The sequence below is a fragment of the Oncorhynchus gorbuscha genome, linkage group LG13, assembly GCF_021184085.1.
Source record: "Oncorhynchus gorbuscha isolate QuinsamMale2020 ecotype Even-year linkage group LG13, OgorEven_v1.0, whole genome shotgun sequence".
Lineage (NCBI taxonomy): Eukaryota > Metazoa > Chordata > Actinopteri > Salmoniformes > Salmonidae > Oncorhynchus > Oncorhynchus gorbuscha.
The window spans coordinates 93145965-93290143 of NC_060185.1; the positions used below are offsets into that span (position 1 = coordinate 93145965).

General features: G+C 43.2%; 5 protein-coding genes across 9 annotated transcripts; 2 read left to right on the plus strand and 3 right to left on the minus strand.

Moving 5' to 3' along the window:
* Positions 1-13997: 13997 nt before the first annotated feature.
* On the plus strand, positions 13998-23763 carry LOC123993724 (solute carrier family 25 member 48-like). Its single transcript, XM_046296151.1, has 7 exons — positions 13998-14179; positions 14995-15038; positions 15648-15719; positions 16265-16517; positions 17473-17763; positions 21977-22110; positions 23007-23763. The coding sequence occupies exons 1-7, from the start codon at positions 14134-14136 to the stop codon at positions 23109-23111; spliced, it is 945 nt and encodes a 314-aa protein (XP_046152107.1). The 5' UTR covers positions 13998-14133; the 3' UTR covers positions 23112-23763.
* An 18010-nt stretch (positions 23764-41773) lies between these two features.
* Positions 41774-79856, plus strand: LOC123992429 (complexin-2-like). Its single transcript, XM_046293566.1, has 4 exons — positions 41774-41887; positions 56127-56271; positions 68367-68554; positions 79652-79856. Exons 2-4 carry the CDS (start codon positions 56241-56243, stop codon positions 79847-79849), a joined length of 417 nt encoding a protein of 138 aa, XP_046149522.1. The 5' UTR covers positions 41774-41887; positions 56127-56240; the 3' UTR covers positions 79850-79856.
* A 24210-nt stretch (positions 79857-104066) lies between these two features.
* LOC123993725 (shootin-1-like) lies at positions 104067-132587 on the minus strand. Of its 4 annotated transcripts, none has more exons than XM_046296153.1 (17): positions 132316-132587; positions 126119-126179; positions 120019-120113; positions 119137-119299; positions 118185-118282; positions 116231-116312; positions 115465-115559; positions 111819-111965; positions 111259-111412; positions 110913-111072; positions 110728-110801; positions 110435-110559; positions 110132-110146; positions 109557-109622; positions 109277-109406; positions 105984-106299; positions 104067-105561 (listed from the first exon to the last, which is right to left on the minus strand). In XM_046296153.1, exons 1-17 carry the CDS (start codon positions 132391-132393, stop codon positions 105378-105380), a joined length of 2043 nt encoding a protein of 680 aa, XP_046152109.1. In that variant the 5' UTR covers positions 132394-132587; the 3' UTR covers positions 104067-105377. The 4 variants fall into 4 exon arrangements, with proteins under 4 accessions (XP_046152109.1, XP_046152108.1, XP_046152110.1 ...); XM_046296152.1 differs by having other exon boundaries at positions 109277-109409; XM_046296154.1 differs by lacking the exons at positions 126119-126179; positions 132316-132587 and adding an exon at positions 125799-125856 and having other exon boundaries at positions 109277-109409.
* Positions 132588-132972: 385 nt separating this feature from the next.
* LOC123994195 (transmembrane protein 216-like) lies at positions 132973-138959 on the minus strand. 2 transcript variants are annotated; one of them, XM_046296727.1, is made up of 6 exons: positions 138915-138959; positions 138535-138548; positions 135795-135888; positions 135559-135651; positions 134985-135186; positions 132973-133468 (listed from the first exon to the last, which is right to left on the minus strand). In XM_046296727.1, the coding sequence occupies exons 1-6, from the start codon at positions 138925-138927 to the stop codon at positions 133453-133455; spliced, it is 432 nt and encodes a 143-aa protein (XP_046152683.1). In that variant the 5' UTR covers positions 138928-138959; the 3' UTR covers positions 132973-133452. The 2 variants fall into 2 exon arrangements, with proteins under 2 accessions (XP_046152683.1, XP_046152682.1); XM_046296726.1 differs by lacking the exons at positions 138535-138548; positions 138915-138959 and having other exon boundaries at positions 135795-137605.
* Positions 138960-140447: 1488 nt separating this feature from the next.
* On the minus strand, positions 140448-143900 carry LOC123994196 (matrin-3-like). The gene is made up of 8 exons (XM_046296728.1): positions 143727-143900; positions 143404-143479; positions 143240-143283; positions 142859-143002; positions 142615-142745; positions 141993-142399; positions 141359-141480; positions 140448-141061 (listed from the first exon to the last, which is right to left on the minus strand). Exons 1-8 carry the CDS (start codon positions 143772-143774, stop codon positions 141029-141031), a joined length of 1005 nt encoding a protein of 334 aa, XP_046152684.1. The 5' UTR covers positions 143775-143900; the 3' UTR covers positions 140448-141028.
* Between the last annotated feature and the right edge of the window lie 279 nt (positions 143901-144179).

The following is a 144179-nucleotide window of genomic DNA, read 5'->3' on the forward strand; positions in this document are numbered from 1 at the left end:
GGCGTTTCACATCCGTTACACTAACAATATCATATTACTTATGAGGAAGTTGTAGAGCTCACATGGTAATAAACTAGACTAGGGCCCTGTGTTTTGGTTAATCATGTCACGTGACCTGAATTATAACTTTAATTTAAAGCTTTTTCATCAAAATGTCCCCTTTTATTTTTATGTCAGGTGGTTCAGCACCATCCTCAGACAATTGCTTTTCATTTTTGGTCTAATTCTAATTTCTGGTTTAAAATTTTAAAAATAAAAGTTCAAATTCAGGTCATGTGAAATGATTAATCAAAACACGGAGGACAATGCTCCTCGGGGAAATTCTTTGTGTTAATTGTTTATGTTTACAAACCAGTTAGCTTGCAATCACAAATCTCTTTAGCCAATATATATATTATATATATTATTATTATATTATTATATTATTATTATTATTATTATTATATTATTATATTATTATTATTATTATTATTATTATATTATTATTATTATTATTATATTATTATTATTATATTATTATTATTATTGTTATTATTGTTATTATTATTATTATTATTATTATATTATTATTATTATTATTATTATATTATTATTATTATTATATTATTATTATTATTATTATTAATATGCTATTTTCTAACATATGGCTGCTGTTTCTTACATTATGATAATGTATAAGAAACAACATCAATACATAAGGAAATAGCATAGTCTATTGGTTAAAGAGATGTTTTTTAGACGTATAAAATGCTTCTTTCTTCCTCACAGCACAGACTTTTTGACCTCTGGTCGAATCTGTCCAGCTCCAGGAATTCTATTGGAATCACATGGTCCGTGACATGAATCAATAGCTAGTGGGTAAAGGCCAGCTGTAATTTAAGCTGTGACATTGAGAAGTCTTTAACCAAGAACCAAGGGCTGAATGAATGGCAAGGGGCCCTCTATCTACAAACACTGATGTCTCCTGTCCCCTAGTGGATGGAAGCCAATCATAAACGATTTCTCCTGCCCCCTAGTGGATGGAAGCCAATCATAAACGATTTCTCCTGCCCCCTAGTGGAAGGCAGCCAATCATAAACGATTTCTCCTGCCCCCTAGTGGAAGGAAGCCAATCATAAACGATTTCTCCTGCCCCCTAGTGGATGGAAGCCAATCATAAACGATTTCTCCTGTCCCCTAGTGGATGGAAGCCAATCATAAACGATTTCTCCTGCCCCCTAGTGGAAGGCAGCCAATCATAAACGATTTCTCCTGCCCCCTAGTGGATGGAAGCCAATCATAAACGATTTATCCTGCCCCCTAGTGGAAGGAAGCCAATCATAAACGATTTCTCCTGCCCCCTAGTGAATGGAAGCCAATCATAAACGATTTCTCCAAGACTCAACAGAACAGAATGAGTTCAAATACAACAGGAAAACATATAGTCTTTCATGATGTTTATGATATTTATGCTGCTGTCTGCATAAATGCGAGAACTATTGATGAGAGAGATACTTTGCGTTTGTCTGTGATCTTTCTGAGAGATTTGCTTACAGATGCAGGAACTTAATTTGAGCCAGTTTGCTACAGCATGAAAATAACCTTGCAGCAACAGGAAATGTGAATTATTGTCTGGATTATAATTAAAGGATTTTTTTTTTGTAGTGATTAATACATTTTTGTTAAGACAATTCAAGACGGACATTTTAAAGTGGAAATTGGAAAATGTAGAAGCTTTTTTTAATAACCTTGAATACACCACAAGATTTAATTCCCTGCTGTGCAGGAGAATTCTCAGTAAGAAAAGAGTGATCAAATTAAGATCCTACATCTGTATGTTTATTTAATGTAAAACAACTCCTCAACTTCAACGCTCCTTTGTCTCCTGTTTCGTCCAGAAAATGCAGTCAGACCAACACTTTGGAATCCACATGTTTCAAGGCTGATCAAATAGACATTCAGACAAATAACCAACATCACCTCCATGTTAAAAGTAGAGAGAGCTGAGGGGGAGCGGTGGTGTGGGTTTATACACGTTAGAAAACACACACATTATTATTATCATCATTATCACCATTATCATCATGAGGGTGAGGATGATCTATTTTTCACAGCTTGTAGGTTGCTTACACACACACACACACACACACGCACGCACACACACACACTCACCCCCCCCCCCCCACACACACACACACACACACACACACACACACACACACACACACACACACACACACACACACGCACGCACGCACGCACGCACGCACGCACACACACACACCAACATGCACACACACACACTCACACACACACACGCACACACACACATAAGCACACACGCGTGGACAAACACACACACACCAACACGCACACACACACCCATATTTGCTGTGGTAGATAAGAGTCACTTCAGCAGCCTGTGCACATGGCCACTAAGATGACCAATGAAACGACAAAAGCTCACACCCTCTTCCTACCCTCTTTTCCCAAGAAGAGCCCATGATGTGTTTGATTTACCTCCAGTAGCCTCCATCCGGTCACTTCAGTTTATAATACAGGAGGATATGAATTATTGTCTCATCTGACAGTTAACGAGAGACATTAGTTTTGTTACATGATGTCATCCATCTAATGACATCTATCTTTCCTGGAATCTATCTATGATCCCATGTATAGTGAATCAGCAGTTTGTGTCTGATATCAGTTTACAATACAACTATTCAGAGACGGTTTCCATGGCTGACAGAAAGTATGAATATATTTCATAATGTTCAGATAAATCAGGTGATAAATTAGGTGAAAAGGAGATTGGAGCGCCACTTTAAACCAACAACTCTGATGTTGCAACATCTCAATGTTCTGCACGTCATGCTATTAGAAACTCTTACCCAATCATTTACCTTTAATTATTATTGCCAGAATTAAAGATCACTAGTTTTGTACCTTGTATATTGTAAATAATATTTCAAATGTAGCATCAAACTTTTATTGATATTGTTTGATATGTATTATCAGCACAACATGATACAGTAGGACGACATCTGTGGGCTTAAATTGACAGCGTTTTGTTCTGATTGTATCTTTACGAAATAAACTGCAAAGTTAGCACTTCTCTATCCTGAAACAACAGATCTCAGTCAGAGTGGGACGTGTGGGTTACACAGACTCGTAAACACATCCGTTCAAAATGTACAGTGCCTTGCAAAAGTATTCGGCCCCCTTGAACTTTGCGACCTTTTGCCACATTTCAGGCTTCAAACATAAAGATATAAAACTGTATTTTTTTGTGAAGAATCAACAACAAGTGGGACACAATCATGAAGTGGAACAACATTTATTGGATATTTCAAACTTTTTTAACAAATCAAAAACTGACAAATTGGGTGTGCAAAATTATTCAGCCCCTTTACTTTCAGTGCAGCAAACTCTCTCCAGAAGTTCAGTGAGGATCTCTGAATGATCCAATGTTGACCTAAATGACTAATGATGATAAATACAATCCACCTGTGTTTAATCAAGTCTCCATATAAATGCACCTGCACTGTGATAGTCTCAGAGGTCCGTTAAAAGCGCAGAGAGCATCATGAAGAACAAGGAACACACCAGGCAGGTCCGAGATACTGTTGTGAAGAAGTTTAAAGCCGGCTTTGGATACAAAAATATTTCCCAAGCTTTAAACATCCCAAGGAGCACTGTGCAAGCGATAATATTGAAATGGAAGGAGTATCAGACCACTGCAAATCTACCAAGACCTGGCCGTCCCTCTAAACTTTCAGCTCATACAAGGAGAAGACTGATCAGAGATGCAGCCAAGAGGCCCATGATCACTCTGGATGAACTGCAGAGATCTACAGCTGAGGTGGGAGAATCTGTCCATAGGACAATAATCAGTCGTATATTGCACAAATCTGGCCTTTATGGAAGAGTGGCAAGAAGAAAGCCATTTCTAAAAGATATCCATAAAAAGTGTTGTTTAAAGTTTGCCACAAGCCACCTGGGAGACACACCAAACATGTGGAAGAAGGTGCTCTGGTCAGATGAAACCAAAATTGAACTTTTTGGCAACAATGCAAAACGTTATGTTTGGCGTAAAAGCAACACAGCTCATCACCCTGAACACACCATCCCCACTGTCAAACGTGGTGGTGGCAGCATCATGGTTTGGGCCTGCTTTTCTTCAGCAGGGACAGGGAAGATGGTTAAAATTGATGGGAAGATGGATGGAGCCAAATACAGGACCATTCTGGAAGAAAACCTGATGGAGTCTGCAAAAGACCTGAGACTGGGACGAAGATTTGTCTTCCAACAAGACAATGATCCAAAACATAAAGCAAAATCTACAATGGAATGGTTCAAAAATAAACATATCCAGGTGGTAGAATGGCCAAGTAAAGTCCAGACCTGAATCCAATCGAGAATATGTGGAAAGAACTGAAAACTGCTGTTCACAAATGCTCTCCATCCAACCTAACTGAGCTCGAGCTGTTTTGCAAGGAGGAATGGGAAAAAATGTCAGTCTCTCGATGTGCAAAACTGATAGAGACATACCCCAAACGACTTACAGCTGTAATCGCAGCAAAAGGTGACGCTACAAAGTATTAACTTAAGGGGGCTGAATAATTTTGCACGCCCAATTTTTCAGTTTTTGATTTGTTAAAAAAGTTTGAAATATCCAATAAATGTCGTTCCACTTCATGATTGTGTCCCACTTGTTGTTGATTCTTCACAAAAAAATAAAGTTTTATATCTTTATGTTTGAAACCTGAAATGTGGCAAAAGGTCGCAAAGTTCAAGGGGGCCGAATACTTTCGCAAGGCACTGTATTTTCCGACATTGACACTGTAACAAGTAATATATACAAGATTATATTCAGGACTTGATATCTATTTTGTGCAGTAAACGTGACCAACACCTGTTTTAAATGGGTTATAGTGTAACGCAGACCGTTGTAAACACACCCTCTAATGTGGGTCCATGAATAAATCAAAAGTCTGTGCAGCACATGTTCAGTAGATCAGAAGATACCAGATTTAGTCTGTTTCTCAAATGGCACCCTATTCCCTATGGGCTCTGGTCAAAAGTAGTACACTACATAGGGAATAGGGTGCCATTTGGGACCCGGCTATAGGCCAATGACACATGATCTCCTCCAGAGGCAACTTGACACATCACCTTTATATGATGACTGTGAGGGAGGTCAATGGTGTGGTTTAACATGCCTCACAACTCATGCTAGCCACATTTAGCATCCATGATGGACGGTAGGTAGTCAACTATAGGTAGTCAGCTAGTTTAGGCTACAGAAGTGGTAGTGTCCCTAAACTGCCTTTTAGACAGTCAGATAGTTTTGGCTACAGAAGTGGTAGTGTCCCTAAACTGCCTTTTAAACAGTCAGATAGTTTTGGCTACAGAAGTGGTAGTGTCCCTAAACTGCCTTTTAGACAGTCAGATAGTTTTGGCTACAGAAGTGGTAGTGTCCCTAAACTGCCTTTTAGACAGTCAGATAGTTTTGGCTACAGAAGTGGTAGTGTCCCTAAACTGCCTTTTAGACAGTCAGATAGTTTTGGCTACAGAAGTGGTAGTGTCCCTAAACTGCCTTTTAGACAGTCAGATAGTTTTGGCTAGACAGTCAGAAGTTTTGGTAGTGTCCCTAAACTGCCTTTTAGACAGTCAGATAGTTTTGGCTACAGAAGTGGTAGTGTCCCTAAACTGCCTTTTAGACAGTCAGATAGTTTTGGCTACAGAAGTGGTAGTGTCCCTAAACTGCCTTTTAGACAGTCAGATAGTTTTGGCTACAGAAGTGGTAGTGTCCCTAAACTGCCTTTTAGACAGTCAGATAGTTTTGGCTACAGAAGTGGTAGTGTCCCTAAACTGCCTTTTAGACAGTCAGATAGTTTTGGCTACAGAAGTGGTAGTGTCCCTAAACTGCCTTTTAGACAGTCAGATAGTTTTGGCTACAGAAGTGGTAGTGTCCCTAAACTGCCTTTTAGACAGTCAGATAGTTTTGGCTACAGAAGTGGTAGTGTCCCTAAACTGCCTTTTAGACAGTCAGATAGTTTTGGCTACAGAAGTGGTAGTGTCCCTAAACTGCCTTTTAGACAGTCAGATAGTTTTGGCTACAGAAGTGGTAGTGTCCCTAAACTGCCTTTTAGACAGTCAGATAGTTTTGGCTACAGAAGTGGTAGTGTCCCTAAACTGCCTTTTAGACAGTCAGATAGTTTTGGCTACAGAAGTGGTAGTGTCCCTAAACCCTTTTAAACAGTAAACTGCCTTTTAGACAGTCAGATAGTTTTGGCTACAGAAGTGGTAGTGTCCCTAAACTGCCTTTTAGACAGTCAGATAGTTTTGGCTACAGAAGTGGTAGTGTCCCTAAACTGCCTTTTAGACAGTCAGATAGTTTTGGCTACAGAAGTGGTAGTGTCCCTAAACTGCCTTTTAGACAGTCAGATAGTTTTGGCTACAGAAGTGGTAGTGTCCCTAAACTGCCTTTTAGACAGTCAGATAGTTTTGGCTACAGAAGTGGTAGTGTCCCTAAACTGCCTTTTAGACAGTCAGATAGTTTTGGCTACAGAAGTGGTAGTGTCCCTAAACTGCCTTTTAGACAGTCAGATAGTTTTGGCTACAGAAGTGGTAGTGTCCCTAAACTGCCTTTTAGACAGTCAGATAGTTTTGGCTACAGAAGTGGTAGTGTCCCAGTCAGAAACTGCCTTTTAGACAGTCAGATAGTTTTGGCTACAGAAGTGGTAGTGTCCCTAAACTGCCAGAAGTGGTAGTGTCCCTAAACTGCCTTTTAGACAGTCAGATAGTTTTGGCTACAGAAGTGGTCCCTAAACTAGACAGTCAGATAGTTTTGGCTACAGAAGTGGTAGTGTCCCTAAACTGCCTTTTAGACAGTCAGATAGTTTTGGCTACAGAAGTGGTAGTGTCCCTAAACTGCCTTTTAGACAGTCAGATAGTTTTTGTCCCTAAACTGCTTTTAGACAGTCAGAAGTGGTAGTGTCCCTAAACTGCCTTTTAAACAGTCAGATAGTTTTGGCTACAGAAGTGGTAGTGTCCCTAAACTGCCTTTTAAACAGTCAGATAGTTTTGGCTACAGAAGTGGTAGTGTCCCTAAACTGCCTTTTAAACAGTCAGATAGTTTTGGCTACAGAAGTGGTAGTGTCCCTAAACTGCCTTTTAAACAGTCAGATAGTTTTGGCTACAGAAGTGGTAGTGTCCCTAAACTGCCTTTTAGACAGTCAGATAGTTTTGGCTACAGAAGTGGTAGTGTCCCTAAACTGCCTTTTAAACAGTCAGATAGTTTTGGCTACAGAAGTGGTAGTGTCCCTAAACTGCCTTTTAGACAGACAGTCAGATAGTTTAGGCTACAGAAGTGGTAGTGTCCCTAAACTGCCTTTTAAACAGTCAGATAGTTAGAAGGAGTAATTTCAGTTTAAAAGCACATTCATTCATTCATTTATTCAATCATTGTAAAATATATTGATAAAATAACCATACACTTTCCCTAAGAAAAGCCAGTGATGGGTTCCTTATTCACTATTTCTAAGTATGTAAGTAGTAGTAGGGCTGCAAACAATTGGCCCAGTGTTATCCTGTGTAGGCCGTCGTTGTAAATAAGAATTTGTTCTTAGACCTTGTGTGGGCTTAATGTTCTGTGTACTACCCTTGTCCTAAGCGTAAAAAATTACCTGCCTTCACTAAACCCCCAAAATAAAGTAACTTAATTGAATTTTAAACCCCAAATCTGTTTTGCATGAAGAAACAACCTGGTGGCAGGGTAGCCTAGTGGTTAGAGTGGTGCATTTGCATCCGCAAGGATGCAAGTTCAAACCCCTGAGCTGACGAGGTACAAATCTGTCGTTTTGCCCCTGAACAGGCAGTTAACCCACTGTTCCTAGGCTGTCATTGAAAATACGAATTTGTTCTTAAAACTGACTTGCCTAGTTAAATAAAGGTAAAATAAAATAAAAATGTTTTGAATATCTTTGTTTTCCCTCTTCCTCTCCTCTCCTCTCTTTCCCTCTTCCTCTCCTCTCCTCTCCTCTCTTTCCCTCTTCCTCTCCTCTCCTCTCTTTCCCTCTTCCTCTCCTCTCCTCTCTTTCCCTCTTCCTCTCCTCTCCTCTCTTTCCCTCTTCCTCTCCTCTCTTTCCCTCTTCACAATGCAGTAAGACTGCATTTAATCAGTGGACACCAGTCGTTTTTATTACAACACACCTGTCATTAATTGGTTTATTATTATTATTGTTATTGTTATTATTGCTAAAGGTACTGTATAGGTGTAAACATGTTTTTTTAAGCAAGAGATATCACTTGTATAGCCTAAGAAAGTAGCAGAAATGTGCAGAAAGTAGTTTGGAATGCATTTTATTTAAGGGAAACAATAACAGTCTTGATCTTTTTTGGCAACATAGTGATATATTCTTATATACTGTACAATGAGGAATTCCACGACAAAATACTAGTCTTCTCCCATTTTTTTTAATCATTGCCCCCACCCACAAGGTGTATATACGACAATAAATAACAATTAAATAAGATAATAGATACAAAACAAAAACGTGAAGAACATGAATCAATCAACTCTAATTAGCACATGTAGAACAGTATGCAAGTGTGTGTGCATGGACTTTGCAGATGTATTTCTCACATGTGCAGGACATAGTATTTGTCTTACACTCCTTCTTTGGGGGGCAGAATTGGCATCTCCTCCTCTTGCCTGCCCCAGCTGCAGCCTCAGGTGGATCAGGACAAGATTCAGCCCCGTGAACAGCTTTCACAAGCGCTGCAGAGGCTGCTGTGCGGGGGAGGTGCCTTTCCCAGCAGCTCCAGGAACACCCTCTTGTTCTGCTTATCAGGCATCCAGGTAGGGTTGCTCATGTTCCGTATCATGAAGGCATCGTATGAGGACACATCAATGATGTTATGGAAGATGACCAGGGGCCAGCGGGGGGGGTCATCCTCCTGCAGCTGTAAGTTCCAATCACCTTGTTCAGGTTTTCCACGCCTCCTTTGTTGTGGTTGTAGTCCAGGATGATGACTGGCTTCCTGTCCTCATGATCACTGATCTCAGCCATTTTGTGCAGTGTGCTCAGGAGGACCACATTCTTGTTCCTCTTTGGGAGGTAAGAAACTAGAGTGGTGGTGGGGGTGAAGACAAACTTTGATGAGAAGGCCTCTCTCCCCCTTCTTGCGAGGAGTGTAGGGGGGATCTCAGGCTTGTTCTTTCAAACTGTGCCAACCATGGTGATCTTCTCTTCAGGAGCTGCAGGCTGAGTTCATAAGAGGTGAAGAAATTGTTCAAAATGACATTGTGTCCCCTCAGTCCATCTGTCACATCAGGCACAATCTGCATCCCCTGGTTCTTCTCTGGGCCTCCACTGGTCAGCTTCCCTGTGTAGACGTGCATCTTCCAAGCGTAGTGGATAGTGCATCACAGACCACCCATATCTTGATACCATACTTTGCTGGCTTGCTGAGCATATACTGCCGGAAAGGACAGCGACCTTTTGACAAAAGAGATTACTATCAGTAATTAGTATCAGGGTCACAGAAAACAATCACATAAATCAATGATATTACAGCAATGCATAATAAAATTAACAGTGAAAATCACTTACATTACATATGAAAATAAAAATGTACCTCTGAATGGAACCAATTGCTCCTCCACTGTTACTTCAGGCCCGGGCTTGTAGAGGTATGACTCCACCCACTTCTCCCAGACCTCTCTTATGGCCCCACCCACTTCTCCCACACCTCTCTTATGGCTCCACCCACTTCTCCCAGACCTCTCTTATGGCTCCACCCACTTCTCCCAGACCTCTCTTATGGCTCCACCCACTTCTCCCAGACCTCTCTTATGGCTCCACCCACTTCTTCCAGACCTCTCTTATGGCTCCACCCACTTCTCCCAGACCTCTCTTATGGCTCCACCCACTTCTCCCAGATCTCTCTTATGGCTCCACCCACTTCTTCCAGAACTCTCTTATGGCTCCACCCACTTCTCCCAGCTCTCTCTTATGGCTCCATCCACTTCTCCCAGACCTCTCTTATGGCTCCACCCACTTCTCCCAGATCTCTCTTATGGCTCCATCCACTTCTCCCAGACCTCTCTTATGGCTCCACCCACTTCTTCTTTTTACGATGGCTGGTGTGATGAACATGTAGAATGTTGAGGCGATGTCCTGGGCATGGGCAACAGCATGTCTTGTGGGCCCTGGGGTCATCCTTATGACATGTTGACAGCATGTCTTGTGGGCCCTGGGGTCATCTTTATGACATGTTGACAGCATGTCTTGTGGGCCCTGGGGTCATCCTTATGACATGTTGACAGCATGTCTAGTGGGCCCTGGGGTCATCCTTATGACATGTTGTGCTGCCATCCTGCCCTGGCTGTCATGGTGACAAGGACCATGTTATTTTGCTGATAAAAATGTCTCTCTTTCAGCTTAGGGGACTTCTTCTTCATCTGAAAATGATGCATCGTGCTCTCGGTTGTATTCTTCCCTGTCTTCTTCTTCAGATACCTCCTCCTCTTCTAAATCATTGTTCTCTTGTTCCTCCAGATCCTCCAGATCTACGACCTGATGGGCACGTGCACTCATGGCTTCAGCAAAGAGAGAACTGGGGGGGACTGTCATCTGCAGCACCTTTATAGCCTCTGACTGCATTCCCCATTAGTAGACAATGCTTTCAAGAAATATTTATTTTGTCTGAAATGTTGTTTATTTTGTCTGAAATGTTGTTTATTTAGTCTGTGAACTTGAGTCGTGTGTGTGTGTGTGTGTGTGTGTATTTGTCTGAATCCAATCAGTAGCACACAGAATCTCAATTTGTCATTGTGTGTGTGTGTGTGTGTGTGTGTGTGTGTGTGTGTGTGTGTGTGTGTGTGTGTGTGTGTGTGTGTGTGTGTGTGTGTGTGTGTGTGTGTGTGTGTGTGTGTGTGTGTGTGTGTGTGTGTGTGTGTGTGTGTGTGTGTGTGTGTGTGTGTGTTTCATAAATGACCCTAAGACAGTATTTGTATCCTGGTGGTGAGCAGCTTTAAAATTAGAACAAAGGTGATGTTTCACTTGTTCTAATGTTGGGGCCACTCTGGGAAAGTACATGAAGGTGCGCCAGCAGGGTAGCCTAGTGGTTAGACTGTTGGACTAGTAACCGGAAGGTTGCAAGTTCAAACCCCTGAGCTGACAAATCTGTAATTCTGCCCCTGAACAGGCAGCACTGTTCCTAGGCCCTCATTGAAAATAAGAATTTGTTCTTAACTGACTTGCCTAGTTAAATAAAAAAATAAAAACACAGCAAATGAATGTGACCATACTTTACACATGTTTCCTCAATTATGATATTTAGCCCTGTAGAGCATTAGAGAAGTCATTAACAGATATTGTTGCATTAGAGAAGTCATCAACAGATATTGTTGCATTAGAGAAGTCATCAACAGATATTGTTGCATTAGAGAAGTCATCAACAGATATTGTTTCATTAGAGAAGTCATCAACAGATATTGTTTCATTAGAGAAGTCATCAACAGATATTGTTGCATTAGAGAAGTCATCAACAGATATTGTTTCATTAGAGAAGTCATCAACAGATATGGTTGCATTAGAGAAGTCATCAACAGATATTGTTTCATTAGAGAAGTCATCAACAGATATTGTTGCATTAGAGAAGTCATCAACAGATATTGTTGCATTAGAGAAGTCATCAACAGATATTGTTTCATTAGAGAAGTCATCAACAGATATTGTTGCATTAGAGAAGTCATCAACAGATATTGTTTCATTTGTAACGCCAGGGTAGTGGGTTCGATCCCCGGGACCACCCATACGTAGAATGTATGCACACATGACTGTAAGTCGCTTTGGATAAAAGCGTCTGCTAAATGGCATATATTATTATATTATTATTATAGAGAAGTCATCAACAGATATTGTTTCATTAGAGAAGTCATCAACAGATATTGTTGCATTAGAGAAGACATCAACAGATATTGTTTCATTAGAGAAGTCATCAACAGATATTGTTGCATTAGAGAAGTCATCAACAGATATTGTTTCATTAGAGAAGTCATCAACAGATATTGTTTCATTAAAGAAGTCATCAACAGATATTGTTTCATTAGAGAAGACATCAACAGATATTGTTTCATTAGAGAAGACATCAACAGATATTGTTTCATTAGAGAAGTCATCAACAGATATTGTTTCATTAGAGAAGTCATCAACAGATATTGTTGCATTAAAGAAGTCATCAACAGATATTGTTTCATTAGAGAAGTCATCAACAGATATTGTTTCATTAGAGAAGTCATCAACAGATATTGTTTCATTAGAGAAGTCATCAACAGATATTGTTTCATTAGAGAAGTCATCAACAGATATTGTTTCATTAGAGAAGTCATCAACAGATATTGTTGCATTAGAGAAGTCATCAACAGATATTGTTTCATTAGAGAAGTCATCAACAGATATTGTTTCATTAAAGAAGTCATCAACAGATATTGTTGCATTAGAGAAGACATCAACAGATATTGTTGCATTAGAGAAGACATCAACAGATATTGTTTCATTAGAGAAGTCATCAACAGATATTGTTTCATTAGAGAAGTCATCAACAGATATTGTTGCATTAAAGAAGTCATCAACAGATATCGTTTCATTAGAGAAGTCATCAACAGATATTGTTTCATTAGAGAAGTCATCAACAGATATTGTTGCATTAGAGAAGACATCAACAGATATTGTTTCATTAGAGAAGTCATCAACAGATATTGTTTCATTAGAGAAGTCATCAACAGATATTGTTTCATTAGAGAAGTCATCAACAGATATTGTTGCATTAGAGAAGTCATCAACAGATATTGTTGCATTAGAGAAGTCATCAACAGATATTGTTTCATTAGAGAAGTCATCAACAGATATTGTTGCATTAGAGAAGTCATCAACAGATATTGTTTCATTAGAGAAGTCATCAACAGATATTGTTTCATTTCAACCCAGAGGGTTCAACAACAAGAAATGGACACTACAATATTAGCCTTTATTTTAAAGCTTTTGATTGATTTAAAATGGAATGTACAAGTTATAATGAATATGTTAATGTTGTTTTCACGTCTCTATCGCAAACAAAAATTAAAGTAAACAAATGTGGAATAAGTCAAGTGTTCTGAATGTCACTAAATTTGTGTCACTAAATTTGAAATCTAATTCAAGTGTAGGTTTTTATAGTACTGCTTTTTTCTGAATGAGTCTTGAGGTTTACAGGTGCAAGCAAACAGACAATCTGTCGCTACCACTCCTGACACCATTCTCCATCCTACAGTGCAATGGGTTCTTATCTTTGAGTGCTATCTGTGTGTTTTCTAGGCAATACCTCTAGGGTGTGTCTAAACCCATGTTATCTCCTCTTTCACAATATATATGCTTAGATTGGTATATTGCCTATTAAATATGAAAATATTTTTTTGTCTTTATTTTTTTTTTGTCATTAAGTTATGTCGCACAACGTTTATGGAGTGTATTTGTTTTGCCCAAATAAGTGGATAAAGTTAAAGCTTTGTAATATGATAAAGACTAGACCACATTTCCATTATGCTTTTGTACTCAAATTTTGTCTTTATGCATCAATCTCCCTCCATGTGGATAATTACGTAAGTGGCCAATGAAGTTTATATTTTGTTTGCATCGCAAATCCTCTTGGTTTACAGTATTTATTATATTATTTTCTTTTCAACCGCAAAAACATTTTACACCGCTTGAACTGCTTCCTGGCAAGTATGCATGGCCCTGTGCCCCGGTTCAGAGTAGTTGGTACTTTCCAGGCTTTTCAGGTGGTCCTTAACAAATTGTCCACTCAGACGGGGCACCGGGCCATCAAAACAAATTTGCCTATTGTTTTCAGACGGCAAGTGTCACACATAAATCCTAGATGCTGATTGGTTTAGAGACGCCCAATCCCTGTCTTTATGTTTATTTACAGACCCTCCTATACCTATCTGGAGGTTTACATAGATGCTAGGAAAGTCCATTTTTGTTACTTTGCTTCTCAAATATCTTACCCCGCGTGTCTGTATCGACGTTGAATTCCAGACACTTAAGATTTCTGTTCACCGGTGATTAGTGACAGAAGGAAAGGACTTAAGATCAATCAAAAATGAATTGTTTTCATTTAGATGACTTCCTTGCAGGGTGGATTGGAGGTGAGTGTCCGTTATTTTTTTAAACTTGTTAATTAGCTGTAGAATTAGATTTTTTATGTGAGGATGAGTTCGGGATTAGAGCGGTGTTGGACTAATGCATATCGTTTTTGTTTATCATAATTTGTTTTATTTTAATACATTTGCTATGTGGACCTATGTCTAATCTATGTTCGATTAGAAAAAAGTAGATGTATGAATAATTGGAACATGCGCAGATTTTCCAAATCGAATTGCTCACATAGCGCTGGACATTTTGATCAAACACTCAACATTTAACATCCAATCAAAATGTAGTTAATAATTAAATAACCAGTTCTACATGTTTGACTATTTATTTTGAGTGTTCTCCTTTTCTATATTCTACTTCTGCAAGGCGCGCTACCATGAAACGGACAGTAGGGGCATAGTAGTTGCACATTGCATAATGATACTTTATCTGTGGAATGCTGCAACGGTTTTCACTCTTCGTCGCCTGTTATTCGCCTATAGGCAGCCTACTGTAGTTATGAACATTATCGCCCTAAGTTTTGTTTTTGCAAATGTTGAGTCAAAATTACCCCTAAGCAGTGCTAGTGTTTTGCTGTCTGGCCGGGATATGATTCTTTCTGTTCTCTCTTGTTTGCCCTGAAATCTGTGGTACTGTAGTTCTATTGTCTGAGGAGGGTTGGATGTTCTAGGCAGGGTGCCACTGAAACAACATTATATATTAACTCTCTCCCCTCTCTCTCCTCTATCTGTCTATCTCTCTATCTGTCTATCTGTCTCTGTCTATCTTTACTCCTCCTAAACGTGGTTTCCTTCTGTTTTTCCAATAGGAGCTTCCAGTGTTATTGTTGGTCATCCGCTGGACACAGTCAAGGTACATACGAGGACACACGGTTCAACACATAAAGGACTGGTTTCCCAGACACTGATCAAGCCCAGTCCTGGACTGGACCTGGACAATCCACTTTCAATGGAGATTCTCTGTTTATCTTGAGTTCTAGGACGAGGCTTCATTCGTTTTCCAGGAAACAGTTCGATGTGGTTTAAATCAGGGATTTGACATTAAGGTCTGAAAGGCAATTGTCTCTTTCATTTAAACAATGGAGGGGAACCAGACAGATCAATGCTTGCAGTTTGGTTGTTGTCAGTAAAAAAACTGTTTTTTAAATAAACGGGCCCAATGGGGGGCAGCCTCAGAGCAGGCTCAACTTGCTCAACTTGCTCAACTTGTTCAGTTCACTTTCTCTAGGCAACAGATCAACCCTTAATGTCAAACCTTGTGTTTTTTTTTAACCAAACCTGTAATAATAGTTTATGTACTCATACACAGTTACCATTTAGTAGGCTATAGGCCTGCAGTAACATTAACATGAGCGACCACACATCACCTAGCCTACCTGTTGTAGATTGTGTAGGCCGTCGTTTTATGTAGGAGGAATGTTGAGGTTCTTATCATTTCCCATTCTATGTTTCTACCCAACAGACCCGTTTACAAGCTGGGAAAGGATACAAGAACACCCTTCAGTGTGTCCTCCAAATCTACAGGAAGGAAACGGTCAGTGATGGGTCACTGCTCTTGTCGTCTAAATGTAAATATATAGATATAACATTTAGCAGACACTTTTACCCAAAGCGACTTAGTCACTTGTGCGGAGACATTTTGTATTGTCCCACAGTAATCCATAGGAGGCCATGGGATAATATTTGGCACGATAATCCATTTGTTGTCATGCTGTTGGTACGGTTTCCCTTCAGAACCGCGGAGGCCTTGGACATAAAGTGTCAACCTCGACAACTGCTCAAAAAGATAATCATAACATCCTAAATTCATTTTTACAAACTCTTATCTGTAGATTATACCGTAGGCCTCGCTGTACCAGTTCTGGATATATTTGTTTTACTTTTGAAGCAACTGTGCTTTTGTTTTAACAAATATCCTTGAGCCTTGCTGTGAATACTCCCTATGTAGCCTCTCTCTGGCAGGGAGGTGGGAGGAAAAACCTTCCAGTTGCCAAATTCCAAATTGTATACTGGGACGCGGACCTTCTACAGAACACACTGTTGCATAAAACGTCTCATTTGTATTTTTCTTCTTCCTAGGTGGCTGGCTTCTTCAAGGGTCTCTCCTTCCCACTGGCCAGCATCACAGTGTATAACTCAGTGGTGTTTGGGTTCTTCAACAACACACAGAGGGCTATTAGCAAATTCCGTCATGGTGACGAGAGGCAGCCGTGTGGCATGCTGGACATGACCCTGGCCAGCATGTTGACAGGTCTGATGTCAGTGGGACTCGGAGCGCCGGTCGACCTGGTTAAGATCAGACTGCAGATGCAGACTCTTCCCTGTTTAGCAGGTAAAGTCAAAAGACCGATACAACATTCTAGAAGGTCATTATTTTAACAGGTATTTCCTTTAGTATAAATCAAATTTATTTATAAAGCCCTTCTTACATCAGCTGATATCTCAAAGTGCTGTACAGAAACCCAGCCTAAAACCCCAAACAGCAAGCAATGCAGGTGTAGAAGCACAGTGGCTAGGAAAAACTCCCTAGAAAGGCCAAAACCTAGGAAGAAACCTAGAGAGGAATCTAACTATCCTTTCAGACCTTTCTAGAAGATACAGTGCCTATAGCGCCCATGGGTTTAGAAAGCTCATTTTAGTGGGACTTTACACAAAGGTCTCGAATAGTTGACAGTTAAAGGAACCACAGAAAACTTATAATTTGCCTATTTCAACTGCCATTCATATGTCACAACAGCAACTCGGACGAGCTAGCATGAGATGATAAATCCAGCTCACTTAAAGATTGATAAACTAAAAGGTGTCGTAAATCACATGTCAATGTCCTACATCAGTGATAAGTTACCAGTCACTGTTTTTGAAAACGGAAATTGCTGCACCTTTTTTTAATTTAACCTTTATTTAACCAGGCAAGTCAGTTAAGAACACATTCTTATTTTCAATGACTGTCTAGGAACAGTGGGTTTAACTGCCTGTTCAGGGGCAGAACGACAGATTTGTACCTTGTCAGCTCGAGGGTTTGAACTTGCAACCTTCCGGTTACTAGTCCAACACACCACGCGTCCTTGAGTTGAGTTTATACAGTAAAGGGCATCGTAAAATACACGTGTTAAATCTTCACCATCACATGTTGTTCTGGTATATTGTTAAAGCCTTCTTCCGCATACGATTGAACCTTAATCCAAACTATCCTCTTTCTGCATGAGCAGTCAATAAAGTCAATTACAGCCTGATCTTTATTGTTTGTTTATTTTTTGTTTATTGTTTGTTTATTGTTTGTATTTTAGAGAACCTGAACCTCGCCGGGACGACCGGAAACGTGAACGGTAACATCGCCGTGCGCTCCATGACTCTCCAGGGCCAGCCGACCTACAGAGGGCCCATCCACTGCATCAGCTCCATACTGCGGACCGAGGGGATCTGGGGGCTTTACAGAGGAGCCGCGGCCATGGTCCTGAGAGACGTCCCTGGGTACACGCTGTACTTCATCCCCTATGCGTTGTTCCGTCGCTGGCTATCCTCTGAAGGGAGGTCATCACCTCATCCCTGTTCTATATGGGTGTCTGGAGGACTGGCAGGTAACTGGCAGGTGTTTACGGATGAATGGTAATGTTACTGTTGCTAGTTTGTGCTTGGTTGAAGCAAATAGAAAGTAGCCTTTAGGTCAGATAAAGGAGCGTTCTGTTGAAACCGCGGCCTCGTTTTGTTTTCCACTAGGCCAGAGAATCTATTGATGGAGGGTTATTGGGCCCATACGTAAATCGAAATCACAATCCTGACTTTGCTAGCAGGGCCGTAACCAGGGATTGAGTCTTAGTGAGGTCCGGATGGGGGAGACCCACCCACCCACCTTTCAACATATTTTTTTGAAAGTTGAAGCTTATTTACTGCATTTCTGTACAATTTAAAACACTTTTTAAAATGCTATTTGGAGAACCGCAACAACAAGCCAAAATGAACCCAGCCATTATCCCCTTGTTGCTATAGCGTCATTCACATCAGTCCATCTACAAGCATGTAGCCTATTAGCTATACAATTGTAATGTTATACCCCTGAAACGGGGGGGGGGGGATATGAGAAATGATTCACACTGACACGTAGCATCAGTGACTGTTCAGTCAGTTGTAATGATGACTTGCGAAAAATCATCAACTCTTGCCATAAATACAGTTTCTCTTTTTTTCAACATGCATAGCGTTCACATTTGTATTCCTAGGCGTTACTAATCAAGCTCCGCACAAACAGATATCAATGAAGCACACAGATGATTGTATTATCACATTCGCATTACTAGGCATTACTAATCAAGCTCCGCACAACCAGATATCAATGAAGCACACAGATGATTGTATTATCACATTCGCATTCCTAGGCATTACTAATCAAGATCCGCACAACCAGATATCAATGAAGCACACAGATGATTGTATTCTCACATTCGCATTACTAATCAAGCTCCGCACAACCAGATATCAATGAAGCACACAGATGATTGTATTATCACATGTGCATTAATTATTAGAAAATGACTTACAATTTTGTATAATCAGTGGTAAATAGTGTTAAAAGGTGGGTGATGGGTAAACTATAAACTTCAGTAGAAGGAACAACCACTGGTAGAAAGGAAAATGTAGGACATTTTTAAAACTGTATTGTTTGCATGTTGATAGCATTTTGATGTCGGCCTATAGGGAAGATGGGCCATGTGAAAATATTGAAACATATCATATTTTTTTAAAGGTCCTAACTTGTTTGATATCATTAGTACAGATTTTCTCAGGGGACCCCACATTGGGCCCTGACCCCAGGTTTGGCAACCACTGGACTAATCTCTCTCTGCTTGCTTCTCTACTTGCTTCCTCTGTCTTTCTTCTCGGCTTCCTCCTGCATGCATCAAGACAAAATGTGTGCCTGAAAAACACCAGAATGAACTAAGAGGTCACAAAATGGCATCATAATATAGAGGCACAAACTCTTCCCGAACTGTTCCGGTTGGGAAGCATGCGGACGCTTTCAGCTGCTTTAGAGAGTGGGCAATGTGCTGCAAATCCGGCACACAAGTCCAAGGGACGCAGGCGATCATAACGAACAAACCACTGTCCATGATTCCACTCGTTCGGAGACGCAGGTGAACATGACGAACAAACCACTGTCCATGATTCCACTCGTTCAGAGACGCAGGTCAACATAATGAACAAACCACTGTCCATGATTCCACTCGTTCAGAGACACAGGTCAACATAATGAACAAACCACTGTCCATGATTCCACTCGTTCAGAGACACAGGTCAACATAATGAACAAACCACTGTCCATGATTCCACTCGTTCAGAGACACAGGTCAACATAATGAACAAACCACTGTCCATGATTCCACTCGTTCAGAGACGCAGGTCAACATAACGAACAAACCACTGTCCATGATTCCACTCGTTTGCAGAGAGGCAGGCATGTTTAGAACTCAATCAGATCAATGATTTAAGTGTTCTGAGCTTTGATCAACACTGAGATAAATATTTACATGTTAACCTATAATTGTCTTAATTTATTTTGAACAAAATCTATTTTCTTATAATGTTTTTATAATTATAAAAAAATTGACAGAGGTCTAGACCTCTGTGTCCTCGTGTATTTATGGCCCTGGTTGCTATCACCATACTCAAAACTAACAGCTAACCCCATTGGAATCATAATTTATGCAGGAATTCTAGTGTTGCTGCTATGTGGACTTGGCGGAAAATGTAGTCTAGCTATGCAAATAAAACCGTTCCTTCGGGTTATCTGCTAAGGAGTGTTCAGCTAAAAGGCTGTGGTACACTGAGGGACACCTCAAAATGAAGAATTTTTGCACTTTAGCAAGCCTTTTTCATAGTCAAAATTAGACTGATTTTAATTCTCTGTGTGGTCTATATTAAAGGGCACTTTATTTTACATAAGCTTTTAAAAAGCAATATTTGTGAACAATTTCTACTTAAAATATCACAGATACACACACACACACACACACACACACACACACACACACACACACACACACACACACACACACACACACACAAGGCACTCATTTTGTAGAACGGCACCTTTACAGTCTTTGTGTCAAGTCCAAAGCTGAATTAGTTGTCTTCACCTTGTCTACCACCTATAAAAACTTTTCCATTACTTTATGCCATTTTATGATGCCATCTTGAAAACGTTGTAGGCCTACCCAGGGTTGGGAGGATGATTTACAGTTACTGATTACATGACAATAAAACTAGTTAGTCATGTAATCCAATGGATTACTCAAATTGTGAGTAACAGTTTGATTACTGCCTTGGTCAGCCCACATCTGCCTCCTTAGTTTATGCTGTAGACCACAGGAGGTTGGTGGCACCTTAATTAAGGGAGGACGGGGCTCGTGGTAATGGCTGGAGTGGAATCAGTGGAATGGAATCAAAACGCATGCCATTCCATTTGCACTGTTCCAGCCATTACTATGAGTCGTCCTCCCCTCGGCAGCCTCCACTGCACACCAGCATCTGTGGGTAGTTGCTTTGCTCAGCTGCCTGCTGCATCTTATTGATGTGATTCCTTCACTGCTAAAAAAGGTCCAGGGAAAGCATTTCCAACCCTCGTTCTTTGATTATGCAATCGTTGGCCTACTCCACAACAGCCACCCAGCAGACTGTGACCCATAAATGATGACATGGTCTGACTCACCCAACAGTCTGCTATGATAAAGACTTCAATTGGACATATGTAATAGGTCAAAGACAAATGTGATTTAGTTCATGAGTTGAATGACCTCTGATTTGAGTACTCCTTTCCACTGACACTGGAGCTGAGTAAGCAACTGATTTGACACGTCATCCCAGTACACAGCATGGAGCTGTATTTACTAATAAAACATGTTCCTTTTGACACAGAAATCCTGATGAAATGTGGGATGATTCACTTCTCAGTAGGGTTGCAAAGCTACTGGTAGTGACCAAGGTTACCGGAACCTTCAGTCATTTCGGTAATTTATAGTTGAATAACTTTTACAAAATGTATTTGTGTATATAGTCACATCTACTGTATGTTAGGTTTTGATTAGCCAATGCAGGTTAAAGTGAGTTCTTCCACTCTTTAAAAAAAAATGTTTTTTACTCCATATTCTGAATGACATTTGGGACCTCGGCTAGATGGTAACCTGATGGAAAAAGGGGGTTTGAAACATTAGCATTTTTCCAAGAGACACTTTTTGAGGTGACACTGAAGTCACAGAGAACTCTTAATTATGACCACTTCCTTCCGTTTTGAATATTTGAGAAAGGTGTTGTTGATTTTAATTAGACCATGTGGTCCAAGCTTAATTCATTTTTTTAAAAGCATCTAATCAACAGTGGCATTTATTTTCAATTAACTCTTTCGACTGTTGACAGTTGACATTTTTCATAACTGCTGCCAGTTTCACACCAAAACATTGACAACCAAATCATACTGACATAGTAAAAATGATTTTAAAGGATATGTCATGCTGAGACACCCATAATAAACACCATGGGGCGGCAGGAAGCCTGGTGGTTTGAGCGTTGGGCCAGTAACCGGCCCAACGCTCAAAGGTTCTATCTCGTGGGTCACGGCTACCCCAGCTGACGTGTTTCTGTCTACAGGTTCTATCTCGTGGGTCACGGCTACTCCAGCTGACGTGTTTCTGTCTACAGGTTCTATCTCGTGGGTCACGGCTACTCCAGCTGACGTGTTTCTGTCTACAGGTTCTATCTCGTGGGTCACGGCTACCCCAGCTGACGTGTTTCTGTCTACAGGTTCTATCTCGTGGGTCACGGCTACCCCAGCTGACGTGGTGAAGAGCAGACTACAGGCTGACGCTCTCCACGCTAGGAAATACAGAGGGATTGTCCACTGCGTTGTCCAGAGCTACAAGACCGAGGGGATACATGTAAGCAAACAGACACACACAGGCTGTTTCCCGGACTCAGATTAAGCCTATAGACCTGGACGAAGCAGCACTTTCAGTGAAGATCCTTCCTTGAGCATGCTTTTTTTTTTTGTCCAATCAAATGACTAATCTTTGTACGGGAAACCAGCCCAGAGTGTAGCAATTTGAAGATTGATTTGTCAGTACATTTAATTTGAAAAGGAGTACAGTAAGTAGCCAGTGTGTGGTTTTGGTGTAGCTTTGTGGCAACAGACTATCGCTGACAGTCAGCTTTAGTCCCTTCAGTTTAAAAGTTCTACTCCGGTGAACTCAACCTGTCCTGTTAAAGTCACAAGGGCAAGACGAGATCTGTTCCAAAGAAAAGTTATTATCTAACTGCCAAGGTTGTTCCTGGCTTAATTAAGAGGAAATTCAAACATGTTTTGGTCACATTGTGATGTAACAAAATAGTTAAAAGTCAATAGTGTTGTGTCACATCCCCATTCCAAGTGATCACACCGGTGTTCTTGTTCAATTGTGTTTTGGCAGAGAGACTGAAAGGGGACATTTTGATCAATACCTGACAATCATTAACAAGATAGGCACTTGGCCTGAAAAAGCCTGAATAAGCTTAAATAGGCTTGAACCATGTGGTTTCAGCTAGATGTTTGGTTGGCTATTATGAACATAGGTTTAATTGAATTTCTTTTTTGTATAATACATTCATTTTCTCTGCTGTCTCTCGCTGTCTCTCGCTGTCTCTCGCTGTCTCTCGCTGTCTGTCTCTCTCGCTGTCTGTCTCTCTCGCTGTCTGTCTCTCTCGCTGTCTGTCTCTCTCGCTGTCTGTCTCTCTCGCTGTCTGTCTCTCTCGCTGTCTGTCTCTCTCGCTGTCTGTCTCTCTCGCTGTCTCTCTCCAGGTCTTCTTCCGCGGAGCCTCAGTGAACGCTATCCGAGGCTTCCCAATGAGTGCCACCATGTTTCTGGGCTATGAACTCTCTCTGCAGTTCTTCAGGGGTCTCTAGTGTCTACACCAGGAATATGATACAGTGCAGTATGTCCACTGAATGATGCGTTATCTTGACAGCTATCCTCTTGTCCTTGAACGCCCCCCAAAGGCTTTCACCTGGAAGATCATTTAAATCCTTGCAAAAAGAAAGTGGGGAGCAACTTGACTTGACATTTTCTAGTTGAGAATTATCTCCACTATTGCCATAATACAATGTATTTGTAAAGTGTAAATACAAATTTCTTATGTTAAGAAAATCTCTTATTAAAAGTGCCATACATGAATTCACAAAGGCATACATTTGAAATATGTTGTGCTATAATATAGAGTAACCGTATGTTTCAATGTTTTTAGCTGTACTGCATAAATTAACTAGTTATTAGTACCCAACAGTTAACCAGTTCTAACCTCAGTAATGAGGCGCACATTAATCAATATATTATATGTTGGTGCCAGGCTTTTAAGTTTTTTTTAAAAATTTAAGTGTTTTATCTTTGTAAATAAGTATAAGAGAAATTAAATGTAATTTCACAAGGAGGCGTAGTTTTTTTTTTGTGCATAATTTGTATTTAAGGTTATTTTAATGTGAGTTTATTTGGAATTCTTGTTTAGACCTGTTTCTGTACAGTTTTACTTGGAAAACCTAATAAATGTATTGTTAAAATCTAGTAATAGTATTCTTCTTTAAAATTCTCTCTAAAGGTCAGAGTGCAGTAACTTTTTAAAGAGACTGACATGGAACAGTGAATACAGTAAAAACAAACATGTTGGGGCCCACCGTGTTACTGGGGAACGGCACCTCAGTACCTCCAGGCTCTGATCAGGCCCTACACCCAAACAAGGGCACTGCGTTCATCCACCTCTGGCCTGCTCGCCTCCCTACCACTGAGGAAGTACAGTTCCCGCTCAGCCCAGTCAAAACTGTTCGCTGCTCTGGCCCCCCAATGGTGGAACAAACTCCCTCACGACGCCAGGACAGCGGAGTCAATCACCACCTTCCGGAGACACCTGAAACCCCACCTCTTTAAGGAATACCTAGGATAGGATAAGTAATCCTTCTCACCCCCCCGTCCCTTTAAGATTTAGATGCACTATTGTAAAGTGACTGTTCCACTGGATGTCATAAGGTGAATGCACCAATTTGTAAGTCGCTCTGGATAAGAGCGTCTGCTAAATGACTTAAATGTAATGTAAATGTGTTACTGGGCTCATGTTACTGGGCCCACCGTGTTACTGGGCCCACCGTGTTACTGGGCCCACTGTGTTACTGGGCCCACCGTGTTACTGGGCTCGTGTTGGGTGCAAATCATTAAAAAAATGTTTTTAATGAAGAAGCGTTCTGAAGAACCTCAGAACTGTGGCTGACTGATAACGTCATGAGGCGCTTCTGTGCATCTGTCTTTACACTGTCTACTGTACAGTAGTCTGATGCAGAGTTTCCCTCTGTCCCGGGCCCCCTGTCCCCGGGGCCACTGTCCCCATCACGGGCCCCCTGTCCCCATCCCGGGCCCCCTGTCCTCGTCCAGTCCCCGTCCCAGCCCCCTGTCCCCATCCCGGGCCCCCTGTCCCCATCCCGGGCCCCCTGTCCCCGTCCCGGGCCCCCTGTCCCCATCCCGGGTCTCCTGTCCCCATCCCGGGCCCCCATGCCCTAGCACTACACAGCTGATTTCGAATAACTCTTCATTTAAGTTTTGGTACGCAAAACAATGCCGGATTCAAAACTTCAATTTTTTTTAAATATAAATTACTATAGAAAATTCTTGCAACTAATAGAATGTTATATATATGGGGGATACAATCTTCCCAGCTCTGCAGATTCTGCTGTGAGGAGGCAGAGTCATTAGATCATTTATTTTGGTATTGTCCATATGTAGCTTGTTTTTGGTCACAGGTCCAGGAATGGCTGAAGCATTGCAAAATTTGCCTAGAACTAACACTGCAGACAGCAATACCGGGTGATTCGAAAAGCCATAGTCAATCAATCAATAATATAACAATTATTTTAGCAAAATTTTTTTTGTTTAATTTACAATCTGTAGAAGCTATGAGAATAGGACGGTTCAATTATTTTATGAAGCATCAGTTGAAAAATATATGGCAAGTAGAAATCTGAAATGGATGATGTTGAGAGATAGATGGGAGGGGTTGAGTGGAGCTGAAGGATGGGGACTAATAACAAGATAAACAATGTAGGGCATAAGGGATCTGTAGAATGGATATAGGTTCGGAACCTTTGTGAAATAGCACAGTTACAAATAGAAATCCAACTGGATGGACATCAGAAATAGAGGAAGGACTAAGAACAAACAAGAGAGAACTATTGTAAAGTAGAGTGTGTCTGTAGACTGTGTCTGTAAAATGTGTATAGGATGTATGGATTGAAGGTAGAAGCAGAAGTGTTTATTAGTTTACTCCAGTTGGGTGATCGGCGGTGGGGTTTGCGGGGAATAATAATAAAGGTATATTCTTTAAAAAACCATGTATGTCTATATAGGTATGTGTATGTATATATATGTGTATATGTATGTCTATATAGGTATGTATATATGTGTATATATATATATGCATGCGTGTATGGATATATATATTTACCAAAAACATATGGGGGATTGGAAATGATGCAGACAATTACATATGGAAGCAACATTCTTAATGCAATATTAAACTGATCCACACTCTTAAAAAATAAATAATAATAATTAAACGTTTTGGTACTGTTTTTGGTAGACCCTGGCCTGATGTACAGTAAAGGATCGATTTCTGTGAATGAACTGTTGACTGCAAACAACCTCCACTAGATGGCACTATTCTCTAGATGGCAAACTTCTAACAGCTGTTATCCTAGAGCAGGGGGTTTCAACCTCTCCTCTGGGAGCCCCAGCCGTTAGACATTTGCACTATTCTAGAGCTAGTACAAGTCTACAACTAAATTGTAAAACGTCTTGTAGTCTCTGAAGAGAGGTTTGAAACCCACTGTCTTCGAGGACAATAATTAGATTAAATATTCCTCTCTTTTTCTTTCAGACTTCCTATATATATATATATATATATATATATATATGAAGTCTGAAAGAAAATATTTAATATATATTATATATACCGTCATTTCTGGACTATTAAGTGCACCTGAATATAAGCCGCACCCACTGAATTTTTTAATATTATATATTTTGTACATAAATAAGCCGCACATGCCTATAAGCCACAGGTGCCTACCGGTACATTGAAAGAAATTAACTTTACACAGCCTTTAAATGAAACACGGCTTGTAACAAAAATAAATAGGCTTTTAAACAAAACACGGCTTGTAACCCAAATTTAAAAAATAGTGAATTTGTGGAAGTTTGAAACTTTGAAAGGTTGAAAAAAATATTACGTTGTCCTTTCCTATGGTTACGTTGTCCTTTCCTATGGTTACGTTGTCCGTTCCTATGGTTACGTTGTCCGTTCCTATGGTTACGTTGTCCGTTCCTATGGTTACGTTGTCTGTTCCTATGGTTACGTTGTCCGTTCCTATGGTTACTTTGTCCGTTCCTATGGTTATGTTGTCCGTTCCTATGGTTATGTTGTCCGTTTCTATGGTTGCGTTGTCCGTTCCTATGGTTGCGTTGTCCGTTCCTATGGTTACGTTGTCCGTTCCTATGGTTACGTTGTCCTTTCCTATGGTTACGTTGTCCGTTCCTATGGTTACGTTCTCCGTTCCTAAGGTTACGTTGTCCTATCGACTATAGTTCCAGCAGCTATGGTGGATGGGTAACCAGGCAGTACAGATTGGCTCAGCTCAGTAGTGAAAAGGGTATGAGGTTTCAGGTCATTCAAGAAAGCACCCAAGAGAAATTACAAGCTGGGACAGACCAGACCGTACCAGTCTATATTGACCTACTGTTTGGGAAACACTGTTCTAACCATCATATGGGAAACTCCCTATTTGATCTAAAGATTTTCATTGTGTTAAATATTTCCCTGACAACCAGATGAAGGCCCAATCAGGATCAGTTTAATATCTGAAAGAATGAATGTAATATCTCAGTGGTTTCAGCTATCATCATGCCAAACAGCTGTAGCTATGGTGATCTGTGTTTTATAGTAGCCTTGTGGACAAAGACACAAAGGGGACAGTCGTAAAACAACAGGAGAGGCAATAAAATGGAAATAAAAGGTGAAAGATTCATTTTGTAATCTGTGTGTCAGCAGAATCGGTGACAGGACTAGACAGGAAGATGGTACAAGCCAGGACCGCCGCGTGTGCGTGTGCGTGCGTGCGTGTGTGTGTGTGTGCGTGCGTGTGTGCGTGTTTGTGCGTGCGCGCGTGCGTGCGTGTACAGTGCATGCGCGAGTGTGTGTGTTTGTGCGTGTGCGTGTGCGTGCGCGTGTGTGCGTGTGTTTGTGCGTGTTTGTGCGTGTGCGTGTGTGTGCGTGTGTGTGCGTGCGTGTGCGCGTGCGCGTGTTTGTGCGTGCGTGTGTGTGTGTGTGTGTACAGTGCATTCAGAAAGTATTCAGACTCCTTGACTTTTCCACATGTTATTTTACATTACAGCCTTATTCTAAAATGTAATAAATAAAATCCTCAGCAATCTACACACAATACCCCACAATGACAAAGCAAAAAAAAAGGTTATTAGAATTTTTGCAAATGTATTAAACAGAAATACGTTATTTACATAAGTATTCAGACCCTGAGACTCGAAATTAAGCTCAGGTGCATCCTGTTTCCATTGATCATCCTTGAGATGTTTCTACAACTTGAGCAATCGTGGGAGAAGGGCCTTGGTCAGGGAGGTGATCAAGAACCCTATGGTCACTCTGACGGAATTCCAGAGTTCCTCTGTGGAAATGGGAGAACCTTCCAGGAGGACAATCATCTCTGCAGCACTCTACCAATCAGGCCTTTCTACCATAAAGGTAAGATGGAAGCCACTCCTCAGTAAAAGGCATATGACAGCATGCTTAGAGTTTACCAAAAGCCACCTAAAGACAATCTGACCATGAGAAACAAGATTATTTTGTATGATGAAACAAAGATTGTACTATTTGGCCTGAATGTCAAGCGTCATATCTGGAGGAAACCTGTCACCATCCCTACGGTGAAGCATGGTGGTGTCAGCATCATGCTGTGGGAATGTTTTTCAGCAGTAGGGACTGGGAGACTAGTCAGGATCAAGGCAAAGGTGAACAGAGCAAAATACAGAGATAGCCTTGATGAAAACCTGCTCCAGAGCACTCCGGACCTCAGACTGGGGCAAAGGTTCACCTTCCAACAGGACAACAACCCTAGGCACATAGCCAGGACAACGCAGGAGAGACCATGCAAGTTTATGAATGTCGTTAAGTGGCCCAGCCAGAGCCCGGACTTGAACCAGATCTAACCTCTCTGGAGAGACCTGAAAATAGCTGTGCAGCGATGCTCCATGTCAAATCTGACCGAGCTTGAGAGGATCTGCAGAGAAGAATGGGAGAAACTCTCCCAAATACAGGCGTGCCAAGCTTGTAGCGTCTTACCCAAGAAGATTCAAGGCTGCAATCGCTGCCGAAGGAGCTTCAACAAAGTACTGAGTAAAGGGTTTGAATACTTTATGTAAATGTAATATTTCAGCTGTTAATTTTTAATACATTTGCAAACATTTCAAAAAACATGTTTTTGCTTTGTCATTATGGGGTATTGTGATGTCATTATGGGGTATTGTGATGTCATTATGAGGTATTGTGATGTCATTATGGGGTATTGTGTGTGTAGATTGAGGGGGGAAAAATGTTTCAATACATTTTAGAATAAGGCTGTAAAGTAACAAAATGTGGAAAAGGTCAAGGAGTCTGAATACTTTCCAAATGCACTGTGTGTGTGTGTGTGTGTGTGTGTGTGTGTGTGTGTGTGTGTGTGTGTGTGTGTGTGTGTGTGTGTGTGTGTGTGTGTGTGTGTGTGTGTGTGTGTGTGTGTGTGTGTGTGTGTGTGTGTGTGTGTGTGTGTGTGTGTGTGTGTGTCACCATCCGTCCTGCAGGTACTGACCCATCATCCCACTTTAACAAGGCTACCAGAGAAGACCAAGCTTTTAGTCTGTTTCTTCAATGGCACCCTATTCCATACATAGTGCACTACTTTCTTTAGACCAAAAGCACTATATACGGAATAGGGTGCTATTTCAGACTCATCCTTAGTTTCAACAGCTTGCCTGAATACATTGAATATTTAAACATCTATATTAGTTTCTATCTCTGGAGGAAACACAGCTATCTGTAGATGGATGGATCGACTAACTACTGCAACCTGATATAACCCTGTAGATGGATGGATCGACTAACTACTGTGACCTGATATAAGCCTGGATCTCTGGAGGACCCACGGTCCTAACTACTGTGACCTGATATAACCCTGGATCTCTGGAGGACCCACGGTCCTAACTACTGTGACCTGATATAACCCTGTAGATGGATGGATCGACTAACTACTGCAACCTGATATAACCCTGTAGATGGATGGATCTACTAACTACTGTGACCTGATATAAGCCTGGATCTCTGGAGGACCCACGGTCCTAACTACTGTGACCTGGATCTCTGGAGGACCCACGGTCCTAACTACTGTGACCTGATATAAGCCTGTAGATGGATGGATCGACTAACTACTGCAACCTGATATAACCCTGTAGATGGATGGATCTACTAACTACTGTGACCTGATATAAGCCTGTAGATGGATGGATCTACTAACTACTGCAACCTGATATAACCCTGTAGATGGATGTGTGGACTAACTACTGTGACCTGATATAACCCTGTAGATGGATGTGTGGGCTAACTACTGTGACCTGATATAACCCTGTAGATGGATGTGTGGACTAACTACTGTGACCTGATATAACCCTGTAGATGGATGTGTGGACTAACTACTGTGACCTGATATAACCCTGTAGATGGATGTGTGGACTAACTACTGTGACCTGATATAACCCTGTAGATGGATGTGTGGACTAACTACTGTGACCTGATATAACCCTGTAGATGGATGGATCTACTAACTACTGTGACCTGATATAACCCTGTAGATGGATGGATCGACTAACTACTGTGACCTGATATAACCCTGTAGATGGATGTGTGGACTAACTACTGTGACCTGATATAACCCTGTAGATGGATGTGTGGACTAACTACTGTGACCTGATATAACCCTGGATCTCTGCTGCTCCAGTACAGTACACCCACAGTCCTCTATTCTCCACTACACCCACACAGGCCTCACAGTTAACACAAAGCAGCTGATAACTGATATGCGACTCAGCCAATTCGTTAGTTGTTGTCGGCCTGTTGTGAATCATTAGGATCTCAATATGAATTCTGTAGCATTGATACCTCTCTGCAATACCTGAGCTGAAAGAGTGGAAAATCTGTCACTGTGTCCTTGGAAAAGCCACTTAACCCTAAATTGCTCCTAGGGCTCTGTACTACTATGGCTGACCCTGTAAAACAACACATTTCACTTCTACATTCAAATAACACATATGGAGTAACCATGTAGTAACCCCCAAAAAAAGTTTTCAACAAATCAGTATATATTTAATATTGGCAATCTCTCAACCAGTTTCATGAGGTAGTCACCTGGAATGCATTTCAATTAACAGGTGTGCCTTGTTAAAAGTTCATTTGTGGAATTTCTTTCCTTCGGAATGCGTTTGAGCCAATCAGTTGTGTTGTGACGAGGTAGGCGTGGTATACAGAAGACGGCCCTGTTCGACCCGGTTTAACATGTATAACACTTTAAAGATGACTTGGCGTAGCACATATGAGACTTTATGGCCGTTTTTATTTGGAGGAGAGGCGGGAGGTTCAGCCAGATGGTGTACTGTGTTGATTAAGGCAGTAAATCTATCACAGGAACAGGGGCTCCCACAGCTAAACAACAGAGAAGGAAACACTGTTTCATTAAAACCCCGTGGAAGACTTTCAACAGATATGGTTTAAGCTTTTTGATACATTTTGATTCAAGTGTTTTTTCTGAAAACTTTTATGGGATGGATTACATATATGATACTTGTCTCCGTTGTCTCTGGTAGGGACTGCTGCTATTGCTTTGTCCTAATGTTCATGATAACATATGATTGATGATGGGTGTTATTTGTTTTGCATTGCAATAACAGACTAAACTCACAACTGTGTTGTGTATCCCCAACAAGATAGAGTTAACAAACATACTGTAGTTTCAACGGTCAAAACAACATCTGTTGGGCCAGTGAACCCCCAAACATACTGTAGTTTCAACGGTCAAAACAACATCTGTTGGGCCAGTGAACCCCCCAAAAATACTGTAGTTTCAACGGTCAAAACAACATCTGTTGGGCCAGTGAACCCCCAAAAAATACTGTAGTTTCAACGGTCAAAACAACATCTGTGATTTTCCATTTTTCTCTGAGGATATTTTTGCTATTTAAAGACACTGTGATGGACTAATATAATTACATCAAGATTCTGTGACATGTAACAGAGGGTCTGAGCTGCACGCAGTCTCATCCTCCACATTAGATCTGCTGCAGTCTCATCCTCCACATTAGATCTGTTGCAGTCTCATCCTCCACATTAGATCTGCTGCAGTCTCATCCTCCACATTAGATCTGCTGCAGTCTCATCCTCCACATTAGATCTGCTGCAGTCTCATCCTCCACATTAGATCTGCTGCAGTCTCATCCTCCACATTAGATCTGCTGCAGTCTCATCCTCCACATTAGATCTGCTGCAGTCTCATCCTCCACATTAGATCTGCTGCAGTCTCATCCTCCACATTAGATCTGCTGCAGTCTCATCCTCCACATTAGATCTGCTGCAGTCTCATCCTCCACATTAGATCTGCTGCAGTCTCATCCTCCACATTAGATCTGCTGCAGTCTCATCCTCCACATTAGATCTGCTGCAGTCTCATCCTCCACATTAGATCTGCTGCAGTCTCATCCTCCACATTAGATCTGCTGCAGTCTCATCCTCCACATTAGATCTGCTGCAGTCTCATCCTCCACATTAGATCTGCTGCAGTCTCATCCTCCACATTAGATCTGCTGCAGTCTCATCCTCCACATTAGATCTGCTGCAGTCTCATCCTCCACATTAGATCTGCTGCAGTCTCATCCTCCACATTAGATCTGCTGCAGTCTCATCCTCCACATTAGATCTGCTGCAGTCTCATCCTCCACATTAGATCTGCTGCAGTCTCATCCTCCACATTAGATCTGCTGCAGTCTCATCCTCCACATTAGATCTGCTGCAGTCTCATCCCTCCACATTAGATCTGCTGCAGTCTCATCCTCCACATTAGATCTGCTGCAGTCTCATCCTCCACATTAGATCTGCTGCAGTCTCATCCTCCACATTAGATCTGCTGCAGTCTCATCCTCCACATTAGATCTGCTGCAGTCTCATCCTCCACATTAGATCTGCTGCAGTCTCATCCTCCACATTAGATCTGCTGCAGTCTCATCCTCCACATTAGATCTGCTGCAGTCTCATCCTCCACATTAGATCTGCTGCAGTCTCATCCTCCACATTAGATCTGCTGCAGTCTCATCCTCCACATTAGATCTGCTGCAGTCTCATCCTCCACATTAGATCTGCTGCAGTCTCATCCTCCACATTAGATCTGCTGCAGTCTCATCCTCCACATTAGATCTGCTGCAGTCTCATCCTCCACATTAGATCTGCTGCAGTCTCATCCTCCACATTAGATCTGCTGCAGTCTCATCCTCCACATTAGATCTGCTGCAGTCTCATCCTCCACATTAGATCTGCTGCAGTCTCATCCTCCACATTAGATCTGCTGCAGTCTCATCCTCCACATTAGATCTGCTGCAGTCTCATCCTCCACATTAGATCTGCTGCAGTCTCATCCTCCACATTAGATCTGCTGCAGTCTCATCCTCCACATTAGATCTGCTACAGTCCACTGTACTGTCCCCTCTCCCCTCCCGCGGTGACAGTGTGCGCATCCAAAATGGCACCCTATTTCATATAGAGTGCACTACTTTTGGCTAGAGCATTATGGGAAAGGGTCCCATTCCAGATGAGTCCAGTTCCTTCAGTGTGAAGGAATTAACTTTTTCTCTGGCTCTGGAAACTCCCGCAACTATTTTTACTTCTTCAGTTTCAGTAATTACCATGGTTTTCTCTCTCTCTCTCTCTCTTCTCTCTCTTTCTATGGGAAAGGGTCTCCAGTTCTTCTGAAGGAATTCTTTTCTCTGGCTCTCTCTCTCTTTCTCTCTCTCTCTTTCTCTCTCTGGTTTTCTCTCTCTCTCTCTCTCTCTCTCTCTCTCTCTCTCTCTCTCTCTCTCTCTCTCTTTCTCTTTCTCTTCTCTCTTCTCTTTCTCTCTCTCTCTCTACTCTCTCTCTTCTCTCTTCACTCTCTCTACTCTCTCTCTCTCTCTCTCTGCACTAAAACCCATTAACATTTAGATTTCAATCTGTCCTGCTAGAATAAATCTCAATTTGATATGATCAGATATTTGGATTGGACTGGATGAAGATCTGGAAATATGCTGAAAATGTCTCTTATATTGCTGTAGCTGTCCTCAGCTGTCAGGCTATAGTTAGAAAGTAGTGCACTATATAGGGAATAGGGTGCCATTTGGCACTGGTTAAAAGTAGCGCACTATATAGGGAATAGGGTGCCATTTGGCACTGGTTAAAAGTAGCGCACTATATAGGGAATAGGGTGCCATTTGGCACTGGTTAAAAGTAGCGCACTATATAGGGAATAGGGTGCCATTTGGCACTGGTTAAAAGTAGCGCACTATATAGGGAATAGGGTGCCATTTGGCACTGGTTAAAAGTAGCGCACTATATAGGGAATAGGGTGCCATTTGGCACTGGTTAAAAGTAGCGCACTATATAGGGAATAGGGTGCCATTTGGCACTGGTTAAAAGTAGCGCACTATATAGGGAATAGGGTGCCATTTGGCACTGGTTAAAAGTAGCGCACTATATAGGGAATAGGGTGCCATTTGGCACTGGTTAAAAGTAGCGCACTATATAGGGAATAGGGTGCCATTTGGGAAACACCATGTCTACTGGGTACTGAAATACAGACTGAACCTGATCCTTTGAACCTGTATGACAACATCCTCATCACGGGCTCCTAAAGGGATCATTTGTCCAGGTAATTGTAACAGGAGTTTTTGTTGTTTTCATTATTGCATCTTGATTCAGGTTTATTTCTGTGGGAGATTATATTAATAATTAATCCATTTGAATCTGTATATATCAATGATGTTGCTCTTGCTGCGGGCGATTCCCTGATCCACCTCTACTCAGACGACATCATTCTGTATACTTCTGGCCCGTCCTTGGACACTGTGCTATCTAACCTCCAAACGAGCTTCAAATCCATACAACACTCCTTCCGTGGCCTCCAACTGCTCTTAAACGCTAGTAAAACCAAATGCATGCTTTTCAACCGTTCGCTGCCTGCACCCGCACGCCCGACTAGCATCACCACCCTGGATGGTTCCGACCTAGAATATGTGGACATCTATAAGTACCTAGGTGTCTGGCGAGACTGTAAACTCTCCTTCCAGAATCAAAGCAAACATCTCCAATCTAAAATCAAATCTAGAGTCTGCTTTCTATTCCGCAACAAAGCCTCCTTCACTCACGCCGCCAAACTTACCCTAGTAAAACTGACTATCCTACCGATCCTCGACTTCGGCGATGTCATCTACAAAATAGCTTCCAATACTCTACTCAGCAAACTGGATGCAGTTTATCACAGTGCCATCCATTTTGTTACTAAAGCACCTTATACCACCCACCACTGCGACCTGTATGCTCTAGTCGGCTGGCTCTCGCTACATATTCGTCGCCAGACCCACTGGCTCCAAGTCAGTCTTTGCTGGGTAAAGCTCCGTCATATCTCAGTTCACTGGTCACGATGGCAACACCCACCCGTAGCACGCGCTCCAGCAGGTGTATCTCACTGATCGTCCCTAAAGCCAACACCCCATTTGGCTGCCTTTCCTTCCAGTTCTCTGCTGCCTGTGACTGGAACGAATTTCAAAAATCGCTGAAGTTGGAGACTTTCATCTCCCTCACCAAGTTTAAACATCTGCTATCTGAGCAGCTAACCGATCGCTGCAGCTGTACATAGTCCGTCGGTAAATAGCCCACCCAATTTACCTACCTCATCCCCATACTGTTTTTATTTATTTACTTTTCTGCTCTTTTGCACACCAGTATCTCTACCTGCAACTCAGCATTCTTTGTCCTCCAAACACGACGAGTTGAGTTTTTACCAAAAAGTTATATTTTGGTTTCATCTGACCATATGACATTCTCCCAATCTTATTCTGGATCATCCAAATGCTCTCTAGCAAACTTCAGACGGGCCTAGACATGTACTGGCTTAAGCAGGGGGACACGTCTGGCACTGCAGGATTTGAGTCCCTGGCGGGGTAGTGTGTTACTGATGGTAGGCTTTGTTACTTTGGTCCCAACTCTCTGCAGGTCATTCACTAGGTCCCCCTGTGTGGTTCTGGGATTTTTGCTCACCGTTCTTGTGATCATTTTGACCCCACGGGGTGAGATCTTGCGTGGAGCCCCAGATCGAGGGAGATTATCAGTGGTCTTGTATGTCTTCCATTTCCTAATAATTGCTCCCACAGTTGATTTCTTCAAACCAAGCTGCTTACCTATTGCTGATTCAGTCTTCCCAGCCTGGTGCAGGTCTACAATTTTGTTTCTGGTGTCCTTTGACAGCTCTTTGGTCTTGGCCATAGTGGAGTTTGGAGTGTGACTGTTTGAGGTTGTGGACAGGTGTCCACAAGTTCAAACAGGTGCCATTAATACAGGTAACGAGTGGAGGACAGAGGAGCCTCTTAAAGAAGAAGTTACAGGTCTGTGAGAGCCAGAAATCTTGCTTGTTTGTAGGTGACCAAATACTTATTTTCCACCAAATAAAATAAAGTAAATAAATTCATAAAAGATCCTACAATGTGATTTTCTGGATTTTTTTCCCTCATTTTCTCTGTCATAGTTGAAGTGTACCTATGATGAAAATTACAGGTCTCTCTCATCTTTTTAAGTGGGAGAACTTGCACAATTGGTGGCTGACTAAATACTTTTTTTGCCCCACTGTATATATAGTTAGAAATGCACATTCGTTGCATTCTATAATTTAACACAATATGTTGATATCATATTGATTTAAAATGTATTTAGTAAACAGATTCATTAACTCATTACAGGACAAAATAGCCAAGTGGTGAAAAATAGTGGTAATTAAGGCTGCAACTCCAGAAGGCTTTTGAGAAGTCATTCATTATGAGTACAATAGTAAATAGCTTGAAATCCCCTTTTGGTCAACATTATGTCTTTATTCTTATCTGAAATTATTATGTCCAAAAGTTGTAAAAGTATATCCCTATAAAGGAATCCATTTCATTCAAGTACATTTCTAGATTTTATGTGAGCAGATACACTATGTGACCAAAAGTATGTGGACATGTCAAACATCTCATTCCAAAATCATGGACATTAATATGGAGTTGGTCCCCCCCCCCTTTGTTGCTTAAATAGCCTCCACTCTTCTGGGAAGGATTTCCATTAGATGTTGGAACATTGCTGCAGGGCCTTGTTTCCATTTAGCCACAAGAGCATTAGTGAGGTCGGGCACTGATGTTGTGCGATTAGGCTTGGCTCGCAGTCGGAGTTTCAGTTCATCCCAAAGTTGTTCGATGGGGTTGAGGTCTGGGCTCTGTGCAGGCCAGTCAAGTTCTTCCACGCCGATCTCAAAACAAAACAAAATTCTGTTTGGACCTCTCTTTGTGAAGGGGGCATTGTCATGCTGAAACAGGAAAGGGCCTTCCCCAAACAATTGCCACAAAATTGGAAGCACAGAATTGTCTAGATTGTCATTGTATGTTGTAGCATTGAGGTAGGGGCTTAGACCAAACCATGAAAAACAGCCCCAGACCGTTATTCCTCCTTTGACAAACTGACTTGTTGGAAAAGTGGCATCCTATGACAGTGCCACGTTGAAAGTCACTGAGGTCTTCAGTAAGGCCATTCTACTGGCAATGTTCGTCTATGGAGATTGCATGGCGGTGTGCTCAATTTTATACACCTGTCAGCAATGTGGCTGAAATAGCCAAATCCACTAATTTGAAGGGGCGTCCACATACTTTTGAATATATAGTGTATTTACATATTAACCCCTGAATGAGATGTATTAGCAAAGTGAAATGACTGTGATGATGTTTGGTCCATAATAAAGACGTTTATACTCAGGGGAATAAGAGAGAGAGAAAGATTGTCCCAAGGGAACTATCATTCCTTAACCCTTTGTCTCTGAGCTCTGAATACGGTGGATGTTTGGTTCCCAGGTTACGACAACACCGTAGTCAATCTCATTCATTCCCCTCTATACTAGGTCCATTATTTACATCAGCTTCCTGATTCCACCTCGCCTCTCGTCTACAGAGACATGATGTCATGAGGTTTATGTCTCTCCACGGGATCTTTACTCTGTTGGCTCCATTTCAGACTGAGATACAACACATCATGTGAAATAGGAGACCCCATGGCTGTGTGTGTGTTTGATGTATTTAATCTGATTAATAACTCTACCTATATGTAAACATTACCTCGATTACCTCGACTAACCAGTGTCCCTGCTCTTTGACTCTGTACCGGTACCCCCTGTATATAGTCTCCACATTGACTCTGTACCGGTACCCCCTGTATATAGCCTCCACACTGACTCTGTACCGGTAGCCCCTGTATATAGCCTCCACATTGACTCTGTACCGTAACACCCTGTATAGAGCCTCCACATTGACTCTGTACCAGTACCCCCTGTATATAGCCTCCACGTTGACTCTGTACCGGTAGCCCCTGTATATAGCCTCCACACTGACTCTGTAATCCCTCTCACCCCAGCCCCTAAGTTTTATATAGTTAAGTGACTGTCACATGTCATAAGGTGAATGACAATTTGTAAGTCGCTCTGGATAAGAGCGTCTGCTAAATGACTTAAACAGCCTCCACATTGACTCTGTACCGGTACCCCTGTATATAGCCTCCACATTGACTCTCTGTACCACTACCCCTGTATATAGTCTCCACATTGACTCTGTACCAGTACCCCTGTATATATCCACATTGACTCTGTAACGTAATATCCTGTATATAGTCTCCACATTGACTCTGTACCGGTACCCCCTAGTCTCCACATTATAGTATATCTCCACGTTGACTCTGTACCGGTAGCCCCTGTATATAGCCTCCACACTGACTCTGTACCAGTAGCCCCTGTATAATAGCCTCACCCCACCCCCCTAAGTTTTAGATGCACTATTGTTAAGTGACTGTCCCACTGGATGTCATAAGGTGAATCCACATTTGTAACTCTGGATAAGAGTCTGCTAAATGACTTAAATGTAAATGTAAATATAGCCTCCACATTGACTCTGTACCGTAACACCCTGTATAGCCTCCACATTGACTCTGTACCAGTACCCCCTGTATATAGCCTCCACACTCTTGAACCCTGTATATAGTCTCCACATTGACTCTGTGTACCCCCTGTATATAGCCTCCACATTGACTCTGTACCCTGTATATAGCCTCCACATTGACCCTGTATATAGTCTCCACATTGACTCTGTACCAGTACCCCCTGTATATAGCCTCCACATTGACTCTGTACTGGTACCCCCTGTATATAGCCTCCACATTGACCCTGTATATAGCCTCCACATTGACTCTGTACCGGTACCCCCTGTATATAGCCTCCACATTGACCCTGTATATAGCCTCCACATTGACTCTGTACCAGTACCCCCTGTATATAGCCTCCACATTGACTCTGTACCGGTACCCCCTGTATATAGCCTCCACATTGACCCTGTATATAGCCTCCACATTGACTCTGTACCGATACCCCCTGTATATAGCCTCCACATTGACTCTGTACCAGTAACCCCCTGTATATAGCCTCCACATTGACTCTGTACCAGTAACCCCCTGTATATAGTCTCCACATTGCCTCTGTACCGCTACCCCCTGTATATAGCCTCCACATTGACTCTGTACCAGTACCCACCTGTATATAGCCTCCACATTGACTCTGTACCGGTACCCCCTGTATATAGTCTCCACATTGACTCTGTACCGGTACTCCCTGTATATAGTCTCCACATTGACTCTGTACCGGTACCCCCTGTATATAGCCTCCACATTGACTCTGTATCGGTACCCCCTGTATATAGCCTCCACATTGACTCTGTACCGGTACCCCCTGTATATAGCCTCCACATTGTCTCTGTACCGGTACCCTCTGTATATAGCCTCCACATTGACCCTGTATAAAGCCTCCACATTGACCCTGTATATAGCCTCCACATTGACCCTGTATATAGCCTCCACATTGACTCTGTACCGGTACCCCCTGTATATAGCCTCCACATTGACTCTGTACCACTACCCCTGTATATAGCCTCGCTATATACAGGGGCGGCAGAGTAGCCTAGTGGTTAGAGCGTTGGACTAGTAACTGGAAGGTTGCAAGTTCAAACCCCCGAGCTGACAAGGTACAAATCTGTCGTTCTGCCCCTGATCAGGCAGTTAACCCACTGATCCTAGGCCGTCATTGAAAATAAGAATTTGTTCTTAACTGAGTTGCCTATTTAAATTTAAAAAACTGTATTGTTGGTTAAGGCTTGTAAGTAAGCATTTCACGGCACATGTGACAAATACAATTTGATTGTGATGTTTTCTCTTGTTCAATGTGAGTGTTGTGTTACCTCAGCAGAACACCTGCTATGGGCTTGATGTATGCTCTGTAATGACAGACGGACAATGGATTCCTTGGTTGCACACAGCCTGCAACCTCACACACCCTGCAGTCTCACACACCCTGCAGCCTCACACACCCTGCAGTCTCACACACCCTGCAGTCTCACACACCCTGCAGCCTCACACACCCTGCAGCCTCACACACCCTGCAGCCTCACACACCCTGTAAACCTCACACACCCTGCAGCCTCACACACCCTGCAGTCTCACACACCCTGCAGTCTCACACACCCTGCAACCTCACACACCCTGCAGTCTCACACACCCTGCAGCCTCACACACCCTGCAGTCTCACACACCCTGCAACCTCACACACCCTGCAGTCTCACACACCCTGCAGCCTCACACACCCTGCAGTCTCACACACCCTGCAGCCTCACAACAGAGCCTTCAACACCCTGCAGTCTTGATGCAGTACAAAATGCAGCCTCATACACCCTGCAACCTCACACACCATGCAGCCTCACAACAGAGCCTTGGTAACAAACTGCTTATGATCTTCATGCAGTATAAAATGCATTTATGTCTGATTTTTAATCTGATCAGTGCTCCTAATAGCTCTTTGTTGTCAATCTGAGTCATTGCTCCTATGTGTTCTGTAGGCCTTTGGCATCAATATAATTTATGTCACTACGCACGGAGACCCATCGAAATTACATGTTGCTCTTGAATGTGTCATTGAAATCAATAATTAATTATATTGAGTATCTCTTAATAGCTCTTTGTTGTCACTCTGTAGTCTATTGTCCTATGTGTTCTGTAGGCCTGTAGGTTCTCTACTGAAGTCTGCCTGTTCTGTAGGCCTGTAGGTTCTCTACTGAAGTCTTCCTGTTCTGTAGGCCTGTAGGTTCTCTGCTGAAGTCTTCCTGTTCTGTAGGCCTGTAGGTTCTCTACTGAAGTCTGCCTGTTCTGTAGGCCTGTAGGTTCTCTACTGAAGTCTGCCTGTTCTGTAGGCCTGTAGGTTCTCTACTGAAGTCTTCCTGTTCTGTAGGCCTGTAGGTTCTCTACTGAAGTCTTCCTGTTCTGTAGGCCTGTAGGTTCTCTACTGAAGTCTTCCTGTTCTGTAGGCCTGTAGGTTCTCTACTGAAGTCTTCCTGTTCTGTAGGCCTGTAGGTTCTCTACTGAAGTCTTCCTGTTCTGTAGGCCTGTAGGTTCTCTACTGAAGTCTGCCTGTTCTGTAGGCCTGTAGGTTCTCTACTGAAGTCTGCCTGTTCTGTAGGCCTGTAGGTTCTCTACTGAAGTCTGCCTGTTCTGTAGGCCTGTAGGTTCTCTACTGAAGTCTTCCTGTTCTGTAGGCCTGTAGGTTCTCTACTGAAGTCTGCCTGTTCTGTAGGCCTGTAGGTTCTCTACTGAAGTCTGCCTGTTCTGTAGGTTCTCTACTGAAGTATTCCTGTTCTGTAGGTTCTCTACTGAAGTCTTCCTGTTCTGTAGGCCTGTAGGTTCTCTGCTGAAGTCTTCCTGTTCTGTAGGCCTGTAGGTTCTCTACTGAAGTCTTCCTGTTCTGTAGGCCTGTAGATTCTCTGCTGAAGTCTTCCTGTTCTGTAGGCCTGTAGGGTCTCTACTGAAGTCTGCCAAATAGCATATTGGGTCCTAAATAACGATATAACAACACAATGTAAACTGTCTTTGTCCATCGCTAAATCAAGTTAACCCTTAGGCTTTCATTCCATGAAAATTATTTCACAAAAAGTCACATCCATGACCAGAAATAACCATTTGGTGTCCATGAAATGCACTACATCCAGATTTCAACAATTCTAGGAGATACAAAAAATGTGAACTGTGTAAATTGTGATTTTTTTTGTTTGTTGTATTTTTGGAGTAGCTTGAAGTGGTAGTGTGAATAGTGAAGGGGTGGTCGGGGCTGAGGGCGGGCGATGCTACTCATCACCAAACGGTGGAGAACAGACAGACTGGTTGGTTTGGGACCGAGAGAGACGCCGCCTGACTTTCTTCAGCTGCTCCAAGGTTTGTAAAACAACTCATATAACGCACCCCTTTCTCCGATCACTGAGGAACAGGTGTGTACCATAGCTGGGAACACGTTTTGACTTTCCACTCGCCTGGTACTGAAACCAGCTAGGCTACTGGTGGTGCGAACTGGAGTCGACAATGGAGAGAGGGTTGAGCGCGCGCTGGTTTCAAGGCGTGTTGAGTTGTTACTTTCAGCACCATGTTGTTCGAAAAAATGTAAAGAGTGATCATGGTTGTTGCATATTTTACCGCCATAGTAGGTGGGGGAAAACGTGTGTCCTCAAAGCTATTGAGCGGCGGGGGAGAAAAGAGTGATGCGTGTGTGGCGCTGATGTTTTTCGTCAATGGACGGTTGTTGTGCGTGCGTTAGATAGCCTACTGAGACGCTCTATTCGATGAGCGATCGGTCTGAACATGTATTGATTGGGTTGTTCAAGTTATACATGCATTTTATATAGGTATGTTGTATGCGTAGACCCATGTGTTTTTGTTGAGGGTGTAGGTTACCCGTCTGTTGAAATGGACCAGATCTCATGTTATGGACACATTAAATATTTGATGTTATGCTGAATGGATTAGCCTAAATATTAATGCTATATGCACTCACACTTTGTGGGTGGGTGGGTGAGTGTGAGAGAGAGAGAATACATAAGTATACAGGCTTCAGAAAAGTGCGTGTACAGTAGCCTATCAGAGCTTGGAGGCCGCCAACCCTACAGTTCATTCATGTAATCCTCGTTCATGTTAAGTGCGAGAACATTTTGGATAAAGATTTCATGAAATTCAGTGAGCTCATCCACAACCTTTCAATCACTTTTAAGACTACATAGATTGCCTTCTATACATCCAATACAAAATAAAATGTTCGAGTAACACACCTACAGTATATGTTGTAATAATTGTATAGCTGTAATATTAGCCTACAGCCTCCAGCAGATGCTGAGGGTAAACTGCCACCCAGGCTTGCCTGTCACCTAGTTGTAAGGAGATTAATCATCTTGTCAAAAGTGGGCTGTAGATGACAGATGTGGAGATGGTTTTACGATTCCTGTGTGCATTCTATTCTGTTAGCAGTGCAGCAGAGGAGAGGGAGAGGGAGAGAGAGAGTGAGAGAGGGAGAGACAGAGAGAGGGAGGGGGAGAGAGAGAGGGAGAGACAGAGAGAGGGAGGGAGAGGGAGAGAGGGAGAGACAGAGAGAGGGAGGGAGAGGGAGAGGGAGAGACAGAGAGGGAGGGAGAGACAGAGAGAGGGAGGGAGAGGGAGGGAGAGAAAGAGGGAGAGAGAGAGAGAGTGAGAGAGAGGGAGAGACAGAGAGAGGGAGAGGGAGAGACAGAGAGAGAGAAAGGGAGAGACAGTGAGAGGGAGAGACAGAGAGAGGGAGAGGGAGAGACAGAGGGAGAGGGAGGGACAGAGAGAGGGAGAGACAGGGAGAGGAGAGAGAGAGAGAGAGAGAGAGAGAGAGAGAGAGAGAGAGAGAGAGAGAGAGAGAGAGAGAGAGAGAGAGAGAGAGAGAGAGAGAGAGAGAGAGAGAGAGAGAGAGAGAGAGAGAGGGGGGAGAGAGAGAGAGAGGGGGAGAGAGACAGAGAGAGGGAGAGACAGAGAGAGGGAGAGAGAAAAAGAAAGAAAGAGGCCCAGCCTAGCTGCAGGCAGGGACTGTGCTGCTGAACCATAAAAACTCCTGTTACAATTACCTGGACAAAGATCCCTTTAGGAGCCCGTGATGAGGATGTTGTCATACAGGTTCAAAGGATCAGGTTCAGTCTGTATTTCAGTACCCAGTAGACATGGTGTTTCCCAAATGGCACCCTATTCCATATATAGTGCACTACTTTTAACCAGTGCCAAATGGCACCCTATTCCCTATATAGTGCACTACGTTTGACCAGAGGAGCTGATTGTAGTTGAATAGATCTTCTAGAGCTGAAGTACCAGATAATGGATATGGTTTCTAATCTGTATCTGAAATGGTACCAGATAATGAATATAGTTTCTAATCTGTAGCTGAAATGGTACCAGATAATGGATATGGTTTCTAATCTGTAGCTGAAATGGTACCAGATAATGGATATGGTTTCTAATCTGTAGCTGAAATGGTACCAGATAATGGATATGGTTTCTAATCTGTAGCTGAAATGGTATGCTGGTGGTCCCTAAGAACTGCATGGATAGAGCTTGTAATCTGTAGCTGAAATGGTACCAGATAATGAATATAGTTTCTAATCTGTAGCTGAAATAGTACCAGATAATGGATATAGTTTCTAATCTGTAGTTGAAATAGTACCAGATAATGAATAGAGCTTCTAATCTGTAACTGAAATAGTACCAGATAATGAATAGAGCTTCTAATCTGTAGCTGAAATGGTACCAGATAATGAATAGAGCTTCTAATCTGTAGCTGAAATGGTACCAGATAATGAATAGAGCTTCTAATCTGTAGCTGAAATGGTACCAGATAATGAATAGAGCTTCTAATCTGTAGCTGAAATGGTACCAGATAATGAATAGATCTTCTAATCTGTGGCTGAAATGGTACCAGATAATGAATAGAGCTTCTAATCTGTAGCTGAAATGGTACCAGATAATGAATAGAGCTTCTAATCTGTAGCTGAAATGGTACCAGATAATGAATAGAGCTTCTAATCTGTAGCTGAAATGGTACCAGATAATGAATAGATCTTCTAATCTGTGGCTGAAATGGTACCAGATAATGAATAGAGCTTGTAATCTGTAGCTGAAATGGTATGCTGGTGGTCCCTAAGAACTGCATGGATAGAGCTTGTAATCTACACACACAGCACAGTAACATACACTGTAGTGACATCATATTCATTCGCAGACAAACTGAGATAGTCAAATTATGATAATGGATTGGTGTTGGCATACCCTCAAAATGGTCAATTATTGTTTCCACAAGTAGTTAGCAGCACGTCATTCATATTTTCCTGTGTAGTGTTTTTACGGTAGCCTAACAGTACAACGCTGTTGTTGTTACGCTAGGTGTTGAAGATGAAAACACTGCATCATTTTGACAGAGGCTATATAGACCCCAACGTGTAGAGGGAGGGAGTTCCCAGGACCTCCAAGTGAGACTCAAACCATCGCCACTACTCTGCTTTGGCACCTCTCAGCAGGGGGGCAATGAGACAAGACACCAGGGGGGTTGTTCAGTGAGCTGAAATGTTCACATTCTTCACAACACTGCAGATATTACCTCTCAAGAGAATTATCTTCAGTTATAGTCACAACCTCAAACCGATAGCACAATGGCCCTCAAGGAGCTACACGGGACTTTGTGCAAACTGGAAACCACATATCCTGAGGCGCATTTATTTTTAGCTGGGGATTTTAACAAAGCAAATTTGAGGAAAACGCTGCTGAAGTTCTATCAACACATTGCCTGTAGAACTCGCGCTTCTGTAGCTCAGTTGGTAGAGCATGGTGCTTGTAACGCCAGGGTAGTGGGTTCAATTCCCAGGACCACCCATACGTAGAATGTATGCACACATCACTGTAAGTCGCTTTGGATAAAAGCGTCTGCTAAATGGCATATATTATTATTATTATTATTCAAAAACTCTCGATCATTGTTACTCCCCTTCCGGGATGGCTACAAGGCCCTCCCCCGCCCTCCTTTCGGCAAATCAGATCACAACTCTTTTCTGCTCCTCCATTCCTATAGGCATAAACTCAAACAGGAAGTACCCGTGCTAAGGTCAACGCAGGTCTGACCAATCGGAATCCATGCTTCAAGATTGTTTTGATGATGCAGACTGGGATATGTTCCGTGTTGCCTCTGAGAATAACATTGACTTGTACATGGTCACGGTGACTGAGTTCATCAGGAAGTATACAGAGGATGTTGTTCCCACTGTGACTATTAAAATCTACCCAAACCAAAAATATTGGATAGATGGCAACATTCGCACAAAACTGAAAGCGTGAACTACCGCATTTAACCATGGTAAAGTGACTGGGAATATGGTCAAATGCAAACAGTGTAGTTATTCCCTCTGTAAGGCAATCAATTGATTTAGTGTTCTATTATTAAAGTGACCAGTGATTCCATGTCTATGTATATAGGGCAGCAGCTTCTAAGGTGCAGGTTTGAGTTATCGGGTGGTAGCCGGCTAGTGATGGCTATTTAACAGTCTGATGTAGGGTGCAGGCCAGGCAGCAGGCTATTAGCCAGCCTGCCAGCATAGTGGAGTCTGCCACTAGCATAGTTAGTGTAGTCAGCTTAGCTATCACCATTGAGACCGTGTCTGTGCCTCGACCTGGGTTGGGCAAAACTAAACATGGCGGTGTTTGCCTTAGCAATCTCACTAGGATAAAGACCACCTCCATTCCTGTCATTACTGAAAGAGATCATGATACCTCACATCTCAAAATAGGGCTACTTAATGTTAGATCCCTTACTTCAAAGGCAATTATAGTCAATGAACTAATCACTGATCATAATCTTGATGTGATTGGCCTGACTGAAACATGGCTTAAGCCTGATGAATTTACTGTGTTAAATGAGGCCTCACCTCCTGGCTACACTAGTGACCATATGTGCATCAAAGGCGGAGGTGTTGCTAACATTTACGATAGCAAATTTCAATTTACAAAAAAGAAAATCTGTCTTTTGAGCTTCTAGTCATGAAATCTATGCAGCCTACTCAATCACTTTTTATAGCTACTGTTTACAGGCCTCCTGGGCCATATACAGCGTTTCTCACTGAGTTCCCTGAATTCCTATCAGACCTTGTAGTCATTGCAGATAATATTCTAATCTTTGGTGACTTTAATATTCACATGGAAAAGTCCACAGACCCACTCCAAAAGGCTTTTGGAGCCATCATCGACTCAGTGGGTTTTGTCCAACATGTCTCTGGACCCACTCACTCTCACAGTCATACGCTGGACCTAGTTTTGTCCCATGGAATAAATGTTGTGGATCTTAATGTTTTTCCTCATAATCCTGGACTATCAGACCACCATTTTATTACGTTTGCAATTGCAACAAATAATCTGCTCAGACCCCAACCAAGGAACATCAAAAGTCGTGCTATAAATTCACAGACAACACAAAGATTCCTTGATGCCCTTTCAGACTCCCTCTGCCTACCCAAGGACGCCAGAGGACAAAAATCCGTTAACCACCTAACTGAGGATCTCAATTTAACCTTGCGCAATACCCTAGATGCAGTTGCACCCTAAAAACTAAAAAAATGTCTCATAAGAAACTAGCTCCATGGTACACAGAAAATACCCGAGCTCTGAAGCAAGCTTCCAGAAAATTGGAACGGAAATGGCGCCACACCAAACTGGAAGTCTTCCGACTAGCTTGGAAGGATGGTACCGTGCAGTACCGAAGAGCCCTTACTGCTGCTCGATCGTCCTATTTTTCTAACTTAATTGAGGAAAATAAGAACAATCCGAAATTCCTTTTTGATACTGTGGCAAAGCTAACTAAAAAGCAGCATTCCCCAAGAGAGGATGACTTGCACTTTAGCAGTGATAAATTCATGAACTTCTTTGAGGAAAAGATTATGATTATTAGAAAGCAAATTACGGACTCCTCTTTAAACCTGCGTATTCCTCCAAACCTCAGTTGTCCTGAGTCTGCACAACTCTGCCAGGACCTAGGATCAAGAGAGACGCTCAAGTGTTTTAGTACTATATCTCTTGACACAATGATGAAAATAATCATGGCCTCTAAACCTTCAAGCTGTATACTGGACCCTATTCCAACTAAACTACTGAAAGAGCTGCTTCCTGTGCTTGGCCCTCCTATGTTGAACATAATAAACGGCTCTCTATCCACTGGATGTGTACCAAACTCACTAAAAGTGGCAAATAAAGCCTCTCTTGAAAAAGCCAAACCTTGACCCAGAAAATATAAAAACTATCGGCCTATATCAAATCTTCCATTCCTCTCAAAGATTTTAGAGAAGGCTGTTGCGCAGCAACTCACTGCCTTCCTGAAGACAAACAATGTATACGAAATGCTTCAGTCTGGTTTTAGACCCCATCATAGCACTGAGACGGCACTTGTGAAGGTGGTAAATGACATTTTGATGGCATCGGACCGAGGCTCTGCATCTGTCCTCGTGCTCCTAGACCTTAGTGCTGCTTTTGATACCATCGATCACCACATTCTTTTGGAGAGATTGGAAACCCAAATTGGTCTACACGGACATGTTCTGGCCTGGTTTAGGTCTTATCTGTCGGAAAGATATCAGTTTGTCTCTGTGAATGGTTTGTCCTCTGACAAATCAACTGTACATTTCGGTGTTCCTCAAGGTTCTGTTTTAGGACCACTATTGTTTTCACTATATATTTTACCTCTTGGGGATGTTATTCGAAAACATAATGTAAACTTTCACTGCTATGCGGATGACACACAGCTGTACATTTCAATGAAACACGGTGAAGCACCAAAATTGCCTCGCTAGAAGCATGTGTTTCAGACATAAGGAAGTGGATGGCTGCAAACTTTCTACTATTAAACTCGGACAAAACAGAGATGCTTGTTCTAGGTCCCAAGAAACAAAGAGATCTTCTGTTGAATCTGACAATTAATCTTAATGGTTGTACAGTCGCCTCAAATAAAACTGTGAAGGACCTCGGCGTTACTCTGGACCCTGATCTCTTTTGAAGAACATATCAAGACCATTTCGAGGACAGCTTTTTTCCATCTACGTAACATTGCAAAAATCAGAAACTTTCTGTCCAAAAATGATGCAGAAAAATTAATCCATGCTTTTGTCACTTCTAGGTTAGACTACTGCAATGCTCTATTTTCCGGCTACCCGGATAAAGCACTAAATAAACTTCAGTTAGTGCTAAATACGGCTGCTAGAATCCTGACTAGAACCAAAAAATTTGATCATATTACTCCAGTGCTAGCCTCTCTACACTGGCTTCCTGTCAAAGCAAGGGCTGATTTCAAGGTTTTACTGCTAACCTACAAAGCATTACATGGGCTTGCTCCTACCTACCTCTCTGATTTGGTCCTGCCGTACATACCTATACGTACGCTACGGTCACAAGACGCAGGCCTCCTAATTGTCCCTAGAATTTCTAAGCAAACAGCTGGAGGCAGGGCTTTCTCCTATAGAGCTCCATTTTTATGGAACGGTCTGCCTACCCATGTCAGAGACGCAAACTCGGTCTCAACCTTTAAGTCTTTACTGAAGACTCATCTCTTCAGTGGGTCATATGATTGAGTGTAGTCTGGCCCAGGAGTGGGAAGGTGAACGGAAAGGCTCTGGAGCAACGAACCGCCCTTGCTGTCTCTGCCTGGCCGGTTCCCCTTTTTCCACTGGGATTCTCTGCCTCTAACCCTGTTTACGGGGGCTGAGTCACTGGCTTGCTGGGGCTCTCTCGTGCCGTCCCTGGGGGTGCGTCACCTGGGTGGGTTGATTCACTGTTGTGGTCGGCCTGTCTGGGTTTCCCCCCTTTGGGTTGTACCGTGTCGAAGATCTTTGTGGGCTATACTCGGCCTTGTCTCAGGATGGTAAGTTGGTGGTTGTAGATTTCCCTCTAGTGGTGTGGGGGCTGTGCTTTGGCAAGTGGGTGGGGTTATATCCTTCCTGTTTGGCCCTGTCCGGGGTGTCCTCGGATGGGGCCACAGTGTCTCCTGACCCCTCCTGTCTCAGCCTCCAGTATTTATGCTGCAGTAGTTTATGTGTCGGGGGCTAGGGTCAGTTTGTTTATCTGGAGTACTTCTCCTGTCCTATTCGGTGTCCTGTGTAAATCTAAGTGTGCGTTCTCTAATTCTCTCCTTCTCTCCTTCTTTCTCTCTCTCGGAGGACCTGAGCCCTAGAACCATGCCCCAGGACTACCTGACATGATGACTCCTTGCTGTCCCCAGTCCACCTGGCCATGCTGCTGCTCCAGTTTCAACTGGCCTGGGCCCTAGGACCATGTCCCAGGACTACCTGACATGAGGACTCCTTGCTGTCCCCAGTCCACCTGGCCATGCTCCTGCTCCAGTTTCAACTGTTCTGCCTTACTATTATTCAACCATGCTGGTCATTTATGAACATTTGAACATCTTGGCCACGTTCTGTTATAATCTCCACCCGGCACAGCCAGAAGAGGACTGGCCACCCCACATATGCTCTCTCTAATTCTCTCTTTCTTTCTCTCTCTCGGAGGACCTGAGCCCTAGGACCGTGCCCCAGGACTACCTGACATGATGGCTCCTTGCTGTCCCCAGTCCACCTGACTGTGCTGCTGCTCCAGTTTCAACTGTTCTGCCTTATTATTATTTGACCATGCTGGTCATTTATGAACATTTGAACATCTTGGTCATTTTCTGTTATAATCTCTACCCGGCACAGCCAGAAGAGGACTGGCCACCCCACATAGCCCGGTTCCTCTCTAGGTTTCTTCCTAGGTTTTGGCCTTTCTAGGGAGTTTTTCCTAGCCACCGTGCTTTTACACCTGCATTGTTTGCTGTTTGGGGTTTTAGGCTGGGTTTCTGTACAGCACTTTGAGATATCAGCTGATGTACGAAGGGCTATATAAATAAATTTGATTTGATTTGATGGCCTTGAGATAGAAGCTGTTTTTTAGTCTCTCGGCCCCAGCTTTGATGCACTTGTACTGACCTAGCCTTCCGGATGATAGCAGGGTGAACAGGCTGTGGCTCAGGTGGTTGAGGTCTGGGAGGGCAGGTAGTTTGCCCCCGGTGATGCATTGTGCAGACCGCACCACCCTCTGGAGAGCCTTGCGGTTCAGGGCGGTGCAGTTGCCGTACCAGGCTGTTATCCAGCCCAACAGGATGCTCTCCGATTGTGCATCTGTAAAAGTTTGAGGGCGCGACTAGAGATGCTGTCTGGGCCAGCAGCCTTGCGAGGGTTAACACGTTTAAATGTTTTGGAGAGGGAGAGAGGAGGGCACAGTCCTTGTTTGCGGGCCGCAACGGTGGCACTGTATTATCTTCAAACCGAGCAAAGAAGGTGTTTAGTTTGTCTGGAAGTGTGACGTCAGTGTCCGTGACGTGGCTGGTTTTCTTTTTGTAGTCCATTATTTCCTGTAGACCCTGCCACATACGTCTCATGTCTGAGCTGTTGAATTGCGACTCCACTTTGTCCCTGTATCGGCATTTTGCTTGTTTGATTGCCTTGCGGAGGGAATAACTACACTGTTTATATTCAACCATATTCCCAGACCTCTTTCCATGGTTAAAACCGGTGGTTAGCGCTTTTAGTTTTGCGCGAATGCTTCCATCCATCCACGGTTTCTGTTTTGGGTAGGTTTTAATTGTCACCGTGGGAACAACATCTCCAATGCACTTCTTTATAAACTCAGAGTCAGAGTACAAGTCGATGTTGTTCTCTGAGGCTGACCCAAACATATTCCAGTCCGCGTGATCAAAACAATCTTGAAGCGTGGATTCCGATTGGTCAGACCAGCGTTGAATGGGTCTAGTCTCTGTTACATCCTGTTTGAGTTTCTGCCAAAAAGACGATAGGAACAAGATGGCGTCGTGGACGAATTTGCCGAAGGGATGGCGGAGGAGAGCTTTGTATGCATCCTGGTTCTGAGGTCACCGATAGGCCAATAATAGACCCCAGGAACCTGGTTCTGAGGTCACCGATAGGCCACTAACAGACCCCAGGAACCTGGTTCTGAGGTCACCGATAGGCCACTAACAGACCCCAGGAACCTGGTTCTGAGGTCACCGATAAGCCACTAACAGACCCCAGGAACCTGGTTCTGAGGTCGCCGATAGGCCACTAACAGACCCCAGGAACCTGGTTCTGAGGTCACCAATAGGCCAATAACAGACCCCAGGAACCTGGTTCTGAGGTCACCGATAGGCCACTAACAGACCCCAGGAACCTGGTTCTGAGGTCACCGATAGGCCACTAACAGACCCCAGGAACCTGGTTCTGAGGTCACCGATAGGCCACTAACAGACCCCAGGAACCTGGTTCTGAGGTCACCGATAGGCCACTAACAGACCCCAGGAACCTGGTTCTGAGGTCGCCGATAGGCTACTAACAGACCCCAGGAACCTGGTTCTGAGGTCACCGATAGGCCACTAACAGACCCCAGGAAACTGGTTCTGAGGTCACCGATAGGCCACTAACAGACCCCAGGAACCTGGTTCTGAGGTCGCTGATAGGCCACTAACAGACCCCAGGAACCTGGTTCTGAGGTCACCGATAGGCCACTAACAGACCCCAGGAACCTGGTTCTGAGGTCACCGATAGGCCACTAACAGACCCCAGGAACCTGGTTCTGAGGTCACCGATAGGCCAATAACAGACCCCAGGAACCTGGTTCTGAGGTCGCCGGTAGGCCACTAACAGACCCCAGGAACCTGGTTCTGAGGTCGCCGATAGGCCACTAACAGACCCCAGGAACCTGGTTCTGAGGTCACCGATAGGCCACTAACAGACCCCAGGAACCTGGTTCTGAGGTCGCCGATAGGCCACTAACAGACCCCAGGAACCTGGTTCTGAGGTCGCCGATAGGCCACTTACCGGCCAGCAGCACTTGGCTTTCTCTCTTTTATTTCACTAGGAGGAGAAAACCCATTGTGGGCTCATTGAACCACTCCAGACAAACAAATTAGCGCCACAGTACAATACCATGCAGATGACTGAGAGATGTTGTTGAGACTGGGACAGTACAATACCAGACAGATGACTGAGAGATGTTGTTGAGACTGGTACAGTACAATACCAGACAGATGACTGAGAGATGTTGTTGAGACTGGTACAGTACAATACCAGACAGATGACTGAGAGATGTTGTTGAGACCTATCTAAAAATAGTTTCTGCTCTTATGCAGAGTAATGCTCTGCTCTGGTCCACAATCATTGTAGAAGCACTGATAGGTCTCGCTATGATAGCTCTCACTACCATGGACCTCACTATGATGGGTCTCACTACCATGGGTCTCGCTGTGATAGGCTCTCACTACCATGGGCATCCCTATGATAGGCCTCACTACCATGGGCCTCACTACTATGGGACTCACTATGATAGGTCTCACTACCATGGGCCTCGCTATGATAGGCCTCACTACCATGGGCCTCGCTATGATGGGTCTCACTACCATGGGCCTCGCTACGATGGGCCTCGCTTTGATAGGTCTCACTACTATGGGCCTCACTACCATGGGAGTCGCTATGATGGGCCTCACTACCACGGGCGTCGCTATGATAGGACTCACTACCATGGTCTCGCTATGATAGGCCTCACTACCATGGGCCTCGCTACCATGGGCCTCGCTATGATGGGCCTTGCTTTGATAGGTCTCACTACTATGGGCCTCACTACCATGGGCGTTGCTATGATAGGCCTCACTATCATGGGCCTCACTACGATGGGCCTCGCTATGATAGGGTCTCACTACCATGGGCATCGCTATGATAGGCCTCACTACCATGGGCCTCACTACCATGGGCCTCGCTATGATGGGACTCACTACCATGGACCTCGCTATGATGGGTCTCACTACCATGGGCCTCGCTATGATAGGCCTCACTACCATGGGCCTCGCTATGATGGGTCTCACTACCATGGGCCTCGCTATGATGGGTCTCACTACCATGGGCCACGCTATGATGGGCCTCGCTTTGATAGGTCTCACTACTATGGGCCTCACTACCATGGGAGTCGCTATGATAGGTCTCACTACCATGAGCCTCACTAGGATGGGCCTCGCTATGATAGGCCTCACTACCATGGGCCTCGCTTTGATAGGTCTCACTACTCTGGGTCTCACTACCATGGGCCTCGCTATGATAGGTCTCACTACCATGAGCCTCACTAGGATGGGCCTCGCTACCATGGGCCTCGCTATGATGGGCCTCGCTTAGTAAGCATCTCATGCCTCCTCCTCCTCTCTGACCTGGTCCTCCTCCTCCTCCTGTCTGACCTGGTCCTTCTCCTCCTTCTCTCCTCGTCCTCCTCCTGTCTGACCTGGTCCTCCTCCTGTCTGACCTGGTCCTCCTCCTCCTCCTGTCTGACCTGGTCCTCCTCCTCCTTCTCTCCTCGTCCTCCTCCTGTCTGACCTGGTCCTCCTCCTGTCTGACCTGGTCCTCCTCCTCCTCCTCCTCCTCTCTGACCTGGTCCTCCTCCTCCTCTCTGACCTGGTCCTCCTCCTCCTCCTCTCTGACCTGGTCCTCCTCTTCCTGGTCCTCTTCCTGGTCCTCCTCCTCCTCCTCTCTGACCTGGTCCTCCTCCTCCTCCTCTCTGACCTGGTCCTCCTCCTCCTCCTCTCTGACCTGGTCCTCCTCCTCCTCCTCCTCTCTGACCTGGTACTCCTCCTCCTCCTCCTCTCTGACCTGGTACTCCTCCTCCTCCTCTCTGACCTGGTCCTCCTCTCTGACCTGGTCCTCCTCCTCTCTGACCTGGTCCTCCTCCTCCTCCTCCTCTCTGACCTGGTACTCCTCCTCCTCCTCTCTGACCTGGTCCTCCTCTCTGACCTGGTCCTCCTCCTCTCTGACCTGGTCCTCCTCCTCCCCCTCCTCCTCCTCTCTGACCTGGTCCTCCTCCTCTCTGACCTGGTCCTCCTCCTCCTCTGACCTGGTCCTCCTCCTCCTCCTCCTCTCTGACCTGGTCCTCCTCCTCTTCTGACCTGGTCCTCCTCCTCCTCCTCCTCTCTGACCTGGTCCTCCTCCTCCTTCTCTCTGACCTGGTCCTCCTCCTGGTCCTCCTCCTCCTCCTCCTCCTCCTCCTCCTCCTCCTCCTCCTCCTCTCTGACCTGGTCCTCCTCCTCTCTGACCTGGTCCTCCTCCTCCTCCTCTCTGACCTGGTACTCCTCCTCCTCCTCTCTGACCTGGTCCTCCTCTCTGACCTTGTCCTCCTCCTCTCTGACCTGGTCCTCCTCCTCTCTGACCTGGTCCTCCTCCTCCTCTGATCTGGTCCTCCTCCTCCTCCTCCTCCTCTCTGATCTGGTCCTCCTCCTCTTCTGACCTGGTCCTCCTCCTCTTCTGACCTGGTCCTCCTCCTCTTCTGACCTGGTCCTCCTCCTCCTCCTTCTCCTCCTCCTCCTCCTCTCTGACCTGGTCCTCCTTCTCTCTGACCTGGTCTGGTCCTGCAGCTGCTGCTGTTTCACCTCCTATCCTGACAGAACAAGTACAACGAGTACAAATAACAACAAAGCTAAGGGATGTAAGGGTTTTCCTGTGGTGAAGGAGAAGTGGACCAAAATGTGGCGTGGATATTGCGATCCATGTTTAATGAAACAAAGTAAACACGAATCAAAAACAATAAACGTAACACGAAAACCGAAACAGCCTAATACTGGTGCAAAGTAACACAGAGACAGTAACAAGGACAATCACCCACAAAACCCAACACCAAACAGGCTACCTAAATATGGTTCCCACTCAGAGACAATGACGAACACCTGCCTCTGATTGAGAACCATATCAGGCCAAACATAGAACTAGACATGTAACATAGAATGCCCACTCAGCTCACACCCTGACCAACCAAAACATACAAAGCAAACTATGGTCAGGGTGTGACAAGGGATTGGTTAAGAGATGACTGAGTTATTGATAAATCAGGAAATCAGATTTTACGTGTCCATTTAAATCTTTTGTAAATCCATTTCACAATGGCCTATCAACTTTAAGCTTTTTAGGGTCATCAAGTTTGCCGTTGATTAAAAAAAACTGGGTCTGGACTGACTTCTTGGGGTTGTAGAGTCGACAACCATCTACATCCGCATAGAGTTCTACTCTATGACAACAACCATCTACACCCGCATAGTGTTCTACTCTATAACAACAACCATCTACACCTGGACAGAGTTCTACTCTATAACAACAACCATCTACACCTGGACAACCATCTACACCTGCATAGAGATCTACTCTATAACAACAACCATCTACACCTGGACAACCATCTACACCTGCATAGAGTTCTACTCTATAACAACAACCATCTACACCTGGACAACCATCTACACCTGCATAGAGTTCTACTCTATAACAACAACCATCTACACCTGGACAACCATCTACACCTGCATAGAGTTCTACTCTATAACAACAACCATCTACACCTGGACAGAGTTCTACTCTATAACAACAACCATCTACACCCGCATAGAGTTCTACTCTATAACAACAACCATCTACACCTGGACAACCATCTACACCACACACACACAAGCCCTACCGCCTCAACCATAGCCACTGTCCATATCCTTTGCTAACATCTTCCGGTAAACTGTTTTGTCTTTCTCTCTCCTTTGTCTCCACAGGTTGGATCAAGAGGTAAACACAGACTGAGGAAGGCAACAGAGACCTGGTAAAGAAGGGGTGACTACATGCACAGTTGTGTTTGTCGGTAGAAGACCAGAGTATCAGAAGGAACCATGAATTTTGTGATGAAGCAAGCTTTAGGTGGTAAGTACTGTATACACTGCTATATGAACGTGTCAATATTATGGACATCTGTTCACCATGCGTGGGATCTGATGTTTGTCCTCAGTGGAGCACGTACCTCTTGACATCTTGAAAATACAAACTGAATTTGGAAGAACTGCTCAACTATAAACAAGTCAAACAAGTTGCCTGGTAAACTTATTGTAGACAACATACTGTAATGTAAAGCTATGATCAGTATTTAGGAATTAAATGATCACAATTTATGACCAGTTTCTGGTTCTAGGTCTCAGAGAGAAGCAATATTCAGCTCAACCTATAGACTCAGATAGAGCTCCATCATTTATATCGTTAGTCAACTCAACCTATAGACTCAAATACAGCTCCATCATTTATATCTATAGTCAACTCAACCTATAGACTCAGATACAGCTCCATCATTTATATCTATAGTCAACTCAACCTATAGACTCAGATACAGCTCCATCATTTATATCTATAGTCAACTCGACCTATAGACTCAGATACAGCTCCATCATTTATATCTATAGTCAACTCGACCTATAGACTCAGATACAGCTCCATCATTTATATCTATAGTCAACTCGACCTATAGACTCAGATACAGCTCCATCATTTATATCTATAGTCAACTCGACCTATAGACTCAGATACAGCTCCATCATTTATATCTATAGTCAACTCAACCTATAGACTCAGATACAGCTCCATCATTTATATCTATAGTCAACTCGACCTATAGACTCAGATACAGCTCCATCATTTATATCTATAGTCAACTCAACCTATAGACTCAGATACAGCTCCATCATTTATATCTATAGTCAACTCAACCTATAGACTCAGATACAGCTCCATCATTTATATCTATAGTCAACTCAACCTATAGACTCAGATACAGCTCCATCATTTATATCTATAGTCAACTCAACCTATAGACTCAGATACAGCTCCATCATTTATATCTATAGTCAACTCAACCTATAGACTCAGATAGAGCTCCATCATTTATATCTATAGTCAACTCAACCTATAGACTCAGATAGAGCTCCATCATTTATATCTATAGTCAACTCGACCTATAGACTCAGATACAGCTCCATCATTTATATCGTTAGTCAACTCAACCTATAGACTCAGATAGAGCTCCATCATTTATATCGTTAGTCAACTCAACCTATAGACTCAGATAGAGCTCCATCATTTATATCTATAGTCAACTCGACCTATAGACTCAGATAGAGCTCCATCATTTATATATATAGTCAACTCAACCTATAGACTCAGATAGAGCTCCATCATTTATATCTATAGTCAACTCAACCTATAGACTCAGATACAGCTCCATCATTTATATCTATAGTCAACTCAACCTATAGACTCAGATAGAGCTCCATCATTTATATCTATAGTCAACTCAACCTATAGACTCAGATAGAGCTCCATCATTTATATCTATAGTCAACTCAACCTATAGACTCAGATAGAGCTCCATCATTTATATCTATAGTCAACTCAACCTATAGACTCAGATAGAGCTCCATCATTTATATCTATAGTCAACTCAACCTATAGACTCAGATAGAGCTCCATCATTTATATCTATAGTCAACTCAACCTATAGACTCAGATACAGCTCCATCATTTATATCTATAGTCAACTCAACCTATAGACTCAGATAGAGCTCCATCATTTATATCTATAGTCAACTCAACCTATAGACTCAGATACAGCTCCATCATTTATATCTATAGTCAACTCAACCTATAGACTCAGATAGAGCTCCATCATTTATATCTATAGTCAACTCGACCTATAGACTCAGATACAGCTCCATCATTTATATCTATAGTCAACTCGACCTATAGACTCAGATAGAGCTCCATCATTTATATCTATAGTCAACTCGACCTATAGACTCAGATACAGCTCCATCATTTATATCTATAGTCAACTCGACCTATAGACTCAGATAGAGCTCCATCATTTATATCTATAGTCAACTCAACCTCAGATTGTCATGTTTTGTCTTATATCATCTTGTCATTTTGCTTTTCCTTCTGTTCGTTTCCCCCTGCTGGTCTTATTAGGTTCGTTCCCTTTTTCTATCCCTCTCTCTCCCCCTCCCTCTCTCTCCTCTCTCTATCGTTCCGTTCCTGCTCCCAGCTGTTCCTATTCCCCTAATCATCATTTAGTCTTCCCACACCTGTTCCCGATCCTTTCCCCTGATTAGAGTCCCTATTTATTCCTTTGTGTTCCGTTCCTGTCCCGTCGGTTCCTTGTTTTGTATTCACCATGCTGTGATTGTGTTTCGCCCTGTCCTGTCGTGTTTTTTGCCTTCATCAGATGCTGCGTGTGAGCAGGTGTCTCTGTCTACTACGGCCTGCGCCTACCCGAAGCGACCTGCAGTCTGTGGCCGCTTCTCTTGTTATTCCCCTCTACAGACTAGAGGATTTCTGTTACTCCCTGTTTGGATTTGAATAAACTCTGTTTCTGTTAAGTCGCTTTTGGGTCCTCTATCACCTGCATGACAGAAGGAACCGACCAAGTAATGGACCCAGCGACTTCAGACGCTCGTTACACTGCCGTCGAGATCCAAGGAGCCATGCTCGGCAGACACGAGCAGGAATTGTCTGCTGCTCGCCATGCCGTGGAGAACCTGGCCGCTCAGGTTTCCGACCTCTCTGGACAGTTCCAGAGTCTACGTCTCGTGCCACCTGTTACTTCCTGGCCTGCCGAGCCTCCAGAACCTAGGGTTAATAACCCACCTTGCTACTCCGGGCAGCCCACTGAGTGCCGCTCCTTTCTCACGCAGTGTGAGATTGTGTTCTCTCTCCAACCCAACACATACTCTAGAGAGAGAGCTCGGGTTGCTTACGTCATTTCACTCCTTACTGGCCGGGCTCGAGAATGGGGCACAGCTATCTGGGAGGCAAGGGCTGATTGCTCTAACAAGTTCCAGAACTTTAAAGAGGAGATGATTCGGGTTTTTGACCGTTCAGTTTTTGGTAGGGAGGCTTCTAGGGCCCTGGCTTCCTTATGCCAAGGTGAACGGTCCATAACGGATTATTCTATTGAGTTTCGCACTCTTGCTGCCTCTAGTGAGTGGAACGAGCCGGCGCTGCTCGCTCGTTTTCTGGAGGGACTCCACGCAGTGGTTAAGGATGAGATTCTCTCCCGGGAGGTTCCTTCAGATGTGGACTCTTTGATTGCTCTCGCCATCCGCATAGAACGACGGGTAGATCTTCGTCACCGGGCTCGTGGAAGAGAGCTCGCATCAACGGTGTTTCCCTGCTCCGCATCGCAACCATCTCCCTCCTCTGGCTTTGAGACTGAGCCCATGCAGCTGGGAGGGATTCGCATCTCGACTAAGGAGAGGGAACGGAGGATCACCAACCGCCTGTGCCTCTATTGCGGAGTTGCTGGACATTTTGTTAATTCATGTCCAGTAAGAGGCCAGAGCCCATCAGTAAGCGGAGGGCTACTGGTGAGCGCTACTACTCTGGTCTCTTCATCTAGATCTTGTACTACTATGTCGGTCCATCTACGCTGGACCGGTTCGGGTGCTACATGCAGTGCCTTGATTGACTCTGGGGCTGAGGGTTGTTTCATGGACGAAGCATGGGTTCGGAAACATAACATTCCTTTCAGACCGTTAGACAAGCCTACGCCCATGTTTGCCTTAGATGGTAGTCATCTTCCCAGTATCAGATTTGAGACACTACCTTTAACCCTCACAGTATCTGGTAACCACAGTGAGACTATTTCTTTTTTGATTTTCCGTTCACCGTTTACACCTGTTGTTTTGGGTCATCCCTGGCTAGTATGTCATAATCCTTCTATTAATTGGTCTAGTAATTCTATCCTATCCTGGAACGTTTCTTGTCATGTGAAGTGTTTAATGTCTGCCATCCCTCCCGTTTCTTCTGTCCCTACTTCCCAGGAGGAACCTGGCGATTTGACAGGAGTGCCGGAGGAATATCATGATCTGCGCACGGTCTTCAGTCGGTCCCGAGCCAACTCCCTTCCTCCTCACCGGTCGTATGATTGTAGTATTGATCTCCTTCCGGGGACCACTCCTCCTCGAGGTAGACTATACTCTCTGTCGGCTCCCGAACGTAAGGCTCTCGAGGATTATTTGTCTGTGTCTCTTGACACCGGTACCATAGTGCCTTCTTCTTCTCCGGCCGGGGCGGGGTTCTTTTTTGTTAAGAAGAAGGACGGTACTCTGCGCCCCTGCGTGGATTATCGAGGGCTGAATGACATAACGGTTAAGAATCGTTATCCGCTTCCCCTTATGTCATCAGCCTTCGAGATTCTGCAGGGAGCCAGGTGCTTTACTAAGTTGGACCTTCGTAACGCTTACCATCTCGTGCGCATCAGAGAGGGGGACGAGTGGAAAACGGCGTTTAACACTCCGTTAGGGCATTTTGAGTACCGGGTTCTGCCGTTCGGTCTCGCCAATGCGCCAGCTGTTTTTCAGGCATTAGTTAATGATGTTCTGAGAGACATGCTGAACATTTTTGTTTTTGTCTATCTTGACGATATCCTGATTTTTTCTCCGTCACTCGAGATTCATGTTCAGCACGTTCGACGTGTTCTACAGCGCCTTTTAGAGAATTGTCTCTACGTAAAGGCTGAGAAGTGCTCTTTTCATGTCTCCTCCGTTACTTTTCTCGGTTCCGTTATTTCCGCTGAAGGCATTCAGATGGATTCCGCTAAGGTCCAAGCTGTCAGTGATTGGCCCGTTCCAAGGTCACGTGTCGAGTTGCAGCGCTTTTTAGGTTTCGCTAATTTCTATCGGCGTTTCATTCGTAAGTTCGGTCAAGTTGCTGCCCCTCTCACAGCTCTTACTTCTGTCAAGACGTGTTTTAAGTGGTCCGGTTCCGCCCAGGGAGCTTTTGATCTTCTAAAAGAACGTTTTACGTCCGCTCCTATCCTCGTTACTCCTGACGTCACTAGACAATTCATTGTCGAGGTTGACGCTTCAGAGGTAGGCGTGGGAGCCATTCTATCCCAGCGCTTCCAGTCTGACGATAAGGTTCATCCTTGCGCTTATTTTTCTCATCGCCTGTCGCCATCTGAGCGCAACTATGATGTGGGTAACCGTGAACTGCTCGCCATCCGCTTAGCCCTAGGCGAATGGCGACAGTGGTTGGAGGGGGCGACCGTTCCTTTTGTCGTTTGGACAGACCATAAGAACCTTGAGTACATCCGTTCTGCCAAACGACTTAATGCCCGTCAAGCTCGTTGGGCGTTGTTTTTCGCTCGTTTCGAGTTTGTGATTTCTTACCGTCCGGGTAGCAAGAACACCAAGCCTGATGCCTTATCCCGTCTGTTTAGTTCTTCTGTGGCTTCTACTGATCTCGAGGGGATTCTTCCTTATGGGCGTGTTGTCGGGTTGACAGTCTGGGGAATTGAAAGACAGGTTAAGCAAGCACTCACGCACACTGCGTCGAATAACAGAAATTCTAGACTAGAGGGGAAACCCGCGCAGTGCTTGTCCTAGTAACCTCCTTTTCGTTCCTGTTTCCACTCGTCTGGCTGTTCTTCAGTGGGCTCACTCTGCCAAGTTAGCTGGTCATCCCGGTGTTCGAGGCACTCTTGCGTCTATTCGCCAGCGCTTTTGGTGGCCGACTCAGGAGCGTGACACGCGCCGTTTCGTGGCTGCGTGTTCAGACTGCGCGCAGAAGAAGTCTGGTAATTTTTTTCTGCTTCTGCTCCTGGTCTTGCTGTGTCTCAGTCTGTCCCTAGTTCTCATTTTTTTTTTTAGAGTAGTACCCTAGTTTCCTTTTTATCGTTTTTCGTTACGGTCCTGAGGAAAGGAGTTGGGTTCTTTCTCGAGTGGGACGTGCTGGACCGTTTGATCTATGATTTCCTCCGTTGCCGCCAGTGTTCCTCCTCGAGAGCGCCAGGAGGCGCTCGGTGAGTGGGGGTACTGTCATGTTTTGTCTTATATCATCTTGTCATTTTGCTTTTCCTTCTGTTCGTTTCCCCCTGCTGGTCTTATTAGGTTCGTTCCCTTTTTCTATCCCTCTCTCTCCCCCTCCCTCTCTCTCCTCTCTCTATCGTTCCGAAATTCCTGCTCCCAGCTGTTCCTATTCCCCTAATCATCATTTAGTCTTCCCACACCTGTTCCCGATCCTTTCCCCTGATTAGAGTCCCTATTTATTCCTTTGTGTTCCGTTCCTGTCCCGTCGGTTCCTTGTTTTGTATTCACCATGCTGTGATTGTGTTTCATCTGAATGCCCTGTCCTGTCGTCTAAAAGGCGCTTTTTGCCTTCATCAGATGCTGCGTGTGAGCAGGTGTCTCTGTCTACTACGGCCTCGCCTACCCTTAGTAAAGCACCTGGCGACCTGCAGTCTGTGGCCGCTTCTCTTGTTATTCCCCTCTACAGACTAGAGGATTTCTGTTACTCCCTGTTTGGATTTGAATAAACTCTGTTTCTGTTAAGTCGCTTTTGGGTCCTCTATCACCTGCATGACACAGATACAGTTCCATCATTTATATCTATTACTTTTTTATTTAACCTTTATTTAACTAGGCAAGTCAGTTCTGAACAAATTATTACTTACAATGACAGCCTAGTGGGGAACAGTGGGTTAACTGCCTGTTCAGTGGCAGAACGACAGATTTTTACTTTGTCAGCTCGGGGATTCGATCCAGCAAACTTCAGCTTACTAGTCCAACGCTCTAAACATTAGGCTACCTGCTGTGTATAAGCTGTGTATATTTACTTGTCACTGCGGGTGAACTCTGTCTAGAGGTCAATGCATTCTTAAATCAACTTCCTGATTTGGGTCAACCAGTTGAATAACTATAGGTAATTGCCTTCCTGGAAAGGGGCTGTGGCCGTGGGATGACCTTTCATGTGGTTGGTCTGGCCTTGGTGCAGATTGTAATGTCATTGGCCTGGGAGGCTGGGGATAGGGGATTGATGGGGGCCTGAGACTGGAGCTGGGGGAAAGCTACAAGGAACCGGGGGGAACGGATCACAAAGGAGGCTGTGAGATGGAGGGCTGAGTTAGGATGGGGCTCTGGGGGCTAAATGACAAACATGACACTGGGAGGCTGGGGGGGACTGGAGCTGGGGAAAGCTGGGGGGCTGAGGCTGTGAGATGGAGGGCTGAGTTAGGATGGGGCTCTGGGGGGCTGGGGGTAGACAAATATATATATATATATATATATATATATATATATATATGATGAGATATATAGGATATATATATATATATATATATATAGATATATATATATATAGATATATATCAATCAGTTATATCTAACCATAGAATACAGTTAAATCTATCATAGAATACAGTTAAATCATAGAATACAGTTATATCTACCATAGAATACAGTTATATCTACCATAGAATACGGTTATATCTATCATAGAATACAGTTAAATCTATCATAGAATACAGTTCTCTATCATAGAATACAGTTAAATCTATCATAGAATACAGTTATAGATATATATTAATATATATATCATAGAATACACTTATATCTATCATAGAATACAGTTAAATCTATCATAGAATACAGTTATAGATATATATTAATATATATATCATAGAATACACTTATATCTATCATAGAATACAGTTCTCTATCATAGAATACAGTTCTCTATCATAGAATACAGTTACATATATATATATATCATAGAATACAGTTATATATATCATAGAATACAGTTATATCTATCATATAATACAGTTCTCTATCATAGAATACAGTTATATATATATATCATAGAATACAGTTATATCTATCATAGAATACAGTTCTCTATCATAGAATACAGTGATATCTATCATAGAATACAGTTCTCTATCATAGAATACAGTTATATCTATCATAGAATACAGTTATATAAATATATATATATATATATCATAGAATACAGTTATATCTATCATAGAATACAGTTATATCTATCATAGAATACAGTTCATAGAATACAGTTATATATATCATAGAGAACTGTATTATATGTATTCTATCATAGAATACAGTTATATATATCATAGAATACAGTTCTCTATCATAGAATACAGTTTTATATATATATATATATATATAGAATACAGTTATATCTATCATAGAATACAGTTCATAGAATACAGTTATATATATCATAGAATACATATAATACAGTTCTCTATCATAGAATACAGTTATATATATCATAGAATACAGTTATATCTATCATAGAATACAGTTCTCTATCATAGAATACAGTTATATCTATCATAGAATACAGTTATATCTATCATAGAATACAGTTCTCTATCATAGAATACAGTTATATCTATCATAGAATACAATTCTCTATCATAGAATACAGTTATATATATCATAGAATACAGTTATATCTATCATAGAATACAGTTATATCTATCATAGAATACAGTTATATCTATCATAGAATACAGTTCTCTATCATAGAATACAGTTATATATATCATAGAATACAATTATATCTATCATAGAATACAGTTCTCTATCATAGAATACAGCTACAGTTCATCTTCATTAGCTCTTCTGGATGCTGGTCATCATTTTAAAAGTTAATCCCAAAGTGTCCAACATTTAGGTTTACTTTTGACATACGAGGGCATGATTTACCAATGAGGGTCATCCATTATTCAAATGAGTTCCATTCTCCAATCTTCCCCCTGTCCCTAACACATTTTTCAGCAGCAACAGCCTTTTGACTAGCAGCCTGTGGAAGCCAATGGGCCATGTCCCCTGTTTCTCTCTCTCTCTCTCTCTCTCTCTCTCTCTCTCTCTCTCTCTCTCTCTCTCTCTCTCTCTCTCTCTCTCTCTCTCTCTCTCTCTCTCTCTTCTCTCTCTCTCTCTTCTCTCTCTCTTCTCTTCTCTCTCTCTTCTCTCTCTTCTCACTCTTCTCTCTCCCTCTCTCTGTCTCTCTCTCTCTCTCTCTCTCTCTCTCTCTCTCTCTCTCTCTCTCTATGTGTGTGTCTCTCCCTCTCTCTCTCTCTCTCTCTCCCTCTCCCTTCTCTCTCTCTCCCTCTCCCTCTCCCTCTCCCTCTCCCTCTCCCTCTCCCTCTCCCTCTCCCTCTCCCTCTCCCTCTCCCTTCTATCTGCCTCTCTCTCTATCTGTCTCTCCCTCTCTCTCTCCCTTCTCTCTCTCTGTCTCTCCCTCTCCCTTCTCTCTCTCTCTCTCTGTCTCTCTCTCTCTCTCTCCCTTATTTCTCCCCCTCTCTCTCTCTCTCTCTCTCTCTCTCTCTCTCTCTCTCTCTCTCTCTCTCTCTCTCTCTCCTCTCCTCTCCCTCTCCCTCTCCCTCTCCCTTCTATCTGCCTCTCTCTCTATCTGTCTCTCCCTCTCTCTCTCCCTTCTCTCTCTCTGTCTCTCCCTCTCCCTTCTCTCTCTCTCTCTCTGTCTCTCTCTCTCTCTCCCTTATTTCTCCCCCTTCTCTCTCTCTCTCTCTCTCTCTCTCTCTCTCTCTCTCTCTCTCTCTCTCTCTCTCTCTCTCTCTCTCTCTCTCTCTCTCTCTCCATTTCCCACTCTCTCTCTCTCTTTCTCTCTCTCTCTCCCTTCCCTACTCTCTCTCTCTCTCTCTCTCTCTGTCTCTCTCTCTCTCTCCCCGTTCTCTCTCTCTCTCTCTCTCTCTCTCTCTCTCTATCTGTTTTCACGCTAGGCTATACAAAACACGCTGTTTGCCATGCAGTCAAAGGGTTAGTTATGGTGATTCATAAGACTGTTGAAGGATGATTTGTCCCAGTCTGTGTCCTTCCCATTCCTCTGAATATATCAAACGAGAGCTTTGTTAGAATATATAATTGAGGTATTAAAAAAATAATTACCATCAAGTCAAAGAATGTATGACGAAAGACCACTTTAGAACTTAGCTCCAAATTGCATTCTTTGTGTGGAAGGACAAATGGTGACCCAACTACTAACGGTATGGTGTAGGGCAAGCTGGAAACAAGGGACGGGGAGGACATGTGCAAAAGGACAATGACAGTGATATCCAATGGAGAGAGGCTGTCTCTGTAACCGGTGTGAAATGGCTAGCTAATTAGCGGCGTGCGCTAATAGCGTTTCAATCGTTGACGTCACTCCCTCTGAGACCTTGAAGAAGTTGTTTGCCTTACTCTGCGAAGTTTGGAGCACTCTTTATTATTGGTCTATTAACTCATTTACCGACAGGTGATGTCACCAGGCAGGCCAAAACTCCATCCCGCCAAAACAGGCTGACATTTCAGGTGTTTTTTTTTGTTTTGTTTTTACACAGCTCTTACACTAAAAGTGTATTATCATAATTTTCACAATTTCACAGTATTATTCCAACTGTACAGTGTGGAAATATATATAACATAGGAAAATCACATTTTTGACTGCACTGGGCCTTTAAGAATGATGAACAACATCTTTGTTCATACTGTATATAAAATGTACATTGCACATTCATAGCCACAGTTTTTTTTATGTATTTAATTAACCTTTATTTAACTAGGCAAGTCAGTTAAGAACAAATTCTTATTTACAATGACGGCCTAGGAACAGTTGTCACAGTCGGTAGGAGAGACAGACCAAGGCGCAGCGTGATTAAAGTTTCACATCTTTTAATAAAGCGGAATTTCCAAACAAATCAATAAACAAACAACGAACTGGGACATCAGTGGTGCTACATACAAATACACAAAACACAATATGGAGGTGGGAGAAAGGGCTTCCTACATATGATCCCTTAATTGGAGGCAACGATTACCACCTGCCTCTAATTGGGAACCATGCCAACCAGCAACATAGAAATAGAATGACTAGAACCCCCCCCTAGTCACGCTCTGACCTAAACACCATAGAGAACCGAGGGCTCTCTATGGTCAGGGCATAACAACAGTGTGTTAAACTGCCTTGTTCAGGGGCAGAACGACAGATTTTTTTTACCTTGTCAGCTCAGGGATTCGATCCAGCAAGTTCATGGAAATCTCACTACGACCACCCTCTCTTTTTACTTCAAATGGACCTTAACTGAATTAGCATTAGGCCTAATTGATTGATATCTAATTCTTGAACCTTGAAAGTACCCTTTAGCGTTCTAAGGAGGGAATTCACCACTCTTCTTTAAATACGGATCAAGATCTTTGCCTTATTTTTTTAACCTTTATTTAACTAGGCAAGTCAGTTAAGAACAAATTCTTATTTACAATGACGGCCTAGGAACAGTGGGTTAACTGCCTGTTCAGGGGCAGAACGACAGATTTGTACCTTGTCAGCTCGGGGGTTTGAACTTGCAACCTTCCGGTTACTAGTCCAACGCTCCAACCACTAGGCTACCCTGCCGCCTCTACACTCTAACCACTAGGCTACCCTGCCGCCTCTACACTCTAACCACTAGGCTACCCTGCCGCCTCCACACTCTAACCACTAGGCTACCCTGCCGCCTCTACACTCTAACCACTAGGCTACCCTGCCGCCTCTACACTCTAACCACTAGGCTACCCTGCCGCCTCTACACTCTAACCACTAGGCTACCCTGCCGCCTCTACACTCTAACCACTAGGCTACCCTGCCGCCTCTACACTCTAACCACTAGGCTACCCTGCCGCCTCTACACTCTAACCACTAGGCTACCCTGCCGCCTCTACACTCTAACCACTAGGCTACCCTGCCGCCTCTACACTCTAACCACTAGGCTACCCTGCCGCCTCTACACTCTAACCACTAGGCTACCCTGCCGCCTCTACACTCTAACCACTAGGCTACCCTGCCGCCTCTACACTCTAACCACTAGCCGTATTATAAAATGTATTCAATTGTTTTTTTCCTTGTTGATCTACACACAGTTTTTACACATTTCTGCAAATGTTTTAAAAATTAAAAACACAAATACCTTTTTTTACATACGTGTTCAGACCCTTTGCTATGAGACTCGAAATTGAGCTCAGGTGCATCCTGTTTCTATTGAAAAAACCTTTGAAATGTTTCTACAACTTGATTGGAGTCCACCTGTGGTAAATTTAATTGATTGGACATGATTTGGAAAGGACACACACCTGTCTACAGTATTTTATTTGAATGACTTCTGGCTCTGTGTGTGTGACTGTTTCCTCAAGGGGCCACTAAAGACATGGGGAAAATGTTAGGAGGAGAGGAGGAGAAGGATCCAGAGGTCGCGAAGAAGAAGAAGGAGGAAGAGGAGGAGAGACAGGAGGCACTGAGACAACAGGAAGAGGAGAGGAAGGATAAGCACCGGAAAATGGAGGCAGAAAGAGAAGTAGTACGACAGTCCATCAGAGACAAGGTGAGCACTGCAGCAGTCCACAAACTAGTCTGAAACTATTTTACATTCAATGTAGCCCCCCCCGGCCCCCTTTAAAAAAACTCTTACATTTCTCCAGCCCCAACTTTCACCTGTATACTGTACATAAAAACGTGTTTTGTTGTTCTTTTAATCCTAGATTGCCCCTTTAATGTAAATTAGAAATAATGTACAGAGCCGTAAGAAAGTATTCATACCCTTTGACTTGTTCCACATTTTGTTGTGTTACAGCCTGAATTTAAAATGGATTAAATATACTTTGTGTCTAATTCATCTACACACAGTACCCCATAGTGACGAAGTGAAAACATGTTTTTAGACATTTTTGCTAATTTATTGAAAATGAAATACAGAAATGTCTCATTTACATAAGTATTCACACCCATGAGTCAATACATGTTAGAATCACCTTTGGCAGCTATTACAGTGGTGAGACTGTCTGGGTGGGTCTCTAAGAGCTTTCCACACCTGGGTCTCTAAGAGCTTTCCACACCTGGGTCTCTAAGAGCTTTCCACACCTGGGTCTCTAAGAGCTTTCAACACCTGGGTCTCTAAGAGCTTTCCACACCTGGGTTTCTAAGAGCTTTCCACACCTGGGTCTCTAAGAGCTTTCAACACCTGGACTGTACAATATTTGCCCATTATTATTTTCAAAATTCTTCAAGCTCTGTCAAATTTGTTGTTGATCATTGCTAGACAACTATTTTCAGGTCTTGCCATAGATTTTCAAGTAGATTTAAGTCAAAACTGTAACTCAACCATTCAGGAACATTCATTGACCGCTTGGTAAGCAACTCTAGTGTAGATTTGGCCTTGTGTTTTATGTTATTGTCCTGCTGAAAGGTGAGTTCATCTCCCAGTGTCTGGTAGAAAGCAGACTGAACCAGGTTATTGTCCTGCTGAAAGGTGAGTTCATCTCCCAGTGTCTGGTAGAAAGCAGACTGAACCAGGTTATTGTCCTGCTGAAAGGTGAGTTCATCTCCCAGTGTCTGGTAGAAAGCAGACTGAACCAGGTTTTACTCTAGGATTTTACCTGTGCTTAGATCCACTCCATATTTTATTTTATCCTTGAAAACTCCCCAAAATTACAATCATACCCATAACCTGATTCAGTAATGTGTTGTATCGAACTAAAAATGTTGAATTCAGGACAAAAAGTTAATTATTTTGCCACATTTCTTGCAGTATTACTTTAGTGCCTTGTTGCAAACAGGATGCATGTTTTGTAAAATTGTTATTCTATACTTTTCACTCTGTCATTTAGATTTGTTATTGTGGAGCAACTACAATGTGGTTGATCCATCCTCAGTTTTCTCCTATCAGAGCCATTAAACTCTGTAACTGCTTTAAAGTTGCCAATCTCCTCATGGTGAAATCCCTGAGCGGTTTCCTTCCTCTCCGGCAACTGAGTTAGGAAGGACACCTGTATCTGTCATGTTTTGTCTTATATTGTCTTGTCATTTTGCTTTCCCTTCTGTTCGTTTTCCCCCTGCTGGTCTTATTAGGTTCGTTCCCTTTTTTCTCTCTCCCTCCCTCTCTCTCTTCTCTCTATCGTTCCGTCCCTGCTCCCAGCTGTTCCTATTCCCCTACTCAATCATCTAATCTTTTCACACCTGTTCCGTATCTTGCCCTCTGATTAGAGTCCCTATTTCTCCCCTTGTCTTCCGTTTCTGTCCTGTCGGATCCTTGTATATTGTTCGCCGTGCTGTGTCTTTGTCTCGCCCTGTCGTGTCTTGTTTCCCTCAGATGCTGCGTGTGAGCAGGTGTCTGAGTCTGCTACGGTCGGTGCCTTCCCGAGGCAACCTACAGTTTATGGTCGAGTCTCCAGTCTGTCCTCGTCACTACGAGTGGAATTAGTTTTTTATGTTTTGTTTTCTGCTCTGATTTGTCTAGGAGTATTGCCTATTTCCTTTACTGGAATAAAGACTCTGTTTTCGCCAAGTCGCTTTTGGGTCCTCATTCACCTGCATAACAGAAGGATCCGACCAAGAATGGACCCAGCGACTACAGATGCTCGTAACACTGCCGTCGAGATCCAAGGAGCCATGCTCGGCAGACACGAGCAGGAATTGTCTGCTGCTCGTCATGCCGTGGAGAACCTGGCCGCTCAGGTTTCCGACCTCTCTGGACAGTTCCAGAGTCTTCGTCTCGTGCCACCTGTTACTTCCTGGTCTGCCGAGCCTCCGGAACCTAGGGTTAATAACCCACCTTGTTACTCCGGGCAGCCCACGGAGTGCCGCTCCTTTCTCACCCAGTGTGATATTGTGTTCTCTCTACAACCCAACACATACTCTAGAGAGAGAGCTCGGGTTGCTTACGTCATATCACTCCTTACTGGCCGGGCTCGAGAGTGGGGCACAGCTATCTGGGAGGCAAGGGCTGATTGTTCTAACAATTACCTGAACTTTAAAGAGGAGATGATTCGGGTTTTTGATCGTTCAGTTTTTGGTAGGGAGGCTTCTAGGGCCCTGGCTTCCCTATGTCAAGGTGATCGATCCATAACGGATTACTCTATAGAGTTTCGCACTCTTGCTGCCTCTAGTGACTGGAACGAGCCGGCGCTGCTCGCTCGTTTTCTGGAGGGACTCCACGCAGAGGTTAAAGATGAGATTCTCTCCCGGGAGGTTCCTTCCAGTGTGGACTCTCTGATTGCTCTCGCCATCCGCATAGAACGACGGGTAGATCTTCGTCACCAAGCTCGTGGAAGAGAGCTCGCGTTAACGGTGTTTCCCCGCTCCGCATCGCAACCATCTCCCTCCTCTGGCTCAGAGACTGAGCCCATGCAGCTGGGAGGTATTCGCATCTCGACTAAGGAGAGGGAACGGAGGATCACCAACCGCCTGTGCCTCTATTGCGGACTTGCTGGACATTTTGTCAATTCATGTCCAGTAAAGGCCAGAGCTCATCAGTAAGCGGAGGGCTACTGGTGAGCGCTACTACTCAGGTCTCTCCATCAAGATCCTGTACTACTATGTCGGTCCATCTACGCTGGACCGGTTCGGGTGCTACATGCAGTGCCTTGATAGACTCTGGGGCTGAGGGTTGTTTTATGGACGAAGCATGGGCTCGGAAACATGACATTCCTTTCAGACAGTTAGGAAGCCTACGCCCATGTTCACCTTAGATGGTAGTCATCTCCCCAGTATCAGATATGAGACACTACCTTTAACCCTCACAGTATCTGGTAACCACAGTGAGACTATTTCCTTTTTGATTTTTCGTTCACCTTTTACACCTGTTGTTTTGGGTCATCCCTGGCTAGTATGTCATAATCCTTCTATTAATTGGTCTAGTAATTCTATCCTATCCTGGAACGTTTCTTGTCATGTGAAGTGTTTAATGTCTGCTATCCCTCCCGTTTCTTCTGTCCCCACTTCTCAGGAGGAACCTGGCGATTTGACAGGAGTGCCGGAGGAATATCATGATCTGCGCACGGTCTTCAGTCGGTCCAGAGCCAACTCCCTTCCTCCTCACCGGTCGTATGATTGTAGTATTGATCTCCTTCCGGGGACCACTCCTCCTCGGGGTAGATTATACTCTCTGTCGGCTCCCGAACGTAAGGCTCTCGAGGATTATTTGTCTGTGTCTCTTGACGCCGGCACCGTAGTGCCTTCTTCCTCCCCTGCCGGGGCGGGGTTTTTTTTGTTAAGAAGAAGGACGGTACTCTGCGCCCCTGCGTGGATTATCGAGGGCTGAATGACATAACGGTTAAGAATCGTTATCCGCTTCCCTTATGTCATCAGCCTTCGAGATTCTGCAGGGAGCCAGGTTCTTTACTAAGTTGGACCTTCGTAACGCTTACCATCTCGTGCGCATCAGAGAGGGGGACGAGTGGAAAACGGCGTTTAACACTCCGTTAGGGCATTTTGAGTACCGGGTTCTGCCGTTTGGTCTCGCCAATGCGCCAGCTGTTTTTCAGGCATTAGTTAATGATGTTCTGAGAGACATGCTGAACATCTTTGTTTTTGTCTACCTTGACGATATCCTGATTTTTTCACCGTCACTCGAGATTCATGTTCAGCACGTTCGACGTGTACTCCAGCGCCTTTTAGAGAATTGTCTCTACGTGAAGGCTGAGAAGTGCTCTTTTCATGTCTCCTCTGTCACTTTTCTCGGTTCTGTTATTTCCGCTGAAGGCATTCAGATGGATCCCGCTAAGGTCCAAGCTGTCAGTGATTGGCCCGTTCCAAGGTCACGTGTCGAGTTGCAGCGCTTTCTAGGTTTCGCTAATTTCTATCGGCGTTTCATTCGTAATTTCGGTCAAGTTGCTGCCCCTCTCACAGCTCTTACTTCTGTCAAGACGTGTTTTAAGTGGTCCGGTTCCGCCCAGGGAGCTTTTGATCTTCTCAAAGAACGTTTTACGTCCGCTCCTATCCTCGTTACTCCTGACGTCACTAAACAATTCATTGTCGAGGTTGACGCTTCAGAGGTAGGCGTGGGAGCCATTCTATCCCAGCGCTTCCAGTCTGACAATAAGGTTCATCCTTGCGCTTATTTTTCTCATCGCCTGTCGCCATCGGAACGCAACTATGATGTGGGTAACCGCGAACTGCTCGCCATCCGCTTAGCCCTAGGCGAATGGCGACAGTGGTTGGAGGGGCGACCGTTCCTTTTGTCGTTTGGACAGACCATAAGAACCTTGAGTACATCCGTTCTGCCAAACGACTTAATGCCGTCAAGCTCATTGGGCGTTGTTTTTCGCTCGTTTCGAGTTTGTGATTTCTTACCGTCCGGGTAGTAAGAACACCAAGCCTGATGCCTTATCCCGTCTCTTTAGTTCTTCTGTGGCTTCTACTGATCCCGAGGGGATTCTTCCTTATGGGCGTGTTGTCGGGTTGACAGTCTGGGAATTGAAAGACAGGTTAAGCAAGCACTCACGCACACTGCGTCGCCGCGCGCTTGTCCTAGTAACCTTCTTTTCGTTCCTGTTTCTACTCGTCTGGCTGTTCTTCAGTGGGCTCACTCTGCCAAGTTAGCTGGTCATCCCGGCGTTCGAGGTACTCTTGCTTCTATTCGCCAGCGCTTTTGGTGGCCTACTCAGGAGCGTGACACGCGCCGTTTCGTGGCTGCTTGTTCGGACTGCGCGCAGACTAAGTCAGGTAACTCTCCTCCTGCCGGTCGTCTCAGACCGCTTCCCATTCCTTCTCGACCATGGTCTCACATCGCCTTAGACTTCATTACCGGTCTGCCTTTGTCTGCGGGGAAGACTGTGATTCTTACGGTTGTCGATAGGTTCTCTAAGGCGGCACATTTCATTCCCCTCGCTAAGCTTCCTTCCGCTAAGGAGACGGCACAAATCATCATCGAGAATGTGTTCAGAATTCATGGCCTCCCGTTAGACGCCGTTTCAGACAGAGGTCCGCAATTCACGTCACAGTTTTGGAGGGAGTTCTGTCGTTTGATTGGTGCGTCCGTCAGTCTCTCTTCCGGGTTTCATCCCCAGTCTAACGGTCAAGCAGAAAGGGCCAATCAGACGATTGGTCGCATACTACGCAGCCTTTCTTTTAGAAACCCTGCGTCTTGGGCAGAACAGCTCCCCTGGGCAGAATACGCTCACAACTCGCTTCCTTCGTCTGCTACCGGGTTATCTCCGTTTCAGAGTAGTCTGGGTTACCAGCCTCCTCTGTTCTCATCCCAGCTTGCCGAGTCCAGCGTTCCCTCCGCTCAAGCGTTTGTCCAACGTTGTGAGCGCACCTGGAGGAGGGTGAGGTCTGCACTTTGCCGTTACAGGGCACAGACTGTGAGAGCCGCCAATAAACGTAGGATTAAGAGTCCTAGGTATTGTTGCGGCCAGAGAGTGTGGCTTTCCACTCGTAACCTTCCCCTTATGACAGCTTCTCGTAAGTTGACTCCGCGGTTCATTGGTCCGTTCCGTGTCTCCCAGGTCGTCAATCCTGTCGCTGTGCGACTGCTTCTTCCGCGACATCTTCGTCGCGTCCATCCTGTCTTCCATGTCTCCTGTGTCAAGCCCTTTCTTCGCACCCCCGTTCGTCTTCCCTCCCCCCCCGTCCTTGTCGAGAGCGCACCTATTTACAAGGTACGTAGGATCATGGACATGCGTTCTCGGGGACGGGGTCACCAATACTTAGTGGATTGGGAGGGTTACGGTCCTGAGGAGAGGAGTTGGGTTCCGTCTCGGGACGTGCTGGACCGTTCGCTGATTGATGATTTCCTCCGTTGCCGCCAGGATTCCTCCTCGAGTGCGCCAGGAGGCGCTCGGTGAGTGGGGGGGTACTGTCATGTTTTGTCTTATATTGTCTTGTCATTTTGCTTTCCCTTCTGTTCGTTTTCCCCCTGCTGGTCTTATTAGGTTCGTTCCCTTTTTTCTCTCTCCCTCCCTCTCTCTCTTCTCTCTATCGTTCCGTCCCTGCTCCCAGCTGTTCCTATTCCCCTACTCAATCATCTAATCTTTTCACACCTGTTCCGTATCTTGCCCTCTGATTAGAGTCCCTATTTCTCCCCTTGTCTTCCGTTTCTGTCCTGTCGGATCCTTGTATATTGTTCGCCGTGCTGTGTCTTTGTCTCGCCCTGTCGTGTCTTGTTTCCCTCAGATGCTGCGTGTGAGCAGGTGTCTGAGTCTGCTACGGTCGGTGCCTTCCCGAGGCAACCTACAGTTTATGGTCGAGTCTCCAGTCTGTCCTCGTCACTACGAGTGGAATTAGTTTTTTATGTTTTGTTTTCTGCTCTGATTTGTCTAGGAGTATCGCCTATTTCCTTTACTGGAATAAAGACTCTGTTTTCGCCAAGTCGCTTTTGGGTCCTCATTCACCTGCATAACAGTATCTTTGTAGTGATTATGTGTGTTGGTACACCATCCAAAGTGTAATTAATAACTTCACTATGGTCAAAGGGATATTCAATGTTAGAATTCTTATTTTTACCCATCTACCAATACGTGCCCTTCTTTGTGAGGCATTAGAAAACCTCCCTGGTCTTTGTGGTTGAATCTGTGTCTGAAATTCACTGCTCAACTGAGAGACTTTACAGATCATTTTGTGTGTAGGGTACAGAGATGAGGTAGTCATTCAAAAATCATGGTAAACATTATTATTGCACATAGAGTGAGTCAAATCAAACTATTTGTCACGTGCCGAATACAACAGGTGTAGACCTTACAGTGCAATGCTGAATACAACAGGTTAGACCTTACAGTGAAATGCTGAATACAACAGGTTCACCTTACAGTGAAATGCTGAATACAACAGGTTAGACCTCAGAGTGAAATGCTGAATACAACAGGTATAGTAGACCTTACAGTGAAATGCTGAATACAACAGGTGTAGTAGACCTTACAGTGCAATGCTGAATACAACAGGTTAGACCTTACAGTGAAATGCTGAATACAACAGGTTCACCTTACAGTGAAATGCTGAATACAACAGGTTAGACCTCAGAGTGAAATGCTGAATACAACAGGTATAGTAGACCTTACAGTGAAATGCTGAATACAACAGGTGTAGTAGACCTTACAGTGAAATGCTGAATACAACAGGTATAGTAGACCTTACAGTGAAATGCTGAATACAACAGGTGTAGTAGACCTTACAGTGAAATGCTGAATACAACAGGTTAGACCTTAGAGTGAAATGCTGAATACAACAGGTGTAGTAGACCTTACAGTGAAATGCTGAATACAACAGGTTAGACCTTAGAGTGAAATGCTGAATACAACAGGTTAGACCTTAGAGTGAAATGCTGAATACAACAGGTTAGACCTCAGAGTGAAATGCTGAATACAACAGGTTAGACCTTAGAGTGAAATGCTGAATACAACAGGTTAGACCTCAGAGTGAATTGCTGACTACAACAGGTTAGACCTCAGAGTGAATTGCTGAATACAACAGGTTAGACCTTAGAGTGAAATGCTGAATACAACAGGTTAGACCTCAGAGTGAATTGCTGACTACAACAGGTTAGACCTCAGAGTGAATTGCTGACTACAACAGGTTAGACCTCAGAGTGAATTGCTGAATACAACAGGTTAGACCTTAGAGTGAAATGCTGAATACAACAGGTTAGACCTTAGAGTGAAATGCTGAATACAACAGGTTAGACCTCAGAGTGAAATGCTGAATACAACAGGTTAGACCTTAGAGTGAAATGCTGAATACAACAGGTTAGACCTCAGAGTGAATTGCTGACTACAACAGGTTAGACCTCAGAGTGAATTGCTGAATACAACAGGTTAGACCTTAGAGTGAAATGCTGAATACAACAGGTTAGACCTTAGAGTGAAATGCTGAATACAACAGGTTAGACCTCAGAGTGAATTGCTGAATACAACAGGTTAGACCTTAGAGTGAAATGCTGACTACAACAGGTTAGACCTCAGAGTGAATTGCTGAATACAACAGGTTAGACCTTAGAGTGAAATGCTGAATACAACAGGTTAGACCTTAGAGTGAAATGCTGAATACAACAGGTTAGACCTCAGAGTGAATTGCTGAATACAACAGGTTAGACCTCAGAGTGAAATGCTGAATACAACAGGTTAGACCTCAGAGTGAAATGCTGAATACAACAGGTTAGACCTCAGAGTGAAATGCTGAATACAACAGGTTAGACCTCAGAGTGAAATGCTGAATACAACAGGTTAGACCTTAGAGTGAAATGCTGAATACAACAGGTTAGACCTCAGAGTGAAATGCTGAATACAACAGGTTAGACCTCAGAGTGAAATGCTGAATACAACAGGTTAGACCTCAGAGTGAATTGCTGACTTACAAGCCCTTAACCAACAATGCAGTTTTAAGAAGAAAAAAAGAGAAGTCAAAAAAGTAATTAAAGAGCAGCAGAAAATAACAATAGTGAGACTATATACAGGGGGTACTGGTACAGAGTCAATGTGCTGGGGGCACCGGTACAGAGTCAATGTGCTGGGGGGCACCGGTACAGAGTCAATGTGCTGGGGGTACTGGTACAGAGTCAATGTGCTGGGGGCACCGGTACAGAGTCAATGTGCTGGGGGGCACCGGTACAGAGTCAATGTGCTGGGGGTACCGGTACAGAGTCAATGTGCTGGGGGCACCGGTACAGAGTCAATGTGCTGGGGGCACCGGTACAGAGTCAATGTGCTGGGGGCACCGGTACAGAGTCAATGTGCTGGGGGCACCGGTACAGAGTCAATGTGCTGGGGGCACCGGTACAGAGTCAATGTGCTGGGGGCACCGGTACAGAGTCAATGTGCTGGGGGTACCGGTATAGAGTCAATGTGCTGGGGGCACCGGTATAGAGTCAATGTGCTGGGGGCACCGGTACAGAGTCAATGTGCTGGGGGCACCGGTATAGAGTCAATGTGCTGGGGGCACCGTTATAGAGTCAATGTGCTGGGGGCACCGGTATAGAGTCAATGTGCTGGGGGCACCGGTATAGAGTCAATGTGCTGGGGGCACCGGTATAGAGTCAATGTGCTGGGGGCACCGGTATAGAGTCAATGTGCTGGGGGCACCGGTATAGAGTCAATGTGCTGGGGGCACCGGTATAGAGTCAATGTGCTGGGGGCACCGGTACAGAGTCAATGTGCTGGGGGCACCGGTATAGAGTCAATGTGCTGGGGGCACCGGTATAGAGTCAATGTGCTGGGGGGCACCGGTACAGAGTCAATGTGCTGGGGGCACCGGTATAGAGTCAATGTGCTGGGGGCACCGGTATATAGTCAATGTGCTGGGGGGCACCGGTACAGAGTCAATGTGCTGGGGGCACCGGTACAGAGTCAATGTGCTGGGGGCACCGGTACAGAGTCAATGTGCTGGGGGCACCGGTTCATCAAGGTAATTGAGGTAGTATGTACATGTAGGTTGAATTATTAAAGTGACTATGCATAGATAATAACTGAGAGTAGCAGCAGCGTAAGGGGGGGGGGTGCAAATAGTCTTCGTTGCCATTTGATTAGCTGTTCAGAAGTCTAATGGCTCGGGGGTAGAAGCTGTTTAGAACCCTCTTGGACCTAGACTTGGCGCTCCAGTACCGCTTGCCATGCGGTAGTAGGGAGAACAGTTCATGACTAAGGTGGCTGGATTCTTTGACAATTTTTAGGGCCTTCTTCTGACACCGCCTGGCATAGAGGTCCTAGATGGCAGGAAGCTTGGCCCAGTGATGTACTGGGCCGTGCTTTCGGAGTCCGAGCAGTTGCCATACCAGGCAGTGATGCAACCGGTCAGCATGCTCACGATGGTGCAGCTGTATAACCTTTTGAGAATCTGAGGACCCATGCCAAATCTTTTCAGTCTCCTGAGGGGGAATAGGTTTTGTCGAGTCCATGCAACTTATTATGTGACTTGTTAAATAAATGTTTACTCCTGAACAGCCCCATAACAAAGGGGTTGAATACTTATTCATTTATTAATTAGTAAAAAAACAACATCTTAAAACATAACTCCACTTTGACATTATGGGGTATGGTGTGTAGGCAGGTGACAAAAAAACATGTCAATTCAACACGTTTTAATTCCACTTTGACATTATGGGGTATGGTGTGTAGGCAGGTGACAAAAAAACATGTCAATTCAACACGTTTTAATTCCACTTTGACATTATGGGGTATGGTGTGTAGGCAGGTGACAAAAAAAACATGTCAATTCAACACGTTTTAATTCCACTTTGACATTATGGGGTATGGTGTGTAGGCAGGTGACAAAAAAACATGTCAATTCAACACGTTTTAATTCCACTTTGACATTATGGGGTATGGTGTGTAGGCAGGTGACAAAAAAAACATGTCAATTCAACACGTTTTAATTCCACTTTGACATTATGGGGTATGGTGTGTAGGCAGGTGACAAAAAGCCATGTCAATTCAACACGTTTTAATTCCACTTTGACATTATGGGGTATGGTGTGTAGGCAGGTGACAAAAAGCCATGTCAATTCAACACGTTTTAATTCCACTTTGTGACACAACGAAATGTGGAAAAAGTCAGTGTGTGAATACTTTCTGAAGGCAATATAGGTCCAAGAATCAAACCTTGTGGAACACCATATGACCTCAACAGGGCCGTGGGGGGCGTTACTTCTTTGAAAGTGACATCCTCATACAGTATATACTGCATAGTGTTAACTCTCTGCCCTTCATCCGCGCAGTATGGACTGAAGAAGAAGGAGGAGAAGGAGGCGGAAGAGAAGGCAGCCATGGAGCAGGCCTGTGAGGGGTCTCTGACGCGCGCCAAGAAGGCCATCCCAGCCGGGTGCGGAGACGAGGACGACGAGGATGAGGAGAGCATTCTGGACACCGTCCTCAAGTTCCTCCCTGGACGTCTGCAGGACATGTTCAAGAAGTAATGAACACATCGACAACAACAACAACACATGGTTCAGTCCAGCCAGGGGAGGGGGAGGAGAGATCTGGGACTGGGGGAGGGGAGATCTGGGATAGGGGGAGGGGAGATCTGGGACTGGGGGAGGGGAGATCTGGGACTGGGGGAGGGAGATCTGGGATAGGGGGAGGAGAGATCTGGGACAGGGGAGGGGAGGAGAGATCTGGGACAGGGGGAGGGGGGGGGAGATCTGGGACAGGGGGAGGGGAGATCTGGGACTGGGGGAGGGGAGGGGAGATCTGGGACAGGGGGAGGGAGATCTGGGACTGGGGGAGGGAGATCTGGGACAGGGGGAGGGGAGGGAGATCTGGGACAGGGGGAGGGGAGGGGAGATCTGGGACAGGGGGAGGGGAGGGGAGATCTGGGACAGGGGGCGGAGGGAAGATCTGGGACTGGGGGAGGGGAGATCTGGGACAGGGGGAGGGGAGGGAAGATCTGGGACTGGGGGAGGGGAGGGGAGGGGAGATCTGGGACTGGAGGAGGGGGGTAGGAGAGGTGGAAGGGTTCTTGCCAAACTGTGTGAGGTGGCTATTCACTGCCTTTACAGAAATATTTGTTGTTTTCTAGACTAGACACAATGTGGTTATATACCACCCCAAAGCTTTTGGTCGGTCTCTCAACCACCGACTAAGTGTATATATAAAAAATAATTATCCACTTATCTAACATTCCAACATTGGTAGATCGATCCACCGCACCAGGTAGATGCATTTGGATTGGTTGGCCATTGGTATTAACTGGGGTAAGGAGTTTCTGTCCAGCCATGCATTAGAGAGCAGGGTTCAAGCCACCATACTAATGGACACTTCAATGGGCAATTCCTGCTGATGTGGTTGAAAAGCACTGCCAACACGTATCTGAAGATTGAGCGCTTTTTCTTTTTTTAATTCACTGGCTTTTTCTATTTTATAGTAAGTAAGCTACTGTAACTGTATGGGAAGGGGATATTCTATTCTCGGTCTTTTTGAGATCAGCAGTTTAGTTAGTTTAGACTGTGTCTTCGTAGGACCTTCCACCAACAGGGGAACTGTTAATGAGGGTCTCGTTGAAGTCGTTAGACGACGTAATTTAACTTTATAATGTGGTGTTTGTCTTAAAAGGAAGTAAACCGGCCACATTATTGACGTACGTATTTAATGTTAGTCTGACTCTATGTATAGATCTGGTCTCTTATGATATGAAACACTAAGGTAATCTGGACTATTTGATTTCCCTTTTTAAAACCTGACTAATATAAAACATCTCTAATTATCAGCCTGACAAACAAGACTGCAGATTATCCAGAGAATACACACGATTCATATTCAACATTATACACTCAGATTATCCAGAGAATACTGTACACACGATTCATATTCAACATTATACACTTAGATTATCCAGAGAATACTGTACACACGATTCATATTCAACATTATACACTTAGATTATCCAGAGAATACTGTACACACGATTCATATTCAACATTATACACTTAGATTATCCAGAGAATACTGTACACACGATTCATATTCAACATTATACACTTAGATTATCCAGAGAATACTGTACACACGATTCATATTCAACATTATACACTTAGATTATCCAGAGAATACTGTACACACGATTCATATTCAACATTATACACTTAGATTATCCAGGAATCCAGAGAATACTGTACACACGATTCATATTCAACATTATACACTTAGATTATCCAGAGAATACTGTACACACGATTCATATTCAACATTATACACTTAGATTATCCAGAGAATACTGTACACACAATTCATATTCAACATTATACACTTAGATTATCCAGAGAATACACATGATTCATATTCAACATTATACACTCAGATTATCCAGAGAATACTGTACACACGATTCATATTCAACATTATACACTCAGATTATCCAGAGAATACTGTACACACGATTCATATTCAACATTATACACTTAGATTATCCAGAGAATACTGTACACACAATTCATATTCAACATTATACACTCAGATTATCCAGAGAATACTGTACACACGATTCATATTCAACATTATACACTCAGATTATCCATAGAATACTGTACACACGATTCATATTCAACATTATACACTCAGATTATCCATAGAATACACACGATTCATATTCAACATTATACACTCAGATTATCCAGAGAATACTGTACACACGATTCATATTCAACATTATACACTTAGATTATCCAGAGAATACTGAACACACGATTCATATTCAACATTATACACTCAGATTATCCATAGAATACTGTACACACGATTCATATTCAGTGTAGAGAAGAAGAAAAACAAGCACATTTCTATAAAAATGATTTAGTCAACATCATATTTAGCAGTTGGTGGTTAATGCCAAAGACAAGGAAATAATCAGAACTGCATTACATTGAAGGAAGCCAATACTGCCTATGTCATTATTTCACTACTACGACCACATGTCTGTTTTACACAAAGTACATGCTTAACTAATTACTGTTTCAATTCATTCATATCAAATCCAAAGATACTGGGGGGAAAAATGATAATTTATTTTGTAACTAGTAAATAAGGAAACTGTCCAGAACTAAGGAAGTGGTCCAGATGTAAGGAAGTGGTCCAGAAGTAAGGAAGTGGTCCAGAACTAAGGAAGTGGTCCAGAAGTAAGGAAGTGGTCCAGAAGTAAGGAAGTGGTCCAGAACTAAGGAAGTGGTCCAGATTTGGTCTTGTTGATAGCAGTAGGAATAGGCTGGCAACATACAGTTGTATGAATACTGCTGTCATTTTGGGTTTCACTTTCCAAAGACCAAATCCTGTGAAGTTTTATTGTAAGAAATGCCCATATCTTTCTAATAACGTACATGGCTACATGACATTGAAGATTGATATATTCGAAAAATGAACAAAAACATTTCAATAATCATAGGTTATGAGTAGATTATTCGTAATTTTAAAAAAAAGTCTGATAGGGATTTCACTAGGTAAAGCCAGATTGTTTCAACTGCAAAAAAAACATGATAACGTTTGTTTTCTGCAAAGAAAAAACATAACTTAACAAAACTATCTACCTATGTGTCTAAACCCTTCTCACCAACTGTATCCTAACAAGTGTATACGCAAAGAAAAGACGAGGAGAAATACGATGAAGCCATTGTAATGATATCTGTGTACTACTACTTGTACTGTGTGTGTGTGTGTGTGTGTGTGTGTGTGTGTGTGTGTGTGTGTGTGTGTGTGTGTGTGTGTGTGTGTGTGTGTGTGTGTGTGTGTGTGTGTGTGTGTGTGTGTGTGTGTGTGTGTGTGTGTGTGTGTGTGTGTGTGTGTGTGTGTGTGTGTGTGTGTGTGTGTGTGTGTGTGTGTGTGTGTGTGTGTTTCTATCGTGACGTGACACCATGTTGTTGATTCATATAGACCCTGTTTATACGTGTCTCTGAATCTTATGGGCACAAACACTAACTAGACTGTAATAGTTGTGCCATATGCCCGCTTAAAAAAAAGACTTAACACATTCCTTTCACATCTCCAGCATACAAAACTAAAGGGACAGAGGAGGGAAATTACACCAAATACTACAATACAAAAGATGGCCTATGGCCAGTAGTCTCCCGGCAACAGACTCTGTTTACTAAATCCAGAAGTTTGGGCTGTTGTAGATTCTCAGCTCTGTGGATGGCCTGTGTCAACCACATACAGTTTGTTGATGACAAATAGACTGAATTATATCGATATATCTGAATTATATGTCGTATTAGAACATGTGTCTGTGTATTTATCGATCTCCATCTTGTAACTCCATCATGTACTTTCATTCAGCTCCTAAAAAATGTCCAAAGATTTAAAAAATAATTATAATAATTTTTCCATAAATGTATATCTAATGCTGTAAAATGTATTCCTATAACACGTGGCCCTATAACACCCTACTCCTATAACACCTGGCCCTATAACACCCTACTCCTATAACACCTGGCCCTATAACATCCTACTCCTATAACATCCTACTCCTATAACACCTGGCCCTATAACACCCTACTCCTATAACACCTGGCCCTATAACACCCTACTCCTATAACACCTGGCCCTATAACACCCTACTCCTATAATACCTGGCCCTATAACACCCTACTCCTATAACACCTGGCCCTATAACACCCTACTCCTATAATACCTGGCCCTATAACACCTGGCCCTATAACATCCTACTCTTATAACACCTGGCCCTATAACAGCTGGCCCTATAACACCTGGCCCTATAACATCCTACTCCTATAACACCTGGCCCTATAACACCTGGCCCTATAACATCCTACTCTTATAACACCTGGCCCTATAACACCTGGCCCTATAACATCCTACTCTTATAACACCTGGCCCTATAACACCTGGCCCTATAACACCCTACTCCTATAATACCTGGCCCTATAACATCCTACTCTTATAACACCTGGCCCTATAACACCCTACTCCTATAATACCTGGCCCTATAACATTTACATTACATTTAAGTCATTTAGCAGACGCTCTTATCCAGAGCGACTTACAAATTGGTGCATTCACCTTATGACATCCAGTGGAACAGCCACTTTACAATAGTGCAACTAAATCTTTTAAGGGGGGGTGAGAAGGATTACTTTATCCTATCCTAGGTATTCCTTAAAGAGGTGGGGTTTCAGGTGTCTCCGGAAGGTGGTGATTGACTCCGCTGTCCTGGCGTCGTGAGGGAGTTTGTTCCACCATTGGGGGGCCAGAGCAGCGAACAGTTTTGACTGGGCTGAGCGGGAACTGTACTTCCTCAGTGGTAGGGAGGCGAGCAGGCCAGAGGTGGATGAACGCAGTGCCCTTGTTTGGGTGTAGGGCCTGATCAGAGCCTGGAGGTACTGAGGTGCCGTTCCCCTCACAGCTGCGCCGCTTCCTGTGTGAGGCAGGGTCGTACTCTGCGGATGTATAACATCCTACTTCTATAACACCCTACTCCCTATAACATCCTACTCCTATTACATCATACTGCTATAACATCCTACTCCTATAACACCTGGCCCTATAACACCCTACTCCTATAATACCTGGCCCTATAACATCCTACTCTTATAACACCTGGCCCTATAACACCCTACTCCTATAATACCTGGCCCTATAACACCTGGCCCTATAACATCCTACTCCTATAACACCTGGCCCTATAACATCCTACTCCTATAACACCCTACTCCCTATAACATCCTACTCCTATAACACCTGGCCCTATAACATCCTACTCCTATAACATTATACCGCTATAACATCCTACTCCTATAACACCTGGCCCTATAACATCCTACTCCAATAACATCATACTGCTATAACATCCTACTCCTATAACACCCTACTCCTATAACATCCTACTCCTATAACACCTGGCCCTATAACATCCTACTCCTATAACATTATACTGCTATAACATCCTACTCCTATAACACCTGGCCCTATAACATCCTACTCCTATAACACCCTACTCCCTATAACATCCTACTCCTATAACATCATACTGCTATAACATCCTACTCCTATAACACCCTACTCCCTATAACATCCTACTCCTATAACACCTGGCCCTATAACATCCTACTCCTATAACACCCTACTCCTATAACATCCTACTCCTATAACATCCTACTCTGGCCCTATAACAACTCCTATCCTACTCCCTATAACATCCTACTCCTATAACATCATACTCCTATAACACCCTACTCCTATAACATCCTACTCCTATAACATACTACTCCTATAACACCTGGCCCTTTAACATCCTACTCCTATAACATTATACTGCTATAACATCCTACTCCTATAGCACCTGGCCCTATAACATCCTACTCCTATAACACCTGGCCCTATAACATCCTACTCCTATAACATTATACTGCTATAACATCCTACTCCTATAACATCATACTGCTATAACATCCTACTCCTATAACACCTGGCCCTATAACATCCTACTCCTATAACATTATACTGCTATAACATCCTACTCCTATAACATCATACTGCTATAACATCCTACTCCTATAACACCTGGCCCTATAACATCCTACTCCTATAACACCTGGCCCTATAACATCCTACTCCTATAACATCTTACTGCTATAACATCATACTCCTATAACATCCTACTCCTATAACACCTGGCCCTATAACATCCTACTCCTATAACATCTTACTGCTATAACATCATACTCCTATAACATCATACTGCTATAACATCCTACTCCTATAACATCCTACTCCTATAACATCCTACTCCTATAACACCTGGCCCTATAACATCCTACTCTTATAACACCTGGCCCTATAACATCCTACTCCTATAACATCTTACTGCTATAACATCATACTGCTGTAACATCCTACTCCTATAACATCCTACTCCTATAACATCCTACTCCTATAACATCCTACTCCTATAACATCCTACTCCTATAACATAATACTGCTGTAACATCCTACTCCTATAACATCATACTGCTGTAACATCCCCAGATGCTATTAATTTATGCTTGCTCAACCAGACCTGCTTTTATGTGATGATGTGATTTTTTTCATGACAAACATGTTTTACGAAGGGCGGCTTCAACCCTACCTTTATCTTTATGTAATTACAGTTGAAGTCGGAAGTTTACATACACCTTAACCAAATACATTTAATCTCAGTTTTTCACAATTCCTGACATTTAATCCTAGTAAAAAATATCATTGTTTTAGGTCCATTAGGATCACCACTTTATTTTAAGAATGTGAAATGTTAGAATAATCATAGAGAGAATGATTTATTTCAGCTTTTATTTATTTCATCACATTCCCAGTGGGTCAGAAGCTGACATACTCCATTAGTATTTGGTAGCATTGCCTTCAAATGGTTTACCTTCCACAGGCTTCCCACAATAAGTTGGGTGAATTTTGGCCCATTCCTCCTGACAGTGCTGGTGTAACTGAATCAGGTTTGTAGGCCTCCTTGCTCGCACACACTTTTTCAGTTCTGCCCACAAACTTTCTATGGTATTGAGGTCAGGGCTTTGTGATGGCCACTCCAATACCTTGACTTTGTCTGTCCTTACGCCATTTTGCCACAGCTTTAACTTCCTGACTGATGTCTTGAGATGTTGCTTCAATATATCCACGTAATTTTCCTGCCTCATGATACCATCTAATTCCATCTATTCCTCCAGCATCTTCACAAGGTCCTTTGCTGTTGTGGGATTGATTTGCACTTTTCGCACCAAAGTACTTTCATCTCTAAGAGACAGAACGTGTCTCCTTCCTGAGCGGTATGACGACTGCGTGGTCCCGTGGTGTTTATACTTGCGTACTATTGTTTGTAAAGATGCACGTGGTATCTTCAGGCATTTGGAAATTGCTCCCAAGGATGAACCAGACTTGTGGTGGTCTTCAATTTTTTTCTGATGTCTTGGCTGATTTCTTCTGATTTTCCCATGACGTCAAGCAGAGGCACTGAGTTTGAAGGTAGGCCTTGAAATACATCCACAGGTTCACCTCCAATTGACTCAAATTATGTCAATTAGCCTATCAGAAGCTTCTAAAGCCATGACATCATTTTCTGGAATTTTCCAAGCTGTTTAAAGGCACAGTCATCTTAGTGTATGTAAACTTCTGACCCACTGGAATTGTGATACAGTGAATTATAAGTGAAATAATCTGTCTATAAACAATTGTTGAAAAATTACTTGTTTCATGCACAAAGTAGATGTCCTAACCAACTTGCCAAAACCATAGTTTGTTAACAAGACGTGTGGAGTGGTTGAAAAACAAGTTTTAATGACTCCAACCTAAGTGTATGTAAACTTCCCCACTTCAACGGTATATATTTCATATTCAACAACACTTATGTTAACTATAAGTATGCATTGAGTTTCTAATTGGTTTCTCCTAAATCCCAGACTACATAACACACATCACAGAGATAGTGTGCCACTGCCCAAGTAAAGTCCAGACAGGATGTGTTGCCATACAGATTTGCTCTCCTTATTACAGACCATTTTAACAATATGTTTCCATTTTGGTCAAAGAAGCTGTTGAGGTTTTTGTCTTCCTCCCAATACCTGTAGTTCAGATATGCTTCCTCCACATGTACTGTTGGGGACATACTATATGCAGTAACCATAAAATCAAACATCTGTGTATATTATTGTCCTCTAAGATAATAGCATGTATTCCAATCAGCATACAGATCACACTTAAATATTCTGCCCCAGTTGTACACATACTCTTGTAATTACAGTTATGTATGGAACATGTATGAGTGGTTTGAATTTGGCTTTACAATTATAATGCACATTTCTCTATGCCTTGGTGCAGCATATTAGTGAATATGATGGTTGGGTGATTGTCCCTGGCTGGGATAGGGGCATAAATCTGTGTCCAAAATCCAACTTGGAGACTCACACTTTCCTCCTGGAATTGTTTAGAGTAGAGATTGTTAAACAGGAAAAACAGCCATATTTCTCTCTCTCTCTCTCCTTTTCTCTCTCTCTCTCTCTCTCTCTCTTTCTCTCTCTCCTTCTCTCTCTCCTTCTCTCTCTCTCTCTCTCTCTCTCTCTCTCTCTCTCTCTCTCTCTCTCTCTCTCTCTCTCTCTCTCTCTCTCTCTCTCTCTCTCTCTCTCTCTCTCTCTCTCTCTCTCTCTCTCTCTCTCCTTCTCTCTCTCTCTCTCTCTCTCTCCTTCTCTCTCTCTCTCTCTCTGTGTGGAACATATTTTTAAGAAGGGCTTTTATCATTTCCACATAGAGTAGATGAGTACATCTGTCACAAACAATACTTGTTCCGGTAATGTTTACTAGATATTTTGGTTGCATTAAATATTTATTGATGTTCTTTGGACCTATTATTAGCAAGGCCAAGAACACAAGGCTCATAAAGCTCTCAGATAGCATGATTTAATCATGTAGATATGTGTCCTCTGGTATTACACAAGAACATTCCTATTTTTGACTGATTTGAAATGGAATTGAGCCCAGCCCTGGTGAACTTGAAAAGGTGGAAAAGCTACAGAATTCTAACTTTTCTCCAGTATATTACTTGGACTTTGACAGTAGTCTTCGGACTATGGTTCAGGATAAGAAAAAGACAAATGATATCAGGTTTTATAGGTTAACAAAGGTCTGATATTGCATTATTAAGTCCGTTTCTGTTGTCATGGAGAGACAAACTATTCTGTTGTCATGGTAAACTTTAAATGTAACGCCTACATTCCATCTTAACTTTCATGGGTATACTTTATCCAAAGACGGAATGACTGTTTTACCTGACATCATGTTCATGTCAAAACGATCAACATGGGTATGGGGATATTTCTAAAATAAGTGATTATTATATGATATATACATTAAAATGTAAAAAAAAAAAATAATAATAATAAATACAATAAAATGTATAATTAGTCTGAGAGAGATGTTTACTTCTTCAAATACATTTTTTCACGCAATGATATCTGGAGATTTCTAGTGTGGTCAGGGTTTAAGATTAGATCACACATCCTGTTTCAGATTAAACCTGTCAAATAGTTCACTCCGGTCAACTTTATTGTCTGTCAAACTGTCGACGTTATTGAGATTGACGTGGGACTTTTATTTGGACAACTGGACTGCTGTTACATTCTCTGTCATGTTGCTTAACACCTTTAAGCTCATAACTAGCCAGCTTGTTGTCCTGCCGAAAAGAGGTGTGAAACTAAGCACTATGCACAGATTGACTCCCACCATGCAGTGGGGCATGCAGTCCAGTCTTGAGAAAGCAGCCACTGCCTGCTAGTGCTATGGCACCCTATTCCTGGTCAAAATTAGGACCCGACACTCTTAGTAAAAAAGGCTTCCAAAGGGGTTCTTCGGCTGTCCCCATAGGATAACACTTTTTAGTTCCAGGTATAACCCTCTGTGAAAAGGGTTCTTCGGCTGTCCTCATAGGAGAACACTTTTTAGTTCCAGGTAGAACCCTCTGTGAAAAGGGTTCTTCGGCTGTCCCCATAGGAGAACACTTTTTAGTTCCAGGTAGAACCCTCTGTGAAAAGGGTTCTTCGGCTGTCCCCATAGGAGAACACTTTTTAGTTCCAGGTAGAACCCTCTGTGAAAAGGGTTCCAAAGGGGTTCTTCGGCTGTCCCCATAGGAGAACACTTTTTAGTTCCAGGTAGAACCCTCTGTGAAAAGGGTTCTACATGGAACGCTAAAGAGTTTTCCCTGGAACCAAAAGGGCTCTACCTGGAACTATAAAAGCTTCTTCAAAGGGTTCTCCAATGGGGACAGACGTAAAACCCTTTTAGGTTCTAGATAGCACCTTTTGTTCTGAGCGTGTATAGGGAATAGGGTGCCTTTTCAGCCATATATTCTGTTGTAATAAGATCTGCTGACTAAGACTGTACAACTAACACTAGTGTGAAAGGGTAAACGAACGCAAAACCTTAAATACATTCCAATGTTTTGATATTTGCACTAAAATGTATTTTGATCGTTCCCTATGGAGGGAAAATGTTGTGGGATCAATCATTGTGTCAACCTTTCTTTTAGAACAATTCTCTATGTGGCTCACTGTTGCTGTACTTTTCAATGTGACTGATGCTAGAAAAAGGCTAATAAAATGCTGTTCATTATGTCCGTTTGAGGATCTTCATCAATAATAATAAATGGAGGGTGTCAGGGTTTGAGAATGTAAAATATGAGTTATTATAATATTTGTTTCCTTATCTGCATGTCATATAATCTATGTGGAACCAAAACGCTGTAGACTTGTCTCATCAATGGAACGGAGTCATCATACATTTGGGAAATTAAAATGCATAACAAATAAAACATTTGATTAAAAAAATAGTTAAATTGTTCTTGGATGATGTTGAAGATTCTTCTCATTATGAGCGAACAGTATTTGTAATGTACTGTAGATGTGTATTACTCATTTCTATCCAGCTGTATAGTGTATCTTCTACCTATTAACTGGCCACCTATCCTACCCTGCGTAGAGTCTGATGTAGGATGACAAAAGTACTTTATCAGTTGAAGAGCATGGCGTCCGAGGCTATCAGTGATCAGTGATTGGTTGAGGTCAATTCAGAAATTAAACAATAATCCAATTCCAAATGTTCCTAATTAAAAAGCATTGAAGATATTTAGAATTAGAATTCCTGTTCTGGAATTGACTGGTATTGACATTGAATAGTAACATATGGTGGGAGGGTCATGTTTGAGCAAACAATTGATGTACTGTGATTGACAGCTGTCTCTGCGTTCTACTGTTTCCTCAAATATTTTATGCAGAGAAATCAGGCATTTGACTTCTACCTAAGTGAGAACATAACAACTGAGAATACCTTGAAATGAAAGGTGCTCAATCAATTAAAGAGCCAAACCCAATGCCAATCGATCTAGACTAGAGAACCAACTCAATGCCAATACATCCAGACTGGAGAACCAACTCAATGCCAATCCATCTAGACTGGAGAACCAACTCAATGCCAATCCATCTAGACTGGAGAACCAACTCAATGCCAATCCATATAGACTGGAGAACCAACTCAATACCAATCCATCCAGACTGGAGAACCAACTCAATGCCAATCCATCCATCCAGACTGGAGAACCAACTCAATGCCAATCCATCTAGACTGGAGAACCAACTCAATGCCAATCCATCTAGACTGGAGAACCAACTCAATGCCAATCCATCTGGACTGGAGAACCAACTCAATGCCAATCCATCCGGACTGGAGAACCAACTCAATGCCAATCCATCTAGACTGGAGAACCAACTCAATGCCAATCCATCTAGACTGGAGAACCAACTCAATGCCAATCCATCTAGACTGGAGAACCAACTCAATGCCAATCCATCTAGACTGGAGAACCAACTCAATGCCAATCCATCTAGACTGGAGAACCAACTCAATGCCAATCCATCTAGACTGGAGAACAAACCCAATGCCAATCCATCTAGACTGGAGAACCAACTCAATGCCAATCCATCTAGACTGGAGAACCAACCCAATGCCAATCCATCTAGACTGGAGAACCAACTCAATGCCAATCCATCCATCCAGACTGGAGAACCAACTCAATGCCAATCCATCCATCTAGACTGGAGAACCAACTCAATGCCAATCCATCCATCCAGACTGGAGAACCAACTCAATGCCAATCCATCCATCTAGACTGGAGAACCAACTCAATGCCAATCCATCCATCTAGACTGGAGAACCAACTCAATGCCAATCCATCCATCTAGACTGGAGAACCAACTCAATGCCAATCCATCCATCTAGACTGGAGAACCAACTCAATGCCAATCCATCCATCTAGACTGGAGAACCAACTCAATGCCAATCCATCCATCTAGACTGGAGAACCAACTCAATGCCAATGCCAATCCATCTAGACTGGAGAACCAACTCAATGCCAATCCATCTAGACTGGAGAACCAACTCAATGCCAATCCATCCGGACTGGAGAATTGGTCCTTCATAGATTCAGAGAGTAACTCATTTGGACGGCAGCAAATGGACGGGGTGGGGTGGGGTGGGGTGGGGCGAATCTAATTACTGTCACCCTTCACTGTCCACACACCACGACTGACAGCACAGCCTCGTAATAGACGGATCAGCATTCATATCTATGGCCGTCACGATGACATGGAGGTAGGTAGCAAGCCTCTCCCGCTGACCTTGATGTTTACATCACACGTCTGGACCTGGCCCTGTTCATCAGATATAAGATAAGACCTTAAGATAAGACCTTAAGATAAGACCTTGAGGGAATGATATCTGATTTACGCTGGAAGCTCATCTTTAACAAACAGTTTGATATCACGGCATTACATTTACATTTACATTTAAGTCATTTAGCAGACGCTCTTATCCAGAGCGACTTACAAATTGGTGCATTCACCTTATGACATCCAGTGGAACAGTCACTTTACAATAGGCATCCACTGTATATAAAGAGGTCTCAAATTTAGTGAAGTCATTGATCAAACTGTTATGTGGGCTTGGTTACTAGAACAGTATTTATAATACTCTAATATAAAGTGTACAGTAACTACATAGTGAAACCAATACAATGTTGATCGGACCTTATTAATTCAACATGTTTTTTTGTGTTTTTCAGAAGGACATCGGTGTAGCAGATGGTAGATCAATGCATATAATACATATTCAGATGTCACGTTCTGTGATCTGAGCTCATCGTTCAAACAGATGAATCCTTCACTACAACAATGATTCATTGTGGCACTGTGATTTACCTTAGAGGAAGAATTGAAAGACATGAACCCCGTTGTCCTCTAAGGGGGCTTTCACAGTGTTTTTTTCCCAAACTCTAGCACATTTTCCCCTTTAAATCCAGCCCATTAAAACAACAATAGAAATGTATTAACATTCTATTGATGATGTCTGACAATGGAAAAACATCTTACAATGGAAGTACAATAGGAAACATTAGCATTTGTCATGACAGGAAGGAGAGAGAGAGTTTTATTTCATTTAACCTTTATTTAACTGGGCAAGTCAGTTAAGAATAAATTCTTATTTACAATGACGGCCTACCAAAAGGCCTCCTGCGGGGACAAACGCCTGGGATGAAAAATACAATATAAATATAGGACAAAACACACATCACGAAAAGAGAGACAACACAACACTACATAAAGAGACACCTAAGACAACAACATAGCAAGGCAGCAACACATGACAACACAGCATGGTAGCAACACAACATAACAACATGGTAGCAACACAACATGGTAGCAGCACAAAACATGGCACAAACATTATTGGGCATAGACAACAGCACAAAGGGCAAGAAGGTATAGATAACAATACATCACATAAATCATCCACAACTGTCCATGATTGAGTCTTTGAATTAAGAGATTGAGAGTTGCTAACATTGTTTTGAAATGCAGATTTTAGATCCTTTGTTGTTTTGACCAACGTGACAGATATAGGATACCCCAAACTAAATGACATTAGGGAGTGGCTGTTCCATCCCTGCTAGGAATAGGAAGCGGTAAAATGAAAACATCCTGGAGCCCGCTGCTCAGAAGAACCAAAGAGGGGAGAGGACAGCTGTCACCAGCCAAGTCTGAAGCCTCCTGATCTGGGCACTGAGACGGCTCTCGCTGGGCAGTGTCTGTCTTGGCTGAGGAAGATGAACGAGGAATTGACACCATGTCTAATCTCTAGTCACAGATGGTGATTCCCTAGAGGAAGCGTAACTGGCCTCACACAGACCCGATGTCAAGACACTCGTTTTTTTCTTCTTTCCAACCCTCCATCGCTCACCTTCTCCTTTGTTATCAGACACGAGGAACTGTTCCATTCTGGAACCATCAGACACGAGGAACTGTTCCATTCTGGAACCATCAGACACAAGGAACTGTTCCATTCTGGAAACATCAGACACGAGGAACTGTTCCATTCTGGAAACATCAGACACGAGGAACTGTTCCATTCTGGAACCATCAGACACGAGGAACTGTTCCATTCTGGAACCATCAGACATGAGGAACTGTTCCATTCTGGAAACATCAGACACGAGGAACTGTTCCATTCTGGAACCATCAGACACGAGGAACTGTTCCATTCTGGAACCATCAGACACGAGGAACTGTTCCATTCTGGAAACATCAGACACGAGGAACTGTTCCATTCTGGAACCATCAGACACGAGGAACTGTTCCATTCTGGAACCATCAGACACGAGGAACTGTTCCATTCTGGAACCATCAGACACGAGGAACTGTTCCATTCTGGAAACATCAGACACGAGGAACTGTTCCATTCTGGAACCATCAGACACGAGGAACTGTTCCATTCTGGAACCATCAGACACGAGGAACTGTTCCATTCTGGAACCATCAGACATGAGGAACTGTTCCATTCTGGAACCATCAGACACGAGGAACTGTTCCATTCTGGAACCATCAGACACGAGGAACTGTTCCATTCTGGAAACATCAGACACGAGGAACTGTTCCATTCTGGAACCATCAGACACGAGGAACTGTTCCATTCTGGAACCATCAGACACGAGGAACTGTTCCATTCTGGAACCATCAGACACGAGGAACTGTTCCATTCTGGAACCATCAGACACGAGGAACTGTTCCATTCTGGAAACATCAGACACGAGGAACTGTTCCATTCTGGAACCATCAGACACGAGGAACTGTTCCATTCTGGAACCATCAGACACGAGGAACTGTTCCATTCTGGAAGCATCAGACACGAGGAACTGTTCCATTCTGGAAACATCAGACACGAGGAACTGTTCCATTCTGGAACCATCAGACACAAGGAACTGTTCCATTCTGGAACCATCAGACACGAGGAACTGTTCCATTCTGGAACCATCAGACACGAGGAACTGTTCCATTCTGGAACCATCAGACACGAGGAACTGTTCCATTCTGGAACCATCAGACACGAGGAACTGTTCCATTCTGGAACCATCAGACACGAGGAACTGTTCCATTCTGGAAACATCAGACACGAGGAACTGTTCCATTCTGGAACCATCAGACACGAGGAACTGTTCCATTCTGGAACCATCAGACACGAGGAACTGTTCCATTCTGGAACCATCAGACACGAGGAACTGTTCCATTCTGGAACCATCAGACACGAGGAACTGTTCCATTCTGGAAACATCAGACACGAGGAACTGTTCCATTCTGGAACCATCAGACACGAGGAACTGTTCCATTCTGGAAGCATCAGACATGAGGAACTGTTCCATTCTGGAACCATCACACACGAGGAACTGTTCCATTCTGGAACCATCAGACACGAGGAACTGTTCCATTCTGGAACCATCAGACACGAGGAACTGTTCCATTCTGGAAGCATCAGACATGAGGAACTGTTCCATTCTGGAACCATCACACACGAGGAACTGTTCCATTCTGGAAACATCACACACGAGGAACTGTTCCATTCTGGAAACATCACACACGAGGAACTGTTCCATTCTGGAACCATCAGACACGAGGAACTGTTCCATTCTGGAAACATCACACACAAGGAACTGTTCCATTCTGGAAACATCACACACGAGGAACTGTTCCATTCTGGAACCATCAGACACGAGGAACTGTTCCATTCTGGAAGCATCAGACACGAGGAACTGTTCCATTCTGGAAACATCACACACGAGGAACTGTTCCATTCTGGAAACATCACACACGAGGAACTGTTCCATTCTGGAAACATCACACACGAGGAACTGTTCCATTCTGGAACCATCAGACACGAGGAACTGTTCCATTCTGGAACCATCAGACACGAGGAACTGTTCCATTCTGGAACCATCAGACACGAGGAACTGTTCCATTCTGGAAGCATCAGACATGAGGAACTGTTCCATTCTGGAACCATCAGACACGAGGAACTGTTCCATTCTGGAACCATCAGACACGAGGAACTGTTCCATTCTGGAACCATCAGACACGAGGAACTGTTCCATTCTGGAACCATCAGACACGAGGAACTGTTCCATTCTGGAACCATCAGACACGAGGAACTGTTCCATTCTGGAAACATCAGACACGAGGAACTGTTCCATTCTGGAAGCATCAGACATGAGGAACTGTTCCATTCTGGAACCATCAGACACGAGGAACTGTTCCATTCTGGAACCATCAGACACGAGGAACTGTTCCATTCTGGAAGCATCAGACACGAGGAACTGTTCCATTCTGGAACCATCAGACACGAGGAACTGTTCCATTCTGGAACCATCAGACACGAGGAACTGTTCCATTCTGGAACCATCAGACACGAGGAACTGTTCCATTCTGGAACCATCAGACACGAGGAACTGTTCCATTCTGGAACCATCAGACACGAGGAACTGTTCCATTCTGGAACCATCAGACACGAGGAACTGTTCCATTCTGGAAGCATCAGACATGAGGAACTGTTCCATTCTGGAACCATCAGACACGAGGAACTGTTCCATTCTGGAACCATCAGACACGAGGAACTGTTCCATTCTGGAACCATCAGACACGAGGAACTGTTCCATTCTGGAAACATCAGACACGAGGAACTGTTCCATTCTGGAAGCATCAGACATGAGGAACTGTTCCATTCTGGAACCATCAGACACGAGGAACTGTTCCATTCTGGAACCATCAGACACGAGGAACTGTTCCATTCTGGAACCATCAGACACGAGGAACTGTTCCATTCTGGAACCATCAGACACGAGGAACTGTTCCATTCTGGAAGCATCAGACACGAGGAACTGTTCCATTCTGGAAACATCAGACATGAGGAACTGTTCCATTCTGGAACCATCAGACACGAGGAACTGTTCCATTCTGGAAGCATCAGACACGAGGAACTGTTCCATTCTGGAACCATCAGACACGAGGAACTGTTCCATTCTGGAACCATCAGACACGAGGAACTGTTCCATTCTGGAAGCATCAGACACGAGGAACTGTTCCATTCTGGAAGCATCAGACACGAGGAACTGTTCCATTCTGGAACCATCAGACACGAGGAACTGTTCCATTCTGGAAACATCAGACACGAGGAACTGTTCCATTCTGGAACCATCAGACACGAGGAACTGTTCCATTCTGGAAACATCAGACATGAGGAACTGTTCCATTCTGGAACCATCAGACACGAGGAACTGTTCCATTCTGGAACCATCAGACACAAGGAACTGTTCCATTCTGGAACCATCAGACATGAGGAACTGTTCCATTCTGGAAACATCAGACATGAGGAACTGTTCCATTCTGGAACCATCAGACACGAGGAACTGTTCCATTCTGGAACCATCAGACACAAGGAACTGTTCCATTCTGGAACCATCAGACATGAGGAACTGTTCCATTCTGGAACCATCAGACATGAGGAACTGTTCCATTCTGGAACCATCAGACACGAGGAACTGTTCCATTCTGGAACCATCAGACATGAGGAACTGTTCCATTCTGGAAACATCAGACATGAGGAACTGTTCCATTCTGGAACCATCAGACACGAGGAACTGTTCCATTCTGGAACCATCAGACACGAGGAACTGTTCCATACTGGGAACATCAGCATGTTCTTAGAACAGTATGAAAGAACCGGCTGTGCTTCCATCTAAACAAGCGGTGTGTTCTCCCTCCTCAGCTATGGCAGCAGGCCAGAGGCAAGCTACATAAGCTGTTGTGGTAACACTCTACTTGACATCCAACGTAATAACAGCTGACATAACCTGTCATAGTAGGGTCATAACACCCATTACCTACTTATTTACAGTACACCTGTTGCGACATAGTGGTATTTCATGGCAGGTTATGACACCTACATCAAAAGCCACATTTATTTAAAACCTGTTACCACTGTTGTCTCATACAACAAATCACCCATCGTGATAACTGCTTAGCTTGAACTTATACGTTTACCACTCGTCTCATACTCACTATGACATGACTCATACTCACTATGACATGACTCATACTCACTATGACGTCTCATACTCACTATGACATGTCTCCTACTCACTATGACATGACTCATACTCACTATGACATGTCTCCTACTCACTATGACGTCTCATACTCACTATGACATGACTCATACTCACTATGACATGTCTCCTACTCACTATGACGTCTCATACTCACTATAACATGTCTCATACTCACTATGACGTCTCATACTCACTATGACATGTCTCATACTCACTATGACGTCTCATACTCACTATGACATGTCTCCTACTCACTATGACGTCTCATACGCACTATGACATGTCTCATACTATGACATATCTCATACTCACTATGACATGTCTCCTACTCACTATGACATGTCTCATACTCACTATGACATGTCTCCTACTCACTATGACGTCTCATACTCACTATGACATGTCTCCTACTCACTATGACATGTCTCATACGCACTATGACATGTCTCATACTATGACATGTCTCATACTCACTATGACGTCTCATACGCACTATGACATGTCTCATACTATGACATGTCTCATACTCACTATGACATGTCTCATACTATGACGTCTCCTACTCACTATGACATGTCTCATACTCACTATGACACGTCTCCTACTCACTATGACGTCTCATACGCACTATGACATGTCTGAAAACACAAGTGCACATTACAAACACACGGACTACTTACAGCCAAGTAGTCAGTTCCAACATTAATGACACTATTTATTTTAAAAAAAAACATGTTTTATTTATTTCAAATAAAAATCAAATCAAATGTATTTGTCACATACACATGGTTAGCAGATGTTAATGCGAATGTGGCGAAATGCTTGTGCTTCTAGTTCCGACAATGCAGTGATAACCAACGAGTAATCTAAACTATTCCAAAACTACTACTTTATACACACAAGTGTAAAGGGATAAAGAATATGTACATAAAAATATATGGATCATATATCAGCAAAAGAAGACTATCAAATAAATAACACAAATACTGGGCTAGATTGTTCAAAAACATTTGGACATTTATTTTATACTAACACAATTGAAGAAAAACTTTTGGTAAAACAAAAACATCTCTCAAAAAGATAGTGGATCTTCCAGCAAGACAATAACCCCAAGCACACATCAAAATACACAAAGAAATGTTAAATCGACCACAAAATAAAATTAAAAACATTTTGCAATAGCCATCTCATTCTCCGGAACTTGATGAGGGCCGTCCCTAAACGCAGATTAAGGATATCAATGGTCTATGATCCCTCCCAACGTGTTCTCCAATCTGATACATTGTAGAAAAAAAGGCTCAGTGCCATTATACTCAAAAGGTGAGGTATTCAAAACATCTGAGGGGGAAAAAGTATTACTTGTTAAATAAAATATATTTCTCTGAGTCATTGTATTAGTATAAAATATATATATATTTTTTTTTACATCATTGGACAGGAAAATGCAATATAACCCAGAACTTGTATGATTTATTTGAGAGTCTTTTTGGCTCGTCTTTGGACCGGACTGTATACTGTACTTAGTTGGCAGGGCATCATATTCACCCAGTTAAGATAACATGGTCTTGTGCTGGTTGGTGTGTGGGAGCTGTGATACAGAGGGTAGGCTACCATATCAAGTCCAAGACCTCACACCCACCATCTCTGTGTACATGACATAAATGCATTTAGTTACACAACGTCTTCATAGCCTGCAATGAATCACCGTTTCCTGGCTGAGATACAGTCCCCTTTTAGTGAAATAACCCACCAAATCTAGACAGCAAACATACAATGCAGCATATTAGTTATATACCTTGATATGTTCAACCAAGACAAGTATACAAGACTGTTGTTTTAATATAAAAATATATATATATATTTACAGTTTCAACTGAATGTGATACAGCACTGTGTGTAATTGCAAACTGTATGGAGAAACAGTCATGTAGAAAACTCTACAGAAACAAATATCTATTTCATAATTGGGATTCACTGCCATCTGGTGGTTTCCAAGAGAACACTTGTGTTTTCCCCCTCACCACTGAGAGGAAATGTTTTATCTATTCCCTTCAGGGCACCTCTAGGCCCCCTTCCCTTCAGGGCAACTCTAGGCCCCCTTCCCTTCAGGGCAACTCTAGGCCCCCTTCCCTTCAGGGCAACTCTAGGCCCCCTTCCCTTCAGGGCAACTCTAGGCCCCCTTCCCTTCAGGGCAACTCTAGGCCCCCTTCCCTTCAGGGCAACTCTAGGCCCCCTTCCCTTCAGGGCAACTCTAGGCCCCCTTCCCTTCAGGGCAACTCTAGGCCCCCTTCCCTTCAGGGCAACTCTAGGCCCCCTTCCCTTCAGGGCAACTCTAGGCCCCCTTCCCTTCAGGGCAACTCTAGGCCCCCTTCCCTTCAGGGCAACTCTAGGCCCCCTTCCCTTCAGGGCAACTCTAGGCCCCCTTCCCTTCAGGGCAACTCTAGGCCCCCTTCCCTTCAGGGCAACTCTAGGCCCCCTTCCCTTCAGGGCAACTCTAGGCCCCCTTCCCTTCAGGGCAACTCTAGGCCCCCTTCCCTTCAGGGCAACTCTAGGCCCCCTTCCCTTCAGGGCAACTCTAGGCCCCCTTCCCTTCAGGGCAACTCTAGGCCCTCTTCCCTTCAGGGCAACTCTAGGCCCCCTTCCCTTCAGGGCAACTCTAGGCCCCCTTCCCTTCAGGGCAACTCTAGGCCCCTTCCCTTCAGGGCAACTCTAGGCCCCTTCCCTTCAGGGCAACTCTAGGCCCCCTTCCCTTCAGGGCAACTCTAGGCCCCTTCCCTTCAGGGCAACTCTAAGATGCCCCCTTCCTTCAGGGCAACTCTAGGCCCCCTTCCCTTCAGGGCAACTCTAGGATTTCCCTTCAGGGCAACTCAGCCCCCTTCCCTTCAGGGCAACTCTAAAACCCCCTTCCCTTCAGGGCAATTTAAAAAGGCCCCCTTCCCTTCAGGGCATGTTCTAGGCCCCCTTCCCTTCAGGGCAACTCTAGGCCCCCTTCCCTTCAGGGCAACTCTAGGCCCTCTTCCCTTCAGGGCAACTCTAGGCCCTCTTCCCTTCAGGGCAACTCTAGGCCCTCTTCCCTTCAGGGCAACTCTAGGCCCTCTTCCCTTATCAGAACCGCTGTAATTATCTGTTCATTTTACATCTAAGATGACATTCTTTCTAGAAATAAAAAAAAACAGTAGAAGAACATTGAGGATTTGACTTCTGGAGAAATATCAGTTTACATGACGTAGCTATTTAAAACAGACATCCTTTCTGGCTGTATTTAAAAAGGACCAAAAGTCAAGGATGTTGTATTGAACGTCTTGCAGCACAGGGATAGCTAACATGCCTCCACAAAGTAGGGCCAATCATCCACATAAACTCAGTTTAAAGAGTGAATCAAGAGACGTGTGTGTTTGATCCCACTCAGGAATCATTAGGTAATCCCAAACAGTTTGACAGCGCCTGCATCGCTACCCCACTCAGGAATCATTAGGTAATCCAAAACAGTTTGACAGCGCCTGCATCTCTACCCCACTCAGGAATCATTAGGTAATCCCAAACAGTTTGACAGGGCCTGCATCGCTACCCCACTCAGGAATCATTAGGTAATCCCAAACAGTTTGACAGTGCCTGCATCGCTACCCCACTCAGGAATCATTAGATAACCCCAAACAGTTTGACAGTACCTGCCTCGACTCGCACTCAGGAATCATTAGGTAATCCAAACAGTTTGACAGCGACTGTCTCGACTTCCACTCAGGAATCATTAGGTAATCCAAACAGTTTGACAGCGACTGCCTCGACTCCCACTCAGGAATCATTAGGTAATCCAAACAGTTTGACAGTGCCTGCCTCTCTATTGTTGTCGTACTTCCCTTCCTTGTCATCACATGCGTAGGCCAGCAGCGGTCTCTTAGGATGCCAGGCTCCACAGCTTCTCTCCTGCATAAACACAAAACAAAGAAGAGGATACTGAGGAAGGATGAAATCGAAATAAAGAGAGGACTTGATTCTTGCCAAGGACTATGTGGCATAGTGTGGGCTTGTTGTGTGGATCGTACATTCCACAGGGAGCAGAGATGGGAGTGAGGAGATTATCATCAGCACATCCAATTCTATTTTGGTTTCTTTATGTATCCACAGAAAGTTGCATTGACTTCCTTCCAACTAACCTGTTTCAACCTCTGCTATGTCTATGAAGTGGTCCTCGGAGGCTGAAGCCAGCATCTTCCCATCATGGCTGAAACTCAATGTTCTCACTGGCCAGTCCAACCTGAAACACATTCATAACACAATCAGACTCAACATATGGATACATTGCAAAAGCATTCATATCAAGTGATACAAATACCGATCATGTTTTGGATGCTTACACGGGCTACTCGGGTTAGCTGATGACAGTTTTGCAATTGCACCATTTGTTGTAGATAGATATCTGTCCATATTTACTTGTTTTCAATGTAGACTCAGGTGTAGCCTTGCACTAACACGCGTGGTTCATTCATTCCATGTTCACTAGCGTCGATAGCATACTACCAAGCTAGCTAGTAACTTACCAAGCGGTCTTTTTCCAAGACAAATACGCTTGCTGTTTTATCAAAAGATCCAGATGCCAACCTCCTGCCATCGCAACTCCATGCTACTGAATGAACTTTAGCGCTATTCGCAGGGAATTCCCTGCTTTTGTTGTTATTTCTGAAATTATCTTGCATCTCTTGATAATATCTGGACGCCATTTTGGAAGACGCTCGCTACCGCGTTATGACGCTACAGGGGGTGTTTGATCTAGTGACAGTCATTTGTTATGTTTTTGGATTATCATGGCTAATTCGTGGATTATAAACGAATATGCCATCATTGTCTAAAAAGTTAAATGGTTTTGATTAAACAGTGAAAACAAATACGAAATAGAGCCCCACCGTGGAGGCATCACTATACCCATAACACCTTGCGGTCAATCAGGGAAATGGTTCCAATCCACCTGTACAGTAGGTAGGTAGCATAATGCACATATAATTATTGCGAACACCATTATACCAAAAAAAGAAGAAGAAATGGTTCCAATCCTTTTTGCGCCATACATTTTTCCCCATAGAAACACTTAAACAAAGGGCTGTGTTTCCTGTAGGCTTACCCTGGTGTGATGTTTTGATTACCATTGACAAGATGTCTTTCAACACTATATTCGGCTCTATTTATTGTCAGATTTGAAGATGCTAATTAGCATCAAAGTAGACATCTTGCAAATCTACAAATCCCTGCAAGCTCCTGCCCGTCATCCCTAGATGATGCTTTTGCTAACAGGTATTGTGTCAATTTAAAACAGTTCACAGAATTGACCTTTTAAAGAAATGTAGCCAATTTATTCATTACTACATTTAGCTAACATTAGGTAGTTAATCCAGAGATTTTTTTTAACCTTTGAGTCGATTCGTCAGTCTCGTCCAGATCATCATGGCATTTGAAGTTCTTTATGATAGCCACATGAGTAGCTAATTAGCGTTTCATTTTTTTTTTTTTGGGGGGGGGGGGGTAAATACAATTGAATAAATAAAAGTCACCTTGTCCTAGAGAGATTTACATGGTTATCAAAATGTCACGCCAGGGTAAGAATACACGAAACACAGCCCTTAAATGTTATAATATTAGTAATATATTACACAAAGATGAAGAAATAGATTCAAGTACAAGTCTTGTCATTTGAATAGTACTTTTATTTCAGACAAGTGATGAATGAACATCAATGTAAATGTTTTTTAAAAACACAACACTTTTAAAATCCCAAACACACAAAATCAAGATTCACACAAACTCAGTCCAGTTATTTCCTTTTCCATCAGCTGCTTGCCTGATAAAGATGGAATTGAGAAAATGGTGACTTAAGGTTTAAGACTTAAATCATTGCATCTGGAAAACAAGATTTCCTTTCATTTTGATGAAAGAAGGCTTCATAGAAATGACTTACAATAGGGTCAATGCTCTCAATGTTGTTTCTATGTTTTGAAGAAACATTTACATTGTCATGATGGGTGTGAGAATGAATGTCCTATGAGCCTTCTAATGTATTTATTTCTTAGATTATGTTGCTGTATCAGTTACGTTTGCATACTGTTTAATCCAGTTGTTTTAGGTTGTACTAGATATCTGAAAGCATGACCTACTAACATAATACAGGTGGGGTAATACACACAGGATGAAATCTGGTTACAGCAGTAAGGAAACAATGGGAGTATCCCAGCAAATATGAACAAAGCACCTTATACAGCTTGGGAATGTAGGTGGAAGACATTTACAAATGTTGTCCCCATTGCATGAAGACGATACTATATCATGTTTTTCCCTTTAAATACAATTTAGGATAGTCGAGAGGCAAGTGTGTGTAATACGAGGTAGACTGAATACACAAGCACCTAATTCCTCAAGGATGGTAGGCTACTTTGATTGAAACACGTGCATGGCTTTCATTTGCATCCCTACGCTGTAGTATTTGCGTTGATTACACATTAAAGATAGATAGTTCACAAACCGAAACAGAGCTCCAGTTTTGAAACAGCAAAAGTGCCTTAATAATGTGCAATATCTGTATCCTATTTGTTTTATGATGACCCAGATGGTAAACATCGTTCTTTATCGATGTTCACGTGGTGCTTCTACTGCATAAAGTAAGCAGTGACTGAAAGTCTTACGGTAGGTTCAGGAAGTGCAAGGAAGAAGCAGAACTAGAATCAAATAAGTTTGTGCCATATATTAGAAGTATCATTCAACTCCTGTTAGAGAGAGAAAGAGAGAGACTGATCAAATAAAAAGGTTGTATTCTGAAAGGGTGCATTAGATGACACAAAAGCCACATCAGATAGAGAGAGTTTGTGCATAAAATAAAATAACCTAAAGCTTTTATAATCAAGTGTCTCTAACTGCAGATAACTGAGATTCTGTGCAAAATTGTGCAGCTTTCCTCAGCCTGCCTGCCTTCCTGGTTGCCCAGGGACCTCTGTAGCCGACCTTCAACACTCTGCATCCGTGTTCCCGTTGAGTGGATTGGGCTCTGCGGAGAGGCTGGGAGAGTGTGTGGTATGCGTGTCCAACTCCACAGTCAGACTAGGGTTAAGATGGCTGATTCCGTTGGGCTGTGGTGCCCATTTCTCAGGCTTCTGCTTCTCAGGCTTCTGCTTCTCAGGCTCCTCCCCACTGTTGGAACACACAACAAGGATGAGCAAGTCCTCCTTTCAAAAGTCTGTCACATTTTCCTACATGTATTTTGCAACAACAAAGTCTTTGAAAGAATCCTTTTGTTTGCAAATAAGCAAATTGCCCACTTTGATTCTTATGGTAAAAAAACACAAATAAATGTTTTGTTGTCACACACCGAATAGGTGCAGTGAAATGTTTTGTTTTACAGGGTCAGCCATTGTAGTAGGGCGCCACAGGAGCTAATGAGGGTTAAGTGCCTTGCTCAAGGGCACATTGACAGATTTTTCACCATGTCGGCTCAGGTATTCAAACCAGCGACCTTTCGGTGACTGACCCAACGTAGTTGTGCCTATCATATCTGTGCCAATTTAGCTGAAATAATTGACATGAGGATGGTCACCATAGTAGATGTACATCACCTGACAAAGCATCCATTGGTGACCGGTGCCTCAGAGTAGACCTCTTTCTCAGACAAAGAAGTGCGGGACCTCCTGTCCTGCCAGGACCCTGCTTGGGGCTCTTGGCAAGAGTCTGACCTGCACCTGGCTGCTACCGCTGGGCCGGGGCCCCTTCCGCTGGGGGAGGCTGGCTCTCTGGTGCTCTGCCCAGGCCCTGGTCCTGTTGGCCCCTCTGGCTCTTTGCCAGAGCTGTCGGAGCTGTGGGAACTCTGGCTGTGCCTCCCGTTCAGGCTGTCAGAGGAGGAAACCTCGCTTATTTGTCCGTCCCTGCTCTCATCTGAGGGAGAGAGACAAAGGGGTTAGTAGCTACATGATGTAAGAGAACAGCATGTTCACTCTCTCTGTGGGTTATTATCTCCAGTAGATTACTATGTGATCTAGGAGCATAAACAATCACATATTTGATGAGCGTTTCACAACGTAAACAGTAATGCAAGCTTTTACTAGCCACACTGTAGGCCTAACATCTAAACATCCAGTACACTGTAGGCCTAACATCTAAACATCCAGTACACTGTAGGCCTAACATCTAACCATCGGTTCAGTACACTGCAGGCCTAACATCTAACCATAGGTTCAGTACACTGCAGGCCTAACGTCTAACCATAGGTTCAGTACACTGTAGGCCTAACATCTAACCATAGGTTCAGTACACTGCAGGCCTAACATCTAACCATCCAGTACACTGTAGGCCTAACATCTAACCATAGGTTCAGTACACTGTAGGCCTAACATCTAACCATCCAGTACACTGTAGGCCTAACATCTAACCATCCAGTACACTGTAGGCCTAACATCTAACCATAGGTTCAGTACACTGTAGGCCTAACATCTAACCATCCAGTACACTGTAGGCCTAACGTCTAACCATAGGTTCAGTACACTGTAGGCCTTTCATCTAACCATAGGTTCAGTACACTGTAGGCCTAACATCTAACCATAGGTTCAGTACACTGTAGGCCTTTCATCTAACCATAGGTTCAGTACACTGTAGGCCTAACATCTAACCATAGGTTCAGTACACTGTAGGCCTAACATCTAACCATAGGTTCAGTACACTGTAGGCCTAACATCTAACCATCCAGTACACTGTAGGCCTAACATCTAACCATCCAGTACACTGTAGGCCTAACATCTAACGTAGAATGTATGCACACATGACTGTAAGTCGCTTTGGATAAAAGCGTCTGCTAAATGGCATATATTATTATTATTACACTGTAGGCCTAACATCTAACCATCCAGTACACTGTAGGCCTAACATCTAACCATAGGTTCAGTACACTGTAGACCTAACATCTAACCATAGGTTCAGTACACTGTAGGCCTAACATCTAACCATCCAGTACACTGTAGGCCTAACATCTAACCATAGGTTCAGTACACTGTAGGCCTAACATCTAACCATCCAGTACACTGTAGGCCTAACATCTAACCATAGGTTCAGTACACTGTAGGCCTAACATCTAACCATAGGTTCAGTACACTGTAGGCCTAACATCTAACCATCCAGTACACTGTAGGCCTAACATCTAACAATCAAGTACACTCGGTTGTCCCAGGACATATTCAAAGGCAAAGATATTTTAAGAACTGGATACAAAGACTGCACTGTATCATTCTTCCTGAATTCACAACACTGTGAATGTGGCTCACCACCAATGAATAGTGACATCCTGCATGCCCTGGCCTATAGTTTAATGATTAGAGTGTATGCATATGATCATGACAGGGTCTATTGATCCCTCTGGTGGTGAAATGTAGAATAGTCAAGGCTAGAATGTGCATCTCTTTTCCAGCTGGCCACTCGCATAGTCTGTATATACCCATCAGTAATGGTTGATGTATTTTAAATGCTTTATGAGCATGAGCCTTATTTCCACTATTTCTGTCCATCATATTCACATCAACGGGTTTAGGCTACTTCATGATACTAGAATGTCCCCTATACCCGTCATGTGGTGGCTACAACCTAGCCTATGAATGAAAGTTTACAACGTAGGTGCACAGGCCGAGATCATTATTTGAGTAATCAAGGTGACAGACAGTGACACATTCAATACCGCCTTGCACACTCTTGCCTGCATCTACGTTATCCAGAGTGTAATCATTAATCCAACCGTTTCAAATGAGAGTTTCTATTGGACAAATTCAGGTATGTTTTGTTACGTTTGCTTCCGTTGAAGAAATGTTTTTTCAACAGAATCGGCGGAATGAATACACCCCTGATCACGCGTAAACAGTTCACTTTCATAGCAACCCACATAAAAACAGCATGATCAGTTTGCTCATTGTCTATATAATTCCTTCTTGCAACTATCTACGCGCTCTCCTCCTCTCACCTATTCCCTTCGCCTGTGGACTTCAGTGCACAACACATAAGCTATCTGTGACCAGGCGAAAAAACCTTTCCAAGCCAAAACTTCATATCATGACGGCTAACCGCTACACACAGCCTACATTGTTGTCACGTCATAGTCACCATAGCTACTAGAAATAACACGTTAGTAAACCCGCTACAATCATGCAGTACAGTGTAGTCAGCAGCAAGCAGTTTAGCAGTTACACCGGCGGGCCCCAATGACAATATATTAATGAAATCAAAAGCTTACCTTGACTTGGAATAGTTCCAGTGTTAGATAGCCAGCTAGCTAAAAGTGAAAAAAATATACTACGAAATCCAGCTAGCTCTCTCTCTTGCTTCTCCTTAATTCTTGGAAGGAATTCATTTGTTCAAAACTGTTGTCTTTCTCTCTCTGAGTCAACTAGTCACCACATGTTATGCACTGCTGTGCTAGCTAGCTGTATCTTCTGCTTTCAGTACTAAATTATTTCTCTGATCCTTTGATTGGGTGGACAACATGTCAGTTCATGCTGCAAGAGCTCCTATTTACTCCTAATTTTACTCCTACTCCTATTTGCTCCTAATTACTGTGTAAGTCTATGTAAGGGGTTGAGAACCACGAGCCTCCTTGGTTTTTTATTGAAGTCAATGTACCCAGAGGAGGACAGAAGCTACATCATGGTGCTACCCTACAGAGTGCTGTTGAGGCTACTGTAGACATTCTTTGCAAAACAGTGTGTTTTAATCAATTCATTTATGACGTGAATATATTTAGTATAGTTTTATCTTTGTTTCACTATTTAGATTTTTATTAAATTCACTGAGGAGGATGGTCCTCTTCTGAGGAGATTATACTGATACCCATTTTAGGAGAATGAAGAAAGCCAAACAAACAAACTGGTTTTGCTACCTCCTCCAGAGTCACAGGCCTGTTTACGTCTCCTCCTAAGGATGACCTCCAACTCACTGCTGACAGGGCTCTTCCCTGGGGGGGATGGGACCGACTCCTGAGACCCCCGACTGGGACTCTTCTTCACCGTCTCCTGGCGGGGGGGGGTCCAAAAATACAGACAACATGCTTTACAGTTGGTAACAGATATAATTATATAACATATATGTTTCATCACTTCTTTAAAGCCTATATGAGCTTTTATAATGAGGCTAATAAAATAAAACAAAACACTTCATACCAGAATGCCTTTCAGTTCCTCCATGGCACTCTCCTGTGGCAGCTTTTCTTCCATTACTGGAGGTTTCTAGGGGTTGAGAGAATGCTATTAATACATCAACTAAGTTAATAAACAGGACAAAACACACATTTTCTTATGTGCTCACGCACACCTCGGGCCTGGCAGCTGGTGTTAACTTTTATCCCATAGCTGGTCTACATTAGAGAGAATGAAGGTAAAAGCTGGAGGCCATTTTATAGATTTTTCTCCTCGGAGCCTGTAAGTTGTCATGGTGATGGTGTCAATCAATATAAAATAAATGACATGAAAGCGACAGTGGTGTCTGTCAGTCTCCACTGTGAGGTAGTCCATGGACAATGTTACACAAAGAGAAAGAGCCCATTCCAAAAGCCAAACCGAAGACTGGTTTTAGTGAGAGATTAATAACAGAGCTGCTGTAATCCATTTCACTCTAGTACCATATGATGTGGATTATCCCTGTGATATGGGGTTTAGCATGTTGTTGTTGGGGGGAGATTTCAGGATCCCGAGAGACTTCACCGTCACAAAATTGATGTAAAAGTCAATATACTCACTTTTACGACCCCTCTCTTTGGGGAGACAGTCAGTTGATTAGAAAACATGACATGGATGGAAAAATAAGGGAGTAATCAGTTTGACAACATTAAGTAGAGTCTATATTTCCACAGTTTGACAACATTAAGTAGAGTCTATATTTCCACAATTTGACAACATTAAGTAGAGTCTATATTTCCACAATTTGACAACATTAAGTAGAGTCTATATTTCCACAATTTGACAACATTAAGTAGAGTCTATATTTCCACAATTTTCCAAGACAATTATTTAAACAAAACATGAAGTGTTGACCTCTCCACCTTAGTGTCTCCTCCCTTGACAGGCCTCAGAACCACTCCATGTTTAATCCTCTCCATCATCTCATTGACTGCCTTCACTTTGACGTTTTCTGCACCTCCTTCTGCACCTCCTTCTGCACCTCCTTCTACAGGACAAGGAGAGAGACAAGAGGGTTACATGGACAATATTGTAAAGATGTGTGATTTTAAAATAAGAAATTACTCAATTATGAAGGATTTATTTCAATCATATTCTTGAAATTCTATATTATTCTGACAGATGTAGATTTGATTCTAAGTGATTTCAAACCTACCAGGAGCTTGCTGTAACTTCGGGGATCCCCCCTTTGAACTCTTTGATGATTTCCTCATGATTGCAATCAGTGAGCTATTGAATGAAGAGTGTACATTTAAAGTATGATTAGACAGATCGGTGGTTAGAGCATTCATTTCTCCATGCAAGCCTGTACACAACATATTAACAGACTATTTGTCTTACCTGAGGGGGTTGCATCGTGATGGGGGAGGGGGTGGAGGAGGAGGAGGGGGTGGTGGTGGGGGTGGAGGGGGCTGGGGTACAGGGGCGGGGGTTGGGGCGATCCCTGGTTCAGGGCCTGGTGAGGGCTCAGTGCTCTTCTGGACCTGCAGCAGCTCTTGCACTAAATATATTAAAGACAGATGTGTTAGATGAAGCCTGGGTCACCAGTCTTTTAACATGAGAAGATGGACAACTATCTATTCTACTGGTACTGCTGTAGTCGTATTCTTTCACAAAGCTGTAGGAATAAAATCTGTGGGTAACCCACAGTGTGATGTGATTGACAGCCCGTAGGTGTCCTCCTCACCTCTTTTCTCTAGGTCACGGTTCTTCTTCTCTACTTCCTGCAGACATCCCTCTGTCTCTCTCTTCTCCTCCTCCATCAGTTCCAGCTGGCTCTGCAGCTCTGCTAACTGCTGTTTCAGAGAGTACTCCTGTAGCTCAGCCTCCAGAGCCTTCAGCTACATGGATATGAATGGAGATCCAGATTGACTATATTTTAGTTGGACTGCGCATAATCGCTGATCTAACAAATCATTTCGCCCCAAATAACTACACATTATTTGATCAAGATGAGTAATTCTGCTTTTTTTGACTTGTTGAAACTCGTTTTGGTCTCTGAAGACCTTCAGAGTTGTTCATTCCAAGCACCACAAGGTGAGACCATATAGGAGTGTGTGTTAACGTTCACTGAAGTGCTGTGTAAGAGAAGACTTGAGCCTTGTGATTAAACCTGTATTGATTTCACTGAGGCTCTTCTGTTGTATCCTCCTTGTTCCACTGACAACACACACCGTCTCCTCTCCCTTGCCAAGGATGGAACGAAGCTCTGCCGTACACTAAACAGACAGTCTCAGACATACCTACCTTCTGGTGATGCAGCAGTCTCTCCTGCTCCAGAGTCTTGGTAACATTAGCCACGTCCTCCAGAGCCTTGATCAGCTGCAGGCTGGGGTCAGCGTTCTGCAGCAGGATCATACTCTGTCTGTTAGCCTCTTTCTGCTTCACCAACATCTGCAGGAGGAGAGAGAAGGAGGGGAGGAGGGAAGGAGGGAAGGGAAGAAGGAGGGAAAGAGAACAGGAGAGGAGAAGGGAATGAGAGCGTGTTTTGAAAGAAAAGAGACCCAGGTTCTCCAGATGTGGAAGCATTAGACTGTAGCATGAAGCAGGATATGGAAGCATTAGACTGTAGCATGAAGCAGGATATGGAAGCATTAGACTGTAGCATGAAGCAGGATATGGAAACATTAGACTGTAGCATGAAGCAGGATATGGAAGCATTAGACTGTAGCATGAAGCAGGATATATAAATATTAGACTGTAGCATAAAGCAGGATATGGAAACATTAGACTGTAGCATGAAGCAGGATATGGAAGCATTAGACTGTAGCATGAAGCAGGATATGGAAGCATTAGACTGTAGCATGAAGCAGTATATGGAAGCATTAGACTGTAGCATGAAGCAGGATATGGAAGCATTAGACTGTAGCATGAAGCAGGATATGGAAGCATTAGACTGTAGCATGAAGCAGGAAGTAAGCAGGCGTTGTTTTTATCTAAATGGTCTACAACAACCACAGCCAGCATTCTCCAGAGAACCCCCCTCTCCAGCCTCAGGCCAAGCAGCGTAACAGTTAACAGTACACCACACTACTGTGGCTGTGGTTCCCCCAAGCATATGTGTGCCCTTCAAAGCAGTGCTGAGTCTGTGCTGCAGCTCCTCAGTCCCCAGACGAGGACTAGTACTAGTACAGCTGCTGCTCAGTCCCCAGACTAGTACTGCTACTCAGTCCCCAGACTAGGACTAGTACTGCTGCTGCTCAGTCCCCAGACTAGGACGAGTACTGCTGCTCAGTCCCCAGACTAGGACTAGTACTGCTACTCCTCAGTCCCCAGACTAGGACTAGTACTGCTACTCCTCAGTCCCCAGATTAGGACTAGTACTGCTGCTCAGTCCCCAGACTAGGACTAGTACTGCTGCTCAGTCCCCAGACAAGGACTAGTACTGCTGCTCAGTCCCCAGACCAGGACTAGTACTGCTACTCAGTCCCCAGACCAGGACTAGTACTGCTGCTCCTCAGTCCCCAGATTAGGACTAGTACTGCTGCTCAGTCCCCAGACTAGGACTAGTACTGCTGCTCAGTCCCCAGACTAGGACTAGTACTGCTGCTCAGTCCCCAGACCAGGACTAGTACTGCTGCTCAGTCCCCAGACTAGGACTAGTACTGCTGCTCAGTCCCCAGACCAGGACTAGTACTGCTACTCAGTCCCCAGACTAGGACTGGAGGGTTTCTGCTATTGGATGTCAGTAAACACACATTCAGAAAAATCAAATATCAATTCCTCAACACAAAATAATGAATACTCAAATAAATTAGCAGTAAGAATGACTGTTTATCTAACACTAATTTAAACATTAGTATTACAACAATTGTAAGGAAATAAAATAACCATATTATCAGAAAACATGTGGAGATGTCAGCTATCACACTAAGAGAACGACAACAAACATGTGGAGATGTCAGCTATCACACTAAGAGAACGACAACAAACATGGAGATGTCAGCTATCACACTAAGATAACGACAACAAACATGTGGAGATGTCAGCTATCACACTAAGATAACGACAACAAACATGTGGAGATGTCAGCTATCACACTAAGATAACGACAACAAACATGTGGAGATGTCAGCTATCACACTAAGATAACGACAACAAACATGTGGAGATGTCAGCTATCACACTAAGATAACGACAACAAACATGGAGATGTCAGCTATCACACTAAGATAACGACAACAAACATAGAGATGTCAGCTATCACACTAAGATAACGACAACAAACATAGAGATGTCAGCTATCACACTAAGATAACGACAACAAACATGGAGATGTCAGCTATCACACTAAGATAACGACAACAAACATAGAGATGTCAGCTATCACACTAAGATAACGACAACAAACATAGAGATGTCAGCTATCACACTAAGATAACGACAACAAACATAGAGATGTCAGCTATCACACTAAGATAACGACAACAAACATAGAGATGTCAGCTATCACACTAAGATAACGACAACAAACATAGAGATGTCAGCTATCACACTAAGATAACGACAACAAACATGTGGAGATGTCAGCTATCACACTAAGATAACGACAACAAACATGTGGAGATGTCAGCTATCACACTAAGATAACGACAACAAACATAGAGATGTCAGCTATCACACTAAGATAACGACAACAAACATGTGGAGATGTCAGCTATCACACTAAGATAACGACAACAAACATGTGGAGATGTCAGCTATCACACTAAGAGAACGACAACAAACATGTGGAGATGTCAGCTATCACACTAAGATAACGACAACAAACATGTGGAGATGTCAGCTATCACACTAAGATAACGACAACAAACATGTGGAGATGTCAGCTATCACACTAAGAGAACGACAACAAACATGTGGAGATGTCAGCTATCACACTAAGATAACGACAACAAACATGTGGAGATGTCAGCTATCACACTAAGAGAACGACAACAAACATGTGGAGATGTCAGCTATCACACTAAGAGAACGACAACAAACATGTGGAGATGTCAGCTATCACACTAAGAGAACGACAACAAACATGTGGAGATGACAACAAACATGTGGAGATGTGGCTACCAGCTATCACACTAAGAGAACGACAACAAACATGTGGAGATGTCAGCTATCACACTAAGATAACGACAACAAACATGGAGATGTCAGCTATCACACTAAGATAACGACAACAAACATGTGGAGATGTCAGCTATCACACTAAGATAACGACAACAAACATGTGGAGATGTCAGCTATCACACTAAGATAACGACAACAAACATGTGGAGATGTCAGCTATCACACTAAGATAACGACAACAAACATGGAGATGTCAGCTATCACACTAAGATAACGACAACAAACATGTGGAGATGTCAGCTATCACACTAAGAGAACGACAATAAACATAGAGATGTCAGCTATCACACTAAGAGAACGACAATAAACATAGAGATGTCAGCTATCACACTAAGAGAACGACAACAAACATGGAGATGTCAGCTATCACACAAAGAGAATGACAACAAACATGTGTACAAGTGAATAATGAACATGGTGCTTTAAGGTTTCATACAGTATAGTGACATTACCCCAGTCAACATGTCTTATATGAGTCTTCCCCTGCCTGCATGCCTGCCAGCTGACTACCTACCTACCTGCCTGCCTGTTTGTCTACCTACCTGTCTGCCTGTTTGACTACCTACCTGCCTGCCTGTTTGTCTACCTGCCTGCCTGCCTGTTTGTCTACCTACCTGGATACCTGCCTGCCTATCTACCTGACTGTCTGTCTGTCTGCCTGCCTGTCTGTCTACCTGCCTACCTGTTTGTCTGTCTACCTGCCTGTCTGTCTGCCTACCTGTCTGCCTATCTACCTGACTGTCTGTCTGTCTGCCTCCCTGTCTACCTCGTGGGCGTAGGTCTCAGCCTTCACCCTCAGGCTCTGCTCCAAATCCAGCTGCTCCTTCATCTCCTCAAACTCTGTAGTAGCCATCACAGACACTAGAGAGAGAGAGAGAGAGAGAGAGAGAGAGAGAGAGAGAGTTTGAGAGAGAGAGTCTACCTAGAGTTTGAGAGAGAGAGAGAGAGAGACACTAGAGAGAGAGAGAGAGAGAGAGAGAGAGAGAGAGAGAGAGAGAGAGAGAGAGAGAGAGAGAGAGAGAGAGAGAGAGAGAGAGAGAGAGAGAGAGAGAGAGAGAGAGAGAGAGAGAGAGAGAGAGAGAGAGAGAGAGAGAGAGAGAGAGAGAGAGAGAGAGAGAGAGAGAGAGAGAGAGAGAGAGAGAATTGAGGCATAACAACAGTAAAACACTAAAACACAGGCACTTGAGAAGGATGGGTCTAATTGAATTATCTAGCGCATAAAGCCTGAACCTGTTTACAGACCACTGTCTCTCTACCATAATGATGTCTCTCTAACACTATGATGTCTCTCTACCACGATGATGTCTCTCTACCACGATGATGTTTCTCTACCACGATGATGTCTCTCTACCACAACGATGTCTCTCTAACACGATGATGTCTCTCTACCACGATGATGTCTCTCTACCACGATGATGTCTCTCTACGACAACAAACATGTGGTGATGTCTCTGAAGGGAATAGGAATGATGTGTAGCAGTAGCCTTGACAGTTCATTAAGGATGGTGAGATGGGAGTATCATGTCACTCACCTCTATTGAACCTCTTGATGGTCTTGCTTTGCTGCTCAATGGTTTTGTGAAGCTCCTTCATTTCAGCCTGCTCCTTCTCAGCCTACAAAAACATTTCAAACAGAGCAGAAAGGCTGGTAAAACATGAACAATCAAGGTTTATGGTGCTTCAACATGGCTGAGAATATAATATACTGTACACACACTGCATTCAGAAAGTATTCAGACCCCTTGACTTTTTTCACATTTTGTTACGTTACAGCCTTAATCTAAAATGGATGGAATCTTTTTCCCCCCTCAACAATCTAAACACAATACCCCAAAATGACAAAGCAAAAACAGGTTTTTAGACATTTTTGCACATTTATTAAAATTAATAAACAGAAATGGGTTATCTACAAAAGTATTCAGACCCTTTGCTATGAGACTCGAAGTTTGATTCAGGAGCATCTGTTTCCATTGATCATCCTTGAGATGTTTCTACAACTTGATTGGAGTCCACCTGTGGTAAATTCAATTGATTGGACATGACACACAACTGTCTATATAAGGTCCCACAGTTGACAGTGCACATCTGAGCAAAAAATAAACCATGAGGTCAAAGGAATTGTCCTAAGAGCCCGGAGGCAGGATTTCGTCAAGGCACAGATCTGGGGAAGGGTAGCAAAACATGTCTGCAGTATTGAAGGTCCCCAAGAACAAAGTGGTCTCCATCATTCTGCAGTGTTGAAGGTCCCCAAGAGCACAGTGGTCTCCATCATTCTGCAGTGTTGAAGGTCCCCAAGAACACAGAGGACTCCATCATTCTGCAGTATTGAAGTTCCCCAAGAACACAGTGGTCTCCATCATTCTAAAATGGTAAAGGTTTGGAACAACCAAGACTTCCAGTGTTGAAGGTCCCCAAGAACACAGTGGCCAGTGTTGAACCACAGTGGCCAACCTGAACACAGTGGAAATCTGGGGACAAGGACCTTCGTCAGGGAGATGATCAAGAACCCGATGGTCACTCTGACAGAGGTCTAGAGTTCCTCTGTGGAGATGGGAGAACCTTCCAGAAAGACAACCATCTCTGTAGCACTCTACCAATCAGTCCTTTATGGTAGAGTGGCCAGACAGAAGCCACTCCTCAGTAAAAGGTACATCACAGCCTGCTTAGAGTTTGTCAAAAAGGCACCTAAAGGACTCAGACCATGAGAAACAAGATTCTCTGGTCTGATGAAACCAAGATTGAACTCTTTGGCTTGAATGCCAAGCGTCACGTCTGGAGGAAATCTGACATAATGCTGCCACCACGACTCTAAACAAAGTGGCCAAGACAACGCAGGAGGGGCTTCGGGACCCATCTCTGAGTGTCCTTGAGTGGCCCAGCCAGAGCCCGGACTTGAACCTGATCGTACATCTCTAGAGAGACCTGAAAATAGCTGTGCAGCGATGCTCCCCATCCAACCTGACAGAGCTTGAGAGGATCTGCAGAGAAGAATGGGAGAAACTAAAATACTGGTGTGCCAAGCTTGTAGCGTCCTACCTGAGAAGATTCAAAGCTGTAATTGCTGCTGAATACTGATGTAAATGTGATATTTCAGTTTTGTATTTTTTTATAAATTAGTAAACATTTCTACAAACATGTTTTTGCTTTGTCATTATGGGGTATTTTGATGTCATTATGGGGTATTGTGATGTCATTATGGGGTATTGTGAGGTGGGGAAAAAACACTTGAATCCATTTTAGAATAAGGCTGTAACATAACAAAATGTTTACAATGGCAAGGGGTCTGAATACTTTCCGAATGCACTGGAAAAAAGATGAGACTATCTGAACAGAGATATTCTGCATTCATGCTCATATAATAGAATACAAGTCCTCTCACCAGCCCTCAGAATCCCACCGCAAACAGAGAGAGACAAGTTCTGTGCTTGTCTGAGACAGACCTCCTGTGAGAGGTATTGATTACCAGGCCTGGTAGTGGATACTCACCAGGGCTGTTAGCTCTTCAATCTGTCTCTGCTGCTCCTGAAGCTGACAGGAAAGTCTCTTCTTCTCCTCCAGCAGAGTGCTCACTGTCTCCTGCAGCTCTGGAGGGGAAGAAAGAGGTTCCTGGGTGACACAACGTGATGACATCTCTTCACTACTAAGATTCAAACATATAGCTATATTACTCTGGCATTATAACATGGTTTATCTTGCTACTGGAAATACCATTAGAAAAAACAACAGAAAGGGGAATCCTAATATGCTGTACAGGCACAACATCATTTCATTGCAGTCGGTCCATAACCCCGTCAAGACAAATCAAGACAAAGGGTCTGATATAGTGTTGACCTGCTGTTGGTACTGTCTGTGTACGGGTCTGGTAGCTACCCGGTACTGTCTGTGTACGGGTCTGGTAGCTACCCGGTACTGTCTGTGTACTGGTCTGGTACCTTTAACCTGCTGTTGGTACAGGCTGTACGGGTCAGGGCTGGTGTCCTGTGTGTCTGTCTGTGTACGGGTCTGGTAGCTACCCGGTACTGTCTGTGTACCGGTCTGGTAGCTACCCGGTACTGTCTGTGTACCGGTCTGGTAGGTACCCGGTACTGTCTGTGTACTGGTCTGGTAGTACCCGGTACTGTCTGTGTACGGGTCTGGTACCGGTACCTGTCTGGTACAGGTCTGGTAGCTACCGGGTACTGTCTGGGTCTGGTAGGTACCCGGTACTGTCTGTGTCTGGTCTGGTAGAGGTACTGTCTGTGTACTGGTCTGGTGTACGGTACTGTCTGTGTACTGGTCTGGTAGCTACCCGGTACTGTCTGTGTACTGGTCTGTACTGTCTGTGTACGGGTCTGGTAGCTACCCGGTACTGTCTGTTCTCACTGTCTGTGTACTGGTCTAGCTACCCGGTCCTGTCTGACAAACAAGCACACCGGACTTCTGTGTACTGGTCTGGTACCTTTAACCTGCTGTTGGTACAGGCTGTACGGGTCAGGGCTGGTGTCCTGTGTGTCCGTCTCCTCTTCCAGAGGTATGCAGTCTGTGATACTAGGTAGCATCTCATCCAGACAGGGTCGAGACGACAGGCTCAGATACTTCAGCTTCCTGTTCTCACTGTTTAACTGGGGGACAAACAACACACACTGGATTATATATGATAAAGACAAATTAAACAAAGCTGATAACGGAGGTCGATAGCGCACATCAAAATACACTGATTTAGCATGTTGATTGTTTGTGATATTGTAAAATATGTATGTACTGTAGCCTACACATCAGAGGCTTATGGAAATTAACATTATGCACACAAGCCTACACAAATAACCAACATTATGCACATAAGTCTACACAAATAACCAACATTATGCACACAAGTCTACACAAATAACCAACATTATGCACACAAGCCTACACAAAGGGCCTCAACTACTAAGTCAAGCAGTGTCAGTGTCTTACCTTGGTGGCAAGGGCCTCAACTACTCAAGCAGTGTCAAGCAGTATCAGTCTCTTACCTTGGTGGCAAGGGCCTCAACTACTAAGTCAAGCAGTATCAGTCTCTTACCTTGGTGGCAAGGGCCTCAACTACTAAGTCAAGCAGTGTCCGTCTCTTACCTTGGTGGCAAGGGCCTCAACTACTAAGTCAAGCAGTGTCAACCTTGGTGGCAAGGGTGTCAAGCAGTATCAGTCTTACCTTGGTGGCAAGGGCCTCAACTACTAAGTCAAGCAGTGTCCGTCTCTTACCTTGGTGGCAAGGGCCTCAACTACTAAGTCAAGCAGTGTCCGTCTCTTACCTTGGTGGCAAGGGCCTCAACTACTAAGTCAAGCAGTGTCAGTCTCTTACCTTGGTGGCAAGGGCCTCAGCATTTTCTCTGCAGGATTTTTCTATCTCCAGCTGCGTCTGCAGAACGCTCACCTCCTCGATCACCATTTGGGAAACTGGAATACAAAAATAACATTACATTGCAGTTTGTTTTATTGTTTTATGGTATGATTTTACTCATATTTTAAATAATGAATGAATGACAGAATGGGGGGCAATATGTCTATTGTGTTAATGTATTTCCCCTTTGAACTAGTCAGTTTCCCTCTATTTCTCCTTATTGAGCTATTCAGTTTCCCTCTATTTCCCATTCTCCTTATTGAGCTATTCAGTTTCCCTCTATTTCCCATTCTCCTTATTGAGCTATTCAGTTTCCCTCTATTTCCCATTCTCCTTATTGAGCTATTCAGTTTCCCTCTATTTCTCCTTATTGATCTATTCAGTTTCCCTCTATTCCTCATTGAGCTATTCAGTTTCCCCCTATTTCTCCTTATTGAGCTATTCAGTTTCCCTCTATTTTTCCTTATTGATCTATTCAGGGTCCCTCTGGCGACAGACAGAACTTTAGCAGGGTCCATGTGACATTCTGATGTAACCAGATCATGTTTCACTGGAGACCAGGAAGGCTCTGGCCCTTTAAAGTCATTTATTAGTATTTACTCTAGCTACTAAATACTCTACAATCACATTAACTAAGGTCCATGTGGTTCCACTGAATATTTACGCTTATCCTGAATTTTTGTGGTTATTTTTGTTTCAAAACAAAAGGCTACAGTACTTATTTAAAATGTTGTTAAAATATTTCACGGGCAAATTAGATTGGGTGCTGTTGTTGAAAGGAAAAGAGGTGCAAGCATTCTCCCATTTGCACATAACCATTGCATGTTGGCACACTCACTACACCTAGAACAACCACAACACCCCCAACACCCACTACACCCCCAACAACACCTACAACACCCACTACATCCCCTAAACCTACAATACTCACTACACATAGAACACCCACAACACCCACTACACCTAGAACAACCACAACACCCCCAACAACACCTACAACGCTCACTACACCTAGAACACCCACAACACCCCCAACACCCACTACACCCCCAATAACACCTACAACACTCACTACACCTAGAACACCCCAACACCCCCAACACCCACTACACCCCCAATAACACCTACAACACTCACTACACCTAGAACAACACCCCCAACACCCACTACACCCCCAATAACACCTACAACACTCACTATACCTAGAACACCCACAACACCCCCAACACCCACTACACCCCCAACACCTACAACACCCACTACACCCCCAACAACACCTACAACACCCACTACACCCCCAACAACACCTACAACACTCACTACACCTAGAACAACCACAACACCCACTACACCCCCAACAACAACTACTACACCTACAACACCCACTACATCCCCTAAACATACAATACTCACTACACCTAGAACACCCACAACCCACTACACCCCCAACAACACCTACAACACCCACTACATCCCCTAAACCTACAATACTCACTACACCTAGAACAACCACAACACCCCCAACACACACTACAACCCCAATAACACCTACAACACCCACTACATCCCCTAAACCTACAATACTCACTACACCTAGAACAACCACAACACCCCCAACACCCACTACAACCCCAATAACACCTACTACACCTACAACACCCACTACATCCCCTAAACCTACAATACTCACTACACCTAGAACACCCACTACACCCCCAATAACACCTACAACACCCACTACATCCCCTAAACCTACAATACTCACTACACCTAGAACAACCACAACACCCCCAACACCCCCAACAACACCTACAACACCCACTACACCCCCAAAAGCCACTACACCCACAACAGCCACTACACCCCCAACAACACCTACAACACCCCCAAAAGCCACTACACCCACAACAGCCACTACACCCACTACACCCCCAAAAGCCACTACACCCACTACACCTACAACAGCCACTACACCCACAACAGCCACTACACCCCCAAAAGCCACTACACCCACAAAATCCACTACACCCATAACACCCACAACACCCAGATAGCCATCATTTGTAAATTATTGATATGCTACCCAACCAATGTTCCCTCTAAACTGCTTGTGTGCAGGACTGCAGTGCAGAATACATTTCAGCCAGAGCAGAGAAGCACGAGATGAAGCTTCACTCAACTTTCTACTGTTTCCCCTATTAATGAACAATATCGACGTTTCCCTCTTCTGTGGGAATTGTGATCGAATCAACGCAGTGTTAAGCTACTTTCAATGCAACATTCTGAAACAGAGCGCATTGGAGTGCGATTCTATTGCATTGACAGGCACGACCCCTACTCTACCAGACCGGTGCGCCATATCCAATCAGAGCTGCATTATCCTTATACTGTATGCAAATAAGACCATTTCCATGTATGAATCTGTGCCATTCACTTCGAACTGGACAATGTTGAGGCTATACAGTATGTGCGGTTGTGAGAAGATGCGCTTGTTTTGAGATCAAAGTGAGAGCTGCATGTAGCCACGTGTGCACATTTTGTTAATATCTTTTGCTAGTTAGCGAGGTATTATCCCAGTTATAGCTAATTTCTAGTCGGCAATGGGGGAGTGGTTGCTTCCTTCAAGAGCACAAAACGTATTTCTAGCCATCTTTGAAAAACGAGTCAGGTAAAAGCTTTTTTTCCCCTTTTTTAAAGGGGGAGTGTTGTATTTTCAGACGAGTAGCCAATAGGCAGAGGGTAGCTTCATTTGTCTGATTCCCTGTTGTAATGTATGGGAATAATTATATTTTGTTTTTTTGCATCATACCAACACAACATTTTCAGTCACCTCCTTGTCTGAAGGACAAGCTGATAAGCCCTGCATGTTTTTTTCAAAAGTCTCATGGAATGTAGGCCAGCATTGAACACCACACATTAGCTGCTACTGCAGGCTGGAATGATAGAACAGCTATTTCCATGTTTTAATGTTATGGGATGTATTTTTCTCCATTGTTTTTGATGGTAGGCCACTCTGATAGAACTGCATTATGATCAAATAGCCACAGTTATAACTGTAACTTAAAGAGGGTACAGACTCAGTGTTCACAATAAACACGCGCCAAAAAAATTGCACAGAATTCTTCACAACGTTCAAGTTTGTGCTCAGCAGACCTGATATTTGCTCAGTGTTGAAAAAAAATGAGAGGGAACATTGGTCCCTACGCATCGTAGTTGATAGAGTGTATACTACTACAGTACATCTGGCACCTCAAGGGAGAATCTGGTTTCATCTGTTTCATCAATCCAACTCGGGATACAACAGCCTACCTAGGCTGCTAAAGTCCCCCTGTCCTCTGTGTTCTGCCCGAAGCAGCCACTGTGTTTAGTCATGTGCTATATTGTTCCGTTGCAGCGAAAAAACACAACATGTTAATGCTAATATTCAACATGTTAATGCTAATATTCAACATGTTAATGCTAATATTCAACATGTTAATGCTAATATTCAACATGTTAATGCTAATATTCAACATGTTAATGCTAATATTCAACATGTTAATGCTAATATTCAACATGTTAATGCTAATATTCAACATGTTAATGCTAATATTCAACATGTTAATGCTAATATTCAACATGTTAATGCTAATATTCAACATGTTAATGCTAATATTCAACATGTTAATGCTTATTCATTCACTTCCTTTAATGCCTTCTGAACACACATGCCTCTGCATATTATCCCCAGCTTGATTTATAACATTTTTACAAAGCAGTAGGTCGATCCTAACCCTGGCGTCTGACACTGAGCATGCATGAGTCCCTGAGAATTCTGGGAAAGGGGATAGGTGATTCTGCTTGTTATCACGCTCAGGAGCAGTAGGAAAGTTCTGCAACACACACACACACATGATGACAGGCTGATCTCTATAGCTGTCCCACGGTTAAACTACTCCTCTCTGACTCCCTGGATAGCGGATCTCCACATGAGACTAGTGGAAGAGCAGAGCTGGAGGGGCTGTGTGTCTGTATTGTGGTAGAGATTCTAGGTCAATAACTGCTCTATGCTCAATGCTCCTTGAGCTGAATGTTGCCTCCAAAAAAACCTGCCCTTTAACATGTTGTCATATACTCTGTAGAGGAGCGCTGAGGAAGGCAGTGTCTGTGTACCAAAATGACACCCTATTCCTTACATGGCGCACTACGTTTCACCAGGGTGTCATTTGGGATACAGACAGTGACTTACTCAGAGCTCCTCTACAGAGGCAGCAGAATATTATCCTAGACACCAAGCATTTATCGCTGTCAGGAGGGAGAGGCGCTAAGCTAGGCTAATCAGCAGGGATTGCAGAGTCATGCTGGCTCGCTGCGTCAAATGCTGCAGGCCTGAGTCAGCGATGTGGTCTTGGAAGTACTATTGTTGTTTGAATGTAATCAGCCATCTTCTGGTCCTAGCAAAGCAAATAGTTTATAGCCTATAATTACAGGATTTCAGTAATATTTAAAATAAGCTATCTTCATTTTCAGAGATTATATAGCTAATGGTAATTGTATGATAAATTGTAGTTGGTCATACATACTAATATATCTTGTTTTAAGTGCATGTCAACTTGAATTTATATTTTAAAAGCTTATGTCCCTATATTGACTAGAGTATAATGTACCTATAAAATATACAGTATCACTCTGAATGAAAGAACACAATAGAATAGATGCCAGACTGGAACACAGGAGCAGCCCCTCTCTTTCTCTAGTAATGAATCATTCATAATTGAGGATTTGAATAATGCAGTGAAATAGCACGAGGTGTTGGCAGGGTGACTGTGGTTCAGATCAGCGAGATGAATGAATGCCGACCACAGCAGAGGACGGAGGAGAGACACAGTCCCCTGATTATAATAAGACCTGGTAATAACACGTTATTTTGCCCTAGCTGAAGACTCCTATGGAGTCTAGGAGTCTACAGTCATAATTCAGAGCAACCTGTCTTTAACTATCTATTGTTTAGGTTGAAGGCCAGCAAACAAAATAGGCTACCTCTCTGTTTAAAGATTGCCTGTCTGGGAAGATGAAACTGGTCAGCAGAATTGGTTCCAGTTTGGTTGAGGAGAGTGTCACACATATAACTTTATTAGGTTATGTAAGAAAAATGATTTCATGCTGCACTTCAAAAGGTAAAAACTTCTTACACTATTTACCGATCCTACGAGAATCAAGCAGGAGCATTTCAGAAACTGGACTTGTAACGATACAGCCAACCATCTGAATGAAATGCTGATGACACAACCTATAATTCAACATTCCCAAAGACAGCTAACTGAGAGCTGTGAGAAAGTAGCACAACAACACTGTCATACTAATGCAACACTGTCATACTAATGCAACACTGTCATACTAATGCAACACTGTCATACTAATGCAACACTGTCATACTAATGCAACACTGTCATACTAATGCAACACTGTCATACTAATGCAACACTGTCATACTAATGCAACACTGTCATACTAATGCAACACTGTCACACTAATGCAACACTGTCACACTAATGCAACACTGTCATACTAATGCAACACTGTCATACTAATGCAACACTGTCATACTAATGCAACACTGTCACACTAATGCAACACTGTCACACTAATGCAACACTGTCATACTAATGCAACACTGTCATACTAATGCAACACTGAATGTTAAACCTACAGTATACTGGAGCTGTGAATGTTGAATATTGACTGATTATTGTCTTTCTTACCTTGCATAATGAAAACAGACTCCAGCACTCAACCCTGTAACCTTGTTCCTTATCAAATCAATTGTTAATGGAGCTACTGTAGTATTTTATTACATGTTGCTAGGAAGAACTGGGCAGGGTTGCCAAAACACAAATCCATGACTATGGTTGGCCGAAGGTCTGAGTAGTCATGGAAACTGAGATACCTTCTTACACCGACCCATTCAGGAGCCAGTTTGGAGAGGCGGTCATCACCAGAGGAGTGTGTAGAGAGGTGTGAGGAAAGGTAATGAGTGTAACAGTAGTGTAAAATGTGTGGTGGGTCAGTGTCTGGAACTCACCTCTCTTGATGTGTTTCAGCTGGCTCTCTGTTTCATCTCTGTCTTTAGTCAGTTTCATGCACTGAGGAAACAGGAAGGAATGGGTTCACGTTCTACAATACAATCATATGCAGGCCACAGTCACCACTTAACAAACACAAATAGATCTCCATTCACAATCCGTTTAAGTATAGTTAATTGACTACAGTAATCCCATAGGCCTTCATTGTTATAGGGTGTGAAGGATAGGACACTGGACTCACGACACTGACCTTCTGTCAACACACTGTCTCTATCTGTCACAGAATTTCAGTCTGTCGCAGACCCTCACAAACTTTTACAGATGAACCATTGAGAGCATCCTGTCAGGCTGTATCACCGTTTGGTACAGCAAATGCCCTGTCCGCAACCGCAGGGCTCTCCATGAGGTTGGTGGGGTCAGCCCAACGCATCACCGGGGGCACACCTCCTGACCTTCAGGACATCTACAGCACCCGGTGTCACAGAAAGGCCAAGAAGATCCTCAAGGACCTCAGCCACCCAAGCCACGGCCTGTTCACCCCGCTATCCTCCAGAAGGCGAGGTCAGTACAGGTGCATCAAAGCTGGGACTGAGAGACTGAAAACCAGCTTCTATCTCAAGGCCATCAGACTAAATAGTCACCACTAGCCAACCTCTCCCAAGTACTCTGCCCTAAACTTTAGCCACTGTCACTAGCCGACTACCACCCATCTACTCAACCCTGCACCTTAGAGGCTGCTGCTTATGCACATAGACCTGGAACACTGGTCATTTTAATAATGGAACACTGGTCATTTTAATAATGGAACACTGGTCTATTTAATAATGGAACACTGGTCTATTTAATAATGGAACACTTGACACTTTGATAATGTTTACATACTGTTTTACCCATTTAATTTATATATATGCTGTATTCTTGTCAAGGCCATCCTATTTAGCTATTGCTGTACATATACTATTCTATCCTATGTATTCTATATTTTACATATTCTATCCAAATACAGTCCATAATGTCTATGCATCCCATTATATATATATATATATATATATATATATATATATATATATATATATATATATATATATATATATATATTTATATATATACACACAATACCAGTCAGTGAAAGTTTCTTCAAGTGCAGTCGCAAAAACAATCAAGTGCTATGATGAAACTGGCTCTCATGAGGGCCGCCACATGAAAGGAAGACCCAGACTTACCTCTGCTGCAGAGGATAAGTTCATTACAGTTGCCAGCCTCCGAAATTGCAACCCAAATAAATGCTTCACAGAGTTCAAGTAACAGACACATCTCAACATCAACTGTTCAGAAGAGACTGCATGAGATCAGGCCTTCATGGTTGAATTGCTGCAAAGAACCCACTACTAAAGGACACCAATAAGAAGAAGAGACTTGCTTGGGCCAAGAAACACAAGTAATGGATATTAGACTGGTGGAAATCTGTCCTTTTGGTCTGATGAGTCCAAATTTGAGATTTTTGGTTCCAACCGCCGTGTCTTTGTGAGACACCGAGTAGGAGAAAAGATTATCTCCGCATGTGTGGTTCCCACCGTGAAGCACGGAGGAGGTGTGATGGTTTTGGTGGCCTTCTCTGGTGGCACTGTCTGTGATTTATTTAGAATTCAAGGCACACTTAACCAGCATGCCTACAACAGCATTCTGCAGCTGTCACGACTTCCGCCAAAGTCGGTCCCTCTCCTTGTTCGGGCGGTGTTCGGCGGTCGACGTCACCAACCTTCTTTTCGTCACTGATCCATTTTTCATTTTCCATTAGTTTTGTCCTGTCTTCCTTCACACCTGGTTCCAATCCCATCAATTACATGTTGTATATTTAACCCTCTGTTTCCCCTCATGTCCTGGTCGGAGATTGTTTGATTGTATGTTTGTGTATTATGTGTTGGTGTGCGACGGGTTTTGTACACACTTTTTATTATTTTGTCATTTGGGTTTTGGAGTTTTGTGAAGCACTGATTAAACAACTCCATTTATACCAAGTTCGATTCTCCTGCCCCTGACTTCCCTGCCACCAACACGAAACCATTACAGCAGCGATACGCCATTTAATCTGGTTTGCGCTTAGTGGGACTATAATTTGTTTTTCAACAGGACAATGACCCAAAACACACCTCCAGGCTGTGTAAGGGCTATTTGACCAAGGAGAGTGTTGCATCAGAGAGAGTGCTGCATCAGATGACCTGGCCTCCACAATCATCCTACCTCAACCAAATTGAGATGGTTTGGGATGAGTTGAAACTCAGAGTGAAGGAAAAGCAGCCAATAAGTGCTCATCATATGTGGGAACTCCTTCAAGATCGATGGAATAACATTCCCTGTGAAGCTGGTTGAGCAAATGCAAAGACTGTCATCAAGGCAAAGAGTGGCTACTTTGAAGAATCTCAAATATAAAAAAAATATTTGGATTTGTTTGACACTTTTTCAGTTGCTACATGATTCCATATGTGTTATTTCATAGTTTTGATATCTTCACTTTCATTCTACAATGTAGAAAATAGTCAAAATAAAGAAAAACCCTTGAATGAGTAGGTGTGTACAAACGTTTAAATGGTACTGTATACAGTGCCTTGCGAAAGTATTCGGCCCCCTTAAACTTTGCGACCTTTTGCCACATTTCAGGCTTCAAACATAAAGATATAAAACTGTATTTTTTTGTGAAGAATCAACGACAAGTGGGACACAATCATGAAGTGGAACGACATTTATTGGATATTTCAAACTTTTTTAACAAATCAAAAACTGACAAATTGGGCGTGCAAAATTATTCAGCCCCATTACTTTCAGTGCAGCAAACTCTCTCCAGAAGTTCAGTGAGGATCTCTGAATGATCCAATGTTGACCTAAATGACTAATGATGATAAATACAATCCACCTGTGTGTAATCAAGTCTCCGTATAAATGCACCTGCACTGTGATAGTCTCAGAGGTCCGTTAAAAGCGCAGAGAGCATCATGAAGAACAAGGAACACACCAGGCAGGTCCGAGTTACTGTTGTGAAGAAGTTTAAAGCCGGATTTGGATACAAAAAGATTTCCCAAGCTTTAAACATCCCAAGGAGCACTGTGCAAGCGATAATATTGAAATGGAAGGAGTATCAGACCACTGCAAATCTACCAAGACCTGGCCGTTCCTATAAACTTTCAGCTCATACAAGGAGAAGACTGATCAGAGATGCAGCCAAGAGGCCCATGATCACTGGATGAACTGCAGAGATCTACAGCTGAGGTGGGAGACTCTGTCCATAGGACAACAATCAGTCGTATATTGCACAAATCTGGCCTTTATGGAAGAGTGGCAAGAAGAAAGCCATTTCTTAAAGATATCCATAAAAAGTGTTGTTTAAAGTTTGCCACAAGCCACCTGGGAGACACACCAAACATGTGGAAGAAGGTGCTCTGGTCAGATGAAACCAAAATTGAACTTTTTGGCAACAATGCAAAACGTTATGTTTGGCGGAAAAGCAACACAGCGCATCACCCTGAACACACCATCCCCACTGTCAAACATGGTGGTGGCAGCATCATGGTTTGGGCCTGCTTTTCTTCAGCAGGGACAGGGAAGATGGTTAAAATTGATGGGAAGATGGATGGAGCCAAATACAGGACCATTCTGGAAGACCTGAGACTGGGACAGAGATTTGTCTTCCAACAAGACAATGATCCAAAACATAAAGCAAAATCTACAATGGAATGGTTCAAAAATAAACATATCCAGGTGTTAGAATGGCCAAGTCAAACTCCAGACCTGAATCCAATCGAGAATCTGTGGAAAGAACTGAAAACTGCTGTTCACAAATGCTCTCCATCCAACCTCACTGAGCTCGAGCTGTTTTGCAAGGAGGAATGTGAAAAAATTCAGTCTCTCGATGTGCAAAACTGATAGAGACATACCCCAAGCGACTTACAGCTGTAATCGCAGCAAAAGGTGGCGCTACAAAGTATTAACTTAAGGGGGCTGAATAATTTTGCACGCCCAATTTTTCAGTTTTTGATTTGTTAAAAAAGTTTGAAATATCCAATAAATGTCGTTTCACTTCATGATTGTGTCCCACTTGTTGTTGATTCTTCACAAAAAAAATACAGTTTTATATCTTTATGTTTGAAGCCTGAAATGTGGCAAAAGGTCGCAAAGTTCAAGGGGGCCGAATACTTTCGCAAGGCACTGTATATACACACACACTGCATTTGGAAAGTATTCAGACCACCTTGACTTTTCCACGTTGTTACATTACTGCCTTATTCTAAAATTGATTTAAAAAAATGTTTCCCTCAATCTACACACAATACCCCATAATGACAAAGCAAAAACAGGTTTATAGAAATGTTTGCAAATTTATGAAAAATAAAAACAGAAATACCTTATTTACATAAGTATTCAGACCCTTTGCTATGAGACTCAAAATTGAGCTCAGGTGCATCCTGTTTCCATTGATCATCCTTGAGATGTTTCTACAACTTGGAGTCCACCTGTGGTAAATTCAATTGATTGGACATGATTTGGAAAGGCACATACCTGTCTATATAAGGTCCCGCAGTTAGCAGTGCATGTCATAGCAAAAACCAAGCCATGAGGTCAAAGGAATTGTCCGTAGAGCTCAGAGACAGGATTGTGTCGAGGCACAGATCTGGGGAAGCGTACCAAAGAATGTCTGCAGCATTGAAGGTCTCCAAGAACACAGTGGCCTCCAGAGATGGGACAATCTTCCAGAAGAACAACCATCTCTGCAGCACTCCACCAATCAGTTCTTTATGGTAGAGTGTCCAGACGGAAGCCAGTCCTCAGTAAAAGGCACATGACAGCCCGCTTGGAGTTTGCCAAAAGGCACCGAAAGAACTCTCAGACCATGAGAAACAAGATTATCTGGTCTGATGAAACCAAGATTGAACTCTTTGGTCTGAATGCCAAGCGTCACATCTTCAGGAAACCTGGCACCATTCCTAAGGTGAAACATAGTGGTGGCAGCATCATGCTGTGGGGATGTTAATCAGCGGCAGGGACTGGGAGACTAGTCAGGATCGAGGGATAGATGAATGGAGCAAAGTCCAGCGAGATCCTTGATGAAAACCTGCTCCAGAGCGCTCAGGATCTCAGACTGTGGCGAAGGTTTACCTTCCAACAGGACAACAACCCTAAGCACACAGCCAAGACAACACAGGAGTGGCTTTGAGAAAAGTATCTGAATGTCCTTGAGTGGCCCAGCCAGAGCCCGGACTTGAACCCGATCGAACTTCTCTGGAGAGACTTGAAAATAGCTGTGCAGTGATGCTCCCCATCCAACCTGACAGAGCTTGAGAGGATTGAGAGGAGAAGAATGGGAGAAACTCCCCAAATACAGGTGTGTCAAGCTTGTAGCATCATACCCAAGAAGGCTTTAATCACTGCTAAAGGTGTTTCAACAAAGTACTGAGTAAAGTATCTCAATACTTACGTATATTTGATATCGGTTCTTTATATTTAATACATTTGCAAAAATGTCTAAAAACCTGTTTGTTTTTTTGCTTTGTGATTATGGGTTATTGTGTTTTGATTGATGAGGGAACTTTTTTTTAAAATGGTGTTGACTAGCATACTGTTAAAGGAAGTGGCCCACAGATTTTATACTTTTATTATTATTATTTTTACAGTAGTATCACCCCTGTTTTAAATAGGCCCATTGTGTAATCATGCTTCAATTAACATTTTCTTTATTGATATTTTTTTAAAAATGCTAAGGTTTAAATAAGAAATAGGACAGGCCTACTTGGTGGGACCCTCATTTATAGTGCATAGGATTGCATTTGTAGAAACAACTAATTAGGTAGTTATAGAAACAAACAAAAAAATTACCTATAAAATATAATATGATGCTCCCAATTACCAAGCATCTAATCTGGTTTGTTCAACTGAGATCCAATCATTATTTTAGGGTGTCCAGCTAAGGACCCCAAACAAATCTAGCTAACAAAATCTTGCCGACACCGGGTTTTCCTAGAGGAGCGAGATTTTGGGAGGGGTCGGCCCTTTGATTTGTCTCAGCATAGTTTACGTACAACGAAGAAGCCAAACATTTCCATTGAAAAATAAGAACGTGTCACCTTGATCTCGTTCCGACTACTATGTTACTTCTGTAATCTTGGAAAAATGTCTCAGATACACGTAACGGGAGAGCATCTATTACCTGCATTTTCTGCGTATCCCTCGCCTCTTCCCCACATCCCTCCATCTGCACCAGTCCGGATGATGAAGACTGTAGCATTATTCACCCCGGCCGATAACTAATCTAATATCTTGGCCTGTATAATATCCTATTATAGAAAGAAAATAACTTAGCTACTTCTAGCAACAACTGGCAAATCCACTGATACACCTTAGAAATAAATAGCATTTTATGTCTATATGGGATGGATGACTGCTACCGCTATTCAGGCACACTGGATCCTTTCGCTGACAGCATCGCCCCCCCCCCCCCCTCCCGTCCCCCCGTCCGCCCCTCCCGTCCCCCCCATACAGGGTTGATTGCGCATGCATCCTTATGTCGTATTCGTCCACATTTGCTGATGAACATAAAAGCTTCACCCCATCAGATTGATTGTGCATTGTAATTAGGGATAAACTTTTTATTCAATGTCTTCAACTGTTAAATGTAAAACATATGATAATAATAACTGCCCGTCTCTCCAGAGATTGACAAAAATGTATCAACGTTGCTTCAGAATGTTCAACAACACTGTTCTATGCTATTAGGATCTGGGTTTAACCACAGGCTGCTGGGGGGATTCAGCAAATCAGGAATATAAATTACTCAAGGAAAAAAGTCCTCTGGTGAATGAATGAATGAATGAGGAATTGTATTTATTACAGTAAATAATGAAATATAGTGCTCTGAATCAACAACAACAAAGATTGTACAAATACATTCCATTATCAGGCACAGCAGATGGAATAACCTCATAAGACAATCCTATTGGTGCTGCTAGTACCATACAACATTGACAGTTGATACAAAAACAGGTACAAAAAAAATAGATGTCATTTCATCATTACAAAAATATAAATATTTCGGCTATTAACAGACAATATAAAAACTACAACATGTGAGATTTAAACATGTTCACATAACAATCCTGTTGAAAACCCTTTCTTCTTTCCTCTTGAAACGATGTGGAACTTTGCATCATTCCTCTTGAAACGATGTGGAACATTGCAGCATTCCTCTTGAAACGATGTGGAACATTGCAGCATTCCTCTTGAAACGATGTGGAACATTGCAGCATTCCTCTTGAAACGATGTGGAACATTGCAGCATTCCTCTTCCTCAGTACACCTTTGACCTGACCAATCAAAATGGAGGAAAAACTGATGAGAATGAAACACTGAGCAGATCAGGACAAATCCAGCATTACTGATATAGGGCCTTTACAGTGAAACGCTACGCAAGGTCACATCCAGCATCACTGATATAGGACGTTTATAGTGAAACGCTACGCAAGGTCACATCCAGCATCACTGATATAGGACCTTTACAGTGAAATCCTACAGTGGCAAGGTCACATCCAGAATCACTGTTATAGGACGTTTATAGTGAAACGCTACGCAAGGTCACATCCAGCATCACTGTTATAGGACCTTTACAGTGAAACATTATGCAAGGTCACAGCTTAAGCGCAAAGCATAATACATTCATTGATCAATCATCAACAATTGTTGAGGCCTAAAACCAAGGAATCTACCCAGGCATGTCATGCCTAGCCTGGGTGCCAGTCTCTTTCTCCAGTAGGATAAACATGTCATGCCTAGCCTGGGTACCAGTTTGTTTCTGCTCTCTTGCCAACCCTATAAATGTAAATTGGCAATAGAATAGAAACAGACTGGTACCCAGGCTATGCCATATCATGTTTCTCCTACTGGAGCTGGAGAAAGCCTGGGTACCAGGTTATAGGTCATGTTTCTCCTACTGGAGAAAGAGACTGGTCGCCAGGCTAGGTCATATCATGTTTCTCCTACTGGAGCTGGAGAAAGCCTGGGTACCAGGTTATAGGTCATGTTTCTCCTACTGGAGAAAGAGACTGGTCCCCAGGCTAGGTCATATCATGTTTCTCCTACTGGAGCTGGAGAAAGCCTGGGTACCAGGTTATATGTCATGTTTCTCCTACTGGAGAAAGAGACTGGTCCCCAGGCTAGGTCATATCATGTTTCTCCTACTGGAGCTGGAGAAAGCCTGGGTACCAGGTTATAGGTCATGTTTCTCCTACTGGAGCTGGAGAAAGCCTGGGTACCAGGTTATAGGTCATGTTTCTCCTACTGGAGAAAGAGACTGGTCCCCAGGCTAGGTCATGTTTATTCTTGCTGGAGAAAGCCTGGGTACCAGGTTATAGGTCATGTTTCTCCTACTGGAGAAAGAGACTGGTCCCCAGGCTAGGTCATGTTTATTCTTGCTGGAGAAAGCCTGGGTACCAGGTTATAGGTCATGTTTCTCCTACTGGAGAAAGAGACTGGTCCCCAGGCTAGGTCATGTTTATTCTTGCTGGAGAAAGCCTGGGTACCAGGTTATAGGTCATGTTTCTCCTACTGGAGCTGGAGAAAGCCTGGGTACCAGGTTATAGGTCATGTTTCTCCTACTGGAGCTGGAGAAAGCCTGGGTACCAGGTTATATGTCATGTTTCTCCTACTGGAGAAAGAGACTGGTCCCCAGGCTAGGTCATGTTTATTCTTGCTGGAGAAAGCCTGGGTACCAGGTTATAGGTCATGTTTCTCCTACTGGAGAAAGAGACTGGTCCCCAGGCTAGGTCATGTTTATTCTTGCTGGAGAAAGCCTGGGTACCAGGTTATAGGTCATGTTTCTCCTACCTGGAGAAAGCAGATATGGACATGATTCCTAGCAGCATCTCCAGACTGTAGAAGCAGAGTAACACAGCATTAAGGATGAACTCCAGGCGCAGGACGAAGGTCTGCAGCATCAGGTAGTACACAGACAGCACTGTGCACGGCACCAGGACCAGCACACTCACTGACATGGCCAGAGAACGCTCTGTTAAGTTCCCCTTCCAACCTGGAACAAGTGTGGATGGAAAAAAATGTTAGCACATGATCATAAGGAAGGACATATAGCATAGTCCTACAGTAGGTGCCAAATAGAACTACCAGATGCCATTATGGCAATAACTATGACAAGTAATAAGCACACAATGTAGGCTACATAATATGAATATTCTTGTTTTAATGAACATGTATCATTCTACATCATGTGATGATGCAGAGACATCCCATCCCCAGCCCCATCCCCATCCCCAGCCCCATCCTCATCCCCAGCCCCAGCCCCATCCCATCCCCAGCCCCATCCCATCCCATCCCATCATTCTCCACCATGTGATGATGCAGAGACATACATCTAGTCCAGAATACAGCTTAACAATACACAAACCGTAAAATATTCGGAGGGACTCAAGGCCCAGGAAAACAAGTAGTAGCCCAGCATCCAACGTGAGACTTGCTGGTGGGTATGGTAACAACAATCCTGTATAAATACAAAGGGCACATTTAGAAATCTATCATTTTGCTTTTAGCCTTGACACTGGTTTGGCAAAACATCAGGCAGTGAGTGATCGATTAAACATGACTTTATGTCCCATTGTGTGACCATTTGAGTAGACTACAAACCTTTGTAAACAAACATCAGACCCTCAGCGAGGAAGTAGGCAGCAAAATACCAGCTGTTGAGGTAGAACAGGACCTGCAGTGGTGTGGAAGACAACTGAGATGTGTCGTTAAGGTCATACCGAAGACTTTCAAATGGTAGCCCGCTGGCAGATGATATAACCAAGGGTCTATGATATGAGTAGGCAGGGCAAACCCATTTTTGGTGATTTCTGGTAGCCTTTATCATCAAAATAAATCACAGCACATTCTTGGACTCACTCGGCAGTTTCCCCGTGAGTAAGTCCAATAACCATTGGAAATTCATGTTGAAAGTTCAATTTATATTCCTAAAACTTAAGTTGAAAATGATGCTGTTGCTGCTTCCTGTTGACAAAACATTTAGATCAAATAGCTCAATGTAAAAACACAGTGTCCAAATCAATAACCAACATGCAGAAACAGTTTGTAATATATTGAAAACCTAAACATAAAATGTACTGTCTACACATAAAACAATACTAATGTGAAACAATACTAATCATATTACTTGTATTTTTTAAATAAGCACCTTAGAAACTGCACACGCACCAAAAACCCTGTTGTTTTGAAAATAAATCACTCACATCGATTAGGGGGGGGTAAAATCTGTTAAAAACCACATTATTTTACTCACTGGTTAGACAACAACCTGCAGAAGTCAGTCAGCTACATTTTGATATGTGGGACACTAACAGAAAGAGAAACGCAACATTTGTCGGACCCTCCAATCGATTATCACGTTGAAATCAATAGTTTGAGAGGGGGGAGATGAGGTTGCATGTCCTGTTTAAACTAACACAGCTCAAAAACCACACGGAATCTGGGACGAATGTGTACATCACTGGTTACAGGACAATTTGTAGGAGACACCTAGCTACATTCTGAAGTGTTGCATTTTGATTCAAGTAGGTCGACAATGCGGTAAGCGTTTTTATTTTAGCACTTCCATCGATATCACATTGAAATGAATTGAATAAGGAGCAAATGTTTGCTGTGTATGCACTGTTTAAACAAACACTTTTCAAAGGCCACACGGAGTCTGAGAAAACATATTCACATCACTTGTAAAGAAGAGAATTTGTTGAAGACAGTCCTCAAAAATTCTAGAATGTCGGAAACCATTTTAATTTAAACCAATCACAGTGAGGTACTTATCTGTTACCCAGAAATGATTTGATATTGACATTAAAAGGGCTACATTGAACCTTTAAAAATGATAAGTGTTATAAAGTCCTGCAACAGACAGGCGCATATAACAAAATGAACGGTACCAACCCACATATATTAACCTGTTTAAAGCAATCGATTTAAATCTATTCGTGATGACAGTGAACTTTTATATTAGCATCACCAATCTGAAGAAAAAAGGACATTGTATCTCAACAGAAAAAAATGTACGTGTTGAAAATGTGAGCTTGTGTAATGTAGTAACATAAACCTTGGGGAAATTGGCATAAAGTAAAAATAATCAAATACAACAAAATAATTCAATACTTAAATTTAGGATGATGGTAAACCAAGCACACTCACAGTTTTTTACAACAATGACATCTGTGTCTTCCTACTTAACGATGGAGAGTTTAAAAATACACCTAAGCAAACTTTTACTGTGCTCTCTAGACTAGTAGTTCTCCAAATGGGGTATGCGGAGGTACTGCAAGAGCATGATAACAAAATATAAAGGTATACACTACTGTTCAAAGGTTTGGGGTCACTTAGAAATGCCCTTGTTTTTTTATTAAAGAAAATCACATTTTTGTACATTAAAATAACAAATTGATCAGAAATACAGTGTAGACATTGTTAATCTTTGTAAATTACTATTGTAGCTGGAAACGGCTGATTTTTTTAAATGGAATATCTACATAGGCGTACAGAGGCCCATTATCAGCAACCATCACTTCTGTGTTCCAATGGCACGTTGTGTTAGCTAATCCAAGTTTATAATTTTAAAATACAAATTTATCATTAGAAAACCCTTTTAAAATTATGTTAGCACTGCTGAACTGATGTGCTGATTGAAGCAATAAAACGAGCCTTCTTTAAACTAGTTGAGAATAAATGCACTGTAATTTTAAAACGTAATCCTTAGTTACTAAATGCATTTTTGGTATGGAATACCATTATATACTAATAAATTCTTGAAGAATAAAACTTATAAAGGCCTCATGAGGTTAGTTCAACTGTTTTACCCCATCAGAACCTAAAATTGCTTTATTTTTTAAATCTCTGTTCGTAACAGTATAAATGTAAACAAACACTGTATAGCCTCAAAACATTGATTACATTTCTCCAGGCCAATCCTTCAGCTTTCTACCAAAACAGTGCTTTCTTATTGTTTCAATTAAGGACTCCAGCTTTAAAAATGTTCCTTCCCAGAGCCTGAGACTTGGTTCAGCCAGCCATGCACTGCCGACGTCATTGTAAAACTCATTGAATGCTATTTATTTTATTTATTTTGATGTCACTTGGGTTATGAGAAACCCGACTCCTAGACTAGAGCTTCCATAGTGAGTGTGAAGCAGCCTGAACCGAAGCTTTGACGTCCCTAACCGTATGTCCCAAATCGGTACCCATAGGGCTCTGGTCAGCAGTAATGCACTATATAACGAATAAAGATGCAGACTAACGTTAGCTGTCACAGTAGCTAATGAAATAGCTGACGTTAACTAACTATTAAATGCAGCTTCTACATTACAACAACAACAAAAACAAAGGATACAATTGGATGTTTTCCTGCAAGAATGAGACAAATGAGCAGTTAAACAAGTCTTCTTCTAAATCCTCCCATTTCATATCAATTATGTACATGCTTACAGTGATGTTTTTCCAAAAATGTATGATTAGCAAGCTTGCTTAAACATTTAACATGTTGTCGCTGTTCGTGATTGAATGCTAGGTAGCTAACATTCTCTAGCTAGCTAAGTGGCTAGCCAGTTAGTAGACAACGTTACTTCTCCCATGCTAAAGCCTACTAAAAAGTAAATTATCTTGAAACTGATAGCGCAACTCATGTCCACGTTATGATTAAGCGATTAATAACCAGAGACATTTATCGTTCACAAGTTGTCTGCACATTTCTGAAAACTATTTCCCACTCACCAGACACCGCCATGTTTATTTACCATGGAGACAGACGCCCATAGAGATAGATAGAATTAACAACCAGTGAAGAACAAACACCATTATAAATACAACCCATATTTATGCTTATTTATTTTCCCTTGTGTACCCTTAACCATTTGTACATCGTTACAACACTGTATATATACACGTAATATTACATTTGTAATGTCTTGATTGTTTTGAAACTTCTGTATGTGTAATGTTTGCTGTTAATTTTTTATTGTTTATTTGACTTTTGTATATTATCTACCTCAAATGCTTTGGCAATGTGAACACATTTCCCATGGCAATAAAGCCCCTTGAAAATTGAAATAGAGTTGATAGAGAACTCTAATGGGCAGCGACAACGTCACCCAACGTCACCGCCTGTAGAGAAAAATACTGTGGTTACCTAGGTTACCCCCATTTGGCTCATAGCAACAACAAACAAACAAAAATATATATTTTCCAAACCCAATGTTCCTTGTTGTCTGTTTGTTTTAGTCGATTACACAGCTATATTTAAGAAAAGTACAACATGTTTAAATGACTTTTCAACAATTGTCTGCTCTTAAGCGTTCTCACTACTTAGAAAAGCGTCATATTGTAGGGCTTTCCTCATGCCCTTTTTCATGATGGCGCTAGCAACCAGAACATTAAGCTAGCCAATACCAACAACAAACACACGGACTGTACAGCTACAAGTAGTGAATGGAAACGGAGGACACTAAACAAGTTAAATGTATTTCCTGTGGTGAAATGTTTTCCACACACATAGCTACGTGTAGCCTACTTGGAGACCAGGTCCACACATTTCCTATTCTCCCAGGCTGAATACCCTGAAGCCACAGGGCTCTTCTCCCAGGCTGAATACCCTGAAAGCACAGGGCTCTTCTCCCAGGCTGAATACCCTGAAGCCACGGGGCTCTTCTCCCAGACTGGATACCCTGAAGCCACAGGGCTCTTCTCCCAGGCTGAATACCCTGAAGCCACAGGGCTCTTCTCCCAGGCTGGATACCCTGAAGCCACAGGGCTCTTCTCCCAGGCTGGATACCCTGAAGCCACAGGGCTCTTCTCCCAGGCTGGATACCCTGAAGCCACAGGGCTCTTCTCCCAGGCTGGATACCCTGAAGCCACGGGGCTCTTCTCCCAGGCTGGATACCCTGAAGCCACGGGGCTCTTCTCCCAGGCTGAATACCCTGAAGCCACGGGGCTCTTCTCCCAGGCTGGATACCCTGAAGCCACAGGGCTCTTCTCCCAGGCTGGATACCCTGAAGGCACAGGGCTCTTCTCCCAGGCTGGATACCCTGAAGCCACAGGGCTCTTCTCCAAGGCTGGATACCCTGAAGCCACAGGGCTCTTCTCCCAGGCTGGATACCCTGAAGCCACAGGGCTCTTCTCCCAGGCTGAATACCCTGAAGCAACAGGGCTCTTCTCGCAGGCTCTATTTCCCAAAGCTGTTGATGTACCTAGCAAGCTAGTCGCTAGCCAGCACTCCCATTAAGAAAATATTTACCAAATAACCTAAAGTAATAAGTAACAATATTTATTTTATTTAACTAGGCAAATCAGTTAAGAACAAATGCTTATCAAATCAAATGTTATTTGTCACATACACCTGGTTAGCAGTTTTCTATCCTAAATTATAATCCTGAACCTAGAGCAAACTAGAAGGCGGAGGAGATATTATCTTGCTTGAAGAATGTTAAATGACAAAAATGCAATAATTAAGCATGATTATTAACAATCTTTTAGAGAATGAAGTTCAATTTAACACAAATCTTGAAAACAAATTACATAGGAAAACCGAACAAACAATTCACATTACAGAAAGTAGATCTGAGCTATTTTAACACAAACATAACAATATATATATATATATAGGTAGGTAGGTGCTGAACATTTGTTCAGATTAACGTAATCTGCAATCTCATTTATTGTTCTAGGATGAGTTTCACAAAGAGCCTCTCATGGATGAGGTAAACCTGTGCCGTTCTTCTTGAGTGCAATATAAAGAAAAATCCAGATTCTCCCCCCTCCTCCGGAACACTTCCTGTTAAATTGGGCCTAAAACTGTCATCTTGTCAACTTCCTCCAGAGATGGACATCGTTTAGCTAGAGGCTGTGTCTTCACCTGAATGTTCCTGTGAGACAACAAATCATACAGCTCAGTAACCGTCCAGGTAAACATGTAACGTACACAGCAAATAACTGCACAGAAATGTTGGTTGAATAATGTAAAGAATAGATATCCGCGATCTATCCCCTCCATGATCCTACTTTCTCAAACCTGTGCACCTGTGACTTACATTATTTGGTAATAGGGTTACTATATAAAAGAGCAGTCGGCCAACCCTTGTTTCTACACTTATGGTAAAGAAGCATAGACAACTCAAGTGAGATGATTCTGAGGAGATTCAACAGGATTCTGGGTGCTTTACCATAAACTTCAGATAGTGACAGAGGCTGCTGCAGTGTTGGTTCCTAGCTTCGTCCTCATTGACATAGATGACTTGACACAGGTTGCAGAAGTAGCCAATGACAGGTTTAATGAATTCTCTTCCTGTAACAAACACATTAGAAAGCATAGTACTGTACTTCATAAAGACAATGCCTCTTTACTACGGTTCATTGCTGCACAACTTGGTAGTGTTTTCAAAGCAAACAAATTCAAATAGTTGTTTCAAGTGATGAAGTCTAAAAAGGTACTTTTGTTATTTTTCTTGAAAGGAGACATGACAGTAGCCTTGGGTGCCAGTCTTATTGTGCTCTCTTGCCTACTCCTTATAGAATTGTCATGCCATGGAGTTGACAAGAGCACAAACAGATCTGAGACCAGGCTATAGAAAGAGGTAACAGATATGAGACCAGGCTATAGAAAGAGACACCAGATCTGGGACCAGGCTATAGAAAGAGGTAACAGATGTGAGACCGGGCTATAGAAAGAGATACCAGATCTGAGACCAGGCTATAGAAAGAGAACAGATCTGAGACCAGGCTATAGAAAGAGATACCAGATCTGGGACCAAGCTACCATGAGTGCAGTGAGGCTATGAATCACATCCAAACACTTACCCACTGGGTTGTTGGCCTGGAACGATGACTCCATACCAGTCTTTATGGAATCTGGTCTCGTTTCCACATTATCCTCCATCTTGGTTTCTGCATTATCCTCGTTGCTACAGGCCTTCTCTTCCTCAGCAGCAGGGACAGGGGCATCCTTTTGGTCTTCACCGTTGGAGGATTGGTCAATATCCCCTTCAGACGCTTCTCTGTCCTCCTTGTCACAGTGTTGGGCTGGCTCGGAGCATACTTGTCGTGCCGTCTTCTCTTTTGTCTCCTCGTCCTTCTCTTTTGTCTCCTCGTCCTTAGCCGCTGACTTTGAGTGACTGCTGGTCCGTCCACTCCTTATCCTGCTACTGCTTCTAGTACTCATGTGATCCTTCTTCCGATCACTTTTAGAATCAGATTCAGGTTTCCACCTGACAAAATAAGAGAATTCCTTTTTAAGTCCAGACTTATATAAAGTTTAGAAACGTTTACCTTAAGATAGATAGGCAGAAATCACTGCACGTAAAATATGATCAGACGGGGATATTTTCTATCAGAAGAGACAAAGAAGCAGCAATTATCAGTGGTTCCCACAAGGGATGGGACGGAGTGTGTTACACGTCTGTTTAGCAGAGCAGACACCAACCCTGTTGTTAGTCTCTTGTATTTCTGAGACCGCAGGACGATCAACCTCTGGCCGTATAATTTACAGCCATCATAACGCAGCTCTCTTAAAGCCTTTGTCACATCAGAAGATCTCTCCATCTCAATGAAGCCCTGAGAGATTGATGAGAGAGAGACCAGGGTTACTGAAACAACAAATGTGATCAGACTTGTAGTACATCATGAGGATCGACTCCATTTTAGATTTCCTTCTGCGAGGAACATACCTCTTCACCATTGCGAAGGAGGAAATAGCGATGCACTCTCCCGAAGCCTTTAACAATCTTCAGGAAGTCACTATCTGTATAGAAGCCTCTGGGAAGGTTTTTGACGTAGATCACTCTACCAGGTGTCTGATCACGTCCTGAGGGCTGAAATAAAAATATATTTTACAGGTGTGGTTGTAACAACCTTATTGACAATAGTTAACTAAAGCTGCATTGAACCCCCTCAAAGCAGATCGTATATATGGTGTTAGACTGATATATTGCTTAAAACCAATCTTCCCCAGTTAGAAGATTGAATGAACAATTCTAAACAGATGACCAGTACTGACTCACAGAACACATCAGAAACAATGGTGAACAAAGATATATACATTTGCTCACTTTGCTCTTGGATCTGCTCTTGATCTCATCTGTTGACTGGTTATCTGCAATGTAAGATAAACATACAATCAATGACCTTCATAACAATGTTACTCTTTCTCTAAAAATGCTGAAGTTTGAATGGAATCTATGGTCGAGTTGCTAGGTGTTGAGTAATAAGTCACCTTGGTTATCACCCGAGGAATCCTCCTCCAGCTCATCCAACGTAATAAGATTCTCAAGGTCCTCTGGGAAATCAGGCTGAGGGGAACAAACATCAAAACATAACATTTAGGATTTACTGAAACACACAACACATATTAAACATGGCACCTTGTATTTTGCACTTTTGGAACTATGTTACTTGTCTTTTTTTCAATTTGACTCATTAAAATAGACGAACTACATGTTAAAGACCTGACAGATTATGTATAGATGAACTACATGTTAAAGACCTGACAGATTATGTATAGCTGAACTACATGTTAAAGACCGGCATATACTTTACCTCATCATCAACGTATGAAATATCTCCTTTCTGGTCCTCACCATCCATCTCTTTCCCCTGTTCTGACCCGGTCGCTGAGAGCTCTTTCCCCTGTTCTGACCCAGTCGCTGAGAGCTCTTTCCCCTGTTCTGACCCGGTCGCTGAGAACTCTTTCCCCTGTTCTGACCCGGTCGCTGAGAGCTCTTTCCCCTGTTCTGACCCGGTCGCTGAGAGCTCTTTCCCCTGTTCTGACCCGGTCGCTGAGAGCTCTTTCCCCTGTTCTGACCCGGTCGCTGAGAACTCTTTCCCCTGTTCTGACCCGGTAGCCGAGAGCTCTTTCCCCTGTTCTGACCCGGTAGCTGAGAACTCTTTCCCCTGTTCTGACCCGGTAGCTGAGAGCTCTTTCCCCTGTTCTGACCCGGTAGCCGAGAGCTCTTTCCCCTGTTCTGACCCGGTCGCTGAGAGCTCTTTCCC

Excerpts from the sequence above, each read along its gene's own strand:
- LOC123993724 (XM_046296151.1), top strand. The coding sequence starts at position 14,134 with ATGAATTGTTTTCATTTAGATGACTTCCTTGCAGGGTGGATTGGAG. Across the intron at positions 16,518-17,472 it reads GACTCTTCCCTGTTTAGCAG|AGAACCTGAACCTCGCCGGG; the intron begins GTAAAGTCAAAA and ends TTTGTATTTTAG. Across the intron at positions 17,764-21,976 it reads GGTGTCTGGAGGACTGGCAG|GTTCTATCTCGTGGGTCACG; the intron begins GTAACTGGCAGG and ends TTCTGTCTACAG.
- LOC123992429 (XM_046293566.1), top strand. The coding sequence starts at position 56,241 with ATGAATTTTGTGATGAAGCAAGCTTTAGGTG. Across the intron at positions 56,272-68,366 it reads GATGAAGCAAGCTTTAGGTG|GGGCCACTAAAGACATGGGG; the intron begins GTAAGTACTGTA and ends TGTTTCCTCAAG. Across the intron at positions 68,555-79,651 it reads GACAGTCCATCAGAGACAAG|TATGGACTGAAGAAGAAGGA; the intron begins GTGAGCACTGCA and ends TCATCCGCGCAG.
- LOC123993725 (XM_046296152.1), bottom strand. The coding sequence starts at position 132,393 with ATGCTACAGTCTTCATCATCCGGACTGGTGCAGATGGAGGGATGTGGG. Across the intron at positions 126,180-132,315 it reads GGGATACGCAGAAAATGCAG|TGCATGAAACTGACTAAAGA; the intron begins GTAATAGATGCT and ends CTGTTTCCTCAG. Across the intron at positions 106,300-109,276 it reads GGCCTGTGACTCTGGAGGAG|ATGAGAGCAGGGACGGACAA; the intron begins GTAGCAAAACCA and ends TCTCTCCCTCAG.
- LOC123994195 (XM_046296726.1), bottom strand. The coding sequence starts at position 136,020 with ATGATAAAGGCTACCAGAAATCACCAAAAATGGGTTTGCCCTGCCTAC. Across the intron at positions 135,652-135,794 it reads TCTGATGTTTGTTTACAAAG|GATTGTTGTTACCATACCCA; the intron begins GTTTGTAGTCTA and ends GTATTTATACAG. Across the intron at positions 135,187-135,558 it reads GTCCCTCCGAATATTTTACG|GTTGGAAGGGGAACTTAACA; the intron begins GTTTGTGTATTG and ends CACTTGTTCCAG.
- LOC123994196 (XM_046296728.1), bottom strand. The coding sequence starts at position 143,774 with ATGGATGGTGAGGACCAGAAAGGAGATATTTCATACGTTGATGATGAG. Across the intron at positions 143,284-143,403 it reads TTCCTCGGGTGATAACCAAG|ATAACCAGTCAACAGATGAG; the intron begins GTGACTTATTAC and ends CTTACATTGCAG. Across the intron at positions 142,400-142,614 it reads TACAAGAGACTAACAACAGG|GTGGAAACCTGAATCTGATT; the intron begins GTTGGTGTCTGC and ends TTATTTTGTCAG.